Source organism: Symphalangus syndactylus, chromosome 1, assembly GCF_028878055.3.
Source record: "Symphalangus syndactylus isolate Jambi chromosome 1, NHGRI_mSymSyn1-v2.1_pri, whole genome shotgun sequence".
In the NCBI taxonomy this organism is placed as follows: Eukaryota; Metazoa; Chordata; class Mammalia; order Primates; family Hylobatidae; genus Symphalangus; species Symphalangus syndactylus.
In genome coordinates this window covers 122,409,611-122,525,588 of record NC_072423.2, presented here as the reverse complement: position 1 = coordinate 122,525,588, position 115,978 = coordinate 122,409,611, and the positions used below count along the sequence as shown (strand labels likewise).

Below are 115,978 nucleotides of genomic sequence, written 5' to 3'. Positions count from 1 at the left end.
TGTCTCTTTTCTGAATCAGACTAGCTAGAAGTTTATCAATTTTATTGATCATACTTTTTTTCTATTTTATTGATTTCCATTCTTTATTATTTACTTCAGGTTTAATTTGCTCTGCTTTTCCTAGCTTTTCTTTTCTTTTCTTTTTTTGAGACAGTATCTCGCTCTGTAGCCCAGGTTGGAGGGCAGTGGCATGATCTTGGCTTACTGCAACCTCTGCCTCCTGGTTCAAGCAATTCTCCTGCCTCAGCCTCTTGAGTAGCTGGGACTACAGGCGCCAGCCACCACACCTGGCTAATTTTTGTATTTTTAGTAGAGACAGGTTTCATCATGTTGGGCAGGCTGGTCTAGAACTCCTGACTTCAAGTGATTCGTCCACCTTGGCCTCCCAAAGTTCTGGGATTACAGGTGTGAGCCACCATGCCTGGTCAATGTTTTTTAGCTTTTCAAGGTGGAAATCTACGTAACTGATTTAAGACATTTCCTCTTTCCTAACATAAGCACTTAACATTATCGGTTTCATTGTATGCACTGCTTTAACTGCATCCCATACATTTTCATATGTTGTTTCCATTGTCATTCTGCTCAAAATGTTTTCTGATTTCCTTTGCTATTATTCGTCAATTCTTAGGTTAATTCCCAAATATTAGGGGATTTTCCAGATACCTTTTTGCTAGAATTTGGTTTTGTTATTTAATGTCATCTGTGTGGTCTAAGAATATGCTCTGTATAAATTCAAGATTTTAAAACTTACTGACATTTATTTTTTGGCCCAGCATATAGTTTAATTTTGGGGGATGTTATATGTGTATTTGAAAAAAAAATGTGTCTTCTCTCTTGTTGAGTGTTCTGTAAATGACAATAAGGTTGAATTAGATTGATGGTGTTGTTCAAGTCTTTTATGTCTTAACTGATTTTCTATATACTTGTTATACCAATTACTGAGAAAGCAGTAGTAAAATCTCCAACCATGATTGTGTATTTCTTCATTTTTCCTTTTAGTTTTTTCCATTTTTCTTCATATACTTTGAGGTTCTGTTAGTTGGACATACATATTTGGGACTGTTATATCTTCATGATGATTTGACCCACTTATCATGAAATGTTCCTCTTTTTCCCTGTTAATATTCACTGTTCTGAATACCATTTCCTGAAATTACTATAGCCACTCCATCATTTGTTAGATCAGTATTTGCATGTTATATGTTTCTTTAAATCATTTAAATTTTAACCTTCTTGAACTGTAAACACTGTCTTTTGGTTGGAGTGTTTAGAGTCCATTTACATAATGTAATTATTGATGTGGTTTCTTTAAATCCCACATCTTACTATTTGTTTTCTATTTGTTCCAGCTGTTCATTGTCCCCTCCCCTTTTACTGCCTTCTTTTGAGTTATTTGAGTATTTTTTGTTATCTCATTTTATCTCCACTCCATATATTGGTTAGATCTCTGTGATGGATAATGTTAAATGCTGCTCACGTTCCTCTTCAAATCAAGAAATACTTCAAGAAGTCATTATTGTTTCCCCTGCTGGGAGACCTGTTGACAGATAGCTTTCTGCTGACAGACCCTTCAGGGATTGCCACGATTGCAGAGAGCTATCTTGCTCAAGGTCATTCGCCTTCCCAAGGTGGCTAACATCCAGTGCTGAATGCAAGAATATTAAGGTCTGACCATCTCAATCCAACTCAGCACAATTCTGAAGAGTCATTCTAGCTCTATAGCTTCATGTGGGCTTGGCCAAGGCTATTATTGGACTAGCATAAAAACCTGGCTTCTCATTCTGCCCACCTCTGCTTGTGTCACCTTCCTTCTACAGGTATTTGTCCCAAGAGCACTCCTTAATAAACATCCTTCACACTGAACTCCATCTCTGCTCAGGGGAACTCAACCTGCAACAGCTTCTTTGTTTTAGTTTTTAGTGGTTGCTGTAGGCATTGCCAATATGCATATTTTAACCTATTACAGTTGTGTTAGTTTGCTAGGGCTGCCATAACAAAATACTACAGACTGAGTAGCTTAAACAACAGACATTTTTTCCTCTTAATTCTGGAGGCCAGAAGTCCAAGATCGAGGTGTTCACAGATTTGGCTTCTCCTGAGGCCTCTCTCTTTTTTGAATTTTTTATTATTATACTTTAAGTTCTAGGGTACATGTGCACAATGTGCAGGTTTGTTACATAAGTATACATGTATTTGGTTTGCTGCACCCATTAACTCGTCATTTACATTGGGTATTTCTCCTAATGCTATCCCTCCCCCAGCCCCCCACCCCATGACAGGCCCTTGTGTATGATGTTCCCCTCCCTGTGTCCAAGTGTTCTCATTGTTCAATTCCCACCTATGAGTGAGAACATGCGGTGTTTGGTTTTCCGTCCTTGCGATAGTTTGCTCAGAATGATGGTTTCCAGCTTCATCCATGTCCCTGCAAAGGACATGAACTCATCCTTTTATATGGCTGCATAGTATTCCATGGTGTATATGTGCCACATTTTCTTAATCCAGTCTATCATTGATGGACATGTGGGTTGGTTCCAAGTCTTTGCTATTGTGAATAGTGCTGCAGTAAACATATGTGTTCATGTGTCTTTATAGTAGCATGATTTATAATCCTTTGGGTATATACCCAGTAATGGGATTACTGGGTCAAACAGTATTCCTAGCTCTAGATCTTTGAGGAATCACCACACTGTCTTCCACAATGGCTGAACTAATTTACACTTCCACCAACAGTGTAAAAGCATTCCTATTTCTCCAGATCCTTCCAGCATCTGTTGTTTCCTGACTTTTTAATGATTGCCATTCTAACTGGTGTGAGGCAGTATCTCACTGTGGTTTTGATTTGCATTTATCTGATGACCAGTGATGATGAGCATTTTTTCATGGGTCTGTTGGCTGCACAAATGTCTTCTTTTGAGAAGTGTCTGTTCATATCCTTTGCCCACTTTTTGAGGGGGGTCGTTTGATTTTTTCTTGTAAATTTGTTTAAGTTCTTTGTAGATTCTGGATATTAGCCCTTTGTCAGATGAGTAGATTGCAAGCATTTTCTTCCATTCTGTAGGTTGCCTGTTCACTCTGATGGTAATTTCTTTTGCTGTGCAGAAGCTCTTTAGTTTAATTAGATCTCAAATGTCTATTTTGGCTTTTGTTGCGATTGCTTTTGGTGTTTTAGACATGAAGTCCTTGCCCGTGCCTATGTCCTGAATGGTATTGCCTAGGTTTTATTCTAGGGTTTTTATGGTTTTAGATCTAACCTGTAAGTCTTTAATCCATCTTGAATTAATTTTTGTATAAGGTGTAAGGAAGGAATCCAGTTTCAGCTTTCTACACATGGCTAGCCAGTTTTCCCAGCACCATTTATTAAATAGGGAATCCTTTCCCCATTTCTTGTTTGTGTCAGGTTTGTCAAATATCAGATGGTTGTAGATATGTGGTGCTATTTCTGAGGTCTCTGTTCTGTTCCATTGGTCTATATCTCTGTTTTGGCACCAATACCATCCTGTTTTGGCACCAATACCATCCTGTTTTGGCTACTGTAGCCTTGTAGTATAGTTTGAAGTCAGGTAATGTGATGCCTCCAGCCTTGTTCTTTTTGCTTAGGATTGTCTTGGCAATGCGGGCTCTTTTTTGGTTCCATATGAACTTTAAAGTAGTTTTTTCCAATTCTGTGAAGAAAGTCATTGGTAGCTTGATGGGGATGGCATTGAATCTATAAATTACCTTGGGCAGTATGGCCATTTTCTGATATTGATTCTTTCTACCCATGAGCATGGAATGTTCTTCCATTTGTTTTGTATCCTCTTTTATTTCATTGAGCAGTGGTTTGTAGTTCTCCTTAAAGAGGTCCTTCACATCCCTTGTAGGTTGGATTCCTAGGTATTTCTCTTTGTAGCAGTTGTGAATGGGAGTTCACTCATGATTTGGCTCTCTGTTTGTCTGTTCTTGGTGTATAGGAATGCTTGTGATTTTTGCACATTGACTTTGTATCCCGAGACTTTGCTGAAGTTGCTTATCAGCTTAAGGAGATTTGGGGCTGAGACGATGGGGTTTTCTAAATATATAATCATGTCACCTGCAAAGAGGGACAATTTGACTTCCTCTTTTCCTAGCTGAATATGCTTTATTTCTTTCTCTTGCCTGATTGTCCTGGCCAGAACTGGCAACACTATGTTGAATAGGAGTGGTGAGAGAGGGCATGCCTGTCTTGTGCCAGTTTTCAAAGGGTATGCTTCCAGTTTTTGCCCATTCAGTATGATATTGGCTGTGGGTTTGTCATAAAGAAAAGAGGTTTAATTGACTCACGTTTCCCCTAAGGCCAGGGAGGCCTTAGGAAACTTACAGTCATGACAGAAGGCACCTCTTCACTGGGCAGCAGGAGAGAGAATCAGCACTGAGTGAAGGGGAAGCCTCCTATAATACCATCAGACCTCATGAGAACTCACTATCATTAGAACAGCATGGGGAAACTGCCCCCATGATTTAATTATCTCCACCTGGTCTTGCCCTTGACACATGGGGATTGTTATAATTCAAGATTGAAAAAAAAGATAGTTACTTCCTAGATACAATGGAGGTACAGGCATTGGGTAAATATAACTGTTCCAAAGGGAAGACATTGGCCGAAACAAAGGGGCCACAGCCCCCATGCAAGATTTGGGTGGCAACCCAGCCAAGCCACATCATTCCACCCCTGGCACCTCCCAAATCTCTTGTCCTCACATTTCAAAACACAATCATTCTCTTCCAGCAGTTCCCCAAAGTCTGAACTTAATTTCAGCATTAACCCAGAAGTCCAGGTCCAAAGTCTCATCTGAGACAAGGCAAGTCGCTTCCACCTAGCCTGTAAAATAAAAAGCAAGATAGTTACTTCTGGCCAGATGCAGTGGCTCACACCTGTAATCCCAAGACTTTTGGAGGCCAAGGTGGGTGGATCTCAAGGTCAGGAGATCGAGACCCTCCTGGTCAACATGGTGAAACCCCATCTCTACCAAAAATACAAAAATTAGCTGGGCATAGCGGTGTGTGCCTGTAATCCCAGCTACTCGGGAGGCTGAGGCAGGAGAATCACTTGAACCCAGGAGGCAGAGGTTGCAGTGAGCTGAGATCGTGATACTGCACTCCAGCCTGGCGACAGAGCTAGACTCCATCAAAAAAAAAAGTTACTTCCTAGATATAATAGAGGTACAGGCATTGGGTAAATATACCTGTTCTAAAGGGGAGAGATTGGCCAAAACAAAGGGGCTACAGGCCCTGTGCAAGTCCCAAATCCAACAAGGCAGTAATTAAATCTTAAAGCTCTGAAATAATCTCCTTTGACTCTATTTCTCACATCCAGGTCATGCTGCTGCAAGAGGTGGGCCCCCATGGCTTTGGCCAGCTCCACCTCTGTGGCTTTGCAGGGTACAACCTCCCCTTGGCTTTCACGGCCTGGCATTGAGTGTCTGCGTTTTTTCCAGGCACATGGTACAAGCTGTCAGTGAATCTACAACTCTGGGGTCTGGAGGATGATGGCCCTCTTCTCACAGCTCCAGTAGGCAGTGCCCCAGTGGGAACTCTCTGTGGGGGCTCCAACCCCACATTTCCCTTCTGTGCTGCCCTAGCAGAGGTTCATCCATGAGGGCTCCATCCCCCAGCAAGCTTCTGCCTGGACATCCATGCATTTCATCTGAAATCTAGGCGGAGGTTCCCAAACTTCAATTCTTGACTTCTCTGCACCTGCAGGCTCAACACCATGTGGAAGCTGCCAAGGCTCAGGGCTTGCACCCTCTGAAGCCACAGCCCAAGCTGTGCCATGGCTGAAGCAGCTGGGATGTAAGGCACCAAGTGTCTAGGCTGCACACAACAGAGAGGGCCTGGGCCTGGCCCACAGAACCATTTTTTCCTCCTAGGACTCCAGGCCTGTGATGGGGAGAGCTGCCCTGAAGTTCTCTGACATGCCCTGGAAACATTTTCCCCATTGTCTTGGTGATTAACATTTGGATCCTCATTACTTATGTAAATTTCTGCAGCAGGCTTGAATTTCTCCTCAGAAAATGGATTTTTCTTTTCTATTGCATCATCAGGCTGCAAATTTTCCAAACTTTTATGCTCTGCTTCCTTTGAACGCTTTGTCAATTAGAAATTTCTTCCACCAGATACCTTAAATTATCTCTCTCAAGTTCAAAGTTCCACAGATCTCTAGGGCAGGGGCAAAATGCTGCCAGTCTCTTTGCTAAAGCATAGCAAGAATCAAGTTTATTCCAGTTCCCCAAAATTTCCTCATCTCCATCTGAAACCACCTCAGCCTGGACTCCATTGTCCATATCACTATCAGCATTTTGGTCAAAGTCATTCAACAAGTCTCTAGGAAGTTCCACACTTTCCCACATTTTTGTGTCTCCAAACCATTCTGACCTCTGCCTCTTACCCAGTTCCAAAGTCGCTTCCACATTTTTAAGTATCCTTATAGCAGCACCCCCTTCCTGGTACCAATTTACTGTATTAGTCTGTTCTCAAGCTCCTATGACTAAATACCCGAGACTAGGTAATTTATAAAGAAAAGATGTTTCATTGACTCACAGTTCCACATGGCTGGAGAGGCCTCAGGAAACTTACAATCATGATAGAAGACACCTCTTTACAGGGCAGCAGGAGAGAGCCTGAGCACTGAGTGAAGGTGGGGAAGCCCCTCATAAAACCATCAGATCTTGTGAGAACTCACTCACTATCATGAGAACAGCATAGGGAAAACCACCTCCATGTTTCAATAATCTCCACCTAGTCCTGCCTTTGACATGTGGGGATTATTACAATTCAAGATGAGATTTGGGTGGGGACACAGCCAAACCATATCAGGTCTCTTTCACAGTACATTATAGTCAGGTTGTCTAAAGTCCAAGATAATGAGTGATTCCTAAAAATAGCAGGAGAAAAGCATCTATTACCTATGAAGGAAAGCCTGTGAGACTAACAGTGGATTTCTCAGCAGAAACCTTACAGGCCAGAAGAGAATTGGATGATATATTCAAAGTGCTGAAAGAAAAATATCAGCAGCCAAAAATATTTTATTCAACAAAGTTACCCTTCATAAATGAAGTAGAAATGTCTTTCCCAAATAAGCAAATGCTGAGGGAATTTGTTACCACTACACTGGTCCTGCAAGAAGTGCTCAAGGGAGCCCTAAACTTAGAAACAAAAGGACAACATTTACCATCATGAAAACACATGAAACAAAATTCATTGGTAAAGCAATCACACAAAGGAGGAAGAGAAAGAACTCAAATAGTACCACTACGGAAATCCACCAAGCCACAATGACAATAAGAGAAAAAGAAACATAGAATATTCATAACAACCAGGAAACAACAATAAGATAGGAACAAAGCCTCATATATCAATAATAACCTTGAATGAAAATGGTTTAAATTCTTCACTAAAAAGATACAGACTGATTGGAGCTAGGTGTGGTGGCTCATGCCTATAATCCCAACACTTTGGGAGGCAGAGGCTGGTGGATTGCTTGAGGCCAGGAGTTCAAGACCAGCCTGGCTAACATAGCAAAACCCCATCGCCATATCATAGCGAAACAAAAATTAGCTAGGTGTGGTGGTACGTGCCTGTAATCCCAGGTACTCGGGTGGCTGAGGCTGAGAATCACTTGAACCCAGGAGGCAGAGATTGCAGTGAGCTGAGATCACACCACTTCACTCCAGCCTGGGCACCAGAGCGAGACTCCGTCTCAAAAAAAAAAAAAAAAAAGATGATCAAACTGTATGTTGCTTACAGGAAATTCACCTTATCAGTAAAGGTACATATAGACTGAAAGTAAAGAAATGGAAAAAGATATTCCATACAAACAGAAACCAAAAGTGAGCAGGAGTATCTATGCTTATTATATTACATAAAACAGGCTTTAAGTCAAGACCAGTAACACACACACACACACACACACACACACACACACACACACAGTCATTTTATAATGATAAAGGAATCAATCTAGCAAGAGGATATAACAGTTGGAAACATATATGCACCCAACACTGGAGCACCCATATTCATAAAGCAAATATTATTAGATCTAAATAGAGAGATAGCCTGCAATACAATCATAGTGGGGGACTTCAACACTCCACTTTCAGCACTAGACAGATGATCTAGACAGAAAATCAACAAATAAACATTGGACTTAAGCTGGACTTCAGACCAAATGAATCTTACAGGGATTTACAGAACTTTCTATCCAACAATTGCAGAATATAGATTCTTTTCATCAGCATACAACACATTCCCCAGGATAGACCATATGTTAGGCCACAAAACAAGCCTCAACAATTTTTTAGAAATCAAATTCATATCAAGTATCTCCTCTGACCACAATGGAATAAAACTAGAGATCAATACCAAGAGGAACTTTGGAAACTATACAAATATATGGAAATTAAAAAACATGCTCCTGAACGACAATTGAGTCAATGAAGAAATTGAGATGGAAATAAAAAAAATTCTTCAAGGAAATGAAATATACCAAAGTCTGTGGGATAGAGCAAAAGTAGTGCAAAAAGGGAAGTTATAGCAGTAACTGCCTACATCAAAAAATAGAAAGATCACAAGTTAACAATCTAACAATGTACCTCAAAGGACTAAAAAAGCAAGAACAAACCAAACCCCAAATTAGCAGAAAAAAGGAATAAAGATCAGAGCAGAACTAAATGAAAAACAGACTAAGAAAATACAAAGGATAAACAAAACAAAAAGTTTGCTCTTCAAACAGATAAACAACATTGATAAATCATTAGCCAGACTAACCAAGAAAAAAAGAGAGAAGACCCAAATAAACAAAATCAGAAATGAAAAAGTAGACATTACAACTGGTAACATGAAAATACAAGAGATCATCAGGGACTATTATGAACAATTACACATAGACAAACTGGAAAAACCAGAAGAAATGGAAAAATTTCTGGACACATACAACCTACCAAGTTTGAACCAAGAAGAAATAGAAAACGCAAACAGACCAATAACAAGTAACGAGATTGAAACAGTAATAAAAAGCTTCTTAACAAAGAAAAACCCTTTACTGGATAGAGTTACAGCTGAATTCTACCAAATGTAAAAGAACTAATACCAATCCTCCTAAAAACTATTCTGAAAAATCAAAGAAGAGAGAATTCTCCCTAACTCATTCTGTGAGGCCAGCATCACCCTGATACCAAAACCAGAAAAGGCCACAGCAAAAAAGAAAACTACCGGGCAGTATATCTGGTGAACATTAATACAACATTCCTCAACAAAATACTAGCAAACCAAATCCAACAGCACATCAAAAAGATAACACACCTGGCCTGGGTGTGGTGGCTCACACCTGTAATCCCAGCACTTTGGGAGGCCAAGGCGGGCAGATCACCTGAGGCCAGGAGTTCAAGACCAGCGTGGCCAACATGGTGAAAACCCATCTCTACTAAAAATACAAAAATCAGCCAGGTGTGATGGTGGGTACCTGTAATCCCAGCTACTCGGGAGGCTGAGGCAGAAGAATTGCATGAAATCAGGAGATGGAGGTTGCAGTGAGCCGAGATCACACCACTGCACTCCAGCCTGGGTGACAGAGTGAGATTGCTTCTAAAAATAATAATAATAATAACAAAAACCAAAAAAACCTCACCATAATCAAGTGAGATTTATAAAAAGGGTGCAAGAATGGCTCAATATATGTAAATCAGTAAACATGATACACCATACCAACAGAATGAAGGACAAAAACTATATGATGAACTCAATAGAAGTAGAAAAAGCATTTGATAAAATTCAACATCCCTTCATGATACTCAAGAAATTAGGCAATAAAGGAACATGCCTCAAATTAACAAAGGGCATATACAACAAATCCACAGCTAACATCATACTGCATGGAGAAAAGTGGAAAGCCTTTACTCTAAGAACTGGAACAAGACAAGTCACTTTTACCACTCCTATTCAACATAGTAGTGGAAGTCCTAGCCAGAGCAATCAGGCAAGAGAAAGAAAGAAAAGGCATCCATATTGAAAAAGAGAAACTCAAATTATCACTGTTTGTTGATGATATGATATATGATCCTATATCCAGAGAAACCTAAAGACTCTACCAAAAAACTCTTAGATTTGATGAATGAATTCACTAAAGTTACAGGATATAAAAAATCGATGTACAAAAACCAGTCGTGTTGCTATACACCAATAATGATCCAGCTGAGAAATCAAGAAGGCAATCCCAGCCAGGTGTAGTGGCTCATGCCTGTAATCCCAGCATTTTAGGAGGCTTTGGCAGTAGGATCACTTAAGGCCAGGAGTTCAAGACCAGCCTGGGCAACATAGTGAGACCCTGTATAAAAATTAAAATAGGTCAGGTGCAGTGGCTCATGCCTATAATCCCAGCACTTTGGGAGGCTGAGGTGGGTGGATCACGAGGTCAGGAGTTCGAGACCAGCCTGCCAACATGGTGAAACCACATCTCTACTAAAAATACAAAAATTAGCCAGGTGTGGTGGTGTGCGCCTGTAGTCCCAGCTACTCAGGAGGCTGAGTCAGGGGAATCGCTTGAACCCAGGAGGCAGAGGTTGCAGTGAGCCAAGATCCAGCCTGGTGACAGAGCAAGATTCTGTCTCAAAAAAATAAAAAATAAAATAAAACATTAGCCAAGTGTGGTGGCATGCACCTGTAGTCCCAGCTACTCAGAGGCTGAGGCAGGAGGATTGCTTGAACACAGGAATTCAAGGCTATAGTGAGTTGATTGCACCACTGCACTTTGGCCTAGGTGACAGAGCAAGACCCTGTCTCCATTTTTTTTTAAAAGGCAATCCCATTCACAAAAGCTACAAAAAATAAAATAAAATACCTAGGAACCCATTTAACCAAGGAAGTGAAAGACCTGTACATGGAAAATTAAAAGAAACCAATGAAAGAAATTGGAGAAGACACAAACAAAGGAAAAACATCCCATGCTCTTGGAACAGAAGAATTAATATTACTGAAATTACCATATTGCCCAAAGCAATCTACAGGTTCAACATAATATCTATCAAAATACTAACATCATTGTTCACAGAATTAGAAAAAACAATCTTAAAATTCATAAGGAACCAAAAAGAGCCTGAATAGCTGTAGTGTGTCCGGAGTTGGTGCCTTCTGGTGGGTTCTTGGTCTTGCTGACTTCAAGAAGGGAGCTGCGGACCTTCATGGTGAGTGTTACAGCTCATAAAGCTGGCATGGACCCAAAGAGTGAGCAGCATCAAGATTTATTGTGAAGAGCAAAAGAACAAAGCTTCCACAGTGTGGAAGGAGACCCAAGTGGGTTGCTGCTGCTGTCTAGGGTGGCCAGCTTTTATTCCCTTATTTGCCCCTGCCCATGTCCTGCTGATTGGTCCATTTTACAGAGCACTGATTCGTCCATTTTACAGTGTGCTGATTGGTCCAATTTACAGAGCACTGATTGGTCCATTTTACAAACCTCTACCTAGCCACAGAGAGCTGATTGGTGCGTTTTTACAGAGTGCTGGTTGGTGCATTTTACAAACTTCTAGGTAGCCACAGAGCGCTGATTGGTGCGTTTTACAATCTACAGAGCGCTGCTTGGTACATTTTACAATCCTCTTGTAAGACAGAAAAGTTCTTCAAGTCACCACCCAACCCAGAAGTCCAACTGGCTTCACTTCTCAATCCCCCCTCTAAACAGGACACCCCAGCTGCTGTTGGGAATTGGGCGATGACCACTCTAGCTAGTTCCTGCTGGATAGGGGCGAAGAAGGGCCCTGCAGTGGTAGTGTCCTCCAGAGCAGAACTCTAGGCCAGCCAAAGGGTCAGTGGGTCGGTCCAGCGGCCCTCAGTAAAAGTTGTTAACTGAGCTCATTTGGGGTTCCATTTGTAAGACCATCTGTAGCTTGACAGCCTCAATCCTACAGGAAACAAATTTGACAAGGAGGTTAAAAATACAGGGCCCGATGGCTGTCACAGGACCTAGAAAGGGGAGAAGCCATGTCACCCAACTCCAGAGGTTGGTATAAGAGTTTGAAAGGCGGCCGGGTGCAGTGGCTCATGCCTGTAATCCCAGCACTTTGGGAGGCCGAGGCAGGCGGCTCACAAGGTCGGGAGATCAAGACCAACCTGGCTAATGTGGTGAAACCCTGTCGCTACTAAAAATACAAAAAATTAGCCAGGCGCGGTGGCGGGTGCCTGTAGTCCCAGCTACTTGGGAGGCTGAGGCAGGAGAATGGCATGAACCCAGGAGGCGGAGCTTGCAGTGAGCCGAGATAGCGCCACTGCACTCTGGCCTGGGTGAAAGAGCAAGACTCCGTCTCAAAAAAAAAAAAGAGTTTGAAAGGCATTGTCTGATTTCAGAAACCTTTTCCTGTAAACGCTGGGCGGCGTCTTGTACTATCGCTGACTGGTTAGTGTAAAAGCAACACTCGTCCCCTAAGAAGGTGCAGAGTCCTCCTTTCTCAGCAGTGAGGAGGTCTAGGCCCCGGAGGTTTTGGAGAGTCACTGCTGCCAAAGAGTCTATTTGGGATTGTAGAGTAAGGATAGATTTTGTTATTTCTTGTAAACTGTCTGAGAAATCCTTTGAGAGTGTGTGGTAGTAAGATAGTGAAGTAGATAAACTGGCAATTCTGGTTCCTGTAGCAGTGGCCATTCCTAACCCTATAAGTAGGGTTATTAGTTGTATGGCCCTGCACTGACAGACTTCAGCTTTGAGGGGCACTAATAGGGTCTGATTTCCTCAAGATTAGAAGTTAGGATAATACATGTTACACTGTTAACTTTTAGCAAACTTTACTTTTGTCAAAACCTTGTAAGTTTGGGATTTCAATTATTCTTTGCTATTAATAAGACTGCGTTCAGTCCATATTAACTTAGAATTGGTATAGATGGCTCCCTTCTGATTCTGTAAGTAGTTTAAGGTTTGGCTGAGTGCAAACAGCTCGCATGTTTGAGCAGACCAATTATTAAGCAACTTTCCTAACTCTGCTTCTATAATAGTTTCCTTATCACTTACTGAATACCCATTGTGTATTTTTCCCTTAATCACCTGGGAGGAACCATCTATCGTCCTGTCCCAAAGGGATTTCCTCCTAGGTCTGTTCGGATCTTTGTGTGGTAATTAAGATTTAGATCCCCTGTCATGAAACCTGCTGGGTTAAGGATTTTTAATAGGAAGACTATAGATTATCAGTGGCCTCAGTGCTTTTGGGCTACGCTCTTGGTTACACTGACAACAAGGTTGTATTGGAGTGTTACAGGATTATGGAGAAGACCTTCAATTATCAATTATAGGTTTTAAATTTACCCTGATTTTTAAGGGAATAGGGTACACACTTTTTTCTTTACTACTTCTATCTCTCTCTTTCTCTCTTTCCTTTTCTGACTGTCTCTTTCTCTCTGACTTTCTGTCTCTGTCTCTTCCTCTCTCTCTCTCTCTGACTCCCTTTTTGTCTCTCTGTCTCTTCCTCTCCCTCTTTCCTTCTCTCTTTGACTTTGTCTTTCCCGTCTCTGTTTCCTTCTCTGACTTTCCGTTTTTCCCCCTCTCTCTTTTCTCTTTCTTTCTCTCTTTGACTTTCTGCTGGTCTTTCCCTGCCTCTGCCAGCCGCTTATGCTGCTATTCTCCCCATCCTTCCCCATGGCTTTGGCAGTGTAAGACTGCCACCTCCTTGGGTTTTTGCACTGCAATAATTCCATGATTTCCTTGTGATATTTAATGGGGGTTCCCCCAGAGGTTAGGAACTCCCTTTCTTTCCATATTGCAGCATGGCCATATAGGATTATATAAGCATACTTGCTATCTGTATACACATTTATTCTTTTTGCCTTTCCCAGTTCTAAGGCTCGGGTAAGTTCCACTAGTTCTGCTAACTGATTGCTGGTCCCTGGGGGAAGAGGCTTACTTTCAAGTACTGTTACATGACTAACTATGGCATAACCTGCCCTTTGTATCCTATTATCCACAAATGAACTTCCAGCAGTATATAAGTTAAGGTCAGGATTAGCTAAGGGGACTTCTAAGAGATCCTCTCAGGCAACATAAATCTGGACTATAATTTGTTGGCAGTCATGCTTGATTGGTTCTCCATCCTCTGGGAGAAAAGTAGCAGGGTTGAGGGCTGCACACGTGCATATTTGAAGCACCAGTCCCTCAAGGAGTAGCTCCAGGTATCTAAGCCAGTGGTTGTCTGATGGCCATAACTTCCTTTGGAACCTAGTATGCCATTTACACCATGAGTAGTCCAGACAGTGAGATTCTTTCCTTGTATTATTTTGATAGCCTCTGATACTAAGATGGCCACTGCCGCAACTACGCGTAAACAGTGAGGCCAGCTTTTTGCTACTACATCAATTTCCTTACTTAGGTATTCCACTGGTTGTAGGGTTGTCCCACGAGTCTGAGTAAGGACTCCAAGGGCTAATCCTGCTCTCTCTGTGATGTATAAAGAGAAGTTTTGTCCTGTGGGAAGGCTTAAGGCTGGAGCTTGTACTAGGGCCTGCTTTAAGGTTTTGAAGGCTGTTTCTGCCTCTGGTTCCCATTCTACTAGATGAGTATTTGCCCTCTGGGTCTCCTTGATTAGAGTATAGCGTGGTCTGGCCATCTCACTGTATCTGGGGATCCATAGTCAGCAAAAGCCAGTGATTCCAAGGAACCCCTGCAATTGTTTTAATGTCTTAGGGCAAGGATAAGCCAGTATAGGCTGTATTTATTCCTTGATGAGGGCCCTGGTTCCTCTGGCTAAGACTAGGCCTAGCTATTTGACTTATTGTAGGCAGAGTTGGGCCTTTGATTTAGATGCTTTGTACCCTCGATTAGTTAGAAAGTTTAAGAGACCTAGAGTAGCCTGCTGGCATGAGGCTTCTGAACTGGTAGCCAAAAGTAAATCATCCACATGCTAAAGGACCAGAGTGCCTGGACTTGAGAAGTGGCCTAGATCTTGGGCCAGTGCTTGACCAAACAGATGAGGGCTATTCCTAAACCCTTGGGGCAAGACCGTCCACATAAGTTGGGACGTGTGGTCTGTGGCATCCTCAAAGGCAAAGAGAAACTGGGAGTCAGAGTGCAGGGGGATACAGAAGAAGGCATCCTTGAGGTCCAGAACCATGAACCATTCTGCTTCCTCTGGTATTTGAGAGAGCAGGATATAGGGGTTGGGTACAACTGGATATAGAGGAATTACTCCTCATTAATGCATCTAAGATATTGCACTAGTCTCCACTGACCATTCTGTTTTTGTACTCCTAGAATTGGGGTGTTGCAGGGACTGCTGCATTTTTTTTTTTTTTACTAAGACTTGAGCTTTTAAATGTCTAACAATATCCTGTAATCCTTTATGAGCTTCAGCCTTAAGGGATATTGCTTTTGATAGGGAAAAGTGGTGGGGTCTTTTAGCCTGATTTGGACTGGGTGGGTATTTTTGCCTTTCTGAATTGTCCTTCCAATGCCCAGACTTCAGTGTTGATTCCCTCCTCAAGCAGGTGGCAACAAAAGGGTAACTTGTTCCCCATATTCAGGTAGATAATAGCTCCAGCTTTGGCTAATATGTCCCTCCTTAATAAGGATATGGGACTTTCAGGCATAACAAGAAAGGCATGTGAAAAGAGCAAAGTCTCCCAATTACAATTGAGGAGGTGGGAGAAATACCTGGTTACAGGCTGTCCCAGGATTCCTCGGGTGGTAATGGGCTTCGAGGACAGCCAACCAGGGCAGGAGATTAACACTGAGAAGGCCGCGCCAGTGTCCAGGAGAAGTCAATTTCCTGTCCCTTAATGGTTAAATGTACCTGGGGCTCAGTGATGGTGATGACATAAGCCGGTGCTTGTTCCAGGCACCCTCAGTCCTGTTGTTGGATCGTCTGGTTGGGGGATCCTGGCCTAGAGAACACTTGTCCTCTGGGGCAGTGTGCCTTCCAGCGATTGCCTCGGCATAGTGGACATGGGCGAGGGGGAAGCTTGTTTCTCACTGGACAATCTTTTTTAAAGTGTCCTTGCAAACCACACTGATAACAAGCCCTACCAGCTGTTTGGCGTGCTCCATTTTCTGTCCTCTCTGAACCACCAAGGTTTGTTTGTCTGAGGGCCATGACTAAGGCTGTGGCCTTTCTCTGATTTCACTTTTCCTTCTCAGCCTGTTCCTCTTGGTCCCTATTATAGAACACTGAGGTTGCCATGTTTAATAATGCCTCCAGATTTTGTTCAGGGCCTAGGGCTTGCTAGAGCTTTCTCCTAATATCTGTGACTGTTTGGGAAATAAACTTATCTTATCTTTTAGGATCAATTGACCCTCGAGGGAGTCGGGTGACAGGGGAGTATGTTTTCTTAAGGCCTCCTGTAGATGCTTAAGGAAGACAGAACGATTTTCTTCCTTTCCCTGAGTTATGGTGGACATCATTGAATAATTCATGGGCTTTTTCCTAATTCTCCTTAGTCCTTCTAGAACACAGGTCAACAGATGTTTGCGACACCAGTCCCCATGATCTGAGTCTAGGTCCCAGTGGGGATCTATACTGGGGATGGCTTGCTGACCAGTAGGGAATTTGTCCCTTTCTTCAGCTGTCATTCTATCATTTACTTGACTAAAATACCAGGTATCTCCAAACTCTCAGGCTGCAGCTAAAGCCACATTCTTTTCATTAAAGGCCAGGGTTTGATCTCATAGCATGACATCTCTCCAAGTGGGGGTCAAAGGTTTGCCCTAGACCCTGTAGGACATCTATATACCTATCAAGATCATCTGAAAACTTCCCCAGGTCTACCTTAATCTGCTTTAAATCAGAGAGGGAGAAGGGCACATGTACCCAGATTGGGCCAAATTCCTCGCCCTACAGTTTGAAGGGGACATAACTGATAGCCTGGGGTTTTTTTGGTCCTTTGGAGATTTCTTTGCTTGTTTCCTTCTGGGCAGGGGAGATTACAGGAGGCTTATCATAAATAGGAAGGGGAGCTATAGGGAGGCTAGGATAATGGGGGTAAGCTGAGAGGTCCTACTGTGGAATGTAAATTGCAAGCTTTGCATAGTTGTGGATTCTCCTTCAATGAAAAGAAAGCTTGGACATAAGGTATTTCACTCCATTTGCCTTCCCTCTTACAGAAAAGGTCAAGCTGCAGGATAGTATTGTAATTTACACTCCCCTCAGGTGGTCATTTTTCCCCATCAGAGAGAGAATATTGGGGCCAGGCCATAGTATAGAAAAAAATGAGTCACCTCTTTATCAGGGTTTGTGGGTCAAATTGGTCCCAATGGCTTAGGATGCATTTCAAGGATGAGCCTGTTGATGCCTGAGTGTTTCCCATCTGGAAGAAAAAACCACCCACAGTTTTGGTTTGTTTCTGCCCACGCCCCCCGACCCCCGGCCTGCCCAAGAATCTGCAATGGTCCCTGGACCCTGCTGATCAGAATAGTTGTACTCACCGATGCAGCAGCAGAAACACCAGTTTTCCTCCTAAACCACAAGGAGGACTGAGGAAGGTCGGATTTAGTGGCCCTTACCAACACATTCTTGAAAACCTGCACCCTTGCCTTCCCTCTTAGACCACAAAGAGGACCAAGAAAAATCGAATTTAGTGGCCCTTACTGACACATTCTTGAAAACCTGTTAGAGTCCTAAGCATTTTCTCCTGTTACCCCTTTCCGATAAAGATGATGTTCCCCAAAAATGGAGTGGAGGGCCATACCCTGAGGGAGGGAAGGGATCTCCAGGGTTGGAAGAGTAATGACTTTTGTCCTCACTTCTCCTCGTATGGATAGGAAGGATATCATTTCTGAAGCTCCCATATAGCCTTTGTTAGGCCTGCTTGTCTGAGGAGGGATCCTAAAAGGATAGTTGATCTTCCCCCTGCGACGGGGCTTTGGGCAAAAATTATGTCTAATTGGTGAGCCTGGGTGCCTAACGAAGGGAACAGAGTCATGACATTTATACTAGAAATCATTCTTATAGGAGAAACTAGAAAAGCACCAGAAAACAGGGAGTGCTTTCTAAAAGCGGGACTAGTCTTTGAGAAGAGAGGCAGGAGGAAGTTTGTCTGACAGGTGTTAGGACCCAGGAGGCAAGGGTCAGGACAGATAGGATAGATGGGCAAGTCTTGCTTGGGCGATGTAACTTTGAGAGTTCCGCTCATGGCTACATGGTCAACCAACATTTTCTTGGGACCTTGGAGCTGAATGGCTTTCCTCTCTGTCAACCCTTGGGTCAGCCCAGAAGTACAGGAAAAGTGGAAGCTGGTTCCAGGCAAACCAACGCTCCCAACTCAGAAGAGTCAGGGTTTGTTAGAGAGCCCTTTCCCAGAAAGCCTGACACCCATGTCTTTAGTCCGGCGGCCACTCTAGTCACTTTTAACTGGCCAACAGGTGCCTGGTGTTTAGTCCCCAAATCCTAAGGAAAAATAGGACAGAATAGCTAGCGAAAGGGGTCCAATGGTATGCACTGCTTGGCGATTGTCCCTTCTTGGTCACCAAGAAGTGTCTGGAATTGGTTCCTTCTGGTGGATTCTTGGTCTTGCTGACTTCAAGAATGAAGTCGCAGACCTTCATGGTGAGTGTTACAGCTCATAAAGCTGGCACAGACCCAAAGAGTGAGCAGCAGCAAGATTTCTTGTGAAGAGCGAAAGAACAAAGCTTCCACAGCATGGAAGGAGACCCAAGTGGGTTGCTGCTGCTGGCTGGGGTGGCCAGCTTTTATTCCCTTATTGGTCCCCACCCATGTCCTGCTGATTGGTCCATTTTACAGTGTGCTGATTGCCAGATTAGAGTGCTGATTGGTCCATTTTACAAACTTCTAGCTAGCCACAGAGAGCTGACTGGTGCATTTTTACAGAGTGCTGATTGGCACACTTTACAAACTTCTAGGTAACCACAGAATGCTGATTGGTGCATTTTAAAATCCTAGCTATAGAGCGCTGATTGTTGCATTTTACAATCCTCTTGTAAGACAGAAAAGTTCTCCAAGTCCCCACCCCACCCAGAAGTCCAGCTCTGGATGCACTAGCAACCCTGAGTGAAAAGAACAAAGCTGGAGGCATCACATTACCTTACTTCAAAATATATTACAAGGGTGTATGAACAAAAATAGCATGGTGCTGGTATAAAAATAGACACATAGACCAATGGAACAGAATAGAGAACCCAGAAATAAAGCCACATATTTATAGCCAACGAATCTTTAACAAAGCTGACAAGAACTTATATTGGGGAATGGAAACCCTCTTCAATAAATAGTGCTGGGAAAATTGGGTAGTCACATGCAGAAGAATGAAACCAGACCCCTATCTCTCACCATATACAAAAACCAACTCAATATGGATTAAAGACTTAAATTCAAGATTTGAAACTATGAAAATACTAGAAGAAAACCTAGGGAAAACTCTCCTGGACATTGGTCTAGGCAAAGAATTTATGACTAAGACCTCAAAAGCACAGGCCATAAACACAAAAATAGACAAATGGGACTCTATTAAACTAAAAGGCTTCTGCGAAGCAAAAGAAACAATCAACAGAATAAAGAAACAACCTGTTGAATGGGAGAAAATATTTGCTAAGTATTAGTCCAACAGGGGACTAATATCCAGAATATACAAGGAACTCAAACAACTGAACAGGAACAAAATCCCAAATAATCCCATTAAAAAGTAGACAAAGGACATGCATAGACATTTTTGAAAAGAAGACATATAAATGGATAACAGCATATGAAAAAATGCTCAATGTCACTTATCATCAGAGAAATACAAATCAAAGCCACAATGATATAATTATCTTATCCCAGCTGGAATGGCTACTATTATAAAGACAAAAAATAACAATGTTGACAAGGATGCAGAGAAAACAGAACTCTTTTTTATTTTATTTTATTTTTTATTTTTGGAGACAAGGTCTCACTCTGTTGCCCAGGTTGGAGTGCAGTGTCATGATCATGGCTCAGTGGAGCCTTCACCTCCTGGGCTCAAATGATCCTCCCACTTCAGCCTCCTGAAGAGCTGAGACCACAGGCATGCACCACCACGTCTGGCTAATTTTTTGATTTTTTTTTTTTTTTTTTGTAGATACAAGCGGGGTCTCCCTATGTTGGTCCAGGATGGTCTCAAACTCCTGAACTCCAGTAGTCCTCCCTCCTTCGCCTCCCATAATGCTGGGATTACAGGCATGTGCCACCACATCTGGCCAAAAAGGGAACTCTTATACACCATTGGTGGGAATGTAAACTAGCACAGTTATTATGGAAAACAACAGTATAGAGATTTCTCTAAAACCTAAAAACAGAATTACTATGTGATCCTGCAATCCAGTACTGGATAGCTACCCAAAGGAAAAGGAATCAATATATTAAAGGAATACCTCCATTCTTGTTTATTACTGCACTATTCTTAAAAGAGAAGATACAGAATCAATCTAAGCATTCATCAATGGATGAATAGATAAAGAAAATGTAGTATATATACACAATGAAATACTATTCGGCCATTAAAAAGAATGAAATTGGCCAGGCACGGTGGCTCATGACTGTAATCCTAACACTTGGAGAAACTGAGGAGGGAGGATTGCTTGAGCCCACGAGTTTGAGACCAGCCTGGGCAACATAGTGAGACCTTGTCTCATAAATTTTAATTAAAAAAAAAAAAAAAAGAAATCCTGTCATTGGCAGCATTGTGGATGGATCTGGATATAGCTTGAGTGAACTAAGCCAGGCACAACAAGACAAACATATATTCTCGGCCGGGCGCGGTGGCTCACGCTTGTAATCCCAGCACTTTGGGAGGCCGAGGCGGGTGGATCACGAGGTCAGGAGATTGAGACCACAGTGAAACCCCGTCTCTACTAAAAATACAAAAAGTTAGCTGGGCGTGGTGGCGGGCGCCTGTAGTCCCAGCTACTCGGAGAGGCTGAGGCAGGAGAATGGTGTGAACCCGGTAGGTGGAGCTTGCAGTGAGCCAAGACTGCACCACTGCACTCCAGCCTGGGCGACAGAGCGAGACTCCGTCTCAAAAAAAAAAAAAAAAAAAAAAGACAAACATATATTCTCACTTATATGTGGAAACTAAAATATTTGATTTTATGGCAGTAGAGAGATAGATAACAGAGACTGGGAAGGGTGAGTAGGGAGCTGGGGTGGGTGGGTGAAGAGAACTGGGTTAAAGGGTACAAACATACAGATAGAATAAACACAATGTCTGATAGGTGAGTAGGGTGACTATATTTAAGATAATGTATTGATCTTGGGTGATGGATACCTAAATGCCATTACTTGAACAATACACATTATATACATGCAACAAAATTTCTCATGTCCTCCATGAATTTGTACAAAAATACCTGTAAAAATCAAATTAAACTAAAATCCTTGACTGATAATTCCATTATCTCTGTCACTTCTGTATCTGTTCCTATTGAATGATTTTCCTGCTTCTTTTGGGTCACATTTTCCTGCTTCTTCCTATGCTTAGTAATTCTTTTATTAGATGTTGGGCATTTAAAATTTTTTTTACTGCGTGCCAGATTGATAGAATTTCTTTAAAAAGTGATGGTTCCTCTGGTGGGTAGTTAAATTAACTTATGGATCAGGTTGATCATGTCAAGGCTTGTTCCTTTAGCTTAGTATTGTGGTTTACAATAGCCTTTATTATCTAAGGCTGGTTTAGCTCCACTACTATGGAGTGACTCTCTGGGTCTCTACTGAACGTTCTGAGTTTTCCATGAAGACTCCAATTTTGCTGGGTGGAGCTAAACATTTCCCCATCCTGTGTGAATTCTTGGAGGTTCTCAGGTATGTCATATACTTTGTTGTATCCTGCTCCCTCTTGCGCAGAGGCTGGCCCACACAGCTTTTGTTGCTGTTAGTAGTTTGTCTCTATTTGCTTGTATTTTGATGTTTTGAGGGAAATCTTGTCACCTAGTTTTTCAGTGAGTGCACTTGGATGGTCTGGTTTTTTCCATACAGTTGCTCTGTGTTTTTAATTTTTATTTATTTATTTTAATTAATTATTATTTTTTTTTGAGACATTCAAGTCTCGCTTTGTCACCAGGCTGGAGTGCAGTGGCATGATTTCGGCTCACTGCAACCTCCACCTCCTGGGTTCAAGTGATTCTCCCACCTCAGCCTCCTGAGTAGCTGGGACTAGTAGTACGTGCCACCATGCCCAGCTAATTTTTGTATTTTTAGTAGAGACGGGGTTTCATCACGTTGGCCAGAATGGTCTCGATCTCTTGACCTCGTGATCCACCCGCCTTGGCCTCCCAAAGTGCTCAGATAACAGGCGTGAGCCACCATGCCCTGCCTCATTTTTATTTATTTTTAACAAATGGGGGTCTCACTATGTTGTCCAGGCTAGTCTTGAACTCCTGGGCTCAAGTGATGCTCCTGCCTCAGCCTCCCGATGTGCTGGGATTACAGGCATAAGCCACCACGCCCAGCTTACTCTGTGTTTTCGTGTGAAGATTTTGAAAGATTCAAAAACAATGCAGCCAACAACCTAACCATCATCTTCCTAGTCTGGTAGAAGTTTTAAGGGCCAGCATTTACCATGCTCTCTTTCCCTTGTCTCTCCAATAGTAGAAACATGTATCAAAAGGTAGCCCTCTTAGTCTGCGTCCCTGAGTTATTACAATGAGTAGAGCTTGTTTGTTGACCTCCAATGGACATGTATCACGAGAAGGATATAAATTTTGTTATTTTAAGCCATTAAGGTTTTGGGATTTTTCCATTAGCACAGCAGAATCTAATCTCTCTTGAGAGACAGAGAGTGTTAGCTTTCTACCCAAGCCAATTCATTTTTTTGACCTCAAGTAACCACCATTAAGTTAAGAGAAGGGGGCAGGGAGAAGTACCAGGTCTAGGAAGAAAATAAAGAAGGCAAAGAAATAAAGCACTTTGAGAACTATGTCTAGGAAATAACAGCTTATTAAGTCTTGGGGGAATTGTATTACCAAAGAAAGCATACACTGCCCACCCCTCCCCCCACAATTATACACTGTGAATGGTACTCTCATAAAATTGTTTAATTTCGTATTGCTATGCCTAAATTACCCACTACAGTGTATGTCTTAACCAGGGCCTCTCAGAAACTGAGAGAGGGTGAGGCCACTTACATTTTCTCAAATGAAGAAATCCCCAAATAACATTATAAAAATTGTGGTTGCTTGCAAAGTTTATCTTGCTAAATGAATGTATTTAATCCCTTAATATAATTCATTATATAGATGCCAAGTCTTATTACAATGCTATAGTTTTCCATCTTCTTCCATAGCTTGATACTAAAGAATGTCATGTTCAACTGATTCTTCCCAATTTCTTGGTTTCTGGTCTTGATTGTTGAAGAGTGGGGAAGCCAGGGAATAGTGGTCCTAACACACTGAATGCCTTAATGGCAGAACTCACTGCCATAAATTCTACAGCAGACATTTGGTGTTTGGGATTTTTTTTGCCTTTCAGTTTTTGGTCACCCCATGTCTGGTATCAAATGTGATATTTAGCAATCTTGTAGTCATTTAAAAGAACAGAAAACCCAAATAGAACTCGTTTTTCAAATATCCATTATCACCTTCCTCAACCAGCCTAGTATTTGCTTGATGAGCTCATGATCAAAATGGTGGCAGGGAATTCACTTCGGTTACTATATGGAAGATTTATTTAAGGCAAGAATGAATTCAGAGGACCAGTTAAGCTCCCTTCTGGTTCACTGCTATTGCAACAGTCCAGATATAAGACAATGTTGCAGTAGTATACATGGAAAAAAGTAGTCAGATGGTGGATACGCTTTTGAGGACATTTTGCTGATGGACTGTATATGGGAGGAATCAAGTATTGTTACCGAAACACCAGGGTTTTGGTCTAGGTCCTGCTGCTTGGTGCACAGAAAGCCAATCACTGAGATGACAAGTATTGCCAAGGAAGAAGGCTTTAATCAGGTGCTGCAGCCAAGGAGATGGGAGTGCAGTCTCAAATCTATCTCCTTGACTGACCAAAACCAAGGGTTTATATAGCAGGAAAGAAATGTAACAATATGTAAGAAAACAGGAACATGGGAGGGGCAAGGAAGCAATCATGGTGACTGAGGGGCCCAGCATCTAATGCAGTGATCTGGTTTCAGTTCTTTTGATACTTTTTATGGCTTCAGTTCTTTGATACTTTTTGTGAGAGGCCTGAAGGAAGGAACTCGGATAAAACAAATAAGTTTCAAGCTTTAACTGCAAAAGGGTCAACTTCTATAATCCCAGCACTTTGCGAGGCTGAGGCAGGCAGGTCACCTTAAGTTGAGAGTTCAAGACCAGCCTGGCCAACATGAAACCCTGTCCCTACTAAAAATACAAAACTTAGCTGGGCATGGTGGCGTGCCTGTAATCCCAGCTACTTGGGAGGCTGAGGAAGGAGAATCACTTGAACCCAGGAGGTGGAGGTTGCAGTGAGCCGAGATCGTGCCACTGCACTCCAGTGAGGGCAATAAGAGCGAAACTCTGTCTCCAAAACAAAAACAACTGTCTATGGGACTCTTTGGCTGGTTTCAGTAGGACTCATAAGGTTCTGATTTGAGCAATGGTGTAGTTGCTTATGCCATTGATTCTGACAGGGAAAACTGGGGAGGAGATTTATGGGGAAAATGAGGACTTCTGCTTTGGCTAGGTCAAATTTGAGATGCCTGGTAGGCTACCAACTATAGTTGTCAAGTAAGCAGTTGGATATAAATTTGGAGTTCCTAGACAGGTCAGAGTGGAAGACACAGATACTTGGGCAGCTTGGACCACTCTGAGCTCTTATTATGATACCTGACCTGGTATGGAGTAGAAAAGAGGAACCAGCCAATCTAATTTTTGGCACATGGGTAAAAGTCGATACCTTTCAGTCCATATTGGAATGGAGATAACGATTTATACTCCGTAGAAAAGACACTTAAACTGGATATGGAATTACTTCCGTTATCACAGTCTATCACTGTGGCCTCCTGTGGTATTACCAGATACCTTATACACAGCTAGGGTGTCCCATACAACAATGCTTCTTGCTTGGCACACAGTCGCATAGTATTCAATCCTGTGTTAAATGGCTTAGATAATAAGTCACCTGTAGGGATTCTAGCAAGCAGGGACCATTATTTTTCACATAGGATTTCCCAGAACTGGAAGGGACTTTTAAAGACCCAGAAATCTTTCTGGGCAGTGACTCCAAAGTGTGGTCCCTGAGGTGTTCCTGCTGCTCTGGTGACCAGGGGTAGTTGACCCTATTTCAGCATCAATCAGAACAATATACATTCCTTTGTAAACTTTTTTTTTTTTTTGAGAGAGTCTGACTCTGTCACCCAGGATGGAGTGCAGTGGTGCAATCTCAGCTCACTGCAACCTCCACCTCCCTCCTGGGTTCAAGCAATTCTCCTGCCTCAGCCTCCTATCGAGTAGTTGGAATTACAGGTGTGTGTCACCATGCCCAGCTAATTTTTGTATTATTTAGTAGAGATAGGTTTTCGCCATGTTGGTCAGGCTGGTCTCGAACTCCTGACCTCAAGAGCCTCCAGGGCCTCTAAAAGTGCTGGAATTACAGGTGTGAGCCACCTCGCCCCGCCTATAGTGAACATTTACATAAGATTTTGTTTGAATAGGTTTCTGCCATTAAGAAGATGCAAAATCCTGAGGGAGTCTTACCTCTTCACTTTGCATATGGGAAAACTGAGGCTCAGAGAAGTGAAATGACTGAGACCTCCAGGTGCCACCTCCCTTTCAGGTGCTCCTGCCCTGCTCCAAGCAAGGATGTGCCAAGTCAAGAGAAGACAGAGGACAATTAATGTTATCTGAGGATCTCAGAGCCTCATCCCTGAGCTTTGATGGTCTTTCCCTCTTTAGTTGGGAGCTCCATCACGGTCCTCTGAAGCTCTAGTTGTGTGATAAGGAGGGTGGAATCTGAGACAGAGAACGATGGCCCTCCAAGGAGGGAGTTCCGGGTGAGGACAACAGCAAAACCATGTGCTAGACAAGATCTTCCACTGCAGGGCTCTGGAGGCAACTGGGAAGTTTTGAAAGTGCAGATTGAAGCTCAGGGCCGCTGCGGGCGGCGCAGGAACTGCAGAAGACAAGATGGGATTAAGGAGGGCAAGCAGGTTGCCAGAGGCCCTTTTCCACCTGCTGGGCTTGGAGGGGCAGGACTCTGCCCGCTCCCTCACTTGGTTGGGTTTAAATCACCACTCCCTGCCCTAGCTGTGCCTTTGAGTGGGTGGCAAGGGATTGCAGACGGGGGACTGCTTGTCAATTCAGGGAAGTCAGCCTCTTTCTGCCACTTAATTCGCCCATCAGTAGAGATCCAACTTTCCCACGGTTCACTGTCACCCCGTTGCACAGGTGGGGAATCCAAGGCGCGGAGGGGTCCCAGAGTCCCGGGGCTATCCACTCATTTCGGGGTTGTAGGGTAGCATGTGTCAGGAGTGTGGGCTCGAGCGTGCGGGGCACTAACTGCGAGTGCAGTGGCCACAGGCTCCCGGGCAAAGTGGTCAGAAGTCCATTCCTGCCACCTCCGTCAGCGCGCCCTGCCCTGTCCTCCAGCAGGGTGGTGCACGCGCGTCCTCCCACAAGGCGCGGGATGGGGGCGGGGCCTCCGTGTTGTTGTTTCTCAGGGGCCCCGCCCCTCACGGGGGCGCGGACCACGCGGCTGGAGGGCCTGCCTCCCCTCCCCCTCCCCGCCCAGCCCGCCCGCCTCTTTGTATCCAACATCCGGGTTTCCCCGCTGGCTCGGCTCCGTGGCCGCCGCTCAGGAGCCATTTTGGACTCGGTTCAGCTCCCCTCCCCCCCACCCCTCCCCCCGTTCATGGCCCCTCCGGACTCGGCCCCTGCGCCCGGGGCCCGGGCCCAGCCCCGCCGCGCTATGCCTGAGTCGGGCGTGCCCCGGCCCGTGCCCCGCCGCCGCCCCCCGGCCCCCGCGTCGCCCCGGAGCCCGGGCCGCAGCCTGCGCCGCCCGCAGCGGCCCTGAGCTCGGCCCCGCTGACCGGCCCTTGGAGCCCGAACGCTGCTTGGGTACGAAGGCGCAGGAAGCGCGCAGGGAACGAGACCGAAGGAGCGGGAAGGAGAGCGCAGCCGCCGCCTGGCCCTGCGCGCCCCGGGAGCGCCGTGCGGCCCTGCCCGCGGGCTCCGGGTGTGCGCGGGGCGGCGCCGCGGAACATGACGGCGCCCTGGGCGGCCCTCGCCCTCCTCTGGGGATCGCTGTGCGCCGGTAAGAACTGGGCGCGGCGCGGGGACGCCGAGAGGGCGCGCGGGGCTGGCCTCTGGCGCCGCGCGGTGTTTACCAACAAAGGGCGGGCCCGCGGCCTCGTCGCCGCGCCACCTGTATTCAGCTCGCACCTCCCGGGGCGGGGGCGGGGGGCGCGGTGGGCGCCCGGCTCGCCGATCTTGGGGGCACGATCTTGTCTGTGCAGTAATCTGCGGGGTTCTGGTTCCTAGAGGCGCCCCTGCGATGGGGGCCAGGGCGCAGAGCCTCAGGGTCGGAGTTTGGGCTACGCGGGCGCGTGGATCCCAGGGAAAGAGTGAGGAAAACCTGAGCGTGGGGAAGACGGCCAAGAGGGGTGGGCAGATCTCATTGGGGGTGGCAGGATTGTAGGTGCAGCAGCAGCAGCATGCGGGGAGGGTTGCACGTCCCTCAGAGTCACTAAGTGTAGCGAAGCGAAGGGGACGTCTTCACGCAGCCCAAAGTCCCCTGCATCTCTCGCCACCAGTCTGCGTCGCGTTACCGGCCCGGCGGGCTGTTGGTGCTGGCTCCCACCTGGTTCCCTCTCTCCCTGCCGTTGGCCCCGGGATGCGGAGTGTGGTCGCTTCGCGGGACCGCTTTGTTTGGGCACTTGGGAGGGGAGGGGGTGGGTAATATGGAAAGCCAACAGGTCCCGGTTCGTTCGGGCCTCCGGGAGGCACGTGGCGGGGTGGGTGACCAGCGCTCAGCTCGCCGGCGGCTGCGGGCGTGTGGTTGGAGGTGTTCGGCCAGCGCATGTGTGTTTGGGGGTATGTGGGCGCTGGCGTAAACAAGCGGAGTTCCGCTTGGAAAGCTTGTTTCTCCTACGGCCCAAGCACCGATTTCCCTCTCCCAGTGGTGCCAGGGTACGCCTAACCCCGGCGGGCGCGCCGGGACGTCCCCTGGCCAGTCCTGGGAAACGTGGGGAGCTGGGCATTGAAGCTCTGGCGAGAAGGTCGGGGCGGCTGGTACCCGGCCGCTGGGTCCTGCGCGTCTTTGTTCCCAGCCCCCATTACACATGCAGCGCGGGTCCCCCGCCGCCCACGGTGGCAGCAGCCTGGAGTCTGGGAAACCCTCGAGGGGCGGGGCCGGAGTCCCCACGCTGCTGCGGGGGTTGGGATTTGGGATCTCTGTCCCTTTCCCACCCTAGTTCTACCTCCTCCTGTGCGTCGCCGTGAGGCTTAGTTTACACCGAAAGCGAGTGAGTTCTGTAGGGTAGTAGCGCGCGCGCAGCCTGAGTGCGGAAACCGAAGGGCAAAGACCAACTGGCACCTGAGTACTGTATGGAAGAGGGCGTTGCAGCTCTCCTGGAGCGACTTCTTGTGTGCTGGAAGCAAAGTGGTGGTCTTGTTGGACTTTCTGCTCCTCTTTTTTGCCCCGCTCCCTTGGGATGCCTTTTCCCCAAGAAGGAGGGCTCGAAAGTGAAAGGGGAGTCATTGGTCTGCTAGGGGGAGTCATTGGTCTGCTAGAGGGAGGGCGGCAGCAAGCTGACTTGATAGGCAGACAGCAGCCCACCTGACTGCCTCCAGACCCGATGGGTGCGTGATTCCTGGAAGTGCTGGGGCTCTTCCAAGCCCAGGCCTTTAGGACAGCTTTCTCCCAAGACAGGACAGCTTCAGACCTGGGATCTGGGGATCACACCAGTCTCACACCTCCCTCCTTAGGCAGGGCAGGGTGGCATCAGACCCCTGGAAGGACTGTATGTCCTTTCTGAATTTCCTCTGCTTCAGTCACCTAGGTTGGGCAGTGCTGAGCAGTGTACCCTGCCAGGGGGCAGTCAGAGTCACACTATAAGGACCTGTATTCCTGCCCTGGGAGGAAGGTGGGGGGTCACTGGGTATTTCTTGTAGTCACATCAGCCAGTCCCTGACCTGTGGGGAACTGTGAAAAGAGCTGCCCCAGGCCCAGTTTGGAGCAGACCTGACCGTCCTGTTGCTTTGGCTTCAGGGATGCCCTTTTATTTCATGCTTCTGGCTTGCTGTTTGGAATAACCCCCACCCTGTGCAGCACACAATGGCCTGCTAGAAGGAACATCTAGAAGAGTGCTGTCTGGGCGACAGAAATAGTATATGAACTATGGATAGATACAAAACAACGTTTTCTAGTAGTCATGTTAATAAAAGGAAGAAGAAACAGCTGTGTCTTAGCTGGGGCTGCCATAACAAAATACTGTAGACTGGTGGCTTAAACAGCAGGAATTTATATTTATATTGTCAAAGTTCTGGAAGCTCTAAATCTGAGCCCAGGGTGCAGGGTGCTGGCATGGTTGGGTTCTGGTGAGGACCCTCTTCCTGGCTTGCAGACATCTGCCTTCTTTTTTTTTTTTGAGGTGGAGTCTCGCTCAGTTGCCCAGGCTAGAGTGCAATGGCGTGATCTCAGCTCACTGTAAGCTCGCCTCCCGGGTTCACGCCATTCTCCAGCCTCAGCCTCCCGAGTAGCTGGGACTACAGGCACCCACCACCACGCCCAGCTAATTTTTTTTGTATTTTTAGTAGAGATGGGGTTTCACTGTGTTGGCTAGGATGGTCTCGATCTCCTGACCTCGTGATCCGCCCATCTCGGCCTCCCAAAGTGCTGGGATTACAGGCGTGGGCCACCGCGCCCGGCCGACATCTGCCTTCTTACTGCATTCTCACATGACAGGGGTGGGGTGGGGCAAGGGGGTGTTTTCCTATTTTTGTAAGACTGTGAATCCTGTCCTCATTACCTGATGGCCCCACCCTCATGACTTAATCTAACCCTCACTACCTCCCAAAGGTCCCATCTCCAAATACCATTACACTGGGGGTCAGAACTTCATTGTATGAATTTTGGGGGGACACATTCTTTCCATGAGATGGAATGAACTTCAATAGTGTATTTTACTGGCCTGGCGCAGTGGCTCATGCCTGTAATCCCAGCACTTTGGGAGGCTGAGGTGGGACGATCACTCGGTCAAGAGATCGAGACCATCCTGGCCAACATGGTGAAACCCGTCTCTACTAAAAATACGAAAATTAGCTGGGTGTGGTGGCACATGCCTGTAGTCCCAGCTGTTCCAGAGGCTGAGGCAGGGGAATGTCGTGAACCCGGGAGGTGGAGGTTGCAGTGAGCCGAGATCATGTCGCTGCCCTGCAGCCTGGTGACAGAGTGAGGCTCCGTCTCAAAAGAAAAAGTATATTTCACTGAATTTGATATATACAGAGTAATTTCAGCCTGAAATCAGTATTAAAATGAGACACTTTGCATTCCATTTTTGTACCGTCATCAAAATCCAGTGTATGCCTTACAGAATATCCTCAACTCTAACTTTCCACATTGCCAGTGCTCTGCAGAACATTTGGTTAGTGGCTACCATATTGGACAATGGAATCTCAGAAGGGAAGGTAGAATTTATGGTGTAATAAATGTCACATGGTGCTTGTCACAAGATCAGTCAGTGGTTAGTTGGTTCTTTAATAATTCTTTAAGTCTTTTGTAGTCTGTGCATGGCCGAGTGTCCTTGGGAAACAAGCCATTTGGCTCTTGCATTTCAGTGGACATCCTGGACACTCAATGCTGTATCCTACAGGAACTCCTGACACCTGTCTCTGTACTCTGTACTTGGGGTTCAGATCAAAGGGCCTATGGGGGTGGGGTAAACAGTATTCTAAGTGAAGTGTCCAGAGCTCTTGGAGAGGGACCTGCCTCCTGTCCGTCCCATCAGGAAGTGCAGGCCCTGATTACTCTTGATAGGCTGACCCAAAGAAGTTTGACCCAAAGAAGTTTCTTGGCCACTTCCTTGGGGGAGGGCGGAGGGAGTGTGCTCATGAAGTGAAGTGACCTTCATCCCTCAGGCCTAGTGTAGTGGTAGCTGCCAAGGACATGGGCTACAGAGCCATGGGCCGTGGGTGCCCCTCCCAGAGAAGAGTGTTTTCTGCTACCTGTCCTTGTATCTGCTGGGCACTCAACCCCATGGCCTCTCATCACTTGGGTGGGCCTCTATTGTGTACTACTCTGTGGGTCTTTCTGGGCATCAAGAATCTCCAAAAGCATCTGGACCTCCGCTGGCACTTCACCTAAGGAACTCCCGTTATAAGGAGCCAATGAAGAGCCCACATTCTATACAGTGGTTTTTGATGTCATAGGCCCCTCTGAGAATCTGATGAAAGCTGTGGACCATTCCCCCAGGAAAATGTAAATCGGTATATGTGTGCATGTGTGTGTACATTGTATGCACCCACTGTTTTGTACAGATACTGGGAACCTGCTGCCCCCTGATTAGACTCCTTGAAGTCCTGGCTGCCCTGCACATATCCACTGTAGTAGTCCTAAGGGGCAGCTTGTTCTGCGGGGGAGGGGTGCTTTTTCTACCTTGGTACCTCACTTACTTTGCCTTTTGTGATCCTGCCGGATGTTCAGATTCTAGCCCTGGTCTCTCTTTCCAGAAAGCTGTCCTCTTGAGTGCCAGCCTATGCGTTCAGCCCGTCTGCTTGGGAGCTCAGGGTAGTGCAAATGAGAACCAAGGAGTATCGGTTCAGGAGTTTAGATCCACTCACAGATACTGACCTATCACCATGGATTGGGATCTGGAGGGTTGAGGACTGGGTCTGGATAATATTTTTGCGAGTGACTCTAGATAGACTCTAGATAGTCCTGAGGCAGGGTCCTGGTTGCATGGGCCTCACTTTAGAACAGGGTTTCTCAGCCTTGACACTATTTCTCAGCCTTGACACTATTTACATTTTGGGCCTGATGATACTCTGTTATGTATGGGTAGTGGTGGATTGAGCTGTTCTGTGCATTGTAGGATATTTAGCAGTATCCCTGCCTATACCCACAATTCCAGTAGATCCTCTTTAGTCATGTCAACCAAAAATATTTCCAGATCTTGCTAAATGTCCCTGGCAGAGGTGAGAGCAAAATCATCTCAGATTGGGAACCACTGATCTAGAATGTTCTCATGCTTTCAAAGAGGCACACAGTTGTAAGAAGTAGGGGTAACGGCTTTTGAGTGCATATCCATCCCCCCACTCTGGATGCAGGGTTGGAGGTGAGGTTCTCCTCAAAGCCTAGGAGATTCCTGCTTAGTGAAATCTGCTCAGCACATGAGAGTTTGGTTCAAAATTAGTGGTTATGGTGTACAGCTTAACCACCGAGGAGAATCCTGGCGTCCTTGAGTTTTCCCAGAAGTGGCTCGGGTTTCAGGGAGGCGGAGGCTGTGGGTGGCTGGGCAGCCTGCCTGCTCGCACCCGCCTACTCGCCTCTGACCGTTGCCTTAAGGCTGGCACTCAGCCTCTTCCTCCCGTACACGCAGAATGTCAGGAAGTGCCTGTTGCTGGGGACTCTCTGCCTACCTGTCACCCCCTCTCTGCTCACCTGGGGGCCTCAGGAGCTGAGGCTAGCCCTGTCTGCCAAGTGGAGCACTGGGGTTGTAGCAGGCCGTGGGCATGCCCCTTCCCCTGAGCGGACCTGCCGTGTGGCGCTCCGGGGAGCCGCAGAGGCTGTGGGCCTGGAGCCCCCAGGCTGGGGACACCAGGGCAGGTGGGCAGCCTCTCCCCAAAGGTATGGGTGCAAGTCTCTCCCCTCTCCTCAGGGTGTGGTGGCCAGATGGGAATCTGAGGGCAGGGCCAGGCTTCCTGCTGTGGACCTGGGGAGGTGTGGGCAGCGCTGCCTTAGACAGGCAGCCAGCACTGGAGGCCCTGGTGGAGCGGTTGGTATCTGTGGAGGCTTGTCTGTTGGGCTTGGCAGGCTAGCAGCCCCCTGTGACTGCCCCCATGTTTATTTTCTATTCCTCCCCTGGCCTGCTTCAAGCTTGGCTAGGGAATGCTTCTGTGGGACTCTGTCTCTCTCATCTTGAACTCAGTGAGACACAGTTTGCTGCACTGGGAAGTGATTACAAACTGGACTCAGGGTGGAGGAAGCATTTTTCAAAGACCCAGTTTCCAAGTGCTCCACATCACTGGTATGTGAAGTGCTTGCTGGGGTTCAGACTTCCTAGTTCCATCTGTTTTTGGGGTCTTTATGAAGGGGACTTTATTTCCTTCTCAGAATTCTTTCTCTTCCTTCCCTCCGGTTCTATCACTAATTCTGTGTTCCAAAACAGACACCCACCCCCTTGTTGTGGGTTTTCTTTTTTGGTCTCTCATTCTCCACCAGACTTACGGGTCCATCCTAGCCCTAGAGGTGCCTATTCTTTGTGGTCCTGGGGGTACTGCTCCTGAATGCCCAGGTTTTCCGGTGGTGGAAATGCTGCTGCCTTCTTCTGACTCTATTACATTGGTCAGTGATGTCTCTGACTAAGACAATGGTAGGTACTGGAAATCAATGGATAAAGCAGGCTGGGATTGTTCAAGGGTCAGCCATGTCTCTTCCCGGCCCAGGACCAATAATGGCTTCCCGCCTTCGGACAGCCCCATGCTTTCCCCTGGTTATTCTAGGCTTGCTGTACACATGCATGTGCCTTTTTCAGATCCTTTCTGGGACTGGCAGCTCCAACGGGGCGTTTTCATTCATGGACACATGACCTCTGGAAGCGGGTATGGAAAGGAAGCCTGTCCCACTGGGCAAATGTGAGGCCGTCTTCCCAGGGGAATGTTGTCTGGATGGGTCTGACCTGCTGGACAATGGGCCTTCTCCCTGGCCAGTTTCTGGGCTGGAGCTGAGGTGTTTTGTGAGGCGAGCTCATGCTCTTTGCATGTGTTCCTCTGCCGACTATTTCAGTTCCACTCTGACAACCAAGGAGGCTAAAATTAGTTCTGGAGAAGGAAAAGGAAGGCTGGTTGGAAACCCAAGCCCTTGGCTGGAGAATGGAGGAGGCTGCTTCCCAGGTTTGTGCCTGAGCATTTCGGAGGATGGGACCAGACCAGCTGTTATCTGTCCATCTGAGGAGAGGGAGGGGTCCCTGTGGCCTCCCAGACTCGAACCAATTAAAACAGGAGACTAACTTGAAAGCTGACTCTCTCGAGTGTTGATGCCGGGATGTTTTTTCCTTCTGGCTTGTGCAGTGGTGCACAGTGTTTTCAGGTATGAGGACAATGCCTTTTAATGAATGTCCAGTGCCATTGACAACCGTCCTCCCCCTCCCCTCCAACTGGATTATGTGACCATTGATTTAGAAAGCACGCATGAGTTTTCCCAGCCTGGGCTGGCAACCATGGTTTAAGAACTCTTATTTTATGCACTTTTTGGGAATTTCCTTCTCACTGAGGTTTGATATTGGATTAGAGGGGAGTCCTGTGGCCCAGGGCTCACACAAGAGGCCCAGCTTCTCTGTGTAGTGAGGGCATAGTGAATCAAGGCTCATCTGCTCTGGGGCTTAGAAACCAGAGGAGCAGAAGGGTTAGAGAGATGAATTCTGGTTTCTTTTCCCACCTGGCTGGCTCCTTCTGTGAACCTTCCGGCTGAGGGTGAGACCTACAAGGCTGTGTGGGAGTAGAAGGAGGGCCAGGGCAATGTAGTCCTATCTCCCCTGCCCTGAAACCTCCCATCCAAACCTCCCATCACTGAGAGGTTAGCCACCCTGGGATATAGTTGGGGGAGTACTTTAGCCATAACTAATTTTCCCATTAAAAAAAATTTATTACTTTTTAAACAAGTAATATACCTACATTATATTGCAGAAATTTAGATGTTACAGATAAAACTAGGGTCTCCTTTTATCACTTCTGTTCCCCATCTGAGGCCCCCTCCAAAGGTAATCCTTTAAGATTGAGGTGTATTCTTCCAGACATTTTTACTTGTGCATCTATAGAAATACTTATAGAAATAGACTTTTGGCCGGGCGCGGTGGCTCACGCCTGTAATCCCAGCACTTTGGGCGGATCACGAGGTCAGGAGATCGAGACCATCCTGGCTAACACAGTGAAACCCCGTCTCTACTAAAAATACAAAAAATTAGCCTGGCGTGGTGGTGGGTGCCTGTAGTCCCAGCTACTCGGGAGGCTGAGGCAGGAGAATGGCATGAACCCGGGAGGTGGAGCTTGCAGTGAGCCAAGATAGCACCACTGCACTCCAGCCTGGGCAACAGAGCGAGATTCCATCTCAAAATACATAAATAAATAAATAAATAAATAGGCTTTTTTTCCACCTAAAATGGTATTCAAGCATTTAATTGAAGTATAAAACATATACAGAAGAATGTACAAGTAATTACCATAAGTAACAGCTAAGAAGCATTTTCACAAACTGAATACCCTGGTGTAGTCAGCATCCAAGTCAAGAATCAGAAATTTTCCAGCTCCCCATCCCCAGCAAGCCCTGTTTTGTTCCATTTCAGTCTCTGCCCACACCCACTAAGGTTAACTACTATTCTGACTTCTAATATCCTAGTTTCTTATTGATGGACTTTGTGATTGTATAGAATGTATGCAGACTGTTTCTCAAGGGTAGATGAGAAAATAACTTCCGGATCATAAGACATGTATACTATCGGTTTTAATAGATATTGGAAAATGATTATACTATTTTATTTATTTATTTAATTTTTGAGGCTACCCAAGTGATGGCAGTGGGGGTAGAAGCTGGGTGATACGGCAGTTGGCTCTCTGTGGTAATCTGTGAGCATCCTTCCCACCTCCACACCCCAACCCCTGCTGAAATGCTAGGTTACAGAGGTTAAAATAGCCTGGTTTCATGAAGGGTGCCCGGACATGGGAAGGGCTCACTTCCACTGGCTAAATGTATGAGGAGACCCGGAGATAACTTCTCATGCCTGCATCTCCTACCATGTGCGCGAGTCTCCTGGGTACTGTGCTGATGAGGGAGGTAGCACTGGACTAGCCAGGATGTGCTGGTCTGGGTTTGGGATGGAAGTGCATATGTATGTTCACTTACCAGGCTCCATGCTGCCTGCAGACTCTGAAGAGACTAAGGCACTTGTTGAAGGTTGCTGAAGAGCTCTGGGTAACTGTACTACTGGCGAGCCCACTGCATTTGACAAAATCTGAGTGTGACAAATTCTGATTTCATATGTGGTGATAATGATGTTGGGGATATTGGAGAAACTTGTAGAAAAACTATTTTAGAGTCTGGTGAGAAGCTTTTCATGACAGAAGGAGCTCTGGTTTCTGTTCCTGGCTGAGTGTATGCCTTGTTCCCTGTATAACCCTCTGCCACAGTTGGCAGAAGACTTAGGGAAGATAGTTTGCGATGACTTGTTCACCAAAGCTCTTGCTTCCCAGTCTTGTTCTTCAGCTTGCTGCCTGCTCTTTACTGTTATGTTGGGATTCTTTATGTAAGTCCACTTGTCAGGCACTGCTAATGGATTTAGATGACACTCAAGTTTGTGGAACTGTTTCTAGTACAAATGACACTCCAATCAGCTTTCCCACATTCTACGTATGATGTACACTGTTTGTGTCTTACTCTGCTCAGGTTGCCATAATGGAATACCATAGACTGGGTGGCTTAAACAACAGAAATTTCTTTTCTTACAATTCTGGGGGCTGGAAGTTAAAGATGAAGGTGCTGTCAGGATTGGTTTCCAGTGATTCCTCTCTCCTGGGTTGGCATATGGTAGCCTTCTTGCTGTGTGCTTTTTGCTGTGTGTATCCACTCCAGGTGTCTCTTCTTATAAGGCTACCCGTCCTGTTGGACTGGAGGCCCACCTTTATCACCTCATTTAGCCTTAATTACCTCCTTAAAGGCCTTATCTGTAAATATATTAATGGCAAAACCTGCAATTACTTTTGCACCAACCCAATAGTCACATTTGGAGGTTAGGGCCTCAACCTATGAATTTTGGTGGGACTCAGTTCAGTCTATGACTGTCTGAAACAATAAAGTTTGGTTGAACGTGAATTCTGTTTTCCTCTTGAGTGACATTTTGGAATGGAAGTTAATTTTTTCAGGGCTTTGCCCTGGTGTCTCTGTTGTTCTTGCTTAATACTGTCCATGGACAATCTTGTCTACACTGGTGGGCTTAATTTCTGTGGATGTGTGCAGGTTCCCTTGCCTTTGGGCATGTTATGATCCTGAAAATATGTCTAAAAGCTGGGTGAAAAGTAGATATGGAGATGTCCTTTTCTGATAATCGGGACCAAATCTCTTTCTAAAGGTAACTGGAGAAACTGGAAAAAATAAAACTTCTCTGGTTGAAGGCATTGTATATCTAAGAAGATACTGAAGACCTACCAGGCCAGTATCTGCATGAGAACAAAGGCCTAGGGTGATGATTTTGGTATTTGAGTCTGTTTTTAGTCATAGGGGCAACTGAGAGGCTGCATTTGATAGCTTTGTGGGGCTAGGAAGACAGGAATTGGAGTTCTAAGCAAAGGGTGGGCAGAGTCAATCACTTATTTGGGATTGAGATCCCAGAGATATAGAAGTTAGGGGGACCAAAATGTAGACAAACCCTAAAGTTAGATTGAAATATTCTGGGCTGCTGGGTGTGGTGGTGCATACCTGTAATCCCAGCTACTTGGGAGACTGAGGCGGGGAGGATCAGTTGAGCCCAGGAGTTCAAGACCAGCCTGGACAATATAGGAAGACCCCATCTCCAAAACAGAAAATATATTCTGGGATTAATGGTACCTTTAGACATGTTAATTCTTTCTAGAGGATTTGTGTCATCCTAGGCCTCGAATTATCTCTATAATTTTGCAAATACAATGACTGGCTGGTAATTTTAAGTAAATAGCTAGCAGAAACATCACAGTTGAAGCTGACCTGGATAACCTCCAGGTTGAAGTTGCCATATACATATTTAATAATAGAAGTGTTTGGGCCGGGTGCAGTGGCTCATGCCTGTAATCCTAGCACTTTGTGAGGCCGAGGTGGGTGGATCACAAGGACAGGAGTTCAAGACCAACCTGGCCAACATGGTGAAACCCTGTCTCTACTAAAAATACAAAAAAATTAGCTGGGTGTGGTGACAGGCACCTGTAATCACAGCTACTCGGGGGGCTGAGGCAGGGAATTGCTTGAACCTGGGAGGCAGAGGTTGCAGTGAGCTGAAATCGCACCACTGCTCTCCAGCCTGGGTGACAGAACGAGATTCCATCTCAAAAAAAAAACAAAAAAACCCAAAAAAAAACAGTGTTCACTGTGGTCAAGGAAATGAGAGTGGGAATTTCAGCAGATAGCTGAAAACTATAAACCAAAGGAAAAATCTCTTAAAGACTTGTTCTGCATAATAACAAATTAATAAATCAGTGAATGCTTTTATCAGGGGATTAGGTGAAACTGTATAGAGCATTAGTGAATTGGATGATAGATCAGAAGAAGATATAAACTGAAGCATGGACAGGCAGAAAGATGGATAATAACAGAATAAAGAGAAACACATAGAGGATGAAATGAGAAGGTCTAAGATTCATGAAATCACAGCCACAGAAGTAAAGGAGAGAGAATGAGACAGAAAAGATAATAGCTGAGAACTTTCTAAAATTAATTAAAGACATCAAGCCACAAATTCAAGAAGTCCTGTGAATCCCAGGTAAGACAATAAATTTTAAAAATCCACATCTAGTTCCATCACAGTAAAAATTCCGGAAAACAAAGACAGAGAGTGTTAAAAGCAGAAAAAAGGCATTACTATCAAAAGAGCTGTACTTATACTGACAGCTAACTTCTCAATAGAAACAGTGGAAGCCAGAAGACAATAGAATGATAGCTTTAAGTGCCGAAAGAAATAGTTGTCAGCCTAAAATTCTGTATCAAGTGAAACTGTTGTTCCAGAATGAAGGCATCATCATGTTAAGTGAAATAAGCCAGACATGGAAAGACAAATACCACATTATCTCACTTATATGTGGAATCTAAAAAGGTTGATCTCATAGAAATAGAGCGTAGAATAGTGGTTACCAGAGGCTAAGGAGGTGGGTAGGAGGTCAGATGGGGAGAGGGTGGTCAAAGGGTACAAAATTACATTTAAAGGAATAAGTTCTGGTCTGTTGCACCGTAGGGTGATTGTAGTTAGCAAGAATGTATGGTATATTTCAAAATAGCCAGAAGAGAGGATTTTGAATGTTGCTACCACAAAGAAATGATAAATGGTAATGGATTTGCTAATTACCCTGATTTGATAATTACGCAGTATATATATGTATCAAAACATATTCTACCTCATAAATATGTACCGTTATTACGTGTCAATTTTTAAAGCAAAACTACTTTTTTTTTTTTTTTTTTTTTTGAGTTGGAGTCTTGCTGTGTCACCCAGGCTAGAGTGCAGTGGGGCGATCTTGGCTCCCTGCAACCTCCGCCTCCCGGGTTCAAGCGATTCTCCTGCCTCAGCCTCCCGAGTAGCTGGGACTACAGGCACACGCCACCAAGCCTGGCTAATTTTTGTATTTTTTAGTAGAGACAGGGTTTCCCCATGTTGGTCAGGCTGGTCTTGAACTCCTGACTTCGTGATCCACCCCCCTCAGCCTCCCAAACTGCTGGGATTATAGCCGTGAGCCACCATGCCTGGCCTACAAAACTTCTTAAAAAAGAATGAACATGTCATGGAATGTGTTCTTCAGGCAGAAGGAAAATAAATCCAGATGGAATGTCAGAGATGAAGAGAGGAATGAAGAGCAATGAAAATAATAAATATTCAGGCATTTATTGTGAGAATGTGTTACTGAGTTTGAAATACCACAAAAGAAAATGCTTGGCAACAATGCTATCTGTGAGAGTGGAGTGAAAATGAATTTAAATTATTCTAAAGATTCTTACAATATCCAGGAAGAGAGTGGAACTACCAAGTAATACTAAATTTTGATAAGGCACGCTGTCATCTCTAGGGTAACCAAAGGATAGATGATAATTTTCAAGCTAAAAAAGAGACAAATGGGCTGGGGTGTGGTGGCTCACGCCAGTAATCCGAACACTTTGGGAGGCTGAGGTGGGTGGATCACCTGAGGTGGGTTGTTCGAGACCAGCCTGACCGACATGGAGAAACCCCATCTCTACTAAAAATACAAAATTAGCCAGGCGTGGTGGCACGTGCCTGTAATCCCAGCTACTCAGGAGGCTGAGGCAGGAGAATCGCTTGAACATGGGAGGCGGAAGTTTCGGTGAGCTGAGATTGCGCCATTGCACTCCTGCCTGGGCAACAAGAGTGAAACTCCGTCTCAAAAAAAAGAAAAAAGAAAAAAAAAGGCAGACAAATGGGTCGAGTGCAGTGGCTCATGCCTGTAATCCCAGCACTTTGGGAGTTCAAGTGGGATCACTGGAGCCCAGAGTTTGAGACCATCCTAGGCAATGTAGTGAGACCCCATCTCTACAAAAAATACAAAAAATCAGCCGAGTGTGGTGGCATTGCACCTGTAAGTCTGAGCTACTTGGGAGGCTGAGGTGGGAGGATCGTTTGAGCTCAGGAGTTTGAGGCTGCAGTGAGCTGTGATTGAGTCAGTGTACTCCAGCCTAGGTCACAGAGCAAGACCCTGTGTCCAAAAAAAAAAGGAGATATGGAATAATAGAGAATTCTTCAGTTGAGAAGAAAGCAATAAGAGACAAGGGAACATAGACCAGATGAGATAAATATAGCTAATATTTCTAATAAATATATGATGTAAAAATTATTATTATTTTTAAGACAGGGTCTTGCTCTGTCACCCGGGCTGGAGTGCAGCGGCACAATCTCAGCTCACTGCAACCACTGCCCCTCCAGGCTTAAGCGATCTTCCCACCTCAGCCTTTCAAGTAGCTGGGACCACAGGTGCAAACCACCACGCCTGGCTAATTTTTTGTATTTTTGGAAGAGATGGGGTCTCACTGTGTTGCCCAGGCTTGTCTCGAACTCCTGAGTTCAAGCAGTCTACCCGCCTCAGCCTCCCAAAGTGCTGGGATTATGGGCATGAGCCACCATGCCGGGCCTGATGTAAGAATTCTTAATAAATATTTAAGGATGGACCTGAATACTTATTAAAAGCTCTGAGTCCATGGGTGGAGTTGGCTTAATCTAGGGTGATCTGATTGGGCTGTTTTGGGAATTAGTTGGATTCCCCTGAGAAATATGTTCTGTTTTCTGTCTGGAGGGGTCAGGCTTGGATATCAACATCCTGGAAATCAAGGGGGATGAGAACTAGGGGTTCCTGTATTTGGTATATTGTTCTGTATTCCTCCTGTTTCAGTGTGATACCTGTGTCCTCAGATTTGCCTGCTCCTCTTTGTCGAAGAGGCTCTCTGTTCATTTTCTTTAGAAAATAAACATAATCTCCGCTGGGTTGGAGAGGGGCAACCATGATGAGTGGTGGTGGGATCTGAGGATCTGACTGTATCTTACTAACCAACTCTTCTGTCTTTAGACTCATCTTTACCCCATTCTTTCAAAGACATCTGGTGCCACAAATTCCTGAGTTTTGAAGGGTTCTGTGGGGGAAGTCACATTGCTTTTCTACTTTATCCAGAGCCAACTTAGGAGTCTGCGTGATCAGTTACCATGTGTGTAAGTGCTTTCCAGCTTTGAAATGTCATTTCTGTAGTTCTCTCCTGTTCTCTTTGTTCTTACAGGTTTATGCCTTAAAATACTTCACTGTGGTTTTTTAGTGGGATTACAAGAGGGAGCAAAAGGAAATGTTTGTGTATAATCCTTGGCCTTTACCTGGAAGCTCTCCTTCCAGTGTTGTCCAGGAATGATGGGGCCTGGAAAAAGACATGTATTTCAGAGCTGTAGGAGGATGGTGCCAGGGTCTTGTTTACAAAGTCCAAGTTGGAAGTGACTTGAGGTCACCTGGCTTGGTTCCTTGTTCCTAGGCGGGACTTCTGAAGGCAGATGGAGCTCCTCCTGTCACCTTGGAAGGTGCTTCTGTATTTACATTTCTGGCATTTGTAGTGAACAAAACAGTGGAAAATCCTCATGCAAAATACAAAGAAATGCTGGAAAAAGTATAATAAACACCCTTTTAAAATGCATATACATTGCTGCATGTATAAGAAGTAAGGGAAAAGCAAGAAGGAGCTGGAAACTAGAGCTGTATGCCTTCACTGACTGAAACTGCTGATTCCTTGGGGACTTTGCCTGTCTTTATAATTTAGAGATGTGGGTTTAGTAGCAGTGTGGACAATAGGAGACAACATGTGGAATTGAAAGAGACTGAGGCCTTTGCATGGCCTCAGACTTCTGTTGTGTTATGCCTTCAGTAAAAATGTGGGCTAGAAGAAACATGTCTTTGTTGACAAAGAGACTAAATAATGAAATTGTCTGAGACTAGGTAGGGTTGGGGTTGGGGTAGTTTCCCCGAGAATTTATAACCATAGGCCTATGCTCATGTGAGCTTGGCATTTATACCATCCTGTTCTCTGGTAAACTAAGTTGAGAAATTAAAGTAGTTCCAAATAGTTAATGTCCTAGGGAGACTGGCAGAAGGCAGAAATATAAGTTACCTTTGAAAGGTTGTCCCTTCAAACTTGGCCTCAAAGTAGTCCAACAGAAAAGGCCCCACTGAACATAAGCTCAGTATTCAAAATTCTAAAGCCACATGAGGAAACAGTGCCATGAGTAAAGTCAGAAATAACAAATGTCAGAAGCAGACTTTCAAGAAGTTAAATTATAGAATTCTAAGAGAGATTTGGAAGTAGGCCAAAGTACAGAAGTATCAAAATTGACCAGGAAGTTTTTTTTTTAATAGAACTTCTAGAAATGAAAAAATAGAATAATTGAATTTATAAATTGAGTAGAACTAAACAACAGATTAGACATAGCTAAAGAGAGAATTCGTGAATTGAAAGTTGATCTTCAGGAATTACTTGTAATGGTGTTTAGACACAGAATTGGAAATTAAGAAAGGAGGGTTAAGAGACTGGACAGAATGAGAAGGTCTAATATGCTTATAATAGGAATTTCAGAATCATAGAATATAGAGATGGAATATTCAAGTTGATAATAGCCAAGAATTTGTCAGAATTGACAAAAAACACAAATCATTAGACTCTAAAGGCATAGTGAACCCTAAGTAGTATAAATTTAAATATATACTTAGACACATACCTTGTAGTGAAACTGCAAAGAGAGAAAGCAGCCAGAGAGAAAAAAACAGAATATCTGCAAAGTTAAATTAATAGCAGACTTTTCAGCAACAGTAGTGGAAGCTAGAAAATAGTGGAATAATATTTTCAGAGAGCTGAGATAGAATAACAGTCTAAAATTTTATGTTCATCTAAATTGCCATTCAGGAAGAAAGACAAAACATTTTGAGAAAAGCAACAAAGGCTCCTCTGCCAAGAGATCTCTACTGAAATATTTTTTTTCAGTAAGGACAGTGGTCTCAGAAAGAAAGGCAGAGATGCAGGGAGAGATGACTGTATGGACGCTTACAAAATATAGACACAAATAATGTCTGATTTGGGAGCTGGGTAGTAAGAACAGTGACACTAAATACTGAACACAAGTAATACGTTAAATTAGATGTACATTGGAAGAGTCATTAGAGTTTAAAATATTTAAGTTCCAATGAGGGATGGTAGAGATGTTGATTTAGGCTTTTAGTGTAAGTGTACCCATTAAAGTTTATAGGCCTAGCTTACAACGGAATAGGAATGAGATGTGTAACTTCAAAAGTGGCTAAAATAGGAAATTTTAAAAGATAACCCAAATAGAGGTAACAGTAGAAAAGAAACAAATTTAAACATACCCAGTAATCATATATGTAAACATACCCAGAAATCATAAATGTAATGAGACCAAACTCTAATTAAAAGATGGTGTTAGATTGAATTGGGGGGAGGGAAGAGAGAAAGATTTTTTGTTTCAGTTAGAAAAGATAATTTTCTCTAATACTAACACGAAATGTCATATAGCTATGTTAACATCAGATAAAATGGACTTTTTGGCAAAGAGCATTCATTACAAATGAAGAGGGTTACTATATAGTGAGAAAAATTTTATTACCAAGAATATATAAAATAATTTCTGTAACTCAAAGGAAAAGCAATCCAGTAGAAAAATGAGAAAAGATACAAACAAACAGTTCTCAGAAGGAAATGTTAATAATCACAAGAAGATGATCAGTCTCACAAGTAATCAGGGAAATGCAGATCCAAATTGTGTACCATTTCACACTCATCAGGTGAACCCCAGGTGGGGGCTGTCATCTGTTGGGAACTTAGATTGGCACATCCACTTTGGAGAACAGTTTAACAGTGTTTAGTCAGTTGATGATGTTTAGACCCTATGAGTTAGCCAAGAAACGCCCACACATGAGCACACACACACAAAAATGTGAAAAAGAATTCATGATGGCATTGCTGAGATCAACTAACATAAATAACCTAACAGTCCAGTAGGTGAGTAGATACTTAAAGTTATGTGAGGTTATAAGCTTCTGAAATAAATGCACTTCAGAGCTGCAGGAGAGGCAGTATATAAAGAACATGCACTCTAAAGACAGGCTGCCTGGGGTTTGAAGCCTGATTTTGACACTTAATAAATAACTTGGGTAGGTTACTTAGCCTCAGTTTTTATAAAATGAGGACCTGTACAGGTTTATCGTGAGGATTAAATAAGTTACTCTTTACAGAATGCTTAGAATAGGACCTGGGATGTAGTGTGAGCTGTATAAGTGTTAAATAAATGTGTATCAACCCGGATGGCTTATAAATATATGGATGAAGGAGAAAAAGCATATGTATTAGAGATTGTATTTGGTTGCTAGAAACAGTCAAGAGTTATTCTCTTGGGTAAAAGAAATGCAAAGACACAATGCTGGAATATTTTGGGTTTTTTTCTCCCTATTGTACATGCCATTCCACAATGTGCATACACGTGTGTGCGTGTCAGTGTCTTTGTCTGTTACACACTCCAGCCTTCCTTCCTGGCCCCATCTGTCTCTTCAGGTTCCCTCCATCTCTACACCCTGGCTGCCCTTACTCTGGTCCTGGGGAGGTGGTGGAGATGCTGCCTTGTGGAGCTGGGGGGTGTGGAATCATAACATGGATAAGTCACTGCTCTTGGCCCTCCTTGGCTCTTATGGAGGGACCTGCTAGGGCAATAAAGGCAGCTGAGCAGACTCAGGGCTGCCTTTCGAGGGGTGCTGTCTGTGGGGAGAGCTGCCTCTCCTCTCTGGGCAGATGTGAAGGCTGGACACCAGAGGGAGAACACTGGCCCTCCTGAGATGTTCTTACTTGTCTTCCTCTTGGGCATGGAGGCTTCTGGGAGGGTGTGCCTCGGTGTGCTGGCAGAATCAGACCTAGATAGATGTAGTGGTGAGTGACACTCCTTCTCACCACTACAGTGCCCACAAGGGTGGGCCTGGGCACCTGCTCCCTGGGGTAGGTGGCTGCCAAGGGGCCTCCAGGAGCCAACTGAGCAGTGGTTCTGCGGGCTGCTGGGGTCACAGTTCCTCTAGGAGACACTGGCTGGACTGGGGACACCCGAGTGCAGAGCTCAGGGACTCCAGGGGAGGTGGGCATGGACGCTCCACCTCTGAACCATCTCCTCTTCTTTCTCTCCCCATTGCACTTTGAGCCCCTCACAGATGGGACCCTGGTGAGATTTCTCCCTTTTCTCCTCAGGGTATAGTGGGTATGTCTAAGGCCTACTGGACTGAGCTGCTTCATAGGAGAAACGAACCTCCCAGTATTTGACCTCCCACTGCGTGTCTTCGAGCATCAAAACTAGCCAGCTTAGGTTCTGCTACCAGGAATGTTGGTTCAGAGTGCAGTCTGCATGTACTGTGTGTGTGTGCATGTACTGCGTGTTTGTGTGAGGGTCGGGGGTGGTGTATCTGGGAGTGGTCCTGCCAGGAGGGAAGGTTTGGGAAGCACTGGGTACTTTCTTTCTACTGGCATTAGGCCCCTTGGAGCATAGGGACTGCCCCTTGGGGACACTGCCACTTTTATTTCAGCTTCCTTTGGAGGCCAGCAGTTGGTTTGGCTGTGACTCAGGGATGCAGCAAGCCCCTTGTCCTGGTGTCTGGGGGCCATGCTCACTTACCTCAGGGCTATGAGGCAGCAGGCCTAAGGGGGTACCATAAGCACCCCCATCTTGGGAGCATGGCTTCTCCTCCTGCCAGGTTAGTGGCTGGGGGTCAAGGGGAGCCTCCTGTGCATGGATGCCCTGGCTTCCTGGGTGTGGGTGGGAATCTGTATCTATTAAAAGGCAGAGGTGGCCTGTGGTTGGAGTATTGCCAGAGGCTATAAATAGCTGAGTGTGTGAAGGAGAGGAATGGGGTAGGCCCCTGGGTCTCCAGCTGGCAGCAGAGCCCTGTGGTCAGGGAGGGGCATGGAATGTTACATAGGGCTCTGAACATAAAGTTCTTGTAGGCATGGTGTGACTTGATGGGCTGGGAGTCATACAGGGGACTTGTGTTATGAGGGATTGTCATAGGCAGTAGGGGGTGGTTGTGGCTGTAATATAGCCAACGTGCCAGGCAGTGTTCTAACCACTCTTAAAGTGCATTAACTCAATTAGTTCCTACAGCTACCCCAGCTGTGAAGTACTGGAGTAGGACTTGAAGTCTGGCCCGCTCACGGCTGCCATTTTTCGCTGGGTTGCCTGTAGGAGGATCTGGTCAGATGGGGGTCAGGTGACATCTTTTTGAAATGGAGTCTCGCTCTTGTTGCCCAGGCTGGAGTGCAATGGCACAACCTCAGCTCACTGCAACCTCCGCCTCCTGGGTTCAAGCAATTCTCCTGCCTCAGCCTCCTGAGTAGCTGCGATTACAGGTGTTCACTGCCATGCCTGGCTCATGTTTGTATTTTTAGTAGAGACCAGGTTTCACCACATTGGCCAGGCTGGTCTCGAACTCCTGACCTCAGGTGATCTGCCCGTCTCGGCCTCCCAAAGTGCTGGGATTACAGGCGTGAGCCACCGTGCCTGGCCCAGCTGACATCTTGAACCCTTGGGTCCTCTGAGATTTGGAACTCCCAGCCTCTTCACTTGGGTCCTGCCCATGGTAGTGGCAAGAGGGTGGTCCCTGACTTATCAGTGGCCTGGAGAGAGGAGGTTACTCTGTTGGCTTCCCTTGTTTGGACTCCTGCCTCAGCACAGAGGCTTGCTGCTTGTCTGAATGGAGATGGAATCTCTTTGAGGACCTAGGGCTTGGGCTGCAGGCTGAAGCCATCCTTCCTTGTTGTCCCCTCCTTTCGAAATCTTGCTCTAGCCATGATACCTACACCCTTCTGTCCATCTGTCTGTCCACCCATCCATCTATGATGTGTTTGGAATCATTCTGCCACTCAGGACGGCAAGGGTCCTGCCTTTGTCGGCTTTCCAGTCTTGTGGGGAAAGCCTGACGTTTAGAAAATAGTTGTCGAGTACATGTGTAATGTTTTATTTCTCATACAAGTGTTCATTGTGTTATTTCCTCTTGAGATTATTTTTGGTTATATTATTGGTACTCTTTTTGGATGTCTGAAATAATCCTTTAAGCAACAACAGGCCATTAGTCAAGGGTGGTTAAGTTAGGTGGCAGGGGAGGCACAAGGGCCAGTGGAAGTAGAGAGTTTGCCTGGTCTCAGGGGAGAGGGAAGAGCTGAAATCAGAGGAAGGTGGGGAACCTTACGGCCAGAGGTGGTAACTTCCGACTTAGGCGAAGCCTAGAAGCCGAGCACATTCAAGGGTATGATATTATGGTGTGGCTGCAGTGAGGGGAGGAAGGTAGGGAAGTTCCCAGCTTCCCTGTCTGCAGTGCAGCTTCGTGGCTGGCCCCACAAGTCTCAGGTCTCCACGGACCCCCACTAGAACTGCTGCCGTGGATGCAGTGGGGCCCAGCCTGGGGAGAGGAGGCCCTGTGGCCTCTGGGCAGGGTGCTTCGAATAACCCAGTCATTGAGTGCTGCTGCAGGCAGACAGGGGCAATGTAGGTGCAAGCCTCAGTCCTGGCCCTAGTGTGCTTCTTCAGCCTTTGGTCTACTACCCCCACCCCACCCTCTCAGGTTCTCCCTCTAAACCTTAAAGCCACATTCTTGATGAAGGGCCTGGCTGGGGAAGCCAGTGTGTACCCTTGTAAGCCTCTCTGTGGACCCTGAGGCCCTTCCTTTAGAAGAGGCTGAGTCCCAGCTGACTGGCTGGTCAGGAGGCCATGCATTTTCCTTTCACAAGTGTCAGAGCCTAGGCCACCTGGTGCAGGATGACCAGAGCTGTGGCTGGGCACTGCCATTCTGATTGGGTGACATTTCGGACCCTTAGGTGCTACCTGGATCCTTGAGATTCATTGCTTGCTCCTGCCCCTGGAAGAAGCATCCTATCACTTCAGGGAGATGCAGAAAGGGGTTGGGTTTGACAGGAGAATGGCTGCTCCACTGGTGGGGGGCTTCTTTCACCTGACAGCCAGTCAGTATCCTTCTCTCTGGGGTATACCCTGGGAAATCAAGCTCTTTCCTCATGAAGGCCAACAGGGGGGGTGGAGATGAGAGTGAGGATGTCCTTAGGCTACGCTAGTGTTCAGGGTACTTTGCCCTCCCCCAGGGTCAGGGCAGGGTTCGTGTTCCTTGCTACTCCAGTCAGCCTTTCAGGCTGATGGCGAAGTAGGGCTCTTGGCTGCTGGTGGGCTGGCTGTCTGGTGAGATTGACTCTGACCCCTTCCTCCTTCTGGGACGGGAATAGTGGTAGGAGAAGATCAGCCAGGAGTGGTGCCAGGTCACTGGCCTACGTGGGCCCAAGAAGTGTGGACAGGATGGCTGGATGCTTGGTGCAACTATCCTCTTGGGTGTCTGCGTGGGGTTCTGGCAGTGAGGTTATAAATGCCACCACCTGCCTCCATTGTGGGCGGCCTATAATGGGGTGCTGGCAGAGCTCTCAGACAGAACTGAACCTCCTTTGGCATCTCCATACTCTTTCCCATTTCAGGGCTATGTGGTTCCTGGGGGTAGTGGGAGTAGACTGGGGCTGGGACTGGAGGTTGTTTTGTAGGGGATGGTGAGGAAGATGGATTTGGGGAATGTTTGAAATCAAATTTGAAGGAAAGTGTTTGAATGGGCAGGTGGGGGTTGAAGTGGTTGTCCACCTGGATGACACTTCCTGCAGCAGGTGGAAGGGGGTTCAGAAGTGATGGGGAATGCCCTGGGGTCATCAGGAGCCTAGCCAGGAGAATGATCTGTGATTGCAGGTTAAGCCACCAGCTAGCCCTCCTCTGCCTGAGGCACGTATTCCCCTTGGTGACTCTGGGAGGCTTACCCTGTACACACAGGCCTCATTCCTTATGTTCTCCAGCCCTGCCGAGCACCAGGTGTGGTTGCTGGGTGTAGAAAGGACGCTTACAGGGTCCTTTCCATTCCGTATGGGCAGGGAGTTGTGGAGGACCCACTGGCATGGTCTCCCTGGAGAACTGTCGTGAGAAGGGGGCTTGGGGGCAGAGACAGGAGCAGCAGGAAGCCACGCCCCTTTGCAGTTTTCCCAAGTGGGCCTTGAGATCTTTATCACAATCACCTGAGACAGGGGTGATTAAAAGCACGTATTCTGCCCCCATTCCCATTGGGATGGGTCTGGATTGGGCCTGGAAATATATATTTGAATGAACACTGCCCCCCTTTCCCACACCTCTAACATACAGTGATTCTGATGTGCACTGGTGTTTTAAGGGGGCCTCTTCATCGGTTTCTGCTGCGGCAGGGAAGTAGCCCCTACCCTCACCCAGGAGCCTCAGGTGTTGGTGCCCTTTCTGTGCATCTGGACTCTGTCTGTCTGGCTGTTTATCCATCCTTCTGTGGCATTAGTTTTCCTGCCTCCTCCCTTTTGCTTAGGCCTAGGGGCAGCTGTGATGGGCTGCAGAATGAGGTCGGGGCTGGTGCCAGCTGGCACATGTAAATTAAGAGGTGTTGGACGGATGGGTGGCCTACGTCCAGGAGTGAGTGCAGGAGGTTGGTGACCCCAACCCACCACCCGGCCTCCCTCCCGCAGGGTGGCCTGGCACCTAGGACTGGGAGTAGGGGTTTGGGTGGTGGTCCCAGGGGCATGCTCAGTGGTTCTCTTTTCTCTGGGGCACAGGCTCTGGGCGTGGGGAGGCTGAGACACGGGAGTGCATCTACTACAACGCCAACTGGGAGCTGGAGCGCACCAACCAGAGCGGCCTGGAGCGCTGCGAAGGCGAGCAGGACAAGCGGCTGCACTGCTATGCCTCCTGGCGCAACAGCTCTGGCACCATCGAGCTCGTGAAGAAGGGGTGCTGGCTAGATGACTTCAACTGCTACGATAGGTACCCCAAGACTCGCCCTCCTTTCTTCTTGGACCCATCTGCACTTATACTGCCCACTGGGCCATTTGGGTCTCAGGATGTCTGAGCGGGAGATAAAGGACCAAGAAGGGGCTCTTGAGATGGTAGCCAGGGCCCCACGCCCTTACACACCCTATTTGTCCTACCTCAGCCCTGAGGAGGGGTCTCAGTGTCAACCCCTGGCTGTTCTTCCTTGGCTTTGGGTCTCCTATAGGGGAGGTGAGTTCACACCGTCCCCCTGGTGTTGCCCATGAGGTGCTCTGTCTGTGGGGAGGGGTTGGCAGGTCAGGCCTGGGGGAGTCTTGCATCCCCCAGGTGAGGGGTATATGGAAAATTCTGTGCCTCCAGGCAGGAGTGCGTGGCCACTGAGGAGAACCCCCAGGTGTACTTCTGCTGCTGTGAAGGCAACTTCTGCAACGAGCGCTTCACTCATTTGCCAGAGGCTGGGGGCCCGGAAGGTAAGGGGGCAGTGTGGAAGTGGGGCCTTGAGTCAGCTGACCTGGGCCTCTTTGGCTTGGAGCTCTTGGCTCCTCAGTTGGGTGGGGTGTGGCTACAGGGCCCTGTAGTCTGGCTCTGGAGGTGTGAGGGTGGGCAGACTGTTTGACACAGGGCTCTGTGTGTCCTGCAGTCACGTACGAGCCACCCCCGACAGCCCCCACCCTGCTCACGGTGCTGGCCTACTCACTGCTGCCCATCGGGGGCCTTTCCCTCATCGTCCTGCTGGCCTTTTGGATGTACCGGCATCGCAAGCCCCCCTACGGTCATGTGGACATCCATGAGGTGAGACAGTGCTGGCTTGGGGCAGGGTAGGGTAGAGGTGGGGAGGACAGGCCAGACCTTATTAAGCTTTGCTCTCCCCCAGGACCTTGGGCCTCCACCCCCATCCCCTCTGGTGGGCCTGAAGCCACTGCAGCTGCTGGAGATCAAGGCTCGGGGGCGCTTTGGCTGTGTCTGGAAGGCCCAGCTCATGAATGACTTTGTAGCTGTCAAGATCTTCCCACTCCAGGTGAGTGAGTGAGGGCCTCCATCCAGGTCCTCTGCCTCCACTGTAGCTTGAACTGGAGGCTCTCCTGCCCTGGGGCAATCCAAACCCCAAATATATTGTGGTATGAGAGAAAAGTGAGCCTTATTGGGCCTAGTTACTCTACTTGGCTGGTCTGTAGATTTCATGCAACTATGGAATTTTATCATAGGACTAGGGTAGGGCTTTGCAAAAACTTGATTTGCCCCGGTTTCCAGGGTTTTGTTTTTGACATTGGGTTCTTTCCAGCGGCCCTGGACACCAGATCTGGCTCTGCCTCATTTGTTGGGTGATACTGGGTCACTCACTCCCCATCCGTGGACCTTAGTGGCCCCATTTGTAAATCGAAGTGCTAGCCTTAAGTGATCTCAGGGATCACTGTTGGCCTCATGCTCCGGGGCCTAGCTTAATACAGGTCTTCTCCTGGTCCCCTTACAAATGCTGAGGCTGGGAGGCTGGGGGGTGGGGAATGGGCTGGGAGGCTCAGGGGTGGGGAATGGGGAATGGTTGTTCTGCTGTAGGGCAGTGTGACTGCAGCAGGGCTAAGCCAGCCACTTGTCCCCCCAACCCTTCGCCCTCGGCCTCAGGACAAGCAGTCGTGGCAGAGCGAACGGGAGATCTTCAGCACACCTGGCATGAAGCACGAGAACCTGCTACAGTTCATTGCTGCCGAGAAGCGAGGCTCCAACCTCGAAGTAGAGCTGTGGCTCATCACGGCCTTCCACGACAAGGTGAGTCACACCCATCAGAATGGACTCTGAGAGGAGATGGAATGTCCCCTAGGTGGCTCTCCATAATATGATGACCCCTTCCCTGTGGAGATGTCCACCATGAGGTACTCTGCCCCGGTAGCACTATCCACGATGGGGTTACCCCTGCCATAGGTGTGGACATAAGTTCCCCTATGATAGGAACCTCTCACCCTGGGATAAGTTTTTATGATAAGAGTAGTGACTCCATGATTCCCACCCCTAGCCCTCCCTGCCTCCTGGCCTCATCCATCTTCCATCTTGATTGTAGTAGCCTCCCAGGAGGGCAGCCTAGCCATTGGCCCACTGAGACTTCTCTGCCAGGGCTGGGCTGGGTCGTGTCCTGTACCCAGAATCTGTGCTCAGGTTCTGTGCTGTCTTCTCTCAGGGCTCCCTCACGGATTACCTCAAGGGGAACATCATCACGTGGAACGAACTGTGTCATGTAGCAGAGACGATGTCACGAGGCCTCTCATACCTGCATGAGGATGTGCCCTGGTGCCGTGGCGAGGGCCACAAGCCGTCTATTGCCCACAGGTACCTGGGTCAGCAGGTGCCTTTCCTGCACTTGGCCTGGAGCTGTGGGAAGGGTTGGTGGGCGAGAGCAGTGTCTGGAGATGTCTCAACTTCCTAAACATACTTACTCTGCTTGCTGTGTGTCCGAGGCAGCTGGGCACAAAACCTGGCCTTCCCACTGTGTCCTGGGGATGGCATGGCCTCCCAAGCTGGTTTTTGGTGCCCTCTAATGGCCACATGAAGTGCTGACTCCATTACTTTGGTTGGAGAGTTGGCTCAGTAGTTCTCAAATTTTCTAGTTTAGGACCCCTTTATACTCTTAAAAGGACTTTTGTGTAAGTGGATTATGACTATTGATATTTGCTGTATTTGAGCACACCCACACATCCCATTCGCTGTCAGAGTGAGGACATCACATCTCATGTAGCCTCTGGAAAACTATGCTCCTAAGAGAATGAGCCTTAAGAAAGCAAATAAATGAAAATAATTTTGACTTTATAGATTCCCTTGGAACAGTCTTAGAGATCTTCTGGGGTCCTCGAACCACACTTTAAGAAACTCTGGATGAGCTCATCACTGTCATGCTTACTAAATGGCAGGCAGTGCTCTAAACACTTGAGAAGTAGCAATTCATTTAACCTTCATTACCGCCCATTGAGACAAGTACTGTATTTCTCAGCTCTGTCTTGCAGATGGAGGAACAGTAGTACAGAGAAGTTGAATGACTTAGCCAAGGTCTTGTAGCTAGTTGAGTCTGGTTCTGTGACTGTGAGGGAGGGGAATGAACCTCAAATTCCAGCGTTCAAAGCTGAAGGGTCCCTGATGGTAATAACAGTAATGACACAGAAGGTAGACTGTATGAAATTGCTGTTTTTGTAGGTCAAAAGATTGAATGTTGTCTCCGCTATATGGCTCAACTTAATAGGAATACCTAATAAGTATGCCAGGTGTGGCCCTAAGCATTTGCACTTACCACTCAGTCGAATCCTCACAAGGCTGAGACAGGCATTGGGGAAATTGAGTACCACAAGTAGCTTTGCTTAGTTAGAGGTGGAGCTGGGTGCATGCAATAGCACCCTTGCTCCACCCAGCCTTCATGGTGAGCTTGAGGCCCTAAGGGGTCTCTGCAGGATCCTAGGAAAGCTAATATTAAAATCCTATTCTCATTCACATTCCAAATGCTGTAAATTCTTCTCAGAAAACTTGCATCCCAGGCCAGTGTGCCTGTCCACAACCTCTCTGAGAATATATGGCTGCCCTTTGATAGTGTGGGGATTGGGACAGGGTCTGCCCAGCCATTAGGGTAGGTGTTGCTTTGCCAACCCTGGGGGAAGCCTTCCATCTGAAGTGCACTGAGGGATTCTCGCACCCATGTTGGCGCCTGCAGCTCCCTGCCTGTGCTGCTTCACCTCTGCACCCCAGGTAGGGTGGGATGGCCTGGTCTGGGGGCTGACTCTAGGGCACAGACTGTAATATCTTGGGAACCAAGGTGGGAGTTGGATCATGATGTTAAGCTTTATCTCTGCCCACTTGTTTCCACAGGGACTTTAAAAGTAAGAATGTATTGCTGAAGAGCGACCTCACAGCCGTGCTGGCTGACTTTGGCTTGGCTGTTCGATTTGAGCCAGGGAAACCTCCAGGGGACACCCACGGACAGGTAACAAGCCTCACAGGGCAGGAAGAGAGGAACAGGCCTGGGGTAGATACTTTGCCCTTTTCGTGCTCAGCTGGCGAGGTACAGGGATGAGGGTGACTGCATGCGTTCAGAGGGAGAACTCAGAACAATGCTCTTGTTTGACCAGTGGAGAAACCAAGGCCAGGAAGGCAGTGTAGCTTAGCTTCTATAGGACAGTCAGCTGGGAAACGTAGAGATTCCCCATTGGGGTTTTGACCACTAGTCCTTGCAGTCTTAGTCTTTCTCTCACTTTTTTAGTTTTAATTCCTAAGATAAAACAGAAAGAAATGTACTAAGGATCCAAACAAAGAACCTGGAAAAAGTAACTAAGAATTAAACTTAGGAAATCATTCCTAAAACAATCACTGTTATTATTTTTAAGTGTTCTCCTTCCCTCTTTGTTTTTGGTCTTAATCTCAGTAACATACACATCATCTGTAGTTCCTTGTATTAATTTGGTAACAATTCCATTTTAGATTACTATTATTTCCAGGATATAGTATTTAAAAATTATTATCCAAGTATAATTGATGCTGTGACCTCTTGTAACTGCTGTGAATGTGGTGAATCGAGGTTTGCCATCATTGATAACCTGTCTGAATTGCTGTGTCTTGCCTGCATCTGGTGCACAGAGGCTGTAACTCCCATGTCCCAGCTGTGTGTGTATGGCCAGTCACTGTAAATCCTGCCCTCCTCTGTCCTCACGTAGGTAGGCACGAGACGGTACATGGCTCCTGAGGTGCTTGAGGGAGCCATCAACTTCCAGAGAGATGCCTTCCTGCGCATTGACATGTATGCCATGGGGTTGGTGCTGTGGGAGCTTGTGTCTCGCTGCAAGGCTGCAGACGGTAAGTAGGATGGCAGCCCTGGGCATCCTAGGTTGAGGGATAGGGAGCAGTGGGACCTTAGAGTGATCCTGCTGGGCTCTCTCTTACTCCTAGGACCCGTGGATGAGTACATGCTGCCCTTTGAGGAAGAGATTGGCCAGCACCCTTCGTTGGAGGAGCTGCAGGAGGTGGTGGTGCACAAGAAGATGAGGCCCACCATTAAAGATCACTGGTTGAAACACCCGGTAAGGGGCCTGGTGCAGGCAACTTTGCAGGGGGGTGGAGAAGGGAAAACCCTTCACGTGTAGCAGGTAAGCTGAAATCAAGGGGGAATGGGCAAATAGAAAGTCTGCTACGTTCCCTGGACTCTAGGGATGTGTTCCAGGGGTTATGGGAGTAAGGTAGGATGATGTCCTTCTCCTAATCCCCACTTTGACTGAACTGCTACATTTTGGGCCCTTGTATGGTTTGGGCTTCGAATAAGATTTTGTTTGAATATCAGCGCTTCAAGGCAAGTAGTCGTGTCTGCCCTAGTAGGGGCCTGGGTGTCTCCTTCTCCTTCCTGTGTATGTTGAGGTTCAGTGAGCCTTTCCTAGGGCTGTGGAGTGAGGCCAGTAAGCTCAGAAAGATGACTGCCATGAAGGCAGGCATGCTGATTCCTGAAGTTTTCCCCAGGCCTCTGCTGGTGGACCTGCTGCTGTGGTTGGGGCTGGTGGGCTCTGCCTGATCCTTGGGAACATCAAGTTTACTGTCCCCCAAAGCTTTTCCTCACTGAAGGGCCCTAACAGAGGTGTCTTTCCCATCTGCCCTATGCTGCTTAGGGTCTGGCCCAGCTTTGTGTGACCATCGAGGAGTGCTGGGACCATGATGCAGAGGCTCGCTTGTCCGCGGGCTGTGTGGAGGAGCGGGTGTCCCTGATTCGGAGGTCGGTCAACGGCACTACCTCGGACTGTCTGGTTTCCCTGGTAACCTCTGTCACCAATGTGGACCTGCCCCCTAAAGAGTCAAGCATCTAAGCCCAGGACATGAGTGTCTGTCCAGACTCAGTGGATCTGAAGAAAAAAGGAAAAAAAGTTGTGTTTTGTTTTGGAAATCCCATAAAACCAACAAACACATAAAATGCAGCTGCTATTTTACCTTGACTTTTTATTATTATTATTATAATTATTATAATTATTATTATTAATATTATTTTTTGGATTGGATCAGTTTTTACCAGCATATTGCTCTACTGTATCACAAACAGCGGACACGTCAGCAGGCGTTGAGGTGCTGAGCTGTGAATGCAGAACCAGCGCCATGCTGAAGAGCCTCAGCCACCTCCTGTCCTTTGGGATTCGTTTTTCCCACTTTCTCTTTGTTCGTCGTCTCAGAATCTGTGACACAAAGAAACCCATCTCCTGTCTTAGGAAACCTAATGCTGCAAACTCTACCTAGAGGAACCTTTGAAGACTGTTACATAAGAACATACCTTCCTCAGAAGAGGAGTTTCCTCTGTCCTCTGCCCTTCTCCCCTCCCTCCCTCCCCTCCTTTTATTTTGTTTTAGTGAGCTTAAGAAACAGCAGATGCGTCTTTCACGGATCTAACGGGTGTTGTCCTGACCGAGAAAAAAACTGGGATGAGAATGGTTTGGACTGGAATTGGAAGGGGAGGACGGTACTGGAGGTAGGGTTTGGAACAGAGCTACACTGGACTCGGGCACATTCGGAGCAGCATCCTTTAGTATGGAGGCTACTTCTCAGGTAACCAGGAATCGAGGGGAAGGACCTTGTGGAGGCCGAGCATTAACAGCAAGAGCGGGGTTTGGAGAAAGTCTGAGACTGGGTGCAGCCCTGACTTACCTGCTGGCCCTGACCAGTTTCTTTTCACTAACTTGGCCTTGGGCATAGGATGAAACATTTTTTCTGCCCTAATTTTAAAATTAGGTGAGGGTAGAATCATCACAGGTTAGGAATACATTCTTCATAAGACACGATGCTGTAAATACCCTTAATGGACGAAAAGTTGAAATACTTTTGTTTCCTCTTGGAGCAGTTCAGGGAAGTGCCCACAGGGGGTTGTCCTGCACAGATAGGGCAAGAGGATTTCCTGGGTGGAGTCTGCCAAGGCCTGCCTCGCTGGGGACCCCAGAGTCCTGCAGCTCTCGTTCCACCCCAGGTGGTGACATTACTGTCCCCTTTCTGTGGCTCGTGGACAAGACTTTCTCCAGACCCCTTAAAGTGGTACATATTCTAAAAAACTGTTTTTCTATTATGCCATAACCTTGCTCTAGTCAGTGAATGTTCCTAATGCTGCTGTTTCAACATTTGAATTCTTTTTAATTTATGAAACATGCTAAATTTTTTTTTCAAACAAAACACACACATCCACATATACACATGCTTTGCTATGTGGCTTCCAAGGTTTAAATTTTGAAAAGTAAAAGAATTAAAACTTCACGACCACAGATCACCTCAAACCAGAAATACCTCAGAATTTTCTACTTGTGTAAGGTTTATTATATATTTTGTTAGTTGTGTTGTCTTGTAGTAAGTATATTTTAATGTAAGTTGGCTTTTATGACAAGGAAGTTTAAAAGAAATAGAGAAAGAGAAAAAAGTTTGCATCTTCTAGGGAGTGCTACCATTTTTGTTTGATAACGCCCCCGTGTAAATAATTGTCATCAACTGTAGGTTGGCTGTCTGGGCCAAGTCTGGGCATTCATCAGTCTTGTTTGTGACGGCTTTTCCTTCTGGTTTCTTTAGATCATTTTATTTAAAAACAGTGCATCTCTTCATCATGAGGGTAGGCAAGGCGGGGGCCGTGGGGAGAGGTTGACCTGGGTGAGAATTGAAGAGGCCGCCTCCTCTTGGGTTGTTTGGAGCTTCACATGTAATTCACATGTAACATGTAACTTGATCGGTCAGTGTTCAGAATGACAAGTAACCCCACTTAAACTTGGTGGTAGAAGGATGGCCCTTAGACCTGAATGGGGTGATTTTACTTGAGATTTAACTTCTTCAGCAAATGAACAGCAACATTGGAAGAGATCTGTGGTGCCTCTGTGAAGCACACCATGACTCAGGCCAGTCTTTTAGTGCAGCATGTCTGGGAGTGAAGGGTTTTGCCCTTGCTGGTCTTGGAGTCCACAGTGTGAGGGGCACTGCACACGTCTGGGCATCTACCTGGCATGCTATGTTCAGTGTCTGGGGCTTGCTGCCCGGGGGTCCTTTCCTTTGGGTGTTGGGGCACAGGGTGTTATGGGAGGCCCGTTTGCTTCTCTCTCAGAGCTCAGTTTTTGCTTCATGGGTCAAAATGTGGGCTGGCCAAGTGGTTACAGGAACAGCATTTTGGTAAGCTATGTTTTTTTTGTTTTTTTTTCTTTTTTAATGGTTTGATTTTGTGCTGTGGTATTTTTCTTCCCTTGGAATAATTTTTAATGGCAAAACAGGCCTTACAGCAGTTGCTTTTCTTTACCATTTATTTCTTTAAGAAGCTTTAAAATATTTATTGAAAAGTGCCATATCTAATTTCTTTAGCCTTCTCCTCAGGCAGTGCAGGCATCTTTACCTTTCATCCTCAGAAGAAACAAACCACTATCAAATGTAGCAAATTTACTGCAGGAATAGTTAGGTCATGATACTACCTGAACACTAAACCCCAGCCTCTTTGTTTGGTTTTAGTTCCTCTGGGTGGTTTTTCTTTTGTGTGCTGGCTTGATTCTTGTGAGAAGTTTTGACCTGGCCAAGAGAGGGTTGAGCCATGGTTCTGGTGCGGGACTTTGCGGTCAGGACACAGTACAGACAGGTCAGGCCTGCATGCCTTTTCCCTGGGTGGCCTCCCCCTTAGGCCCACCGTGCGCTCAGCCACTATAGTGTCCCTGTGGGGCCTTGCCATTAGATGGTGTGTCAGGAGATGGTACCTTTTTGGTGTGGCTGGGGAGGAGGGTGATCCATGTCAGTTCTTTGGGCTTCAGGCCGCTCTTCCCCTCATGCTATGGTGTAAAGTGCACCCATCAGGTGGTATATCTGGTTCTGATGGCAAGAAGAAGGTGGGGGATCTCCTTATAGGGCATGGGTCTAGGAGCACAGGTGGGCCTTTTGCCCTGGGTAAAATGTTTGTCTGTTTGCTGTCATGTGTTCTTTGAGGAGTGAGCCATCTAGGGCCCTATTTTGAATTTACTGGGTCGTAGAGTCTCTGCCTGTGCTCTTTTCCATAATGACTTCATGTAACACGCACTTTTGGTGGGCTCAGATAATTGGTTTCTTTTTGTTTTTGATCTCAGGCTCTGTGACAGACTGGGGAAAATGGGGCCTGGCATCATTTTCCCTGTCAATGGGAGGGGCTGTTCCATGCAGGGTGGGAGGGGACCAAGTTAGCAGAGAGTAGCCAAGGATCCTTACTTCTTCCTTTCTAGTGTGCTGTCATCCAAGCAGGCTCCTGGCTGTAGGGATGGGCCTTGGGGAAGAATCTTCTTTGAAAGCATCTATGATAACTGAGAAGTCATCCCTAGCTGGAGAAATCCAGTAATGAGCAGAAGGAGGAAGCAGGTGAGGACAGAGGCCATTGCATTACAGTGTCATGCAGAGGGCCCTCAATGATGGGGCATTGGGAAAGGCCATGGACATAGTCATCAGAACATCCTGGCCTGGCATAAGCTGGGTTTTCTCCTGGGACCATTGGTCCTCAGCAGGAGTTCTTTGCATGAGTTGCTCAGAGGCAAGGGCTGCAAATGGGCTGTTCTTAGGAGAAAGTGACACCTGGCTGTGAGGGAAGATGGTGAGCATTGTTAGCCTTTGTTATCCAGCGTGGCCTTCTTGTCCTGTCTGCTCTGGAGAGGAGCCGGTGGGACCAGTCCTGCCTGGGGAGGGCATACCCACACGTGCTAGCTGATTCTGACTCTGAATACATCCTGTAGGGACTTGGGGGTGTTTCTGCAGAACAAGGAGGTTGTTTTCCAGCCTTGAACATCTTCAGGAGGATAGAGACTCATGCTCACATATTCTTAGCAAAGGGAAGGGTCTCTCACCTCCAGGCCACAGAGATAGTTCTTCCTGTGCCCTAAGAGGCCAGGCTAACCCTCTTGACATAACTTAGACGGCAAAGCACTTCATCCTGTAGTTGGGCTCTGTCACCTTTCTCTTCAGTTGGCCACATTCTCGTTTCCTCCATCCTGCTATGTCCTGTGTGCTTGGGCTGTGTGTGGGGTTTTTCCCTGGTGGAAGGAAGCCCAGCTATGTATTGAATGTCCTTCATGTGTTGTGTGTGGCTCAGAAAGCCTGTCACTTGGCCCCTGTGCTCTGAGCCGTGAGGGTGGGGAGGTGGCTGTTCCATTAAAGTGGGAGTATTGGATGGCCCTCTTGAAACTAGAATTTTCCCTTTTTTAGTATGCAGTATAAAGTTTCCAGCACCTATTGGTAACACAAAGATTTGCTGGTTTTTAAAATAATATAGTAAGCATAAGTATTTAAGTTTTTAGAATTGGTACTAGAAGTTGGACAGCTAGTTATTATTCTCGAAAACTTTATTTCACTAGAAAAATATACTAATTGGAAAGCAGTTTCCAGGAGTTAACTCAGTTTGATTTTCAGTCTCAGTTATTTTAGCCTGTTGAGTTTTTGATGGCACACCTTTGGAGAGATGGCCAGGCCTGATTCCCATTTCAGGGACATCAGACCATACCTTTTTAAGAAGCTCTGTGAATCTAGTCATCCAGCCTCCATCCTGGGCGAACAGCCAGAAAGAGAAGGGGACAAGGTGTCTTTTTCTCCTTCTCACTGGGGTGACGTGAATTCTTTTAGTTAATGGCTGTTTGCAAATTCTAAACTAATGAAATACTCAGCGGCTAACGTGTTCAATCTAGTAATGATGAGTTTAAATCTCAATTGACAGTAATGTTTTAGATAAACAGGCCCAGTAATTCAGTTGATGAACTGTATATCTTCTCAGTATAGATTTGTAAATGTTTAATGAATTCAGGGTTATATGCATAGTTCTTTAAGTAAGATTCCGGGTAGTTGATTTGTAACCAGCAGTCTACCTATGAATGTATCCCAAACCTTTAGAAGGTTGGAAAAGACTTTTGAAATAATGATTTAGTTTTGTAGGAAAAACATGCCCTTGAAAATTAATTCGGTTGACCCAGTAACATTTTTTAAAACAATTGGTGGCTCCAAAAGGCCTGCCAACAAAGAAAAGTCTGAATTATCTAGTGGGACATTTTGAATGTTTTATGTTTATTTTGGGTCCACTGTAAACTTTGGTTCGAACAAGAATTTGAATTTAAAGAATTTACCATTATTTAAATTATTACCAAGTTTTTACATTTTCTTGATGGTATCTTCCAGGTATGAATGAAATAAGACTTTTTGATTGTGGTACTTCCCGTATCCCCTGTAGTGCCAAAACCAGTGATACTTTATTTGCTCCTATGGCAGCTCATAGAGATAACCGAAGTGATTTTTCCTCAGTAATTGAAACACATATTCTCTAAATGCCAATGTGTGGTGATGGGCCCTGCACTGCCTTCATTTCTCTAGGGCAGTGTCTTTGGGTTGTCTGGGGCCTAGGTAATTCTGAGAACTACTGTAAACCAACCACAGGACACTAAAGCAATGTACATACTGCTCTTTGTGTGTATGGAATGGGTTATATAAACCTGGGCTATGCTGGACATCTACAGAAGAGTATTACATTCACTTGCAAAGTTTACATTTCTGAGCTCACAGTTACGAAAAATATGACCCACGAGTTTTTCAGGCAGGTGAGGATGGGTCTTCTTGCAAATGCATGAGTTCTGTCTTGAGTCCTGGGAACTTCTCTGTTGGTTGGGTGTGGGCTCATTCCCTGACTCCTAATCATGTTTGCATCAGAATGTTAGCATTGTAAATAAAAGAATAGGTTGTATAATAGATACACAACACTTGAAACTTTACTTTAAAAGAATTGATAGTTCTACATATATATTTAGTTACATCACTTGACAGATTTCTTCTACACAGTGTGGAGATTGTTTTATACCATAGATTATTTTTATAAAGTTAGTGAATTTGAATGATTTTGTAATCAGAGCTAATGAGCTTTACCTTTCAAGAGAAACACATACACTGGAGCATGAGTGGTGTGGAACTTTTACTTAGCATTTATATGGATTCTTGTGATACACTGGCAGACTGGAGTCAATTTGCGGGTCTTTTTTGGCCAAAACTCCACTTGTGGTTGTGTAGGACAGTGATACTTCAGCTCAGCTTCTTGTGGATTGGGAAGAGAGAGGGTCTGCAATGTGTTTTACATTGGTGCTTCCTCCTGAGATTTCTGTTGAACAAAGGGTTCTGAGGTCAAAAATTAGTTTGTAAGCCTTTGCCATAGGACATAGTCATGTGAGTGTTTGGGGGAACAGAAATTGTATAGGGGTGCAGATTGGGGTGGGATGGGACTCGAATAAGATTCAGGTACAAAAACTTTGAAATGAGAATCTGGTGGTTTGAGTAATCCACCAGACTGAATTATCTAAGATCACATTATCCAGGTTGGGGGGCAGAATTACCCATTTAAGTAATTGTTCAGAAAAGTGGGGAGGGTGGCATGTGGATGCAGTGATCCAATTAAATGGAGAGCTGCCAGGCACATTTTGTCCTCTCTGGTCAGTGCTCTTTTGGAGGTGAGAATGGTTGGGTTGGCTCGCTGCTTCAATCTGTGGAATCAGCCAGGAGCCCAGTGAGGAAGCTCAGAACCCCAGTAACAGCAGAGCATCTTTCAAATAGCTCCAGAGTTTTCCTGCTTTTCTTAGGAAGCTCAGCATCACTGCCACAATATGGAAAGTGGTCTTCATTTTAGCCTATTTATTTTTAGGCAGAGAGTGGATGGTTATTTGTGTGGGACTTTTGGTGGCGATATATAATGAATAATTAAGTTAATTTCTGGTATGCATAATGGCCAGTCCTGAGGCCCAGCTGAAGACCTGTCCCCCAGACCCTGCCCACTGGCTTCAGGCTGCTGCTTCCAGACAGAGGTGCACTGGACGGGATAGTTTTATCAAGAGAATCCCTAATGTGTCATTTTAAACCAGCTGTGCTTTTTATTCATTCTGGTTAAGCGTATAGGTTTACACTTTACCCTTTTTATACTTGGAATAAATTTAGTTCCAGCAGATCTAGTAGCACTCCAGAAACCAACCCCATCTGTTCCCCATAAAAAGAACATTTCTCTGCTCTCCAGCCACATGTCTTGGAATGTAATTCTGTTGTGCCTTTGTTTTTGTCACTCTCTTCCCCCCGAAAGCAACTGCTGTAAGCTTTTTTTCTACTTGTCTTTTCTAGTCCCCAACCTCTACCTTTTTCCTTTTTCCCAGCTCTAATTTCTGGATGCACTTCTGTGATCCAGGTATTTTAAGAACCAGTTACCTCAGACCTCATGTTGAACAGTGTCGCCATCTGGGTCCTCTTGATACTGCAGACTTTTTAACGTACACATGCAGGAACCCTGTTGAGCGTGGGCACTTGTTTTAAAGCAAAACTCTTCCCAAGGACTGAAGAAAGGGCTTCTGGCAAGCTCGTCATGGCATTGTGGTGGGATGGGTCTAGAGTGTCATCTGAATGGTGCTTCCTGTGTTCCTCTTTGAATTCTGCCATTTTCAGTATTCTCGTGTGTCTGAATAGGCAAAGCGATTTAATTGGCTGGTCTTGCACGCAAATTAGTTCCAAAGATAAGCTCTTTGTAACACATTTCCAGTCGCTAATGCTCAAATGTAGAACATTCCTTTAAATGGCAGGATAAAAAACCCACTATCCACCATAGTGCATTTTGGGAAGATGTCTGTAGCATATGTTGCTGTGAAATTAGGCCTTGTGGGATATGGCTGTTTGTCATTTTGATGTATTTTAAATAAATATATATATTTTTTAAAGAGCCTTTTTTACCAGTTCAAAAAGTTTAATTAACCAGCAGTCACCACATCTGAATTTTTGTCTCTGGGGCATAGATGGCAGACCAAGATTAAAAGTGGTAACTCAGCTATACGAGAGCATGGGCTACCTTCCTGGGCTGTCTTGCTGTCCTGCAGACCTGCTGTTCCGCAGACCATGGGACACAAGGTCAGTGTGTTCCCAGTGAGGGTCCCAAGTCAGTCATCTTAAGTGTTTGGTCTCTGCCCCATTCAGTGGACTGTTGACTTCAGTCCCTGCAAGTGCTTTAGCCCGAGTGGGGTTTTCTCAGAGCACTGCCACAAGTTAAGTGTGTGTTTAGCCAAATAATTTCTCCATAAGGGAAAAATGCAGTCACCCAAATTTTACCAACAATGACAGAGATGAGAGTAGGAAAGATTAGGCAACATCTGAGTTTTAATTTGAAAAGTGTCCAAGTCATCATGAAAGGCCGACTGGGAGCAAGTGATTATTAGAGATTCTTCAGGAGACCTCATCTGAAAATGTTAAGACTGCCAGTGAGGGAAGGAATTGTTAAAATGCCAGCGGCTTTTTTTTCCTCTTTTTTTCTATAACTCTGTAAAAATGCAGAGAAAGTTGAGTGGTACTTCAGAATTGAGGGAGAGGGTTACCGCAGAGTAGAAATATATTTCTAGATTTCAGTTCCATACCATAAATCCACAACAATGCCATTTTTCAACTGTACAAAAATCTGCTTATGAACTTGACACGATCTTAATGGTAGTGTCAAAGGCCAAGTTTTTCACCTGTTAATATTTTTCCACATTTGTCCTTGAATCTGAATAACTTTATACAGTACTGTAAATTTAGCTTACATCAAGTTTGATGTCAATTCTTATGAAAAGAGCTTTCTGCATGTAACACATAACGGTTAAAGAACACAGCAAAGGACAAAATTTGCAGGAACAGTTTTGGAACCGACAGAAAATGTCACCTTTTATTTGCCATCTTATATCTATTAGTTTTACCAGCTACTTCTAAATTTGTACATTATTTGTAAGGGAAAGAAGGAAAACCCTAAGACTTGTCTAACTTAGTGGAGAATGTGTGTGTTGGGCTTAGGATGGATAGCTAAGTCTTACTGAGCTGTGTTACCTAACTTGTATATAAAAATTGTAATTAAAAGTTTGGGTTCACCTGTTTCTCACAGTTCAAAATGATGAGTAATTGCAAACTCTGGAAATGTGACTAGTATATGATTTAAGGCTGTAGAAGCAAGGAAGCTCTTTCAAGTGCTAAAACTAAAGACTTCTAGTTTTTGGCTCAAATAAGTACTGTTTGTATACCAGGATATGTGAGATGTAAATGTAGTAGGTCACTTTTCACCCTTGTAGCTATAAAATAAAAATTTTGTAGAACAGAAATAGCTTGTACTACTGAATTAACAAAAGTTATACTAAAGTATCATGTTTTAAAAATATATATATATATATACAGAGTTAAGCTTGTTGCTGTTACCCTGTCTGGATTTGAGAAGTGTGCTGATTTATATATATATATTACACACACACACACACACACACACACGTGCGCACACATATACACCTAAAATGGCCTAAAGCAGACATCCATGTAATTACAGTTGCAAAATGAAAACATTTTGGAAAGAACATTGTATCATAGTTCATTCATTTGCAGTGGATCTTTGTTCCTTTTTACTGTGGTAATTTTAGAAATGAGTGTCAAGTTTGAAATTAGATCTGCTAAGTTGGGGTTTTGCTGCTTGAACTCTGCACTGGGTCCTCAAATAAACCGATGTGAATGTAGTTTTTTCCCCCTGTGTGAAGAAGCAGTTACACCCCAACAATAGGAGGAAAAATCTAGAACTATTTCAAGTTTTATCTTTTTGTATATGAAAATAAAATAATAATAAAACAATCTTGTCTCTCTTAATTACGTGGCAGGGGATTGGAGTTTCCTTTCATGAGGATTAGAAGTAAAATGGTGTTCCGCTGCTTAGAGGGCTGACTCAAGACAGTTCCTGTTTGGTATGTGTAACATTAACAGATGTTAATGGCTGAATGCCTAGTCTGCCATGGTCCTGTGGGGCTGGAGCTAAGCACAGGTCTCCATTTCTGCCATTCAGCAGTTCAGGGTCTAGTTGGGGACATTATGAATGGGGACCATTCTCCTGAACAAACTGTTCTGGGATTTTGAGTAAGTTTCTGCAGGGTAGCATATTTTCCAAATGTCCAAGACACTCCCCCGTTCCCCCATCCTCTGCCACCAGTCCTGTACTTTGCAGACAACCCTGAGCAATATTATTGTAAGTGGAGCAGAGAAGCCTTGAAAATAGTTGTATTCAGGACTATTGCAGATGACAAACTCTGCCATTCCCAAACGTTGCTGAGTACTGGAGTCATTTGCTGAGCTATCAAAAAATACAATTATGGGTCCTTATCCCCAACCTGGAATTAGCAAAGCAGGTCTCCAGTTTCAGAGGTCTGGACTTAATCTCACTAAAGGAACTCATGGTTCCCCAATAATAAAATAATGATAGTCTTTAATACCTAACAAAACAGGAAGGCCCCAGAAATCACCTCACTGCTTTCTGCAGTAACAAGTTTTTTGGTCCATGACTCTTAACTTGCCTAAGTGGAGAAACACCCTTTTAATTCACCCTTTATTACGAGAATTAAGCAACTGTTTGAAACTTTTGGAGAAAGTTTTTGATGAAAGGACCCTTTATTCAGGGACCAGTTGCCCAATATTTGGCTGTTTTTGCTCTTTCACATTTAGAAAGTTCACCTTTTATTAGTGAGTGCCCCTAATGAAGGAAGGAGGGCAAAGGGCTGATATTTTTGACACAAGATCTTGGAGCTGGAAAAGCTGAAAGGTTGGACCTTAGGAGTCATCTGGTTTCTTTGACCAAAAGAAATTTGACACAGAAGTTGGTTTATAAAACCAGGCTTGTCTGAATGAGCAAGTAGAAGAGGGCCAAGGGACCATTTCACTTACCTCCCATCCCTTCGTCATCCCTCAGGCATCCCTATGGAACACCTAGGAACCTTGATTAAAGTTTACAAATCACTGGCCCAATTCCAATTTTACAGGTGGGCAAACAGGCCCAGAGGGAGTTTTCCTACTCAGAGGCAGGCAGCCCTTCCAGTTCTTGACCTCTTGGGACCAAATGTGGGGTTACACTGTTGTTCAGAAGTAGAGGGTCTGGATTAGGAAAAGCCATCTAATATTTCTCTCTCTAGTATTTAGCACAGTGTCTGGCACTTACAAGCGTCTTAAGAAATACAGTACCTCAGTGATTGTGTATTTAGTAAATTCTGGGGAAAGCTGCTGAAGTAGCCTTGAAGCCTACAGATACCAGTGTTGTCTGGTTGTATTTGTTAGGATTCTTGGTTGCAGGTGACAGAAACCATTAGACAAAAAAGGGGGTTTCACTGAAAGGATTCTGGGGGAAATGACTAGCCAAGCCTTCAGAAAGGCAGGATATATATGGGCTTCAGGAGCCTTGGGAGTTGGGGTCACAACATTGCAGGCCTTCTCCACCTGTGTCCCGGTATTTCTTCCATTATTGCTCAGAGCACGACCAGATGCATCTGCTCCTTTGACTTCTTAGCAGGAAACAAGGCTGTATATACAGTGCCAGAGCTTTTTTTTTTTTTTTTTTTTGGAGACAGTCTTGCTCTATTGCCCAGATTGGAGTGCAGTGGCACGATCTCAGCTCACTGCAACCTCTGTCTCCTGGGTTCAAGCAGTTCTGCCTCAGCCTTTCGAGTAGCTGGGATTACAGGCGCGCGCCACCATGCCCGGTTAATTTTTGTATTGTTAGTAGAGACGGGTTTCACCATGTTGGCCAGGCTGGTCTCAAATTCCTGACCTCAGGTGATCCTCCAGTCTTGGCCTCCCCAAGTGCTGGGATTACAGGCATGAGCCACTGTGCCTGTGAGTTTCATGTCACAGCTTTGCTACCCAGAGAGAGTACTAGATCGAAAATCCCTAGGAAGGACTCTGGTTGATGTAGCTTAACCAGTCAGGGTCCTTCACAAGAGGTATTCCTGGCAAGGGAGTAGCCTCCCATTTGAGGCTGTCAAAATAATGTGCACACTTCAGTAGGCTGTTAGAAGTGGCCTCCTGGTCAGTGAATCATCAGTGGGATCAGATGAAAGTTATTCCTACCGGTTATCTAAGAAATAGGAAACTTGAAGTTTCTGCTAAGAACCAAGTCCACACGGAATGCTGGAGATCGTGCTGCAAAATGAAGACTCATTTATTTGTGAGTGGTAGTCCATGAAATCTATCCTTTCTTTGCCAGCAGACGTTCAGCAATCTGGATTTTATATTCTATCAAGACAGAGTAGAGGTGACTCAAACATTTCTAACATTTATAGAGCACTTAGTGACATGCCCCTGGTACTTCCCTAAACATTTTACATGTGTCATCTCCTTTAATCCTCACAAGAACGCTATGGTCTAAGTATTATTCCAATTTAAAAGAGAAGGTTGGGGACAGTGACACACACCTGGACTTATAGCACTTTGGGAGGCCTTGGCGGGAAAATTGCTTGAGGCCAGAAGTTGGATACCAGCCTGGGCAACATAAGGAGACCCCCTTCTCTACCGCTCCCCCACTCCCACCAAAAAAAGCCGGGCAGTGTGGCACGTGCCTGTAGTCCCAGCTACTCAGGAGGCTGAGGCAGGAGGATCGCTTGAGCCCAGGAGTTCGAGATCGCAGTGAGCTATGATCATTCCACTGTACTGCAGCCTGGGTAACAGAGACCCTGTCGCTAAATAAATAAATAGACCTGAGTTCTCTGGAGACCTTAGTGTAACCATATGCGAGTGTTTACTCACCTATTAAATGGGACTAAAGGCATTTTCTTCTCAAGACTATAGCACACCACTAAGCCCTCTAGACATCATATTCCCCATCCATCGCCCCGTCCAGTGGACCAGGGATGAAGCGGGGATCCGCTAGGCATCCCGGTTTGTCACCAGGGGGCGTGCGAGGCCCTCAGCTTGGCGGGCGGCGAGGTGTCGTGGCGGGGGAGGCGGAGGGGCCGGCCTGCCCGCGCATGCGCCGTGGTAAAAGGCCGGTACCTCGGGCAAGATGGCTACCAAGAGTGTCGCTTCCCGCTTCCGGGGCTCCCGGCGTTTTCTGAGCGGCTTCGTGGCTGGGGCTGTAGTGGGCGCTGCGGGAGCTGGGCTCACGGCCCTGCAGTTCTTCCAGAGTCAGGGAGCTGAGGGAGCGTTGACAGGGAAGCAGCCGGATGGTAAGTCTGTGGGCCCGTCCTCCCTTCCCTGGACCAGGTTTCGGGCTCCGACTCCTACCTGGGGTGTGAATGGCAATCCTTGACGGACAGCCTTCACCGTTTGCTGGGCCCCGAGCCCGGCCCTTGGTTTCTGACCTTTATTCTCCCGGCTCGGCCTGCCCTCCCCACCTCGCGTCTCGCCAACTTCCCTCATGTCCTTACTTCCCCCGGACATCTTCGTTTTCTGCACAGAACCACCCCCCCCGCCCGACTTTCTTCCCCGCAGTTACTCATCGCGATATCTATGTTTTAATGTCTGTATCCTCCACTAAGATTGTTAGCTCCGTAAGACTTGAGACTATGTCTGTTTTGGTCTCCATCATCTAACCAGCACAGTACCTGGTACGTAATTGGCATTCAGTAAGCATGAATGAAGGAATAAATTAATACATAGTTTGAGTAGATTAGTTAACTGCCCTTCTTTCGTCATTGTTCAGTTGAAGAATACCTGCTATCCGTCCAAAGTGTATAAAAACTCAATGTTGCAATGGGTACCTTATATTTGACAAAAAAAAAAAAAAAAAAAAGAACACGTGCTCATTTCTTGCACTTTGCGGACGTGCTAATTTAACTTGCTCCTTTGGATACTTGGCATCTAGCAAGAGAACTGCCCCCTTGGTGGGTTGGGGATTTGAGAAGGCATCAGGGGAGGATTGTCTCGAAACTGACTCACTGTTGAATGTGTGCTTGGTTTCTCCCACTAGGAAAAACAGTACCAGTTTTACTGTCATCTTGCAACAGCACACATATCAGTGCTTCAGAGATGATTTGGAAATGTGATGTGAAAGACTAATAAGATCAAGTCTTTATTCAAAAGTTAATGCAGTAGCTGCATTTTATTCACTGATTATAGGCAAATCAGTACTTTGCCTACTGTCTATTTTCTTCATCTCTTAAGTAATTGCAAAAATGAGATTTTCTGGTTGATTCGACTTCTGAGCCAGTCCTTTGTAAATCACACCGCTCTCCTTTTCCTTATAATCTTTCATTATTAAGAGCCACTAATTGTGTGTGTGTGTGTGTGTTTTTTTTTTGTCTCTGTCCCCCCACTTTTTTTTTTTCATTTTTAGGATCTGCAGAAAAGGCTGTCTTGGAACAATTTGGATTCCCTTTAACTGGAACAGATACAAGGTGTTACACTAATCACGCTTTGTCTTATGATCAGGCAAAGCGGGTGCCTAGATGGGTTCTTGAACATATTTCCAAAAGCAAGATAATGGGTAGGTGGTTGAATAAAAAAAAATTGAAGTAACAGTATTTATGAAAGATGTCTCCAAATTTAAAACAGGGATGATTATTAATATTCTCAACTTTTTTCATATCATAGCACATGTAGAAAATTATATTTATATAGCTTACTGGTTAAATCAACCCTACCTGGCAGCCAGAAAGCCAGACCCTTTCCAGCTGTCTCAGGGCTGAAAATACCCATATCTTGACACACTAGTTGGGAGGCTCTGTCATAAATATTACAGCAATGAGCACCATTCAGTTTTACCTTAACAAATATTTATGTGCCTGCTATGTGTCTGGCACTGTGATAACCCTTGGGGACCTATGTGTGACCAGAGTAGAGGATCTCTACCCCAATGACACTTTGAGTTGGGAGAGTGGGTTGACCTATCAAACAAATAATTTTGGATGTATAATTACAATAATTTTTCCAAAGGAAGTGATTGCAAGTTAGTGTAGTATAATTAAGGAACAGTAAAAAGTTTGATGAGAGGCTGGGCGTGGTAGCTCACACATGTAATCCCAGTACTTTGGGAGGCTGAGGCTTTTGAGCTCAGGAGTTTCAGATGAGCCTGGCCAATATGACAAAACCCTGTTTCTACAAAAAATACAAAAATTAGCTGGGTGTGGTGGTGCACCTCTGTGGTTCCAGCTACTTGGGGGACTGAGATAGGAGGATCTCTTGAGCCCGGGAGGTGGGGGTTGCAGTGAGCCAAGATTGCAGCACCACACTCCAGCCTAGGCAACAGAGGGAAACTGTGTCTCAAAAAAAAAAAAAAAAGGTGTGATGAGAGATTATAACAGAAGAACCTGATTTTGATTAGTAAGGCTTCTCTGAAAAAATGGACTGAAGAGTGAATGGAAATTACTTAGGCAGAGGGTTGAATGTGCCATGGGATGTGGAGAAGAGCATTCTGGGAAGAAAGGAACACTTGTATCTTTGGAGGCCCCCAATATGGAGAGGAGTTTTGTTCTTTTAGGGAACTCAAAGAGTGCCAGTAGGTGAATGAGGGAGAAGCTGATGTGAAATGAGGCTGGAGAAGTAGGCAGGTGTGTCAATTTATTCATGTGTCGTTATGTCTTGATAGGGTCCTGTAGAATTACCAGATCTTGATAATGTCAAATTGGTTTCTAGGTAGATTCTTCAAGTTTACACTCCTACCATTGTTGTTTGTTCTCTCTCTCAACCTTCATCCATGGTGAACATTACTGAGCTTTACCAATTTAATGCTCATTTTACTTGTGTTTATTGATTATCAGTGAGAGTTAACATGTTATGCATTAGTCTTTTCTGGTAAGTTATTCTTTACCTATTTCAGTTGGGGTATTCTCTTTTGAATTTATTTGTAAAAGTTCTTTTATTTATTAAGGATATTACCTTTTGTCACAATTCTTTTGTTCTCTTTTGTTATTTGCTTTTTAATTTGCTGTGTGTTCCACATATTCTCCTTTGCTTTAAAATGTGTGCTATGGCTATGCATATTAAAATGCTGATATTAAAGCTAGTGTGTGCCATTCTAGAGTGCACAGCAACCAGCAGAATAACAGGATGCTTGGAATGTACTTGCTGTTAGAGAGAAACTGATGTAAGTGAAAACTTTATCAAGCATATAAGAAAACCTGGGCATTTTATATTGTATAATAAGTCTTGTGAGCTGTGTACTTTTGAGGCAATAAAATAGAGCCAATTAATATTATTTGAAAATAGGGAGCAATGTACCCGTGTTTTACTTGATTTTAATGTAAAAGTTCTTCTGTTTTCAGTAATGAGGGACTGAGTTATTCAGATAGAATCTTCCTGCTGAAAACAGAAAATGTTAATATATAAAAAGTGTATATCTGTATATTTTTTTACTTTTTTTTTTGAGATGGGTTTTTGCTATGTTGCCTAGGCTAGTCTTGAATTTCTGGGTTCAAGTGACCCTCCTGCCTCAGCCTCCTGAGTAGCTGGGACTACAGGTATGTGCCACTATGTCCAACTAAAAGTATATCTTTTACAAAATGACTTAAGAAAAATGAAGAGACAGCAGCATAGTGGAGAATTGCCAGGCTAGTGTTTGTGGGAGAAAGCCAGAATCCAAAGAGGTAAGCGCAGTCTTGGCAAATCAAAACCACATTTGCCTTTGAATTCACAGCATTATGGGGTGAGGAGGATTGAAGGAAAGACCTAAGGCTCACCCAAGGTAGGTTGTCCTGTAGGTCCTGCAGTGTAGGAGACCCTTCCTGTGTTACCCTGGAACTCCAAAGGGCTACATCCTCTGGGAAGAGTGAACTAGAACTAACTTCCCTGCCCACTCTCAGGGACTACATGGAAGGTTGTCTTGGCACTGAACAAAGGCCAAAAGGAAGATAAAAAGTTTGTTCCAGGGAAGGTAAAGTCAAAAACTGGCTATCATGCAGACTTACAGCCCAAATCTGTGCATCGAGAGGAGGTCAGGGAACCTTAATCCCTGAGCATGGTATAATATGGTTCTCCACTGGAAATACTGCTAGACACCTTACAGCAGTAAATTTACATCTTTTCTCAAGGAAGGTATCTTTTTAGGTCTTTGGAAATTCCTACAAATTGCTTTTCCAGGGCAGTAAGCACCAGCCAAAGATAACTAGGTGTAGAAGGAAGTGATTCCAATGGTAATGACACTTAGAAATTTACTAATGATAATTTTTCTGTATTATTCTTTATAAAGTGATTCTAAAAAGCTACATATATGATACTTTACTGTAAACTTTGGGATCTGATACTAAATTTTTCTTGGCTGAATGAAATCACCTTGGAATCAGTGACTTCATTGTTCTCCATTTTACACTTCTTTGAATAACAGTCTGAATATGTTTCATTTGTTGTCATAACTTTTGTAGTTTAAGAAAGTCTCACCTCACAATAGTGCAATAGATAGTGTTAGGGTTTGCTAATATTCTCTGTGACAAACCATTCTGGAGGTGTCAGAAAATAAATAAAATCTGAGATTTCTTCTCTCCTATGTGGTACCCAGATATTCTGTTTTAGAAATTTCTGGGTGGAGCTCATAACTTAAATGTTTATTTTTGTCATGGTTCAAGAGTCAGTAAGCAAGATATCAGAGACACTCCTCTCCCCAAGGCTGTGCCTGCCTAGAACGAATTGTTTTGTGTCTACATATATCCATTATTTCAGTACACATAAACTTGTCAAATACAACCGTACAAAATATAATACATGGGTGTCTTTTTTAAAAAACAAGAGTTTATTTAGTAGCCAAGCTTTTTATATAGTTTAGTGTTTTGATTGGTGATTGTTTTTACTTAAATACTATTCAGAGGAGTTTTTCTTTAACTGGAAAGGCCAGAGTCAAAATTATAAGAGATAGCTACACTGTATGAAAAGCATTCTTTTCTAGACTAGTACTTTCTAAATTCAGATGAAGTATCTGAACTATCCCAGGAACTTGAGACATGCATGCAGTCCCTAATACTAGCTGCTTGGAGAGACACCAGCCAGTAGCAACCAGCTTGCCTTGCTTAGAGAATCTTGAGGGACATTTGTCTACTGATAAGCGTAACCATTTTGTGTGTTTTTCTTCAGGTGATGCAGACAGAAAGCATTGTAAATTTAAGCCTGATCCCAATATCCCTCCAACCTTCAGTGCCTTCAATGAAGATTATGTTGGAAGTGGGTGGTCACGAGGACACATGGCTCCAGCAGGAAATAACAAATTTTCAAGTGTAGGCATACTTTGGGGGAGAGATGGGAATATGGGGCTGATGTTATGCAAACAACAGGAATTAGAGATTTAAAAACCAGGAGCCAAACCTTAAAACTTGAGAATTTCCATACTCTTATTTTTCTTCCCGACTTTCTCTTCTTTCAATCACATACCGAGACATTTTTAAACAGGTCGAATGAGGAAAACTAAGTGCTATATGAAGGGAACTGGAAAGCCACTGAGAGCTGAAGCTACTCACTTTTATTTATTTATTTTTTTGAGATGGAGTCTCACTCACTCTGTTCCCCAGGTCGGAACACAGTGGCTTGATCTCGGCGCACTGCAACCTCTGCCTCCCAGGTTCAAGCAATTCTTGTGCCTCAGCCTCCTGAGTAGCTGGGATTACAGGGGTGCGTCACCATGCTCAGCTAATTTTTGTTTGTTTGTTTGTTTATTTTTTGAGATGGAGTCTCTCTCTGTCGCCTAGGCTGGAGTACAATGGCATGATCTCGGCTCACTGTAACCTGCGCCTCCCAGGTTCAAGTGATTCTCCTGCCTCAGCCTCCCAAGTAGCTGGGATTACAGGTGCCCGCCACCACACCCAGCTGTTTTGTATTTTTAGTAGAGACGGGGTTTCACCACGTTGGCCAGGCTGGTCTCAAACTCCTGACCTCAGGTGATCCACCTGCCTCGGCCTCCCAAAGTGCTGGGATTACAGGCGTGAGCCACTGTGCTCAGCCACTCACTTGTTTTTAATTAGTTAATTAGAGACAGAGTCTCGCTTTGATGCCCAGGCTGGAGTACAGTGGTGGAATCACAGCTTACTGTAGTCTTGAACTCTTAGGGCTTATACGGTCCTCTTTCCTCAGCTTCCCGAGTAACTAGGACTACGGTCATGTTCCATCATGCCTGGCTAATTTATTTTTTAAAAATTTTTTAATTTGTAGAAATTTATAGAAAAGATGAAAAAATAGTACAACAAACATTGATACATTTACTTTACATATACGTATGTAAATTCTGCAACCATTGACAAAGTTGTAGACATGTTTTATTTCTAAATAGATTGCTCAGGAGTATGCATCATCTAAGAATGCGGATGTTTATATATATGAATATAATATATATAAATACAAGTATCATACCAAGAAGTGTATACTAATACATTTTTATATGTTTGTGCAGTAATACTATCTAAAATACAATGTATAGTCAGCTTTCCCACATGGTCCTAATTATGACCTTTATTGCTTTTTTGATTCAGTATTCAATCATGAATGACACATTACATTTAGTTATCATATTTCTTTAGTCTTCTTTAATCTAGAATGATTTCCCTGCCAAAAAGTGGGAGGAATGTCTTTCATGATACTGACATTTGTTACGTGAACTATTGGTGATTATGTCATTAAGATAGTAATTCTTAACCTTGGGCACTCATTATAATCACTTGGAGAAGTTCTCACAATCCTGATGCCCAGACCTGAAGCTCATACTTATAAAATTGGAAACTCTCAGGGATGAGACCCAGGCATCAATATCAATATTTTTAAAGCTCCCTAGATTATTCCAGTGTGCACTCAAGATTGAGAGCGACTGCTTGAAGAGAAGGTACTTGTAGCATTGGCAGTTAGTATAGATCAGTGAGGAAATTACAGTGAGGTGTAGAGCTTTGTATATTTGGGTCAGAAATGTGAAGTGAATGAACACATAGTGGCCAGATATTCAGAAGAACAAGGACGTTTTCTCTGCCACTTTTGAACTAGTATGTTTGTACTGTACTAAAATAACTTTTGTGAAAATTGATCTCTATTGAGAAACTCTTTGCCAGAGGCTTAAAACCAGAATTTTCCCTTAAGCTTTGTGTTGGAAATACTTAGTTCTTAGAATTCACGTTATAGATTTGGATTTTATAATTGATAAGCCTACCCGACTACTTACTTTATAGTCCTCATTTTGAATAATTATTATAAGAGCTTTCTGTCCTGGAATAATTATGGCTTTCATTTATTGAAACAAGTAGTCAATAATTGCCTGGCACTAATGTATAAATAAAATGTTTTTCTGTGTCTTTTTAATAAAATATCTTTTAAAGGGGAAAGCATTTCAGTGCAAGTTACTATGTTTCTTTCTTTACAGAAAGCCATGGCTGAAACCTTTTACCTTTCTAACATTGTGCCTCAGGATTTTGATAATAATTCTGGATATTGGAACAGGTGAGGGATGAGTTTTAAAAACATGACTCTATGGAAGATAAATGAAGTGACAGGAGAATGTACTGATGTGCCTATTAACTGTTTCTGTCTTTGTTTTTCAAAAGCTAAGCCTCTGAAGGTAAGTACTTTGGGCCAGTTTTCTTTGCTGTGTTTTGGGGGTACAGTCTTCTACAGAAGATCAGACTTCAAAACATAGCCTGCCTTTTTGAACATGCTTGCCACTGTTCAAAAGTCAAGTTTTCAAAGAAATGACTCAAAATAATAATCTTAATAATTGAGGCAGCATCTTGAGTGTGTTCAGTGAACACTATTATTTTCTCTTGTATTCCAATATTTCTTAGCTTTTTTAAAAAAACAGTTTTGTATTTCAAGAGCTCCTGAGCTTTAGGCCAGGGTCAGTGGTTCATGTCTATAGTCTCAGCACTTTGAGAGAGGCTGAGGCAGGAGAATTGCTTGAAGCCAGGAGTTTGAGACTGGCCTGGGACATAGTGAAGCCTTGTCTCTACTAAGAATTTTAAAAATTAACCAAGTGTGGTGGTCCATGCCTGTAATCCCAGCTACTCAGGAGGCTGAGGTGGGAGAATCACTTGAGCCCAGGAGTCTGAGGCTATAGTGAGTGTGATTGTGCCATTGCACCCCAGTCTAGACAACAGAGCAAGACCCTGTCTCAAAAAAAAAAAAAAAAAGTTCCTGAACTTAAAAAAAGTTGGGGTATAGTTTAATGTAACTATTAACCAGTTTTTTTGTTTGTTTTTTGTTTTTTTGAGAGAAAGTCTCACATTGTCGCCCGGGCTGGTGTGCAGTGGCATGATCTCGGCTCACTACACCCTCCGCCTCCCGGGTTCAAGCGATTCTCCTGCCTCAGCCTCCTGAGTAGCTGGGATTATAGGCACACACCACCACACCCAGCTAATTTTTGTATTTTTAGTAGACATGGGGTTTCACTATGTTGGCCAGGCTAGTCTTGAACTCCTGACCTCGTGATTTGCCCACCTTGGCCTCCCAAAGTGCTGGGATTACAGGCATGAGCCACCACGCACAGCCACTATAAACCAGTTTTTGATAGAACCTAACTATAAAATAATCTGGGCCTTCTACATTTTTCTGATACTGTCAGGTGGTTTCTTTATGCATCTAAAACTAACAGTTTGAGGTTCTTTCAGGCTATTGTGTTTTTCCCCATATAGTAGTTTGTGGTTTAAAATAATGAAGAGAGCACCCTGTACCAACGAGAGACTTCAGCAGTTATCAGTCATGGTGACATTTGTTTCATCTACATACCCTCACTTTGCCCCACTCAGGTTATTTTTAGCAGATTGCAGATATTTCATTTATAAATGTTTCGTTATATATATTTAGAAGATAAGGATTCTTTTAAAATATAACCACAGTATTATTAATGCCCTTAAAGAATTTAACAATAATTCTTTATTACCAATTTTATAGTCAGTGTTCAAATTTTCCTGGTTGTCTTTAATTTTTTGTTGTTGTTGGTTGGTTTGAACCAGGATTCAAACAAGATAGACACAAAAATTTGGTTGATATATCTCTTTAGTTCATATTAATCTGTAGGTTTTCCTTTCTTCTTTTTTCCTCCATTCAAATTATCTGTTGAAGATCTAGGATGTTTGTCCTAGAGTTTCCTTTCCATATTCTGGATTTGCTGATCGCATATCTGTGGAAGCATTTAACATTTTCTTTTCCCAAGAGATAAATTTCTGGGAGGAAAACTTTACCTTGTAATTAGACATATATATATACATGCTATTAAAAATAATTAAAAAAAATTTTTAAGGCCAGTCAAGTGAAGCAGTGGGAGTAGAGAAGGAACAAAAAAGTTATGTAACTGGTTATGAACAATTAGTTGTAAACACCACTACACTTATACCAGCCTATAAAAATAATTGGATTTTACTTTTTAGTTAAGAAACTGAGGAATGAGGACATGCATTGTTATCGCTCATTTAGAAATCTCTTCCAACTGGGCTGGGCGCAGTGGCTCATGCCTGTAATGCCAGCACTTTGGGAAGCCGAGGTGGGCAGATTGCTTGAGGTCAGGAGTTGGAGACCAGTCTGGGCAACGTGGCGAAACCGTGTGTCTACTAAAAATAAAAAAAAATTAGCTGGGTATGGTGGCACACACCTAAAATCCCAGCCACTCGGGAGGCTGAGGCAGGAGAATTGCTTAAACCGAGGAGACGGAGGTTGCAGTGAGCTGAGCCTGAGTGACAGAGTGAGACTCTGTCTCAAAAAAAAAAAAAAAAAAAAAAATCTTCCAACTGCAGTGTAAGAAAGTACATATTACAACTACTTGCCATTTGGGCACCTGTAATCCCAGCTACTCGGGAGGTTGAGGCAGGAGAATCACTTGAACCCGGGAGGCGGAGGTTGCAGTGAGCTGAGACTGCACCATTGCACTCCAGCCTGGGTGATGGAGTGAGACTCTGTCTAGAAAAAAGAAAAAAAAAAACTTGCCATTTTTATCTGGTAGATTGACAAAAACAGATTTTAAATGATAAATCCCAGCATTATAAAGATTGTTGTGAAACTGCTGTGTTGTATTTTGGAGCTTATAGAGTAAATTGATATAACCCTATTAAAAATGTTAGTTTTACATATGATGTCTTTAAAAGAAATTCATTCAATAATTCTGGTCCTTGAAATTTATCCTAAGGAATTGATACAATGTTGCATTATATAAGAAATGTTAACATAAGCCCAATTGTCCTGCAAGAGGAATCGTTAAATAAAGTATATCATCTTGTTGGAATGATATATAATTCTTGAAAGCTGGTTGGGAACTATGACATAAAAAAAGTTTTAAGTTCATGAAATTTGAATTCCAGAATGTACTCTGAGTGCACATAAAGAAAAATGTAGATAGTTTTGTTAGTGTATGTGATTTTTAAGTTTTTTCTGTGCAGTAAGCAAACTGGGAAAATAATTGTTTGTATGCTTATAATCTTTTGGCCATGTTCTTGTTTAAGTTAATTTCTCAAATGCAGTTTTTCTTGGTATCTTTCATAGGGATTGATATGATTTGCTGCTATCTTACATGTATATATGTGAGAATATCATACATTTTTTGATTTGTTTTTCAGAATAGAAATGTACTGTCGAGAGCTGACAGAAAGGTTTGAAGATGTTTGGGTGGTATCTGGGCCTTTGACCTTACCTCAGACTAGAAGCGATGGAAAGAAAATAGTTAGTTACCAGGTAAGGATGTTTAATAGTCAGGTTTATGTTATCTGTATGAGATTATAATCTCACTTTGCATTCTGCTTTTTATTTTTATTTTTATCATTTTAAAATAATTTTGCATTCTACTTTTTAATTTCACTTATTCAACAATATTTATTGAACACCTATTAGGAATGATAGGCATAGAGAATATAGTGATGGATAAAAGCAACTATTGACTTCAAGGAACTCACAGTTTAGAGTGGAAAACAGTTGTTAACAATTAATTACATTAAAGTGTGACATGCTGTAATAGAGGTAAACACACACACTGTGATCTTGTGAAAGGACTGATGGGCTCTACTCATATGGGTCAGGAACGCTTAAAAGAGGAAGTGATATTGAGCTATACCTTGACAGATAAGAGTCAGGAGTGGACCCTGAGGATTCCAGAGGTTGGAGTAAGATGAGCACAGGCCATTTGTGGTCAACATCAGGGTTTTGGGATTTATATATCATTCGTAAAAATTGGAGCTTGTGGTACAAAACAGTGTGGGTGGCTCAAGGGGGATGAAGAGTTCCATAACAGCAGGTGGACGGGTGAGATGATATGCGACTTTCTATTCTATGATGAAAACTTGGGTTTTAATTTTTAGGCACTAAGAAGTCATAGATTTGTTTTAAGCATGGGAGAAATGTGATATTTGGGTTTTATAAAGAGTATTTTGGCAGCAGCGTGTAAAGAGATAGGTGGGAAAAGGGAGCATTTGAAGGAGAGATTAGAGGCAAGGAGATGAGTTAGGACATACAAGCAGTTGGAGTGAGGAATAATAGAGGAACACAGAAAAGAGTAACCATGAATAAATAACTTGTTTGAGTGAGGAAGAGGGAGAAGTTCCAGGATAACAACTAGATTGCAGACCAGGCACAGTGGCTCACGCCTGTAATCCCAGCACTTTGGGAGGCTGAGGTGGGTGATCACGAGGTCAGGAGTTTGAGACCAGCCTGGCCAATATGGTGAAACCCCGTCTCTACTAAAAATACAAAAATTATCTAGGTGTGGTGGTGTGTGCCTGTAGTCCCAGCTACTTGGGAGTCTGAGGCAGAATTGCTTGAACCTAGGAGGCGGAGGTTGCGTTGAGCCGAGATCGCACCACTGCACTCCAGCCTGGGCAACAGAGCAAGACTCCGTCTCAAAAAAAATAAAAATAAAATAAAAACAACCAGATTACAGTGTTATAGTGAGTTGAATAAATGGGAAGAAAAGCTTTTCTTCTAGAAGCTTCTTTTTTTTAATATGCAAGATATGTGAGCACTTTTATAAACTGAAAGAAAGAGAGATTAAAGATAGGAGAGTGTAATTAGTGGTGTGAGAGCTTCAGACATCTAATGTTGCTGGGAAATTCTTAGCTAGCCTTCCATATTGGCAGTTTACAAAGTGGTATACCTGAAGAGCAGGTGTTCTTAGAAAAAGCGTAACATTTAATCTTATCATGCAGAAATATCCTGAGGATTCTGCCAAGAGGGTGGCTGAAGTGTTATACTGTGAGGCCTACAGAGGGTAGGGAACAGGTGGAGTGAAGCAGAAGAGGTGGTAGAGTGAGTAAAAAGAAGCACTGAAGGACTTGCTAGTGAGGCCAAAGAGGAGGGGAGGGAACACCTAGCTCAGCTCTGGAAATAAAGTAGATATTTAATAAATGCTAGTTAGGTAAATGATTACTTAAGTCTGTGATAAAATTTAATAACCTGAGGAACAGATTGAGGAACCACCGCCCCTCCAAAAAAAAACAAAACTTTTAGAGTATATTCTGTCCATTTGACTTGCTTATTATCAGCCTATCTAGATCAGATGTGCAGTAATGTCCAAGCATCCAAGGATTTGTATAGGTCCATATGAATAGCCCACTTTCTCTTTTTCCACACAAAATTATGACCCAGCTACTTCTGTTTGTTAAGTGGAAATGATAGAGTAGTTGTTTTCAAGGATTTGTACACCCTTGGAAAATTCCAGTAGATATGGGAGTGAAGGAAGTCAAAGGAATTAGTATTTTAAAATTAATTCATTTAATTTCTCTCCTCTCAGATTAATTTCTCTCCTCTGATTAACTTGCTAATTTAATTTTAGTATATTTTATAGTCTTAGGAGAAAAAAAGGCTTAAAGCCCTCTGTATTGTTTTTCAAATATTAATTATTCTTGGTCTTTGTTAAATCCCGTTTATTTTATATCAGAAAAGAGGCTTTTCTAGCTTTGACTTGTATATCTTAAGTGGTTAAATTACAGTTTAATTTGTGCTTTGTTTTTATAAAATTGAAAAATTTATATCACTAGCCTACTGTGTAGTAGAACAAAAATTTGTACAATGTTTAAAAGGAAAAATTAACCAATAATTACAAGCATTTCACTATATAGATTTTTGTGTGGCTATTTCTGTAAAGTATGTGTTGCCCAAATGCTGTAGTGGAAAATGTATTGTTTTTCTTAAGTTGGATATAATTTTTAAAAATAGAACTGATAAAAATATATCTTCTAGTTCTTTCTGCTGAAAAGGCCCAGAAGAATTGGTATGTCATTAGCAATGAGCATATCTTGAGACCCAGATGCTGGTTTCTAAAAAGCATCTCCTTCTGAAAAGACTCAGCACTTAGAGAAATGACTGATTTAAGGGGTGGTACAGAGAGAGTACAAAATGGAACATCATATGCCAGAAAGCCAAGGAAGTGCTCAGACAAATGGTGGGGATATGTCAGAAGGACATGTGAATCAGCTTGAAGGAGCTCCCAGTTACTGTATCTGGTGCTATTGAATATCAAAATAAAATGGATTATAAACCTATTGAATTAAATAAGAATCCATACTCAATAAATATGTAAATACATAGGGTGTAAAGAACAGCTTCTGCATACCATAGAATGTCAGTTAATAAATTTGCAAGAATGAAAGAGTTATACAAATCATTTTGCACACATCACCATAATTGATTCAGGCAAGAATCATCACTAGCTAAAACTAGTGAGTGAATGTTTTATGAGGAATAGGGTATTTACATAGTCTAAAAGTATCTCATACGTTATTTATTAATCACAAAGTAAGAAATAACTTTACAGTGAAGAAACATCCCCTTACCCAAGTGATCAAACTTAGTATTGCTAGTAATGGGACTTAGTGATATGTCATACTTCCTGATGTGATGCGCTGAGCAGGATAAAATATCAGGCATACCCCAATTGAGGGACATTGTGTGAAACAGCTGACTTCTACTTTACAAAAGTGTTAGTGTCATAAAAGACAAAGGCTGAGAAACTATCTGTTCTAGATTAATGGATTAAAGAGTCATGCAAACAAAATGTGTAATATGATCTTAGATTAGATCCTAGACTAGAAGAAAGTTGCTAAAAAGGATGTTATTGGGAGAATTGGCAACATTCGAGGTCTGTAAATTAGATAATTGTATATTTTCAGTATTACATTTCATGACTTTAAAATTGTTCTGTGATTATGTAAGTACATATCTTTGCTCTTAGGAAGTTATATCCTGAAGTGTTTAGGAGTAAAAGGGTGCGTCTGTGACTTTTAAAAAGTTTAGGGAAAATGGAAGAGAGTGATAAAGCAAATAGAACAAAATGTTAACAATTGGTAAATCTGAGTGAAGGATATAAAGGAAGGAGTTCTTTGTGCTGTTCTTACAAATCCTAAGCTTAGAAATTTTTAAATTATATATTAAATATTGTAGATATTTAAATAAAATATTAAAAGATATATTAAAATAGTTTATCAGTGAAATGATACTCAAGCATGTTCAAGCTAGCCTTGAAGAGTTTCAAAAGAGACCTATCAGCTCTCCTCACCTTATTTAGTGTCGTAATGATCAGTCGTGTGAGGTCAGTCAAGATCAGCTTCCTGAAGAGTATACTTTGAGTAATAGTCTTGTTTCTTGTTTTTATTTTAAAGACTTGCTGGTCTTAGGTATTCTCTTTCAGATTCTGGGCTTCTAAGCTCATATCATTAGTTTTCCATGTCTCTATTAATTTATAGGACCTATCCATGCTCACACAGGCAAATCTTTCAGTAAATATCCGTTCAGCAAATTTTCAAGTACCTGTCATGTGGGAGGAAGGTATACAGAATTGTAAATGGCATGCCCCAAACTTATATTCTTGATTACTTTCTTCCTCTCCTGTATTTCACATTCTGGCAGTCATCTCTTACTCTTAATTACTTTGAACCAACAACTTCTATTAATTCTCTTTTTTTAAAATAACTTTTACTTAGACATACCAAAGCTCTGAACACCTACAGTATTGTAGAGGTTTCTAATGAGTTTCTCTGCCTCCAATTGCGTTGGCTACCAGTCTATCTGGAGTACAGAAACCATGACAGAGAAAGTATACGTTGTTACTTTCCTAAGCCTCGGAACCATAAAAAAAGGAGTGACATTAAAAGAACAGAAAAGGAAACTTCATTTATACTGAAATTAGGGAATGTTCACAGTCCTGTATCAAGGAATTTTTCAAATAATATCTGCAAGATAAAGTGAAATTTGGACCAAATTATAAAGGATGTTAATTTGACATGTCTCCTCTTATCAAAGCATAGGACGGGGTACTAGAATTAGTAAGGAAGTTCAGACCTACCGGTAGTAGACCACAGGAGAAATTTCTGGTGTTTAACTTGGAGCTTATCCCTTTACCTTGCAATAGCAGGAAAGGCAGGGTGGTTATAGTTGTTAAAAGCACATATTTCATGTCAGATCTGGCCTTATATCTTTGCTTTGATACTTGCTTGCATGTGGTCCTGGGAAAATGACCTAACTTCTTTAAAGTTCAATTTTATCTGTGATATTTGGATAGTAGTAGTGTTTACCTCACCGAGTTGCTAGTATCATTGTTAGCTTGGTAGTTAGCACACAGGAAATGTTCAGTAAATGTTAGCTACTATTACTCCTTTGGAGGCTAACGTAAGAATGAAGACTGGTGTTTTTTGTATTCTTTGGTGCATGTACTCATAAACCTATGATTTCTAAGATTCTTTTTTATTTCTCCTTTCTTATCTACAGAAGCCCAAAAGTCAGGTGCCTCTTTATTAATTTTAAAGCACAATTTTTGTAGTCTTCTAAGTCGATGCTTTTGAGTTCATGAGTTCATGTTATGAGTTGTGAAATTAGATACTTATATTAAACACGGTTTAGTCTTGATGCTTTTTTTTCGCTCATGGCATTAAAGTCACAATTGGCACACTATCTTTCCTTGAATTTAAACTTAAAAAATTTTTAAATTATGCAGTTATATGTGCATAATGATAAAAATGCTAAATCTTAAAACATGATTGTGGAAGTATATGACATTGTAATGAAATTCAAACAGTACAAAGCAGGATAAAAAGGTAAAGTCTCACTTATACTCCTTATCCCACTGTCCAGTTTTTATTTGTTCTGGCGCTTATTTCTTTATCTCAGAATAATGAGCACTAAAATATATTTTTAACTTGTGACCTGTCACTTATTAACAGTTAATTTATCTCTCTAAAATTAGGAAATTTATTGTGTACTTCTTGCACTGCACCATACTCTGCTAGTCATATATACTTAATTTTAGTTCTTCTGTTGGTAAAATTTGCATCATATACTTTACATAATATACTTGAACCTTTAATCTTGATCTATCATTTATACTTGTCAAGGTTTGTAGCATTTACATTTATGTTTGCTAACGATAATGTAGTCTGAGTTTTGCCTGTAGCAGAGTTTGTAAACTGAGGCCTCTTATGGCAAGTCCAGCCTATAGAGGTATTTTATTTGGCTCACATGGTATATATATATATATATATATATATTTTAAAGTTTTTCATAGAGATAGGGTCTTGCTCTGTCTGCTAGGCTGGAGTGCAGTGACAAGATCATAGCTCACTGTAACCTTTATCTTCTGGGCTTAAGAGATCTTCCCACTTCAGCCTACCAAGTAGCTACGACTACAGGCATGCACCACCACGCCCAGCTAATTTTTAAGTTTCTTTTTTGTAGAGGTGGAGGTCTCACTATGTTGCCCTGGCTGGCCTTAAATTCCTGGCCTCAAGTAATCCTCCCACCTGCACCCCTCAAAGGGCTGGAATTAAAGGCTTGAGCCACCACACCTGACTGTATGTTATTTTTTAATTAGTTGATAATATTTAATAATTGGGAGATTTCACATAAATCCAGATTTTAGCTTCTCTTAAATCAGATGACTCCATAACAATTGGCATATACTCCCATAGGCAGCCAGTTTACTAGATAAGAGTATCAACCTTCTCCTTAGATTGAACACACATCTTCAATTCACAGTAGCCTTTACCTGCCCCATTTTACTCATTTACATTTCCTGTCTAGCCCTTGTTGGTCTTTGAGTTTGTAATCCAAGATCTATTGGAAAATATTTAACCAGCATTTATATTATTATAAGTGTGTATGTAGTATGTTTGGACCTATAAGGAAGTAGATATAATTCTATATCATTAAATCTGTGCCACTTGAAAGAGAAGTATTACCACAAAAACTGAGAAGTGGAAGGTAAGGGTGGCGGTGTATTATAATTGCTCTTTTTAAAAATGGAATATGTTTTTACTTTCTAATTCAGATAATTTAGGTCATTTAAGCATATCATCATATGATTTTTTAAAAAGGTAAATTAGTTTTTTCGTGAAAATATATTCTAGAGCCCTCTGACTTTCTGTTTTAATTTGGATTACTTGTTTCCTCCCTCCTTCCCTTTCTCCTTCATTCCCTTTCTTCTTTCCTTCCTTTTATTCAACAGAGACTTAACTAAGCTTTTACTAGGTACCTGGTGCTGTTCTGGGTGCTTCTGATACAGCAGTAAACAAGGCAGAAAAGAGTACCCTCATGGAGCATGCATTATAGTGGAGGAGATACATAGTAAGTAAAATGCCTTGTAGAAATATAAAGCACGGTAAAGGATTGTATTAGGGTGGGAAAGAGAGACAAGGGGAAGTGAAGATAGGGCAGAAGCCTAAGTGAAGTGAGGGAGCAAGCCATATGAAGAGTTTTTCAGCTAGAGTGAGTGCAGAGACACGGGTGAAACTGAGGTTGGCCTATTCAAGGAGCAGTGCTCTGCTCAGTGTGACTAGAGCAGCGTAAGCATGAGGAAGAGAAGAAGGTAAATTATAGAGGGAGGCAATGGCAGGAAATGTGGATTGTATTAAGTGAGATGGGACACTTACAGTGTTTTGATCAGGTTAGTAGCATAATCTGGTTTACATTTTTAAAGCACACACTGGCTTCTTGTGAAGCACAGAAAAAAGTGTGAAACCTGGAAGGCCAGTTAAGAGACTAATGGAATTGTCTACATGAGAAATAATAACTAGAATAGGATGGTGGTGTTAGAAATGGTGAGAAGTGGTCTGATTTAGGATGTGCTTGGAAGTGGTCAGCACACCGATGATGTTGAAAGCTATGATGAGATTATATAAGTGAATATAGACAGGAGAGAACAATCAATTGACTTCTGAACCCTGGAGCACTCAGACATTTAGAGGTCAAGAAGAGGAAGATCCAGCGAAAGAGTCAGAGGAGCAGCCTTTAAGGTAGGAGAAATCTAGGGGAGAGTGATGTTCCAGAAGCTAAGTGAAGAAAGCATTTCAAGGAGGGAATGATGAGTTGAGAACTGACCGTTTGCAATCCCAGTAAGCTTTTTTAGTTTTTCTCTTATATTTTTTTTTTGTTGTTGTTTGGTTTTAATTTTTATTTTTTATTATACTTTAGGGTTTTAGGGTACATGTGCACAATGTGCAGGTTTGTTACATATGTATCCATGTGCCATGTTGATTTCCTGTACCCATTAACTCATCATTTAGCATTAGGTGTATCTCCTAATGCTGTCCCTCCCCCCTCCCCCCACCCCACAACAGTCCCCGGAGTGTGATGTTCCCCTTCCTGTGTCCATGAGTTCTCATTGTTCAATTCCCACCTATGAGTGAGAACATGCGGTGTTTGGTTTTTTGTCCTTGCGATAGTTTTAAGTCATCTGTATATCTGTCCTTCTGTTTCTTCTTATTATACTCCTAGCTTGGGTCCTTAAATTCCTCTTTCCCCTTAAATATTATCTTAAATCCCTCTTTTCCACCCTCCCCACCTGCCCCCGCTTTTCTTTTCTTTTTTGAGACGGAGTTTTACTCTGTCCCCCAGGCTGGAGTGCAGTGGTTCGATCTTGGCTCACTGCAGCCTCCACCTCCCAGGTTCAAGCAATTCTTCTGCCTCAGCCTCCTGAATAGCTGGGACTACAGGCACCTGCCACCACATTTGGCTAATTTTTTATATTTTTAGTAGAGATGGGGTTTCACCATGTTGGCCAGGCTGGTCTTGAACTCCTGACTGCAAGTGATCCGTCCGCCTTAGCCTCCCAAAGTGGTGGGATTACAGGCATGAGTCACTGCACCTGGCTACCCTTTTTTATAGATAACTTTTTTTTGCTTTGGTAGAGTATATCCTCAATTTTTTTCTGGAAGAGTCAACGGATGATAACCTTTCCGAGTCCTTGCATGTCTGAAAATGTCCTAAAACTCTGAAGATGGGCTCAGGAATCTTTATGTATGACAAGTTCTCTAGGGTAGTTTTATGTATACCACCATTCTTTTATTTTTATTTTAATGAGGATGATCCCTTTATTTGACTTGAGGATGGAGAAGAAGAGGATTATGAGGTCACAGGAATGTCTCATGAGGAATTACCCAAAGCTGGTAACACCAGGTGCTCTGCCAGGAAGACTCGCTGGAAGGGGCAGCCAGCTCACAGATGCCCTGGATCCCTCAAGGCCAGTCATTAAAAAGTTATGACCATCCCTTTCTTGCCAGTCTGCCAGGGCTCCAGGGGGTAAAAGTGGAAAATTATCTGGTCCTGGCCCAGGGCCAGCTCCTTGGTGAGGAACTCGAAGAAGTGGGTGCTGCGGCTGCGGTTCTCCTCAGTAGTGTCCATCATGCTGGTGGAGGAGATGAACAGCTGCGCCCAGGGCTCAGTGGACCTACTCAGCACCATGGTCAGGCCTGCCACACCCATCATGTTCACATGCTGCCCTTGTCCTGTGCTCCCTGGCCCATGCTCCCATCCTTGGGTTTGCCCAGGATGGAGGCCGTGGCGCAGAGCCATTTCTCCGGCCCTGCAGGCACTTGGTTGGCAGGCAAGTTCGTGTCTAGCTCTAGGAAGGGCATGGGCTGCAGAAAAAGAGACCCATTCTTTTAGAGAATATTTTTCTAGCCTCATATGAAGGCAAAACAAAGGCCTGCTATTTTTGTGAATTTTTTATATTTTTAGTAGAGAATAATTCTGCAGATGAATTTTTTTCAGTCACACACTTTGATTTTGGTACCCTTTATTTGCTGGAGTACCGCTTAAGGGGTGGTAAAAATATTAATATCAACTTTTGGCTTTTTCCTGTTTATTTTATCTTAACAATGTCATCACATCCATCTTTCATCTTCCAGAAGTTCATGGTACTTCTTAGTCCACTAATGCACTACTGTGTCATTTTTCAGCACTTTTGTACCTTTTTACTGCCATTCCATATATTTATGTGGAATATATATATATGGATATCCATATGTGTGTGTGTGTGTGTGTGTGTGTGTGTGTGTGTATTTTCCTTTTAATTTGCAGAAGAGAGGACCAAAAACCCGTGTTCAGTTTGCCTTTTTTTAACTGGAAACTCTACTTTAATCTATATTTATTAGTTTCTTGCAAAGCAGGTTAATTTTTTTGTCTTTGCTTTTAGCAGGTTAATATTTCTTAATGTTTTATTTGGAAATAATTTCAAATTTATAGAAAGGTTATAAGAACAATAAAAAGAACTCCCCTGTATCTTTCACCTAGATGTACCAGTAGTTAACATTTTGCCACATTTGTGCTCCCCCATATAGATAGGCATAAACCTGTTTTTATTTTCTGAACCATTTGAGTTAGTTGCAGATATCTTGTTCCTTTCCTCCTAAGCATTCTGTCATGTAACCACAGAATAATTATCAAATTCTTGAAACAACATATAGAAATATTACCTAATATTTAGTCCATATTCAAATTTTACAAATTACCCAGTAATATCCTTTATACTGTGTTTTTTTTTTTTTTTCTGATTCAGTATCCAACCAGGATTGAGCATTGCATTTAGTTGTCATGTCTCTGTAGTCTCCTTTAATCTGAACTAGCTTCTGACTCAGCCTTTTGTCTTGAATGATTTTGATGTTTTTGAAGAGTATGGGCCAGTTGTTTTACAGTGTGTCCCTCCTTTGGGTTTGTTTGTTGTGTGCTCATGATTCATTATGTTTTTGGCAGAATGTAGGAGCAGTGATCTTGTGTCCTTCTCAGTGCATTGCAGCAGGAGGTGCATAATACTAGTTTGTCTGATTATTGATGATTTTAACTTTACTTGGTTTAGGTGGTGTCTACCAGGTTTTTTCACCATTTCCCCCTTTGGAATTTATAGGTAATCTGAGGAAATACTTTGAGGCGTTGTAAGCATCTTTTTCCTCTTCAAACTTTCACTCAATAGTTTTAGCATCCATTGATATTTCTTGCCTGAATTAGTTATTACTGTGATAGTTGCTAAATGATGACTTTCTAATTCTTACTCCTTCATTTATTAGTTGACATTGCACTGTTAGAGCTTTTCCTTGTTATCAATGTAGACTCACAGATTTATTTTTATTCAAAGAGTTTTAATGTTTACTGTGATTGTTCATTTTGATGCTCAAATTGCCCCAGATTTAGCCAGTGGAAGCTCCTTCAAGTGTCTTCTGTGTCCTTTTGATGCATCATCATTTTTTAGCATTTCCTACTTTCTGGCATAAGGCTATGTTCCATGTTCATCTTGGCCATCAGCCATTTCTCCAAGGAGCACTGGATCCTTTTAGTGGGGATTGATGTTTAGAAACCAAGATCTGGACAGCAATTCAGATTGATTCTTGAGTGCTTGCTCTGCTGTTTGGTTTGTCAGGTATGTTCACCACATTTATTTTTAGCCTTTTGTAGTGGATGGAGAGAGCCCCAAAGCTCATAGTACATGGATTCCATTGCCTTTAGTGGCTCACTGTTGAAAAGGCCTTTCTCGTCTGCTTTCTGTGTTCTTGTATTTCAAAACAGGGATTGACAGACACTGGTCATTAGGAAAGCAGTTCACTGTGTTTGTATGTTGTGTATGTGTATGTAAAGTTGAATATTGACTCCAGGAATCCATATTTCTGGAGAAGCGTATGGTTTTTCAGTTTTCTCAGAAGCATATCAAACTATGTTTTTCACTAACAAATATCTCCATAATAATACTGCTTTTATTAGATTTGGCATTATATTTCAAATCAAACTTTATTTCAGGTAGAATTTTAAACCTGAAAATCTTTAGTGTATCTATTAGATGAAAGCAAAATATAGTTTGTTAGTAAAATAAATTGGAAAAATTATCTTGAAATTCTTGCCAAGAATTTAGTTGGGTCCAAATTTTTATATATATGCACACACACATGTATCTATGAACTTGGGAGAATTTGGTTAAGAAATACAGATGTGTGAGGTCTACCTAGTCAAGGTGAAGAGATGAGAAGAGATAGGATATATGCTGAGAAAACAGTTAAGTTAGAGCGTTCATGTAGGGAAGGAGACAAAAATAAAAGGAAAGTTTGGGGCCTGGTGGCAGAAACTTCAAATGACCAGCCAAAAAGTTCAGGCAAGAATTTCAAGATACTTTTGTAGCAAGCAGGGCCTTTGAAAAGTAGGCAATTAATTATAAAACAAATATGGATAAAATGATGTCCTTTAATTATTCTGGGAAAGGGGACACAGCATTGCCCAGTGCTGGAGACTGGTCTGTTTCTCTCAAGCAACGAATAATTTGAATCATGAATTCCCGCTTTCAAGGCAATGTTTTGCAATTACCTACTGCAATTCAGAGTGCTTGGAAAGTGTTTTGTTTTCTCAGATCTAGCCATTTAATATTTACTGCTTGCTTACAACTATACTCTGAACCTTATTTTAGGAAGTTGTACCCAGTAAAATGGTTTATTTAGTTTTCTATGCAGGCAATGAAGCATATATGTGTTTTTACTTTGGGGGAAGTAAAGCAAATGAACTGGCATTTCTTGAGGGCCAGGTATACCAGGCAGTATATAAGTAGCTTTATATATGCATCTCATTCAATCTTCACTACACTCTTACAAAAAAAGTAGTGACCATTTTCTTTTATAGACAGAGAAATCAAGGCTTTAAGGATCGAGTCTCAGGCATATAGCTTATAATTGTCAAAGAGGGTATCCAAACATGGGTCTGTCTGACAATTGCCAGTCATTCACAGTGTTACTCTTTGAAGCGCTCAAGTTTATGGTAAATGAATTGCTGTGCTGTTCATATACAAAAGCTTAAGGTTAGCAGATAATAAAAGATGGTGTGGATGGAGAGAGGAGTTACAAGTGATACTTGCTGGCATGCAAAAATAACAGAAAATGGGCCAAGGGGAGGATTCCTTATAGCCAGGCAGAAATGTCTGTTAGAATATGTAGGAAAGGATCACATCATCACAGAACTTGAGTGAATATGAGCCTAAGGGAAGATTTGTAGCAGTGATTTTATCAGAAGTGAGTCATCTGACAGTTCTAATCAGAATCACCCCCTTTATTATATAGCTGAGGTCATCCCTGTGCTTTCTCTGATGTTCCTGTTTCAAGAAGAGGTTGATTCCAGACAAGTGAAACATACCTGAAGATTCTGGTTTGGACATTATAAATGGTCTGACAAGAAAGTGAGCTTCAGATTTTAGAACTCAGTGATGGTGGTAATGTTAGAAATATTTAACGATCTGTGTTCTTTTATAACAGCACTTTGTAAACTTCCATTATACTAACCCTAAAGGGGAGGAAATTGAAAATGCCCTCAGGAGTCTTGAGACATCACTTGAAGTGTTATGGGAGTAATATTTTTTTTTAAGTCTCTTGCTTTATATTTAGGGAAAGCTTTTGCTCATTTCCATATCTATTTTAAAACAAATGAAAGTTAAATTATTTTACTGGTTGTCTCCCTACCCTCACCCTAAATTTTCAAGTACCATTGACAGCCTAGAAAGAGGGTGCTTGTTTTACTGTGACTTAGTAGGCTCCTACCCTTTGGCCTGGAACAGATACCCCAGTGTGAGAAGTACCGTCTTCCAGGGTTTGTGCTGCCACACAGGCATCTGCTGAGGCTTTATAGATAACACAGGGGGCGACCGCATTCTTGTTGACTTTACCACACTTTGTGACTCCCTCACTTTTCATGTTCCTTCTCCCCCTCAGGTTCGGATTTGCTGTTTATCAAACTCCCATGGTTTCTTTCTTTCACTTGATCGGCATGACTTTTTAAGGGCTTGGTCTCTTGATCTGTCCCTCTAGTTTTATTTTTGGAGTTTCTTTTTTTGTCTTACCAGGGGAATGTAACCAAATATATCTATCTAATTCTAGCAGGTACATATTTTTTCCTCTTGATGCTTCTTAATATTTTATTGGAGGCACAGTTACAGTATGTATGACCTTACAAATGGCAGGTTTAATGTGGGCATTGTTTGTTTTGGGTCTCTTCTGGGTCTGGGTGGCACAGGTGGTGGTGGCAAATTGTCATTTCTTTCTCTTGGATGGAAGGAAACAAGCTCAGGCCAGCATATAAGAAAACTAGCTTCAGGTTGCGAATGAGTGCCAGCTTATGTATTGTATTTTCTAGTTAACTCCCAGTTGGCTTCCAATTTATGCTACAGTCTTGAGTAGAGTTCAGTGCTTCTTGGGAATTTAACAGCAGCAAGGGTTTCCTTTGCAAAATATTTTTATACCTAAATATTACATGAAAAGGGTTGTTTGCTGACTCACTGATTAACTAGACTTGGTTTATGTTAAGCCTTTGAGTCCTTTGTTACGGACATCATTTGTGCTCAGGTTGCTTTCTCCTCCTGAAACCCCATTGCTGACCTGTAAGTAGTCTAATCTTGCTTGATTATATGTTTCCCCTGCCCCTATCCCTCTGTAAAACCATCTTTTGTACCAAATGCCATTGTATCTTTTGAATGATGTCCACTACAAAACAGCTTTTTACATAGATCTTGTAGATTTTGAAAAATTTTTAACTAACGTGTCGTTGTATCTTCATAACAATTCTATGAGAGAGGCATTTATAAAATACAAAATAGCAATCCACCCGTGGGGATGGCTGTTACGTATTTTATAAATGAAGAAACAAGAAATGGGTGGACGCGACTTGCAGCTTAGTGGCAAAGCCACGTTTGACCAGGTCTCTGGGCTTCCAGTCCACCGAACCTCTAGTAGTGTTTAGAAACATTTCTAGAAGTCTTCCAATTTTTCCAAAAGTAGAAAAAATTTATTATGTAGGTTGAGTTGTCTTTAAAGAGACAGCTCTAAAATATTTTACGATTGATTGTTTTAAAAAATTGTCTTAAATTCAAGGAAGAAACAGTGGGTTTTTCTGAATATCCAACTAGGACCTGTCCCTATATTAGACAGATTAAAGATGTTTGCTTCCTAAGAACAAAGCAGACTGAATCGGAAAAGAGATTAGTGAGTGGCTGTTTTTATTTTTCTCCTTAGTTCTAGGGATAGTTTTTTACCGCCTTGAAATATTATGAGAAGGTCATGGGTAGAAGGATCACACCTGTGATTCCTAATAGGAATTTCTGTTTCCATGAGGTTTCTCAAAAGTAGAATCGAGGTCCTCTAGCAATTATAAGAGTTTTTAAACACCTATAGAAATGGTACATTTGCATAAAGTAAAGCTGTAGAACTTAAAATGTCCAATGTCTTTACTTTTGGCTGGAATTTTACGAGCCTAATTAGCTTTGCATGGCAGCAATGGGTGTGTTAATTATATTTGAAAATTGCCGTTTGTTTGTAGACAAGGAGTCCATGAGGAGAGAAAATGAAGTGAATGTTCTTGAACTGTACTGCAGTGATGGGGAATGTCCACGAGGTGGCACCAAGACTTTAACTGTTGGATTCCTAGCTAGCACCTGGAATACTTGAAGCCCCTTTCACCTTCTCCCTCTTTGCAAACTATGGCTCAGCTGCATCTGTACCCTCAGTTCTGGTCCCCAGCTTCCCCTGAATCCCCTTCGTGCTGTTATTTGGGCTTTGTATTGGCACCTAACCACATTCTACCTGTAGTGAAAGCTGTAGGTCTTGGTTCCCACTCTAGGTGGTAAGTTTCTTGAGTGGAGGCACCAGCTGCATACACTTTAAAGCGTATTCTTTTCTGTATTTCCAGCAATGCCAGGCACAGAACCTCTGAGTTGCATTGTTGAATTAACATCTTTTGGTGATTCATGAGTTAATTGTGGACTTCCATAGGGTTCTCCCTCAGTGTATTTTTTGCTTTGAAGAGTATGTTTATCTTCCCAGCTGCATAAATGAATTTTTGGGGTGAAATGGGGATCTTATGTTTGTAGCACATAGTTTCATAGACTTTACACCACACCCTGACCAACCACTTTCAGTAACTTCGAAGACATTTGGTTATGGAAATCATTCCCATGCATGGGTCTTCCCTTGAAGCTCTGCAGTTGGTCTTGGCATGGGACCTTCATGTGTGACAGACAGCAGATGGCCTTGGAGTTCCCAGGCCGTGTGCCATGTAGGTAGGAGCTTGAAAAAAGCAGAAAAGAAACCTCCTTTGTAGCTGTCGTGTCTCTGCCTTATTTGGGCTCACAAGAAGGAATCTTGCTGCAGGCAGAGCTGTCTGATCAGGAAAGAAAACTGACTCTTACCAGGGAAGAGCCCAGGAGGGGCAGTAATACCCATGAGCATATTTTAGTTGGATTATGTCAGTTATTGGGGATCATTAAGTAAATAGATGTTGAGTATTTTCTTTTTCAAAAAAGCCTTTTTGTTTTGTTTTGTTTTGAGATGGAGTTTCGCTCTTGTTGCCCAGGCTGGAGTGCAGTGTCACAATCTCAGCTAATTGCAACCTCCACCTCCTGGGTTCAAGCGATTCTCTTGCCTCAGCCTCCCGAGTAGCGGGGATTACAGGCATGCGCCACCACACCCAGCTAATTTTGTATTTTTAGTAGAGATGGGGTTTCTCCATGTTGGTCAGGCTGGTCTCAAACTCCCGACCTCAGGGGATCTGCCTGCCTTGGCCTCCCAAAGTGCTGGGATTACAGGTGTGAGCCCCCGCACCCGGCCCGGATGCCAATTGAAAGGAAATTTGAAAAGGTTTAGTAATAATGTTATTTCATTAATTTCAGCCAAACCACACAACTAATTTATGTTTTCTAGGCCTGACCCTGGCTCTGGCTTCTTCATTGTGTGGATACCTTTCCAAAATGTTTGATATGACAACATATTTAGAAGTTCTTTGATCACAAGCCCAAGGATGTGCAAAACTCAGAGCAAACAGTATTTACATTTATGTAATTTAATTTTAAAAATTAGCCCTAATTGAAGTGATTCTGGAAATGGTAATGTTGACTTGACACCTGGCTGCTTCTCTAAGGGCTATCTGTTTAGTTCCCTAGTGAATTTCATAAACTAAGGCCATGTTTTTATTTCTAGAGCTGGGAGTACACAAGCCTGCAGTTTGACCTTTGAATGTTTGGAGCACCAGAAGGTCTGATTATGAGAAGAAGAGAAAATGACAGCTTTTCTTGTCTATTAAAAAACCAGGACTCACTCATGGCATTCCTTTGTCCTTTGTCCTACAAACAGAACAGAGACTGTGACCCCTGATCTTTGGGTTGGCATTATTTTATTTTTATTTTTTGAGATGGAGTCTTGCTCCATCGGCCAGGCTGGAGTGCAGTGGTGCAATCTCGGCTCACTGCACCCTCCACCTCCTGGGTTCAAGCGATTCTCCTGCTTCAGCCTCCCGAGTAGCTGGGATTACAGGCGCCTGCCGCCACCCCCAGCTAATTTTCGTATTTTTTTTTTAGTAGAGATGGGGTTTCACCATGTTGGCCAGGCTGGTCTTGAACTCCTGACCTCAAGTGATCCGCCCGCCTTGGCCTCCCAAAGTGCTGGGATTACGGGTATGAGCCACCGTGCCTCACCTGGGGTTATATTATTTTAAAGAATGTGATCAGAATTGACCTATTAGATACTCATCTTGTATGTGAATCTCTGAGTCAGTTTATTATTTTTGGCAGTTGAATTTAAATTCATTAGAACAGAGTGGGATGGCTTATAAGTACATTTCAGCAATGCGTTAAATAAGTTTTTTTCAGAAAAAATTTGCGAACTGTTAGCACAAATTGGCATCACTAATATGGCTGCTTTGTTTTTAGGTGATTGGGGAGGACAACGTGGCAGTCCCCTCACACCTTTATAAGGTAATCCTAGCCCGCAGAAGCTCAGTATCTACCGAACCACTGGCGCTAGGGGCCTTTGTGGTACCCAATGAAGCCATAGGCTTCCAGCCCCAGTTAACTGAATTCCAAGTGAGCCTCCAGGACCTAGAGAAGTTGTCAGGACTGGTGTTTTTTCCTCGTTTGGATAGAACTAGTGATATCCAGAATATCTGCTCTGTGGACACCTGTAAGCTCCTGGATTTCCAGGAGTTCACCTTGTACTTGAGCACAAGAAAGATTGAAGGAGCCCGATCAGTGCTCAGACTGGAAAAGATCATGGAAAACTTGAAGAATGCAGAGATTGAACCAGATGATTACTTCATGAGTTGCTATGAGAAGAAGCTAGAAGAACTCAAAGCTAAGGAGCAGTCAGGAACCCAGACAAGAAAGCCATCCTAGTTTTTATCTCAAGATGTGTCATATCGTCTGTAATGAAGCAGGCATGCCCTCTTTAGGCTAACATATTTTAGTGGCTTTGCTTTTTGCTTTTTAAAAAATGTTTCTTTTTAAGAGATGTGGTCTCGCTGTGTTATCCAGGCTGGAGTGCAGTGGTAGAATCATAGCTCACTATAGCCTCAAACTTCTGGGCTTAAGCAGTCCTCCGGCCTCTGCCTCCTGAGCAGCTGGGACTACAGGCACACACCATCACCCTCAGCTACTAGTGGCTTTGCTTTAAAGAAACAATGGAATCCTAAATTTATGACTAAAAATTCCCCCAAAAGATGAAAGATCTACAATGTTTTTGTCAGTATTATATTTGACTTAGGAACTAATTATTAAGGGAGCTTTGACACCTGCAGATGGAGGGCTGATCTTGTGTCGAGTTAACAGGAAGACTGCCCACAGATGACACTGCATTTGTGTCCCTCTGGATGTAGAGTATTGGGAAGGCATTTGTTTAGTTTCATGCCTCCAAACCATGCATTGTCTTTGATGTATCTGCCCAGCCTTCTCAGAACTCAGTGTTGTACGTTTTTCCCCCTAGGATCTGAACTGGTCTAGGAGGCAGCTTTTAGAAATCCTCTATGTGGTTTCTGTCTACATGCACTGTATATTTGTTTCTTCTTTCTCCTTTCATGAATCTGCTCTTTCTTCTACTTCTGTCTACGTAGAAGCGCTCAGCAACTAGTTTCTGCTCACTAAATGTGTTCTGTATACTAGGCTCAGTGCTTTACATGTGTTGTCTCACAATGACTCTCTGAGGTAAGTACCACTATCCCCATTTTACCTGCGAGAAAATTGAGGCTTAGAGAGCTTAGTGTCTTACCCGAGTTTCACTTTTCCAAAGTAGTCATCCACAAAGTATGAGGCAGACAGATCTAAGAGAAGAAAGACAGCTGAGGTAGATTCAAATCTTTTCTGACACGGATGTTGGCTTTTTACTCAGAAATATATACCTATTTCCATGGGTATTTGTGGGCCCGAGGTGTGCTTGGTAAGAAGAGTCTGGTTTCTTGTCTGCTATGCAAGCCAAAGGGACTTTAATGTTCTTTGAATTGAACCCTCCTTAGCTCTGTGGAAAGAGACAGTCAGGAGTATTTGGGAATTAGACGGCAATACTTTGTGGGGTTTGTTAGAGCCCATGCTTGCCTCCAGAGATACAATTATTTTAGTGACCAGATACTGCCAAATTGATGTGTTCTTGCTTTCCAGGTGAGCTTTTTGTTCTTAAGATTAAGAAACCTATGAAGGGTCTGTGGCCAGGCATGGTGGCTCAGGCCTATAATCTCAGCACTTTGGGAAATCGAGGTGGGTGGATCGCTTGAGCCCAGGAGTTTGAGACCAGCCTGGGCAACATAATGAAACCCTGTCTTTACAAAAAAATACAAAAATTAGCTGGGCGTGGTGGTGCACACCTGTAGTCCCAGCTACTCAGGAGACTGAGATGGGAGGATCACTTGAGCCTGGCAGGTTGAGCTTGCGATGGGACGTGGTCATGCCACTGGACTCCAGCCTGGGCCACAGAGGGATACCCTGTCTCAAAAAAAAAAAAAAAGAAGAAAAAGGTATGCCCACAAAATCACCATCTTATTATTTGCTTCCTCTGTGCCTGCTTGTCTACCTAGCATAGTGGGCTGAAGGTCCAAAGGCATTTAGCATTCCTGGGGGAAATTGTGGCTGTTTTTCTGAGCCAGATCTCCTAATTTGGGTTTACGCGGAGTCCTTTCATGGACTATCCTGAATATTGTCAGTAAAACGTCTTGGGGCATAAGAACTTGTCTGAATCTGTCATACATACCACTGCTGTCTTTTCCGAGTGGCATTACAAGAAAGATTTTTGTGGTGTGTTTGTTCTAAGAGAAATGCCAAGGCTTTAAGATAAAGATAAGATGATAATGACTGACCTTGTTCTGCTCTTTTATTTGGGTAAAAAAGAAAAGTTGAGGGGTCAGAACGCAATAGCCTGATTAGTATCATTCTGTTTTATCACACTGTTCCCCATTAGCTTGTGCCAGTTCTCTTCTTCTCGGGGATGTAGAGCCAAAATGTCACTGTGACCAAACAATCTGTTATTTTTTCTCCTCAATGGAGTCGTGATGGTGTGGCCTGGGTGTTTCTCCAGGAGTGTGAGTGGGCAGCTCTGTGGGATAAGTCCTAGGTACCTACTGCACATCTCTAGAGGCGGGCCCCCAACTCCCTTCCCCTGTTGCTCTGTTCTGCCGACCTGCATTGCCAGCAGCCTTGGAGTTACTTCTTATGCTCTTCTTGCTTGTTCCTCTCCACCTAGATGGTAAAATCTCTATTTTTAGATCAATAAAGTTTTTTTTTTTTTCCACCGGGGCGTTCCTGAGTTTATTTGGGGCACCCCGGGTGAGGGCCCTGCCCCTAGAAGAAGGTGTTGGGCCTCTTAGTGGTGAAGTGTGGCTTGTGCTGATAGTGCTGGACCCAGTGGGGCAGCAGGAACTTGATCTTGGAGTCGTGGAACTGCTTGACGGCTGGCCGGTGGCACTTGCTGGCTGTGGTCTCCTCCACCTTCATGATCTAGATGGAGTGGGCCTGGGTGCGGTGCCAGGCGCCCATGTCTTGGTAGCACTGGGTGACAGCACCCGCAGTGGTCAGGTCCCCATATTCCCGGCACATGTTGTGGGTTCTGCTCTGGGTGTCACAGCGCAGCCAGATGCCAAAGTTCTTCACCTGCAGGGGGCACTTCTCTAACACCTGCCCACAGTAACAGTCTCCCCTGAAGACTTCATCTTCTTTAACTGAGAAACCAAGTACCAGAAGCAGGACTTGGCGACAACATGATTAGGTGCAAATACTCGCATGTGGTAGAGGGGTAGTGTATGGCATTTGGGGATGGGCAGGCAGCGACCCACCACCTTGTACTCTCATAGTGTGCCTGAGGCCTTCACGGCGTCCTGTCCACCCTCGCCGCCACCTGCAAAAGGACAGATCAATAAAGTTTCTTAGGTTTTTATTTCTTTTGAAAGATGCTGCCTGGTCATTGTGGAAAATGGAGGTAAGAGCATGTAATACGAAGTTGCAGTCTGCCAGTCCTCATTTTTATTTATATTTATTTATTTATATGATTTGTGCATCAGACAACCTTTGAAAAAGTTTGTTAGTGTGTAACAGTGGTGTTTGGATTGTCTCAACACTTTCATCAAGAGTTCACCCAAACAAACTTGAAATGTAAATAATTGGTTAGAGGTTAGAATTTTCCTCCTGTCATACCACTTCGGCCTTCAATGTGGCTGTTGATCATCCTGGACTCAGATGCAGCATAGGCTGAGCCTGAGATTCTGCCCTTCTGTTCTCTTTACCCTCAGACAGTCCCTGGTCTGAGGGAAAGGCAGCCGTCGAGGAAGTGCCAGTCTGGACAGGCTCTTCTGCTGGAAACCCACATCCCAAGTTTCTCCCTACCCTCAGTGATATCTTTATTGTGAAATTCCAAACTCTGGTCTCTGAACTGAGGCTGTTGCACCAATATTGTTGTGTGTAGCAATACAACAAATTGCAAAGGTTAGGAGAATGGATGTCAGCCCTTAATTAAATACCTGCAAATATTTCTGCCCCTTGCACCTTGACCTTCAAGCGATGGAAAACTTCTGTCTTTCCTTCAGACCTTTGATTAGAACTCTAGGCTGAGTTCTATACTTGGAATGACTCTGAATGTTACCATGTCACCTACCTGTGTCCCCTGGCCTCATCCTTGTGAGTACATAAGTGTCATTGATTTCACTTCCGTGAATCGCAAACTTCCCATTAGCAGTCCATCCCTGAATCTAACCCTGCACCCAGGGTGCTGTTTGTTCCCTGCCCACCCCTTCATACCTTCACCCCGTGTGTCCTTCCCTGTCCTGGCACACTTCAAGTGCCTCCTGTATCCTCACTGTAGTTCATTCTGGTGGATTTGGTCAGGGCTGGGCTCACATCAGGCATGAAACTCCTGCTCCTGCCTGTCTCCATGCCTAGCCTCCATCTGGGATGCTTTCCTGGATGTCATCCTTCTTGGAGATTGTCCATCAGGGATCCAGTGTTCCTTTTTCTAGTCTAGCCCCACCTTCAGGGAGCAAACCTCAGGTCATTAGGGCCAAGCAAGATGGACTGCATTGACATAGGCCCCATGCAATTCAGGACAGTGGGGATGCCGATGGGCTTCTCTTTCCTACTCCTGAACATGCCAATTGTGGTCAAGGGGTGGACTGCCGCTGAGCGTGCCAAGTACCTCTAGGGGTCACTGTGGCCTAGTGTCACTGCAAGACTTAGTTTCAGCTGTGGCACCACCCCAGTATGGAACTTGCAGCTCTGTAAGCCACAAGGAACTCAGTCAGCCTCAGACATCAGGCACCAGGCACTCAGGCTGGATGGAATAGCAGAGGTTATCTTGTCCAGTGGGTCTCATGTTTGGCTCACATCAGAATAGCCTAACAGCTTAATAATGTTCCCCTAAACTTTGTTTTGAGAAATTTCAAGCCTGCAGAAAAGTTGAAAGAAGAGTGCAATGATTGCTCCTCCCCCCAAATTTTGTCTTGTTTGCTTTCTCTTTTTTCCAAATCATTAAAAGCAATTTGCTGTTTTTTTAAAAGTAAATTATAGGCATGACACTTCACCTTTTTAATACTTTAGCTTATATTACCTAAGAATAAGAACATTCCACTATAATTTTAAAATATCACATCTAAGAAAATTACCAGAATTCGATATCATCTAATAAACAATTCCTATTAAAATTGGCCCAGGTGTTCCAAAATGTTGTTTATGCATTTTTTTCCCTAAATATAGGTTTCACTCAAAGTTCATGTTGTTATAACTAGTCTCAATCTAGAATAATCTGCCTCAAAAAATAGATTCTCTAACTCTTCTTGAGGTTTTGATTCTGTAGATTTGATGTGAGGTTAGAATCAGTATTTTTTTTTTGAGAGAGAGTCTTGCTCTGTCACCCAGGCTGGAGTGCAGTGGCACGATCTCAGCATACTGCCACCTGTGCCACCTGGGCTCAAGCGATTCTCCTGTCTCAGCCTCCTGAGTAGGTGGGACTACAGGCGTGTGCCACCACACCTGGCTAATTTATATATTTTTAGTAGAGATGGGGTTTCACCACGTTGGCCAGGCTGGTCTTGAACTGGCCTCAAGTGATCCGCCCACCTTGGCCTCCCAAAGTGCTGGGATTACAGGCGTGAGCCACCACGCCGGCCTGGAATTTGTATATTCTAAACAAGTAACACTGGTGATTCTGCTGATAAACCAGGGTTTCAAGCCAGACTGGCCCTCTACTATACCTCCACCCTCTCCCAATAGATACAGCCACTAGACAGGAGTCCTTTGTCAGATAAGTGGTCTTTGAGCTTCTGAATATCTCTAAGGGAGTATGTTCTCCTATCCCTTTGGGCCCCCAGCTATGCAATTTTCTTTATAGTAGATCTTCATAAGATGAAGTTGAAACCTTCCCTTGTAATTCCTACCCATCAATGACAGGCCCAAACTGCCATTCCAGGCCACACAGAACTGGCTGGCACCTCCTTTCACCTGATAGTCCTTTTGAGATACGCAGCTTATAAAGACGTGGGATCTCATGTCATGCTCAGGTGCTCATGAATTTCAGGCCCTTCACCATCATGATTTTATATGTCTTCACGATGTGGCAGCCACATCTGAGCAAAGCATTCAGGACGCAGTGATAGCAGTGCTGAACTGAGTCCAGGGGATTGACCGCTCTTCTCAGGGACACTCCACTTTTCACACTATATACCATTGCTTCCTGTGGAACTCGGTCCAAATGACTGCCTCAGGTCTTCTTCACATGATCGATCTGCTGTCAAATCACTTTCCCATTATGCACTTACACAGCCAATTTTTGGAGCACAAATGTGAGATTTTATGTATGCCCAACTGTTAGGATTTCATCTTGTTACAGTTTCTACCCATCTTCAAGTGAGTTCACATCTTGATGATCCTGATTTGGCCATCTGACATGTTAGCTATGCATCCGAGCTTTGAGATAGCAGATTGAATAAACAAGCCTTCAATGTGTTTGTTAAAAACATTGAACAAGACAGAGCCATGGAAGATCCCTCTGGTAGAAAACTCACTTTACATGGCAATCCACTTCGCATACCCAGCAAGTTTTGTGTGATAATGTGCTCTGGTATTTTCTATTAAGTTCATTTCTGTTTGTCTGTTTGTTTATTTATAGAGACAGGGTCTCACTTTCTCACCCAGGCTGGAGTGCAGTGGTGCAATTGCAGTTCACTCTAACCTTGAACTCCTGGGCTCAAGCAATCCTCTTGCCTCAGCCTTCCGAGTAGCTAGGACTACAGGCATGTACCAGCATGCCTGGCTAATTAAAAACTTTTTTTTCTGGAAATGAGTTCTCGCCATGTTGCCCAGGCTGGTCTTGAACTCCTGGCCTCAAGCAGTCCTCTCACTTTGGCTTCCCTAAGTGCTGGGATTATGGGCTTGAGCCAAGTCACTCAGCCCATTTCTGTTTCTTTAGAAAGAAAAACACTGAATTGGTTGCATTATGGAGAAATAGGTCTCCATCACAATTTGCCTGTGAGTCACTCTGGGACAGGGAGAGTGCCTGCCGCATCTCTGGGTCTACATGGCATGGCTGGGCCAATGCTTTGGATGCCAGCAGTGGGTGGGGAGGCTGCTGGGGAGACTTGGGGTCCCACATAATCATCTTTCCACTTATCAGTGCGGGACAGTTGAGGACAACTGACTTCGTCCTTCTGAATCAGGTTCCTCATCTGCAAGCAGGTTGACAAGGACCTGCAGGATTGGTTGAGGATTGAATAAGATAACGTGCAGTTTGGTAAGCTCTTAATAAATGGTAGCCAGTTACTGTGAATTCTTGAGAATGATTATTGGTGTCTGATGAAGGTCATCCTGATCTGAGAGAGTGAAGGACAGAGCCAGGCCTCAGTATGGTGTTAACCTGCGGTGGTGGAAGTGGTTCAATCTCTTCTCAAATCCTAAGACTGTGATGTGTTGCTACCAGCCCTTTGAGCATATCCATGCTTTACAGTTTGCAGAGCGCTTTCCAGTCAGAGCTTACGCAGTCCACCATTTGAATCGGCGCAATTCATCCCATTTCACAAACGAAGCAACAAACTCTAGGAACTTACCAAGATTTTCTAGCTTCCAATCTAATGTTTACCCTCAACTCCCCCCCTCAAGGTTGTTGCAGTTATTTTCATTTGCTTTCTTTTTATATATATATATATATATTTTTATTATACTTTAAGTTCTAGGGTACATGTGCACAACGTGCAGGTTTGTTACGTATGTATACATGTGCCATGTTGGTGTGCTGCACCCATTAACTTGTCATTTACATTAGGTATATCTCCTAATGCTATCCCTCCCCTCTCCCCCCACCCCACAACCGGCCTTGGTGTGTGATGTTCCCCTTCCTGTGTCCAAGTGTTCTCATTGTTCGATTCCCACCTATGAGTGAGAACATGCGGTGTTTGGTTTTTTTGTCCTTGTGATAGTTTGCTGAGAATGATGGTTTCCAGCTTCATCCGTGTTGCTTTCTAATTCGGTCATTCGTGCATTTACCCATTTTAGCCCTACAGTGCCCTGCTAACTCTTTAGAGGCAGGCACATAATGGAGTTGATTCTTTTCTGAGGCCCCTACAGGGTTTTGCAAATAGTGAGTGTTCAAGAAATGTTTTGGAGTTACGCAGCAAGTCAGAAAGGTGGAGCTTATCCTGCTTGAGTCCTAATGTGCTCATTCACTTGGGCAGGGGGCGTGGGGACACAGAAGGGTGGAGACCTGGGTCCTGCTATGTGGCTGTGGGCAAGCCTGTGTCTTGAATAACGCCCGGGTACTGAGCATTGCTGAACTCATGCCTGAACTCCCACGGCACTTTCCCCAGGCATCCTGTGTTAGGCTCTGTAGTCTGGTTTCTGGTCTGAGGCAGTCACCTTGGTGGGAAGATGGAAGCGTGGAGGTGGCAGTCAGAGTGCGCTGAGCAAGGGCTCTGTTTGACCCTGGGAAAAGCAGAGCTAAAATTAGGTCTTCCAGCTGTGTGCAGGTGTGAAGCCCCACCCCCTTACCTACCCCCAACCAGGATCTCAGAATTATTCCCATCGTCTCCCTCCTCCAGCCCCAGTTACTCCACGGGCACAGGATGAAATGTCCTACCTCTGGTGATGCCCGGATAGAAAGATCTACCCAAATGTCTTTCAAGGCTGCAGGGGTGGGCGCAGTGACAGGTAGTGACCTTAAGTTTGCTGAGCCTCCCTAGCACCTTTGAGGTCTCGGAGCCCAGCTGGCTCCTTCTTATACCAGCAGACAGGATGATGTTTTGGTTCCCTCCCTGCATCCATGAAGGGACCCTGGCTTCTCCCACTAGCCTCTTGGTTGATGTTCTCTGTGCCCCTACTCTGCCCACCACTTCAGAGAGAGCCTTTGACCCCTTGCCACCCATCACCATTCAGACACAGATGGAAGAGAGCTAGTCTGGGGGCAGAGATGGAAGAGCCCTGCCCTGGGGGGTCTTATCCAAGGCAGGTGGAGACCAGGATGATATAATTTGATTGTGCTCTCTCTCCCTGCATGAGGCTAAAATATGAACAGACTGGCCCTCCTTAGGGATAAATGTGCCCCTCACTCCTCCTTCACTATGGCCCTTGGAACCCTGCTCTCAGGGGTTCCCCAGCTGAGGCTCAGACTCTTTCATGTTCTGGTCTGGGGTGAGAACCTGCCTTCTACTTCTGGCTCCTCGGTGTACTTGCGATAGGATCTTAGTTAAGTAGCCGCTCCTCACTCTTCAGTTCCTTTATCTGTAAAGTGAGGGGTTGGGGCTAGACAGTGTCCGGCATCCCTCCTCTTTGGTGTCTCTTAATTGTCCAGGGCAGAGCAATCCTTGGAGCAAGGCAGCCTGCTGGGGTGGTTTGCAGAAGAGGCACAGTGGGGCGGGCTGGAGGCAGCAGGGGCAAAGTGGGCCGAGGGCCTCTGAGGAGGTGTGAATGAGGGAGGCAGAGCAGGGCTGGTGTGGACAGCCCTGTCCCAGCCCTATCTCCCGTCTGCGACACCCTCTCCACACCCCAGGGCTGATAAGCGGGTGTGAGCCACGGCCGCCTTGTGACAGGCCCTTCGGCAGGGAGGGTGATGGTGGGGGTCCACTCCACTTCTGAATTCAGACGTCAGCATCTTTTTCCCCCAACCTCCATTGCCCTGTCAAACTAGACAGGCCCTAGCAACCAGGCACCCTCCCTGACAGCCCCTGGCTTGGAGATTTGTTTCTGCTCCATGTGGCCTCAGCCTTCTCAGAGATGGTAGGAGACAGACCTCCCTCAGTCCTTCCTGGCAAAGTGCCAAGGAGGATGACCACCTCCCTCCCCCATCAGACCTGTTCCTGCAGTAACTGCTGATGCTGGGGCCTGGCACACACAGTGCTTCTTATTACTGGGCAAACTTCAATGGCTGGTCCTCTTGTCTCCTCTCCTCACCCCATCTCCTCTATCACTGTGACCATCAGCTTCCAGTCTTCCCCCTCCAACTGCCTGGCTTTTGGGCCATTTTTCTGTCTGGGCCCACCTCTTTCCTCTAAGGCCACTGTTCACCAGAAGGCCCCGCCAGAAACCTCTTATTTCTGGATTCACTGGGATGGGGTGGAGGGAACAGAAAAGTCTTGGAGAAAGAGAGACAGAAACTTGGAGCTCTAGGGAAGGGGAAGGAGAAGACAAATAGGACCAAGCCAGAGGCCATAGGAAACCCTTCAGGGTGGAGGGTCTTAGCCCAGGTGTCCAGTCCCTAGGCTCTATGGCACTGAACTCTGAACTTCCTTCCACTCTCTAAAAGGCTTTCTTCTGTGTTCAGATCTGAAGACTATTTTGACTAGCAGGCTGCATCCATACTGCTCCAGGCAGCCCCACTGTGTGTGTGTCTGTGGGGAAGGGTGTGCCTGTCCTCCTGTGTGCATTCCTGTCTGTGGGTTCCATTCTCAGCCTCTGATGCCTTAGGAGGCATCAGAGCATCCTGAGAGTACAGACTTGAGCTAGGCTTATTAGCCTGGGGTCTCATCTCCGCCATCTTAACCAGGTGGGGGAGCTACAGCAAGTAGCGTAACTGCCTTGTGCCTTGGTTTCCCCATCTGTAAAATGAAGACGACAACATGGATGATAGATAATACCATATACCTTGTAGAACTGTTGTAAGTACCAAATGAGCTGAAATAAGTAAAGTGTTTTAAACCATATCGGGTACAATGTAATTATTGGCCATTAGTAATATTTTTTGTAAATTTTATTTTAATATAATTTCAAACTTAGATACAGAAAAGTTGCAAGAAATTCCCATATGCCCTTTATGCAGATTCAGCAATTGTTTATATCTTGCACATTTATTTTATCGTTCTCTTTCCTCATATATGTGTGTGCTTATGAGGTACTCTGTATTACATATCTACTATATATAGTATATATACACATACGCACGTGCACACACATATTTTTTTCAGAGTCACGTGAGAACAAGTTGAATACATCATGCCTTTTTTGTCCTAAATACTTGTGTGTGTTGGTAAGGACAATGATATTCTCTTACAAAACCATAGTATAGTTATCAAAATCAGAAAATCTAACATTGGTCTAATACTGTTACTGAATCCACAGTCCATATGTACATTTCATTAGTTGTCTCATCATATCTTCTTTCTTTCTATTTCTTTCTTTCTTTCTTTTTTTTTTTTTTTGAGACGGAGTCTCACTCTGTTGCCCAGGCTGAAGTGCGGTGGTGTGATCCTGGCTTACTGCAACCTCTGCCTCCTGGGTTCAAGTGATTCTCCTGCCTCAGCCTCCCAAGTAGCTGGGATTACAGGCATGCACCACCATAACCAGCTAATTTTTATATTTTTAAGTAGAGATGGGGTTTTACCATATTGGCCAGGCTGGTCTCGATCTCCTGGCCTCAGATGATTCACCCACCTCGGCCTCCCAAAGTGCTGGGATTACAGGCGTGAGCCACCGAGCCTGGCCTATTTCTATTTCTTTTTTTTGTTCCAGGGCCACTCATTGTATTCAGTTTCCATGTCTCTTTCACCTCCTTTAATCTGGGAGAGTTCCTCAGCCTTTCTTTGTGTTTCTTGAATTTAACAATTTTGAAGCGTGCAGGCCAGTTATTTGAAGAAGAATGTTGCTCGAATCCTGTTGGATGCGTCCTCATTATGACTTTCAGGTGATGTGTTTTGGGGATGATTACTGAAGGTGACTCTTTCTCAGAGTCTTATATCAGGAGGCACACTATGTCAACTTTTCCACTTGTTAGTGATATTATCTTTGATCACTTAGTTTAAGTGGTGTCTGTTCCCCCTCCTGTAGAATTACTATTTTCTCTTTCTAATTAATAAGTAATTGTGGGGAGATACTTTGAGACTATATTCCTCATCAAACTTCTACCCACTAGTTTTTGCCCACTAATAATTTTTTACACCATCATTACTTCTAAACTTACTAGTTGGCCCATTTATACTGGCTCCTGTGTCTTTTGACATTTATCTTCATCCGTCTTTAAGCACTTTTTTGCTTTCTGGCACAATAAGATGTTCCAGGTTTTCTGGTGTTTTCCTGGCTCTAGCCCTGAATCAGCCATTTCACCAAGGAGCCCTGGTTCCTTTTAATGGGGAGTGATATTTAGAAACCAAGATTTGGGTGCTGTGGGTGCTCATTCATATGGTGTGTTATTGCTTCCAGTTGGCCCTTTTTATTATCCATTCACTTGGATACGATGATGAGGGTGCCACTGAAGAAAGAGTGGCTTAGGGATGGAAAGGGGGAAAGGAGCCAGATGACCTAGGTAGAGACTCCCCTCTCCTCCTCTAGCTCTCCAGGTCTTCCCCACTTTCTCTTTCCTCCCTTTCCCTCTTTGTCATGACCTCATTTCCCTTTTCTTGATTGAAATTCCTCTGGAGATTCCAGCTGTGGGAACCTCTGAAACCACTTCTCCAGCTACACGTGTGATACCAGAGGCAGACAACTATGTGACCTTTGTGTGTGAAAAGCCAAAGGCAAAGATAATTTATGAGAAAGTTTTTGCTGAGAACAATCCGGTGACAGGGTGATTGGGGAAGACACATTTGGAAGATTTCCACCTGGACTTGTTCCTTTTCCCTGCCTGAAAAGCACTCAGAGCAGAGCCTGTGTGGAGGCTGGGATAGGGTGCTGTGGGAGGTCTGTTCTCCAGATAAGCCTCTTCAAAGCTCTGGGGACCAACGAGGAGGATTTAAGTGCCTGGTGAAGTCCACTCTCTGTGTCCACAAGTAACAGGGACAGTTTAAAGTGAAATAACTGGAGTTCAGTGAAAGCCACTTAAATAGCTTTCTTAGTTATGTAAACGTAGGGTGAAGAATGAGTGGCCTTGGTCCCCCACCTGGAGTTAGTTTATTGTTTTGAGACTAGATCCAAAGCCTCCTCTCCCTGAGATCTCTGGTATGCAAAGCTGGTCCCTGGAGGAAGCACATCCATTGACAGAGGGAGCCCAGAATCTCTGTGAGGGAAGAAAACACTATCCAACTGCTGCTCCTGGAATTTGAAGTGAAGAGAATTTGTTGGGATGGAGTGAGGTGGCCACAATAAAGGCATTGGGCCATGGGGCTTCTGAAATGAGATTAATATGAGGAACACCTGAGTCTAGGGTGGTGCCCGGGGCTTACAACAGGACCCACCTGTGTTTCCTGGGGTAAGGCTGTCCTTAGCACGGTGTGAGGCTAACTGCTGGGAGCTCTGGAGACTCTGCCATGCTGACATTGTGCCTGTGCTCCTGGCCAGGGACTGCCACCTAGATGTGAGTCACAGTGGGGGGCCCCTGGGCTCCAGTTGACTTTGAGGAGTGATACTGTCCCTGTGAGGATGCTGTGAGTGTCCTCAATAGTGATGTGGTAGTGCTGGTCAGACGCACAATCCCTATTTTGCTTGTTTTTTTTTTTTTTTTTTTTTTTTTTTTGAGACGGAGTCTCGCTCTGCCGCCCAGGCTGGAGTGCAGTGCTGCGATCTCGGCTCACTGCAAGCTCCGCCTCCCGGGTTTACGCCATTCTCCGGCCTCAGCCTCCCGAGTAGCTGGGACTACAGGCACCTTCCACTGTGCCCGGCTAATTTTTTGTATTTTTAGTAGAGACGGGGTTTCACCGTGGTCTCGATCGCCTGACCTCGTGATCCACCCGCCTCGGCCTCCCAAAGTGCTGGGATTACAGGCGTGAGCCACCGCGCCCGGCCCGCTTATTTTAAAAAAAACAAAAAAAAAAACAAAAAAAAAAACTCAGAAAGTGAAAATCCCTAAAGGGAGGGACTGGACGTGTCATGTAAATTCTTGATTGGTTAACAGAAAAAATTAAAAGTGGATTGAGGCCACCTTTGTGCTCTGTGCCCAAGGGACTGTTCAAACGGCTGCATTCACAGATACCAGAGACGCCAGTGTCTTCACCATCACCAACGATGTGTCGGCGCTGCCTCAGCAGGTATTGGGAACTTGCTCTTGTTTACAGTTTGGCTCCCCATGGTAGCTGTAGGAGGTAGGATCTGGGTGGATGGGACCTGGGATTCATTCTTAAAATAGGTCCCCAAATGGTCATCCATTCTGCTTGCCAAGGGCTCTGTGGGGCAGACGTAGGAGGCCTGAGGGGCTGCCTGGGAGGTGATCTGAGGAAGCCTCCTGTGGCACTTTCATGGCTGTCCTAGCCAGAGACCAGAGACACCTCCTCTCCCACTTCTGAGCGCTCTGTCTACCAATTTTGCATCCGAAATAGCTCCCTAGCTTCTCATTCTCTACTAGCCCCATCCTGGTCCAAGCCACCCTCATCTCTCCCTGTAGAGATCACCTGACTGGTTATTCTCCCTCGTTGCACTTTGTACTCCCCTACCCTGCCATATAGTTTTGTAACTATAAACAGCCTTGTTTGTGGATTTGGAGGTGAATACCTGTTTTCCTAACTTGACTGTGAGCTATGTGAGGACAGGGACCTTGTCTGGTTTTATCTATAAGATGCTCAATATGTGGTTGCTAAACAAAGAGTGGACAGATGCCTCAGTTTCCCCAGCTGGTCCCTATGTAGGCTGATCTCACTTGGTGGGAGTGAGTGAGTGAGGAAGGGGACCCTCTGGTTCTGGAGCCTCTCGCCTGGCCCTGCTGCTCAGTAGTCATTGATCCTTCAAATGTCAGAGTGTCCACAGGAGAGAGAGGGTGGCAGGTAGGGCTGGCAGAAGGCAGATGCGTGGCTTTATAATGATCCTATGCTTGGGGCTGGGTGGGTTTCAGCTGGGGTGTGGGAGCAGAGAAATTGGCTTTGGGGGGCTCTGTGATGGGGGCCTTGCAGCAGGTGGGTGGTGAGGGCAGCATGGAGGTGGTAGCTGGCCTGGAAGGGAGGAGGACACTAGGTGGCTGGGGTGCCAAGAGAGTCCTGGCAGGGGCTGGTAGCTGGGAAGGCTGGGCAGGGCTGCCCACAATCAAGAGGGTGACAATGAGTATGAAGAGTATGCTTAGTGGAAGTGAAGGCCTGGGAGGCTGGGAGGACCAGAGGTTTGTTTCCCCCAACCACGCCCTTGCTCCTTGCCTCATCTTCCTCACCCCTCCTGTACCGTGGCCGCTCGGGACCTCCTCTTCTCCCTGATCTGGTCTTTCAGAAATCTCTGGCCTCTAACCTCTATAACCCCTTGCTCTCCCAGCCTCCCAGCCCCGTCTGCTCACCAAGTCACATCCCCACCACCCCTCCTGCCCTGCCTGCAGCCTGGGCCCTGCTGAGCTGCCGTGCCCTTCTCTCATCACCTCCTCCTCGCTCCCTGTGGCACCCTGGCACCAGCCCCAGATCTGTGTGCACTGATTTCCCAACATTCCTGTCCTCCTTCCCACCCCACTGCCCCAAAGGGAGGGGCTCAAGGACTTGAGACACTTCCCTTGGGGGGCCCAGCTTTCCCCCAGAGTCAGGGAGGGATGAAGGCAGGGCTGCTGGAGGGCTGGGCCCGCAGACCTGTGGAGCTGCCTAGTGGGAGGTAGAGGGCTGGAGTGGGAGAGCATGCGGAGCCACTGTGAGGGCAGGAGATGCAGCCCTGCAAGGCCACACTGCTCTCCCCAGCTTCCCACTGTCTTGGTCTTGCCTGGTGTCACCTGCCCTTCCCAGCTCTGCCTCTGACTTCTGCATCTCCCCTGATCCTTTCAGTTTCTCATGGTCCTTCTTATGGGTGATTAAGGAGCTGGGCCCTAGTCCGTTTCTGGAGGGCAGGAGTTGGAGGTGAGCTTCCCGTTGCCTTGTGTGTGTAACTCTAGAGTCCCGTGGGTGGGTGGCTGCTGGACATGCCCTGGGAAGGGAAAGGGACCTGTAAGGGTGTGTCCATAAACAGAGCGATTCTAGAACTCAGGGATGCTACTGTGGACAGGACTTAGAGATTGTTCAGCCCCCACCCTCTCCCACAACCATTTATAGATGAAAACATTGGACTTTAACAGGGAAATAGGATTGACATGAACGAGTCACATAGGGCTTAATAATCATCATCACTGTCATCATACTGGACATTTATTAAGTGCTTACTATATTTGAGGGATCATTGTAAATTCTTTACAAATCTTAATTTTCATAGTCCTCACACTACCCTGGGAGGCAGCTGTTGTTATTTTCCCCATTTTACAGACAAGGGAACAGAAACTGGACCAGTGAGGTCAGTTTCCCCAGATCACACAGAAAGCCTGTGTCAGAGCAGTGGAAGTTTATCACACACAGGGAGGCTTGCTCCTTCCAGTGATGATGTAAGCATATAAGCATTGTTGAGAGCTCTTTAAAACAGTGGCAGACATTTCACCAAAGAAGATAGAGGAATAGCCAATAAGCACATGGAAAGATGCTCACATTATGGGCACGGTGGCGCATGCCTGTAATCCTAGCACTTTGGGAGGCCGAGGCAGGAGGACTACTTGAGCCCAGGAGTTTGAGACGAGCTTGGGCAACACAGCAACGCCCCCATCTCTACAACATTTTTTTTTTTTTTAAATAGCTCATGCCTGTAGTCCCAGCTACTCAGGAGCCTCAGGTGGGAGGATCACTTGAGTCTGGGAGTTCAAGGTTACAGTGAGCTATGATTGTGCCACTGCACTCCAGCCTGGGTGACAGAGTGAGACCCCATCTCTTAAAGAAGAAAAAGACATGCTCAACACCATTAGTCATCAGGAAAATCCAAATTAAAATTACAAGATACACCTACTCAAATGGCTAAAGTTAAAGGAAAAATAAGGCTGGCAATACTAAATGCTGGCATGGATATACAGCAACTGGAACTCTCATTGCTGATTGAAAAGCAAACAAATGCTTTGGAAAACATTTTGACAATTTCATATAAAGTTAAACATACACTATTAATATAACTCTGAAATTCAATTCCTAGATATTTACCCAAGAGATAAAAACACAGCCAGGTGTGGTGGCTCATGCCCGTAATCCCAGCATGCCTGGGAGGCTGAGGCAGGCAGATCACTTGAGCTCAGGATTTTGAGACCAGCCTGCGCAACATGGTAAAACCCTGTCTCTACTAGAAATACAAAAAAAATTATTTGGTACGTTGGTGCATGTCTGTAGTCCCAGCTACTTGGGAGACTGAGGAGGGAGGATTGCTTGAACCTGGGAAGATGAAGTTGCAGTGAGTGGAGGTCATGCCAATGCACTCTAGTCTGAGTGACAGAGTGAGACTCCATCTCAAAAAACAAACAAAAAAACGTCCAAAACACATAAGCCCACACAAACTTCTATATACAAATATTCATGGCAGCTTTATTCACAATAGCAAAAAATGGTAAACAACTCAAATGTCCATCAACTGTTGAATGGAAAACAGACTGTTTTATGCTCATATAATGGAATACTGTTCAACAATAAAAAGGAACAACTGATACAGACAATGACATGGATGGATCTCTAATGCATTATGCTAAGTGAAAGCAGCCAGGCACACAAGGCTGCATACAAAAATTCCTCCACTTATATGGACTCTCCAGAAAAGGCAAATCTATAGGAACAGAAAATCGATCAGTGATTGCCAGGAACAGCGGACTGACCATGAAGGAGATGAGACAACTTCTTGATGTGATGGAAATATTCCATATCTTAATTATGGTGGTGGCTGTACTGCTTAAACATTTGTCAAAACTCATCAAACTGTGCATTTAAGAAGGGTGCCTTTTATTGTATATAAGTTATACTTTCCTAAAACTGATTAAAAAATAAAAACAGTGGGCTGGGAAAGGGAAGAAAATAGGATGGTCATGGTCGGCCTTATTGCAAAAGTGACCTCTAAGACTTGGAAGAGGAAGCAGAGGAGCTAGGGCTGATCCTGGGGGAAGAGCATTCCAGGTGGGAGGGAACAGCCAGTGCTCCAGTGCCAGGCCAAGACATGCTTGGCCAGAAACCTGTAAGGAGTCGGTGTCGCTGAAGTGGAGCAAGAGGCTGGCCATAGCGAGGCTCAGACAGGCAAATGGGCAAGGGATGGATCAGGGCTGGGTAAGGGCTGGGTAAAGGCTTTTCCTCTGGGTGAGATGAGGCTGCTGGAGGGCTTTCGATGAGTGTGATCTGACTTGATTTTAATAGGACCACGCTGGCTGCTGTGTTGAGAGCAGCTAGGGACCAGGACTGGTGAGGAGGCCGCTGCAAGAATCCAGGAGAGAGATGATGGCAGCTCAGACCAGTGCAGTGGCAGTGGAGATGTTGAGAAGTGGTTGAACTTAGGACATATTTCGAAGGCAGAGCCAACAGGATTTCCGGCCGGATTGGATGTAGGGTGTGAGAAAAAGAGAGGAGGCAAGGATGACGTCAAGGGTTTTGGCCTGAGCAGCTGGAAATCTAGCCGGGCACCCCCGTGGGGGCTGTTGAGTGGTTTTAACTGTCTCCTGGGGCCTGTGGGTGAAGCTGAGACAGAGACCAAAGGGAGGGGCTGAGCCCTGCCCCTGGCTCTGTGGCTCAGGGAATAGGCTGCATATACTGATTATTCCATTACCCTTTATTTATTGGCCTTATTGGCTTTTGTCATTTCCTTGTCTCCTGTCTGGAGTGACAGCTATAAATGTGATAGATTGATACAGGATACAGGAGCCCCAATTATCTCTCTTAAACTGGCTTCTCTTAAACAGGGAGGGCTCTTGGGCAAGCCGTCCCTGCCCTCTGCCTTCCTTGCCACAAGTCCTACAATCTTCCGTACAGAAGTGGCCTGGTTCTGCCAGGGAGGGAGCGATGCCTGGGAGGATGAGTGGCAGACATGGGCCCCAAGGGGAGATGGCTCCCAGGACAAATACTGGAGGCAAGCTCGGCCCCCTGGCCAGTCACACTGAGGATCCCAGTGCACACTCCCTGATGCCCTGCCTCACACAGAGGCCAGCACGGAGTGGGGCAGACAGGAGGACAGGACATACTGCTGGCTGCTCAGCCCACATCCGGGGAAGGGGGCTTCACTCTGACCTTGCATGCCTTTCTGGAATCCGAGCCGGCCTGTCTGTCCACAAAGGCTGGGATGATGGGGCTTTTCTCTCCGGCAGCAGGTGCCTGGCAGCTGCCCGGGGATGCCAGCTCTGTGAGCTGGCATGGGAGGAAGTGCTTGTCAGGATGGTCATTACACGTGCTGGGCTCAGGCTGGCCTGGTCCCGACCCCTGCCACTCAGGCTGGCTTGGGATACCCACATGAGGATGGTGCTACCCGAAGGGACCCTGGGGTCCC

General features: G+C 44.4%; 3 protein-coding genes and 1 pseudogene across 5 annotated transcripts; 2 read left to right on the top strand and 2 right to left on the bottom strand.

Annotated features, from left to right (window-relative positions):
• Nucleotides 1-26,783: 26,783 nt before the first annotated feature.
• Nucleotides 26,784-65,802, top strand: ACVR2B (activin A receptor type 2B). The gene is made up of 11 exons (XM_055282627.2): nt 26,784-27,167; nt 49,989-50,196; nt 50,563-50,672; nt 50,843-50,994; nt 51,077-51,220; nt 51,823-51,966; nt 52,373-52,521; nt 54,043-54,157; nt 54,885-55,023; nt 55,117-55,247; nt 55,824-65,802. The coding sequence occupies exons 1-11, from the start codon at nt 27,116-27,118 to the stop codon at nt 56,016-56,018; spliced, it is 1,539 nt and encodes a 512-aa protein (XP_055138602.2). The 5' UTR covers nt 26,784-27,115; the 3' UTR covers nt 56,019-65,802.
• Nucleotides 65,803-68,889: 3,087 nt separating this feature from the next.
• Nucleotides 68,890-115,079, top strand: EXOG (exo/endonuclease G). 3 transcript variants are annotated; one of them, XM_055282670.2, is made up of 7 exons: nt 68,934-69,152; nt 70,262-70,411; nt 73,987-74,126; nt 76,247-76,323; nt 79,425-79,539; nt 96,779-97,281; nt 110,663-115,079. In XM_055282670.2, exons 1-6 carry the CDS (start codon nt 68,990-68,992, stop codon nt 97,238-97,240), a joined length of 1,107 nt encoding a protein of 368 aa, XP_055138645.1. In that variant the 5' UTR covers nt 68,934-68,989; the 3' UTR covers nt 97,241-97,281; nt 110,663-115,079. The 3 variants fall into 3 exon arrangements, with proteins under 3 accessions (XP_055138671.1, XP_055138645.1, XP_055138656.1); XM_055282681.2 differs by lacking the exon at nt 110,663-115,079 and having other exon boundaries at nt 96,779-99,182; XM_055282696.2 differs by lacking the exons at nt 70,262-70,411; nt 110,663-115,079 and having other exon boundaries at nt 68,890-69,152; nt 96,779-99,182.
• Nucleotides 88,312-88,697, bottom strand: LOC129484526 (D-dopachrome decarboxylase-like). Its single transcript, XM_055282706.2, has 2 exons — nt 88,593-88,697; nt 88,312-88,557 (listed from the first exon to the last, which is right to left on the bottom strand). The coding sequence occupies exons 1-2, from the start codon at nt 88,695-88,697 to the stop codon at nt 88,312-88,314; spliced, it is 351 nt and encodes a 116-aa protein (XP_055138681.2).
• Nucleotides 99,634-100,547, bottom strand: LOC129489148 (large ribosomal subunit protein eL20-like; annotated as a pseudogene).
• Nucleotides 115,080-115,978: the final 899 nt, after the last annotated feature.

What these genes read in the sequence shown, in the direction of transcription:
- ACVR2B (XM_055282627.2), top strand. Translation starts at nt 27,116, where the DNA reads ATGACGGCGCCCTGGGCGGCCCTCGCCCTCCTCTGGGGATCGCTGTGC. An exon ending in GTCATGTGGACATCCATGAG is followed by an intron (nt 50,995 to 51,076) that starts GTGAGACAGTGC and finishes GCTCTCCCCCAG; the next exon opens with GACCTTGGGCCTCCACCCCC. An exon ending in TCGCTGCAAGGCTGCAGACG is followed by an intron (nt 55,024 to 55,116) that starts GTAAGTAGGATG and finishes TCTTACTCCTAG; the next exon opens with GACCCGTGGATGAGTACATG.
- EXOG (XM_055282670.2), top strand. Translation starts at nt 68,990, where the DNA reads ATGGCTACCAAGAGTGTCGCTTCCCGCTTCCGGGGCTCCCGGCGTTTT. An exon ending in GACAGGGAAGCAGCCGGATG is followed by an intron (nt 69,153 to 70,261) that starts GTAAGTCTGTGG and finishes TTTCATTTTTAG; the next exon opens with GATCTGCAGAAAAGGCTGTC. An exon ending in TTCCAAAAGCAAGATAATGG is followed by an intron (nt 70,412 to 73,986) that starts GTAGGTGGTTGA and finishes GTTTTTCTTCAG; the next exon opens with GTGATGCAGACAGAAAGCAT.
- LOC129484526 (XM_055282706.2), bottom strand. Translation starts at nt 88,697, where the DNA reads ATGCCCTTCCTAGAGCTAGACACGAACTTGCCTGCCAACCAAGTGCCT. An exon ending in TCCTGGGCAAACCCAAGGAT is followed by an intron (nt 88,558 to 88,592) that starts GGGAGCATGGGC and finishes GGACAAGGGCAG; the next exon opens with CATGTGAACATGATGGGTGT.